Source organism: Lynx rufus, unplaced genomic scaffold, assembly GCF_022079265.1.
Source record: "Lynx rufus isolate CCGP_SWC_20201006 ecotype Redwood Valley unplaced genomic scaffold, mLynRuf1.p SCAF_3, whole genome shotgun sequence".
NCBI classification, from domain to species: domain Eukaryota; kingdom Metazoa; phylum Chordata; class Mammalia; order Carnivora; family Felidae; genus Lynx; species Lynx rufus.
Window position 1 is genome coordinate 83,703,750 of NW_025814845.1, and position 144,179 is coordinate 83,847,928.

General features: G+C 36.2%; 1 protein-coding gene and 1 pseudogene across 1 annotated transcript; one reads left to right on the plus strand and one right to left on the minus strand.

Annotated features, from left to right (window-relative positions):
• Positions 1-11,467: 11,467 nt before the first annotated feature.
• On the minus strand, positions 11,468-96,921 carry TACR3 (tachykinin receptor 3). The gene is made up of 5 exons (XM_047092150.1): positions 96,374-96,921; positions 57,749-57,937; positions 54,983-55,133; positions 14,397-14,593; positions 11,468-11,780 (listed from the first exon to the last, which is right to left on the minus strand). Exons 1-5 carry the CDS (start codon positions 96,919-96,921, stop codon positions 11,468-11,470), a joined length of 1,398 nt encoding a protein of 465 aa, XP_046948106.1.
• Positions 96,922-100,865: 3,944 nt separating this feature from the next.
• Positions 100,866-101,385, plus strand: LOC124521348 (translationally-controlled tumor protein-like; annotated as a pseudogene).
• Positions 101,386-144,179: the final 42,794 nt, after the last annotated feature.

Consider the following 144,179-nt stretch of genomic DNA (forward strand, 5'->3'; position numbering starts at 1 on the left):
ATCATTCCCACTGTAAGCATTCACAGACCCCACCTTGGGCTAACATAAGTGTAGGAAAAAGGCAGAGCACTGACTTGGCCAGGGGTGGTATGGGACAGAGGGAATGGATGAGATGCAACTGGAAAGGAAGAGATGGAACTCCTGTGTAGCAGCAAGGTCTACCCTGGTGAGTAGGGAGGTAACGTTTCACAATTGTTTGGACCAAATAGTTTGGATGACTATACTTAAGTAAACAAACACTGTTATTCTGACCTATACTCACAAGGCCTTGAATGAAAGGGTAAAGAGTGTTGTGTAGGAAATTGATGCTCTTTTTGATCTCTTGTGCCTTTATTATGTAAGCAGAGAACGTTTAATTTCAGCCAAATCCTTTCATTTTTTAGTAATTAGCCATATTTGTCAAGATTGTCATTTCAGCATGAATTCTTTGAATATACAAATATATTTTAAGGTATGCAAATTGTCTTTGAGATGTCAGGGTCCTTTTCCTAGTAGCCAACATTTTTAAGTCAGTTTCTCTTGCTTAAAAGCCTCATTCTACTCTTCATTGATACAGGGTCTCTATTGGACCCCCCACTAGGTCAGTTTCACTTGTTTTCTCTTTGCTTAGTTCAGGTTCTCAGTGGCTTCTTGGGCGCTCAGAATTTGTTGGTGTCATGATTGCATATTTTGATATCAATTAGTTCAACCATGCATCCTGCAAACTCTCTCCACCCACTATGCTTACTTATGTAAGACTTAATGGTGCTATGTTAAATAAAGAGTCATTTACTTTTGGGGTCTGCCTTTTAGGAACACAAAGTTGAAGCTTTACATGTTTTAGTGTTTTCCTTAGCCTGGTGCATAAACATATATGCTCAGGGGATAAATTCATTAAAATACCATTTGTCCTCTCAGGCCACCTAAGGCCACCCACACAGATCCACTCTTGGAAGTGGGGAAGTTAGAGGCAGAAGGGATCCAGCAATTGAGATCTCTGGTACAAATAAGAGTTCTGATTTAGCACACAGAACCATATTCTGATGCCTTTTCATTTATACACTAGGATCTTTTTCTGTAGCTTTTCCAATACACTTTAAAAGGAACTACAGTTGTCTTGTTATAAACTGAAAATAGCATTTTATTGGTAATAAAGTATAAATTAATCAAAAGAGTTCTTCACCTAGTCCTCCTGAAATCTCAGACTGGGAAGGGTTTCAAGTTCATTAGGAGGAGTTTGGGTCATTCCTCATTCCTTGTTTGTCTTGTCAGAGTCATAGAAGCTATTTTAATTAAACATATATTTATGAAGGTGACATTATATCTAGACAGCAACTATGTTAATTTCCCCTAATGGTGATGTCATTTGCCAATCAGTAGCCAAATATTCTAACCTCTAAAAACTGTATCAATTGTTCTTCATGTTCACTAGCCACAGTAACAATAACCTTGAAAAAAGTGAAGAAATTTCCTGAGAATTCAATTAAAATAAACAGCTTCACCTTTTTCCTCAGAATAATGCTCTTGAAAATTTTGTAAAATATGGTTAACAATAGCCATAAAAATAAATAACCAAAATAAAAGGAAAATTGCAAACTGTGCTTGTAGTAAATAAGATATTTACATAACATTTAAATACATTTTCTTTCCCCAAGGCACCTGTAACAGACATCTATCATTCTTACTGAATACCTAGCGTGTGTGTTTGGGGAATTTCCACTTATAAGGCAGAGCCTGTCTCCCATGTTATAAACAGAAAATCTAATAGTCCTTTTCAACTGGGCTTGGAGCTAAGGGCAAGCACCCAGCCTAGGCTGTACCGACTGCATGCAGCCACTGTGGGCTTTGGATTGAAAGCTAGTTAAGCAAAGCAGCAGAGATGCAGGAGGACCCATTCCAGTGGAGGTGTGGCTGCGGTGGCACCGACATGCGATTAACAGAGGCTAAAGCAGCAGCAATACTAGCAGCAGCCTTGGGTGCCTGGTTTTGGTGATGAAAATTTTGCAAATGATAATGATTGTGCCCAGCAGTTCTGGTGGCAGTATTGCCACTTTCACGGCTCTGAGATGTTCTTTTGTCTATGGCCAGTGACTGCATTGCCCCAGGCCTGATGTTCCAGCTCTCAAAGAGAGTTTGTGAATTACCTTAATGTGTTTTACAAAATTCTTTTTGACTAAGATTACCTGAATTCATTTCTTTTTATTCCTTAATTAAAAAATATTTTTTTAAATCTTTGTTTTTGAGAAAGAGAGAGACAGAGCACAAGCGGGGGTGGGGGTGGGGGCAGAGAGAGAGGCAGACACAGAATCCAAAGCAGGCTCCAGGCTCTGAGCTGTCAGCACAGAGCTCGATGAGGGGCTCGAACTCATGAACCTTGAGATCATGACCTGAGCTAAAGTCAGACATTCAACCGACTGAGCCACCCAGGTGCCCTTGAGTTCATTTCTATTTCTTGTAACTAAAAATACCAAATCACTGGATTACTTTTTATTATATGATTGGAAACCTATTGCAACATGCTCCTGAGTCTAGGGTAAATTTTATCTATGGGCTGGGATTCTCTGAAGGAAATACTTAAGTTCAATTTCAGGTCTTTTGGTTCCTGGACCCAGTTCCAATGTGTGTGTGTGTGTGTGTGTGTGTGTGTGTGTGTGCAAGTGAGGTCTTCCCACACAACACCAAGCAATTCTCAGACACTAGCAGGGAGTGTCTGAGAATTCAACTCAATTCTGACACTGTCTACCTGGAGGCAGCATCAGGATCCACAGGTTAGAGGCTCGGTCCTATAAAACTGACTGCTTCCCCAACTGGCTCCACCTCATATGCCAGCCTCAAGCCAAGGTTGCTACCTGTGTTTCTTACCCTTTGGTGACAGACTGGAGTTTCCAACAACCCTCTCCAATTCAGGATGTCAATTGCAAGTCCTGGTTGTTACTATATTTCTGACCAACTGGCTGTAGATCAGAGGTTCCCATTACCTCCTCCTGGGGTTCAATTAATTTGCTTGAGCAGCTCACAAAACTCAGAGAAATATTTCACTTACTAGATCACTGGCTTATTATATACTTATAAGGGATATATAAGAACAGCCAGATGGAAGAGACGCATAGGGCAAGGTGTGAGGAAAGTGTGTGGAGGGTCCATGCTCTCTCCAGGTGGGCCACTCACCTAGTGGAGACTGTGTTCACCAACCTGGAAGTTCCCTGAATCTAGTGCTTTTGTGTTTTTATGGAGATTTCATTACATAGGCATGATGGATTAAATCACTGGCCATCAGCAATTGATTCAACTTCATTCCCTCTCCTCTCTCTGGAGGTAAAAGGGTGGGACTGAAAGTTTAATAATGTGGTTAGTTCTCACGGCAACCAGTCCTAATCCTTAGGTGGAGCCCAAAGTCACTGCATTAACATAACACCTCATTATTGCTCTCAGAATTTAGGAAATTCCAAGAGGTTTATAAGCTTTGTGCTAGCAATGGGACGTAGGACCAAACACATATTTCTTATTATAAATCACAATACCTCATAGGATAATGGCCATAATAAGGGCAAACATTATAAGAAATTCAGTTGCATTTGTAAAAGAAGAACCAATCCTCCCACTAGTTTGTAAGGTCCTGTTAAGGTCTGTTCAACCGACAGTTTTTCTTGCTGATTTGATGGGTTTTTCCCTTTGGGCTCTTTTAATGATATAGGATATTGATATTCCCATTAGATTTGCTCCTTGAAATCCTTATTCCTTTTTGTTCAAACAGTTTTATTGATGTATAATTTATACCTGGTTAAAGCATACAATCCAATGGTTTTTAGCCTGTTTACAGAGTTGTGTAGATAACACAAAAATCTAACTTTAGAGCATTCTCATCATTCCCCAAAGTAACCTTGTACCCACTAGCAATCACTACCCTTTTCCACTCCTTTCTCTCCCCTCCAGCACAAGACAGCCAGGGAACAGCAAATCTGCTTTCTTTCTTTCTAGATATGTCTATTCTGTTCATTTCATATAAGTGGAATCATACAGTTTGTGGTCCTTTGTGACTGGCTTCTTTCACTTAGTATAATGATTTTGAGTTTCACCTATGTTTGTAGCACCATTATTATTTCATTTCTTTTTATAGATTGCCAAATATTTCATTTTATTGAAATATCATGTATTGTCTATTCATTTGTCAGCTAGTAGGCATGTGGATCATTTCTACTTTTTGCGAATTTGAATAATTCTGCTATGAATGTCTGTGTACAAGTTTTGCGTGGACATGTTTTCATTTCTCTTGGGTAGATACCTAGGAGTGGAATGGCTGGAACCTATGGAAACTCTACGTTTGACGTTTTGGAGAATTACCAAACCCTTCCACAGCAGCTGTACCATCTTTCACTCAACTCAATTTCAGTGTATCCACGTTTTTGCCAAACTGTGCTATTGTCTCAATTTTAATTATGGCCATCCTAAGTGGATGTGAAGTGGTATCTCACTGTGGTTTCCGTAGTGACTAATAATGTTGAACATTTTTCATATGCTTTTTGGGACCTTTTTTGTATCTTCTTTGGAGAAATGTCAATTCAAACCCTTCAACCATTTTGTTTAAAATTTTTTTTAATGTTTTGTTTTATTTTTTGAGGGACAGAGAGAGACAGAGTGTGAGTAGGGGAGGGGCAGAGAGAGAGGGAGACACAGAATCCCAAGCAGGCTCCAGACTGAGCTGTCAGCACAGAGCCTGATGTGGAGCTTGAACCCACGGATTCATGACCTAAGTTGAAGTCGGATGCTCAACCAACCTGAGCTACCCCACAAACCCTTCATCCATTTTTAAACTGGGTTTTTTTTTTTTTGTCTCTTTGTTGTTGAGTAGTAGGAGTTCTTTATATATTTTGAGTATGAAACCCTTATCAGACATATGATTTGCAAATATTTACTCCCATTCTGTAGGTTGTCTTTTTACCTTCTTGAGAATGTCCTTTGATGCTCAAAAGTTTTCAATTTTGCTAAAGTCCATTTTATCTATTTTTTCTTTGTTGCTCATGTGTTTGGTGTCATATCTAAGAAACCATTGCTGATTCTAGTGTCATGAAAATTTACCTCTGTTTTCTTCTAAGAATTTAATGCTTTTAGTGCTTATCTTTAGGTTACTGATGCATTTTGGATTCAGTTTTGTATTTTGTATTGTAATTCTTTGCATCCTTATTCTTTTCTTTTTTGTGAATCCAGTTCTCCTAATTCCATTTGTTAAAGAGATTATTCTTTCCCCATTTAATGGTCTTAGCACTCTTGTCAAAAATCAATTAGCCATAGATGTACAAGTCTGTTTCTGGACTCTTAATTCTATTCCATTGGCCCAAGAATATGTCTGTTTTTGTGCCAGTACTACACTGTCTTTATTACTGTAAATTTGTACTAAGTTTTGAAATTGAGAAGTGTGATTGGAGCCCTTCAACTTTATTGTTCTTTTTCAAGATTGTTTCATCAGTGTGGCTACCCTGCAATTTCATACGGATTTGAAGGTTGACTTTTCCATTTCTGCAAAAAAATGCTGTTTATAATTTTAATAGGGATTGAATTGACTCTTTAGATTGCTTTGGGTAGTATTGATGTCTTAATACTAAGTTTATTATTTGTTTGATCCATGAACATAGAATGTCTTTTCATTTATTTGTTTTTAACTTCTTTTGGCAATGTGTTGTAGTTTTCAGTGTATGAGGTTTTCACTCCCTTTAGTAATATGCTGTTGGATTCAGTTTACTAGGATTCTGTCAAGGATTTTCGTAACTATATTCATAAGGGATATTTGTAATTTTGTTTTCTTGTGATTTTTTTAATCTGGCTTTGTTATTGGGTTAATTCTGGCCTCATAGAATGAGTTGTAAAAGTAAATCTTCCTCTTCTAGTTTTTGAAAGAATTTGAGAAGGCTTGCTGTTATTTTTTCTTTAAATGTTTGCCAGCTGTTCTTAGTCTTTTTGTTTTTATTTATTTATTTATTTTTTTCTAATTCCATCTTTTTACTTGTTATAGGTATTTGAGATGTTCTATTACTTCTTGATTAACCTTAGGTAATTTGTGTATATCTAGGAATTTGCATTTTAACTGGATAATCTAATCTAGTATTCTTTTATCATTTTCAGTTTTGGTTTTAGTTATTTGCATCTCTCTCTCTTTTTTCTATGACTGTCTAGCTAAAAGTTTGTCAAATTTGTTGACCATTTCAAAGAACCAACTGGTGGTTTTGTTGATTCTCTCTATTGTGTTTCTATTCTCTATTTCGTTTATCTCTGCTCTAATCTTTATTATCTCCTTCCCTTTAGTAGTTTAGGGTTTAGTTTGTTCTTATTCTAACTAGAAAGTGTGTAAAGTAGAGCAATTGATTTGAAATATCTCCTCTTTTTTAATGCAGCCATTTGCACCTGTAAATTTCCCTCCAAACACTACTTTCACTGCATCTCATAAGTTTTGGAATATGTTTTACTTTTCATTCATCTCAAGTATTTTCTAATTTCCTTTGTGATTTCTTCTTTGATCTTTTGATTGTTTAATAGCATGTAATTTAATTTCCACATTTAATTTATGTCCTGATGCTTTGGATATGTGGTGGTCAGGTGAAAATATCCTGTTTCTTTTTTTCTCTTCTGTTTATGGCAAGTTGGTAAGATTGGTAGGGGACACTTGGTTTCTATCTGAGTGGGACAGAGGAATGGATCACAGCAACTCTTGGAAATGGGTAGGTAATGAGGGTCATTGCTGACTCCTGACACAGAATTATCTTTGGGCATTCTTCTCAAAGCACATGGGAAAAGGCGTTGAGAGAGCAGTCTGTGGAGCTGCCCAGGAAGTCTACAAAGAAGTTTTTCTGCATTCTCAGCTATCAGCTGGTGGGACTCAGGTTTTAAACTTGTCTGTTGATTGTTAGAGCCCTGAAGTCATGGCTCTACAATGCTATGTTATATACTCAACTTCACACTGTTTCAGCTCCACATTCCAATTCACTTGCTCCTGATATCCACACCGAATATTTTTCTACATTTTGATAACTTTTCTTTCTATAGATTTTTTTTCCCTGCATCAAGTTAACTTAGGAAAGCTAGATATTTTTAATGAGAAAAGATAAGGAAGGACAGTTCTGAGGGTGAGTGTGTTCAGACAAGACAGGACCTTCCATAATATATGTTTTGCTAGCCAGTAGGAAAATATTAGGGCTGCTTTCATTTTTAATCCTATTTTTAATATTTTACAGAAAAAAAAGCAAAAGCAAATCTGTCAGATATTACCACATACACAAAGGGTATGAACATATTAAACCCTATTCAGTACAATTACCACAACTTAAAAATGCTTTATTCACTAATTACAAACTTTATATTCATTTATTTCTTATATACACAGAGTTTTCACCAAGCTATTTTACAACACACAATCACTGACCTTGTACAGAGAGCTGTTGTACTTTATTCTTCATTCCTGCTTGGCCCTAAGGGGTATTATTACAATATTATTCTACATGACCAGTGTCATGCTTCATTTCCTTAACTTTTGGAACACTATTGGCAACAAGTGGGATCTCAACTTGTTACTGTTAAACCTGTGAGAAGTTGTAACTCTCCTGCGTTTGCATTTGATGGAATCATTTACCAGACACGAATCAGAGGTTTTCTGCTGAAATTCTGCATCAACAAAATTCAAGTTCAGATTAGAGCTGGCCAGCATTGATTTTTCACATTTATTTTGTGCTTCTGAGGTTTGATACTAAGCTCCCTGGCATTCTTCTATGTGCTTTGTAAGAGTGGAGGTCACTTTGAAGTTGGTCGGATCTCTGCTGATAGGAGATTGGCAGGATCTGGAAAGGAATACAGATTTGGCTGCTGGGTCAGAAGTGTCACCATCATGAAATTGGGAGATGGAATAATGCAGCAGCATACTAAGCTTACTAAAAAAATAAAAGCTCTTAGATAGGATTCTACAATAATCATGTTGCTTTAATTTTTTCCTATGCAAGTAATTTCAAAAACACTTTTTCCAGATGCAAAATAATGAAAATACATTAATTATTTATTTATTTTTGTCTTTTATAAGTATTTAAAATGATGCAAAGCTTCTTGATTCTCTCAGATTTTTCCCGAAATATTTTGTATTTTTCTGTCACTGATATAAATCCAAAATATCCTAGGATATTTTAACTATCTCCCTAGTATTTCTAGCCAGTTTTTACCTTCAAACAATGAAAAAGATTTGCAGTGAACTTTAACCTCAGAAGGTAGGGTGAATTTTGGAGAGAAATTATTCCAAGCCCTGACAAATGTGAAAATACCAACATAGCTTTATTTAAAGTGACCTCTACTGAAAATTACTTCCATGTGTATTATTGTATAATTGTCAGTGTCAGAATTCAGACAAAAGGGCTAAAATCTTCTCTCTTTCATACTGTTCTTGTTTTATAATTATTTTTTAAACTTTTGACCTTAAAAAGTTCCGCTTTATAAGTTTTCATTTAAGAGTCACAAACAGTGAGTGAATGATGTCAGTTTCCCCTTAAAAGTGTTAGAAAGGTACTATCTGGACCTCAGGTATTTCTGTCACACTCAAAGGATGATACTTGCTACACCCAGCAACACCAAATCTACTGAAAAAGACCAAAAAACCAAAGCCAAACCAAACCAAACAAAACAGCAGATTGAAGGACTATTTTTCCTTAGATGTGTTAGCAAATTATACTAAGTGCTCCTACTATGTGTGAAGGCCAAGAGTTATGTTTTTCAACCTATATTTGGTGGTAGCTGACTACAGTGAAACTGAAGGCCAAACTTCACATCCACATTCTGCAGCTAAAGATGGTCCTGTGTATCTAGAATGTTAATTAATGCTAGTCTCATAATCATTTGTAAGTTTAAGGAGATAATGTGTGCTTTAAAATATTAGACTTTTGTTGACACTTTGACATTGTATGATAAGCATTTACATGTTTTGGAATGAACATTTAAAAACATTATATTCAACAATGAGATACTAAATAATGATAAATTTGCTTATCCAAAGCATGCACACAAGCTTCATAAGTGTATTGAACTGTTTGTGGCAACCCTGTAATAACCATTGACTATTTTAGCATTCAAGTTTGAATTTAGTTCTTTGAAGTTACATGTATTGAGATGATTGTATTTGCATACTCGTGTCTTTATGTATGTGTGTCTGTTTATTGGTGTAATCAGAAGAAATCAGTTTACATACATGGTGGAGTTGTTTAGACTTTGAACACTTTGTAACAATCAAATATTTCTGGCCTTGGGTTCAAAATAGGAAAAAGGATTGGGAAATTTACTTTAGTGGTGGCAACAGATTATGATTTCCTCTTGAATAATTGCTTTTATCTTGTTTTTCAAAACAATAGTTGACTCTATATTGATGGAGGTATAACAGTCGAGTAAAGCATTACAGGTAATTATTTTAGCTGGATAGCTTTAAAAAAAACTAACTGAATATTTTAGACTTTCTGAAAAGTTTGTGTGGTACATCCACATTCTCAGAAGGTTTCTGCTTTTTTGAGGAAGATTGACAGTATCTTTAATTCAAGGAAAGATTATTTATAAGCACTGAGGTCTGGAAGATAAATTCTACACTTAAAGTAGGTCTTATTTTGTTATGGCTCTCAGAAATATGTCAGTAAATTTTTGTTATAGTAAATAGATGCTTCCTCAGGACCATTAGCTCACTTCTTTCTAGGGGGCTTCTGAATTATTTAAATAGACAAAATACACCTCTCTGTGGAGTGGTGTATATCATACTCTTGTTTGCCTACTATTAGTTCACATACATCCAAAATATTGTCCTGCTTTCTATTCTAACAGTTGATTCACCTTTCTACATATGTTTATTAGTATATACAGGTAGTACATAGACTTTCTTTTCTAAGGATTTTCATTTGAGTATATCTTCTGATACTTTTCCCTAGTCCTTACACATTTTTCAATGGGAGGAGAGAGAGGATAAGGATGCTCCAAAATTGATAAAGTTGATGTCCAACTTCTTTGTTTCTCTTTGAGTTCTGGGGGAGAGATACTTCTTTGGTGCTGGTAGATATTCCTGTCTGCCATAATAATTATGAGTTTCTATCTTTAATTCTTGCCTACAAAAATTGGTAACCCAGTTTCAGAGACAATTGGGATTCTCCCCTTCATTAGAAGGCATCTTTAGTGTTTTATAATCTCCCTATTTTCTTTAAAAAAATTTTTTTAATGTTTCTTTATTTTTGAGAGAGAGACACACACAGAGCGAGAGCAGGAGAGGCGTAGAGAGAGAGAGACAGGGAGACACAAAATCTGAAGTGGACTCCAGGCTCTGAGTTGTCAGCACAGAGCCTGATGCAGGGCTCAAACTCACGAACCATGAGATCATGACCTGAGCCGAAGTCAGATGCTTAACCGATTGAGCCACCCAGGCACCCCTATAATCTGCCTATTTTCTAAAAATTTTTAAGTATTTGTGAAAAATAAAGAGGATCATAGGAATTTGCTTTGTCCTTTTAAGATCCTAACTTTGACTATTTCTTAGCTTGGTATTTTAAAATATGTAATGGTCAAAAAGTAAAGGATTTTTTTTTCTTTTGATGCCACTTTCTCAGAAAAAATAATGAAAAGAGTGACGTGTATGTTGTATAATAATTTTACTAGATTTCCTTTCCAGTTACATTTCATGGAGAAAAATATTTAAATCTTTAAAATTTTTCATTCTTCCAAATGAGTTCATTTGAGTAAAGATTTTCATTAATTCCTACTCTTTGAGGCTAATTTTCTTTCATTCTAATGAGAAAAATGAGTCATTTAACTTTTTTCTGTTTTATTAGATGAAAATGTTTAATTTATATAGATTTTGTTGTCACTCACCACAAAGCTTCTTTAATCTTTTGGAAAAATCATATGTCACTTTAGTGTCACAAATACATATGCAATTTTAAAATTTCTTTTATTTTTAAAAAAGTTTATTTTGAGAGAGAGAGAAAAAAAATCATGAGTGCAAGTGGGGGAGGAGCAGACAGAGAGAGAGAGAGAGAGAGAGAGAGAGATTCCTAAACAGTCTCCTCACTGTCCATGCATGGCCTGACTAGGGGCTTGAACTCACCAACAGTGAGATCATGACCTGAGCGGAAATCAAGAGTCTGATGCTTTAACCGACTGAGCCATCCAGGCACCCCTGTAATTGCAACTTTTAAATGAGAAAAAATGAAACATTTTAGAAGTATTTTTCAGATCTATGTTTAGTTTGTTGCATGTAATAATTTGGAATTTTCAAAGCATAAATTAAGAGCCCATTTTATTTTTGAGGGGGTAAATCTCTTAATAGTGTCTTTTGTTACATTTCTCTGCTACCTTTCTCAATTGAAGCATAGCTGCTCCAAAATTGCCCTCTGTTTCCAGAGAGTAGGTAAGACAGGACTGCTAAACAGGAGAATGGGGGCTTATGCTGGCACCATGATGCCCTAACGCTAGTCTTGCACTTCAGAAAATGGATTCAGGAATATTCTTCCACGGAGGTATAGGGTGAACTTATGAAGCTTGACGTGGTGGAGGCAGATTTGGAATTCCTGCGGGAACAGCCACTGAAACTTGGGTCTCTTGGGGTTGCTCTCTTCTTTCGACTGGCTTTGGAGTTGTCTGGGTCACTGGGCTCAAACACCACTGTCACGGACTCCATCCTGGTCACCGTGTAAAGGCTGCTTTGCCGAGTCGGGTGAAACCTGGTGGTCTTGAGCTCCAGCTCATCATAGCTAGAAACTTCAATGAAAGGGCACCAGCGAAATGCTCTCTTGAAGCCAGCTCGAAATCTGAAGAGAAAGAAGCAGGCCACAGAGAGAAAAAGCCATGTTTTCAAGTGGAAATTTCCTTCAATTGCCACAGAAAACCCTATTTGAGGCAATTAAACACAATCAGTTTTTGAATTTGATTTTCTAGTCAAACTCTTAAAATGTATGCCGCACTATTGGTACTAATCTTTTAAGTTTTCCTCATGAATTGAGTCTTAACTTCCTATCAGTTAGAAGCAAGTCATTGAATAGTAAAGTTGTCCAGCATCAGGTAATCCATATGCCAAAGAAACAGTGTACATTTCTTCAGTAATTTTATACATCTGCATGAGTGTACTTGAATTAGGCTTGCCAGTTAAGGCACTTAAAAATGATGTATTTCAAAATAGCTTCTTTTAGAAATGATTACACATTTATAAATTAAAGTCTCGTTTAATGTTAGAATTAATTACTAACCTTGATGGTTTTTATCTAATCGTATGTGAAAATACAAAATCCTTTGCTTTGTAAACCATTAAGGGAAGTTGATGAAAAACAGATGTACTGCTTGTGGGGTGGCTTGAATTGATATATGGTTTATGCAGTTAATGAAAGAAAAGAAGAATTAAGTAATTAACAAACATAAAGCACTGCATAGTGGAGTGGAAAGAGAGCCTAGGATTTAGCTTATAGTTACTTACATGAAGTTCTGTTTCTAGTTGTGCTCAAAACACATTGGTTTATTTATTTTTTTTAATTTTTAAATGTTTATTTATTTATTTTTGAAAAAGAGAGAGAGAGACAGAGGAAGAGAGAGCACACAGGCAGGGGAGGGGCAGAGATAGGGAGACACAGAATCTGAAGCAGACTTCAGGCTGTCAGCTGTCAGTACAGAGCCCGACACGGGGCTGAAACCCGCGAACTGTGAGATTATGGCCCGAGTCAAAGTCAGACGCTTAACCGACTGAGCCACCCAGGTGCCCCAGAACACACTGGTTTATTAAGGGAATTATCAATCTTCTGAAATTTAACCATGCCCTTCCATGTTCTGACCATTACAACCAAGATGATTTTATCTGGAAACCACATTTTATGGTTCTTTCCAGTCTTAAATCTGACTACAGTCAAATACTGCTTTTTAAAAAGTTTACTTTAAAAGTAGCTTTTCCTGGGGCGCCTGGGTGGCTCAGTCGGTTGAGCGTCCGACTTCGGCTCAGGTCATGATCTCACAGTCAGTGGATTCAAGCCCCGCATCAGGCTCTGTGCTGACAGCTCAGAGCCTGGAGCCTGCTTCAGATTCTGTGTCTCCCTCTCTCTCTGCCCCTCCCCCACTCATGCTCTGCCTCTCTCTCTCTCTGTCAAAAATAAATAAACATTAAACAAATATTTTTTTTAAGTATTAGATTTTCCTTAGTGTCTGGGTGGCTCAGTAGGTTAAGTGACCAACTCTCCGTTTCGGCTCAGGTCATGATCTCACAGTTTTGTGAGTTTGAGCCCTGCATTGTGCTCTGTGCTGGCAGTGCAGAGCCTGCTTGGGATTCTCTCTCTTTTTCTCTCTCTCTCTCTCTGCCCCTCCCCTGCTCATGCTCTGTCTCTTTCAAAATAAATAAACTTATTAGAAAAAATTGAAAGTAGCTTTTCCCTGGCCACCTCAATTTCTTCAGAACTCATTTCCATGGAGGCTGCACCCTCTCTTACTCACTGACCTCATTATATAGGAAGGAGGGTTGGAATTCTCCTTGCCCTGACTGTTGCTTTTAGAACCCTCACAGCAACATCCTCTATTTTGAAATGTATTTACAGAACATCCTTCTTTTTTTTTTTTTTTCAACGTTTTTATTTATTTTGGGGACAGAGAGAGACAGAGCATGAACGGGGGAGGGGCAGAGAGAGAGGGAGACACAGAATCAGAAACAGGCTCCAGGCTCCGAGCCATCCGCCCAGAGCCTGACGCGGGGCTTGAACTCACGGACCGCAAGATCATGACCTGGCTGAAGTCGGACGCTTAACCGACTGCGCCACCCAGGCGCCCCCAGAACATCCTTCTTAATAGAGTCCACTCACATATGCCATCATCTTTTCATTTTGTAGAAATTATCTGTACATTTCTATGAATTATCTTCATTTCTTTGAACTGGGCATTTTTTTTTTTCCTGCGCAGACAAAATTCTGATGGGTTTGGAGGCAGAAATAAAAATTTCCCAGTTAGAACTTCTAAGCATATTGTTTTGAGAATGTAATGGTTAAGGTGGGATACTTCATAAAGGAGGAGGAAGTCTAGAAAAAAAATCATGCTCTGTACTCCTGTCAGTGAATTTTTCAATTTTCCCTTCTTTTTGCATTAAAAATTCTTTTTAATATTTCTTTATTTTTGAGAGAGAGAGACACAGAGCACAGATGGGGAAGGGACAGAGAGAGAGGGAGACACAGAATCATAAGCAGGCTTCAGGCTCTGAACTGTTAGTGCAGAGCCTGATGCAGGACTCGAACTCACGAACTGTGAGATCATGTTGTGAGCCAAAGTCGGATGCTTAACCAACTGAACCACCCCGGCACCCCTTACTTTTGCATTTTTAATGCAAAAGGGGGAACAACATTATATGCTTTCAGCTAAGCCAGGAGTGACAAGAAACTTGCATTTAGTAATTTTGTTTTTACCTTTTATTCAAACAGCAGTAGATGATGGGGTTGTACATGGTGGAGCTCATTGCCAGCCAAAAACTAGCCAGGTAGACCTGCTGGATATATTTCCATCTATTCAGCTGTTGATAGATTGCTGTGAGGATGAAGTAAATATGATAAGGCAGCCAGCAGATGGCAAATGTCACCACGACAATTATCATCATTTTTACAACCTAAAAGGAAAGAAGTAAAGAGGTCAGTTTTGGAAAATTCAAAAGTCATTAAATGTACTGCAAATCACATTTTTCTGCCAATATAGTTAAATACATGGCATGCTTAAGGCTTAGTATTAGAAAAGTAAGAGGTAATACAGGGACAGCTGCCTAAGGTAAGCCTCAAGAAAGCATGCTAATGTCACTAATCCTTCTTTACCTAGCCCACATGAATGGGTGGCACTAACTCAAATAGAAACAAATATATCTTAACTGGCATGAAGACAATAAGTGTTTACAAAAATCCAAAGAGCTTAGGGGAGAGAGGAGCAAGATTTGGCTGTGCTAGCCTGCACAGTAAAATAGCAGAGATATTATACCTAGACAAACTGCTGCATCACTGGGGATAATTTAGGCTGTAAGGGCTGGTCTGGTTCCTCAGTATTTATTATAGGCTGACTATAGTGAAGACTATTTGGTTTTCTTTACTCTCATACCATGCTCATGAGGCAACCTTCTGAATATTAATATGGTTTCTCTTATAATCTGATATTGGGGAAGCTTTCTCTGCATAGTGATGATGAATATTCACATTAGTCTGAGGAAATACCATTAACTTTAAATTTGTAAATAGGCAATCATCTGGCTTATACATTAGGTCTTTTGGTAAGCATGAATCATTTCCTCGGTTTCCACACCTCTGAAACAAAATATTCTAGAAAGCCCTGGCCGCAGAAGAATATCAACTTGTATTTCTCTACCTCTAGGCCTTAAGTTCCTAAATGGCAAAGAGAATGTCTTAATTATCTTAATATCCCCAGCATCTAGCACAATCCCAAGTACATAACTGAACATAAACAATTAGATATAGAATGAACGAAAAATGAATGACAGTGTACAATTTGCAATAGTGGGTTGAATGAGAGGATGTTTTATGTGTCCCTAAATAAAATAAAATCTGTGCATTGTCTGTGACTATAAGAAAGGTAAACTCAAAGTAGCTTGGCTTTGTGTGGAAAAGGAAATAATACTACTATCCTATGATGGCCTCATTTAACATTTCTCATTAGCAATCTCTCTACTAAATTTGTTCATACTTCTTTTGGCAATATGGAAATAGTAAAATGTTTAGAATAATATATGCTAAATAAACTAACTTGGGAGCTTACCCATAACAGATCAGAACACAAATCAGAGAAAGTCTTGACATAAATGACCTATGGGGCATCTTAGAACTATGGAAACACACTATTTATGACCCGGGCTTGTCATTTCTCTGCAAGCTAGGGATTCAGATGAAATGTTGGCAAGGTTAAGAGTCAGGAGAGATTCTAGAACAAGACAAATCATGAAGTGGATCACTGTGGAAGGCAAAGCTTTCCTAAGGGTCTCATCACTCTAACATCCACGTGACTAGCATTGATCTGATGGACATTGGTCATCAGAGCTGAAGATCCAGGTCAATAGCTCACAGAATGTCATCACTGGCTGCACCATCTAAAGCCTTTTTTCTCAGTGCTCTTTAAACTGCATTTCCAGGGGTGCCTGGGTGGCGTAGTCGGTTAAGCATCCGACTTCAGCCAGGTCACGATCTTGCTGTCCGTGAGTTCGAGCCCCGGGTCAGGCTCTGGGCTGATGGCTCGGAGCCTGGAGCCTGTTTCCGATTCTGTGTCTCCCTCTCTCTCTGCCCCTCCCCCGTTCATGCTCTGTCTCTCTCTGTCCCAAAAATAAATAAAAAACGTTGAAAAAAAAAAAACTTTTAAACTGCATTTCCACCCCCTGAAAAGCTGTGTTCAGATTTCTGCATTTATCTCTCCTATTTCTCATTCATGGATTTGTGGCATACAAGTTAAGAGTTATATTTTATTACAGTTCACACGTATACAATAACTTATTCGTTGGTTTTCAATGTGTTTTAAGAAACTGAGGCAAAGACCAAGAGTTTTGACCGCTATGGTTCATGAAACTAGGCTAGATTTTATTTATTTTTTAATTTTTAAGTATATATTTTTTATTTTTTTATTTCAAGAGAGGGAATGGGAGGGGCAGAGAGAGGGAGGGGGAGAATCCCAAGCAGGCTCCGTGCTGTCACTGTAGAGCCCGATGCTGGGCTCGAACTCATGAACTGTGAGGTTATGACCTGAGCCGAAATCAAGAGTCAACCAACTCAGTCAACCAACTGAGCCTCCCGGGTGCCCTTAGGCTAGAGTTTTAAAAGTAAGATTTTTAATTCTTTTTTCCCCCTTGCCTACAGTTAACATTTATTGAGTGTCTGGTAGGTCTCAAAAACAGTGTAGAGAAAAATAATGAATAGAGGACTATTCCTTATCTTGAAGAAGCTTACAATATAATGAAAAAAATGTAAATTAAAAAATGCATGAATATAAACATGTAGATAAAATTGAAATAATATTTATAAGAACTTACTAGTTTATTTTAAGCAAGAATGACGCAGTGCATGGTAACTGTAGTCTCAGGGGATGTAAGAGGAATGAAACGAGTTCTATTGCCTTTTTATCTTGAACATATGAACATCATACTATTCCTTGAACATGATAGGCAAGCTCCTGCCCAAAAGTATTCTCCCTCCAGAACATTCTTCCCGTAATTATTCCCGCTGGTAACACCCTCATCTCCTTCACGCCTTGGTACAGCTGTCACTTTCTCTGCTACTCCTATTCTGACCGACCTGTTTAAAATTGCAGTCTGCCTTTCCAGTTCCCAACCCCTTAGCTTGCTCTTTCTTTTCAGTTTTTTATGTTTATTCTTTACTTTCTGTCTCCTCATACTAGAATATAAAAGGGCAAGAATTTTCCTCTTACTTTGTTTGTTGATGCATTTCAGGCACATAGGCTGGACTTCACATATAATCAGCTCAAAAAATTTTTTAAATTAATGAATGAAAATGAATACAAAATGAAAGAAACTAAAGGACATATAGTTGGTTAAGAGATGTCCATAATTTTATCCAGTCATTGATTACTGGTATCATTTGTCCTCCAAGTTTAAAATGGGCATGCATATATAAAATGAGCATGACATTTTATTGCTGTTTCATATTTCTAGGCAAACAAATTCAAGAGTACGAGCATACAAACAATATAACCAATATATTTTTGGGGGTTCATGAAAGCATTAAATTTTATTCTGAATAAGTGTTAAGGGCAAAAAAAATCTGTAACAATGTGAACAAGGTACAGGCTACTATGTTAAATATGGTATGAACAAATATGCATAAACACTTCTTTGAATGCTTTTTTGCAGGCTGACCACAAACTCCCTATGCATGAAATTGTTTTCCAATAATAGTTAAAGACGTACAAAGGCTATCAGAGTCTTTTACGTGACTTCCAACCACGTGGAAGAAGTCCATAATGGGGGAAAATTAAAGTGTAAGTGGAGAATTAAATGAAAATGCCTCTGGAAGAGAAGTTTCAGATAACTTCTAATTCACATATATAGAGTCTTACGGACCTTGATATAAAACATTTCAAAACTTATTTGACGATGTTTAGGAAAAATCTAAAAGACCCTAAAAGAAAAGATCTTTCACAGTGAAATACGGCTATAATATATTTCATTCATTTATTTCTATAAAATACATTTTGACTGTTAGCTTCAGTCTCTGCTCACAAAACCTTGTGGAATTATTTCTGATATCAAACTTTCAGGACCCAGGTTTAATGTAAATGCAAAAGTGGGGTCTTGGGTGGGAGTAATTGCATTACTTTGTGAAGTGCCAAAGTCATGAAATTGTAATCCTACTCTTTAAATTGCTAAGGAAAAGAACACTTTGAAACACAAACCATGAGCAGTGACAGCTGTGCACATGCTGTGAGCAGTTCCCCTGTGTCTCATGGCTGGACAATGGCACTAACACATAAATACTAGGCAGGAAAGGCATTCAGTTGGTAGACTTCCTAAAAATCCCAAAATTTTTAGGCAAGATAAAGAGACTGAAATGGAGATGATTCAAATCTTTCATCATGTCCTAACAAATTTTGTTGTGACTTGATAAAAACATTGATTGATGTTGAGTATTTCATGAAGCTGAGACATGCGCCTGCCTCTGAGACAAGGGGATTTGTTTTCCATGGCAACATGGACAGTTGTGGCTACCCACCACTGTCCTTGGCACAGACATTTCCTAGCAGGAGGAAGAAGGGAGGTGTGACAAGCAAACATAGGCAGGATGGAAATGCATGTCTTGGTTAGTGAAAATGAGCTTTGGGCACCTTTTCTTAGTGTATCAAAGGGGAAAAAAAATCTTTGATTTTTGTATCCTGTACAGGTTAGACTGGAATGCCTGCAGCTGTTCTTATCTTTCATATTAAATTAGTGTAGGGTGGATGATTTTGAGGTTTAGGTCATAAAAGAAAAAACGTAAGTCTAGGAAATGAAATAAAATACTGCCAACCGTAAAAAAAATCTAGGAGTCATATTCTTCAGTGCAGGATTTATTCTTTATAAATATCCGAACTGGAAATTACCAACTCCATGTGAGAGCAAGTTTCTTGTTTTGATTAGAACCTCTTCAGAACGTGCATTCTGGAGGACCGTCCCATGGATCACACCCTAACACTAGCCCATGCCTTTTGTCTGCGCAAATGTTCTTAAATAGACCATTATATTTCTTTAAGTCAAAATTTCAGGCCTGTTCATTCTAACCACACATTAGCAAATTAAAATGATATTCTCAGGAGCAAGATATGGAAAAAAATTTCAATAACAGCATCAAAATTTAAGGTACCATTTCATGGGCTACTTAGGCTGAGCTTTTGCTACTTCTGTTTCAAAGACTAGTCTTAAAAAGTTCAGTCTCAAGTGAGAAAATAAGAACTAAGCAATGATAGCTGTGAAAAAAGTGCAGGGTGGTCCAGAAGCCGAGTTGAATTTTGCTAGCATGAGAATGGATGAGAATATGGGCATACTGGGTAAGTGCCATCCAAGAAATGTGACACTTGTGCCAACTCCAAGTAACATGTGCATGCAATTAACGTTAACTTAGAGTAATGCCTATAAGAAATTATGTCAAGGGGATATGTTTAGAACTTTTTATCCAAAAACAGCAGAATACACATTCTTCTCAAGTGCACATGGAACATTCTCCAAGACAGATCATATGATGGGTCAGAAAACAGCCCTCAATAAATATAAAAGAATTGATATCATACCATGCATATTTTCAGATCACAATGCTATGAAACTTGAAATCAACCACAAGAAAAAATTTGGAAAGTCTCCAAATGCATGGAGGTTAAAGAACACCCTACTAAAAAAAAAAAGATTGGGTCAACCAGGCAATTAAAGAATAAATTTAAAAACATATGGAAGCAAATGAAAATGAAAACATGACAGTCCAAACCCTTAGGGATGCAGCAAAGGCAGTCCTAAGGGGGAAAATACATTGCAATCCAGATCTATCTCAAGAAATAAGAAAAATCACAAATGCAAAATCTAACTGCACGCCTCAAGGAACTAGAAGTAGAACAACAAAGAAACCCCAAATCCAGCAGAGGAAAAGAAATAATAAAGATTAGAGTAGAAATAAACAATATAGAATTCTCCCCACCCCGCCCAAAAAAGAAACAAAAACAAAAACAAAACCAACCTACGAACCAAACAAAAAACTCCACAGTAGAACAGATCAATGAATCTCAGAGCTGGTCTTTTGAAAAACTAAACAAAATTGATAAACCCCCAGCCAGACCTCTCAAAAAGAAAAGAGGGAGAATAGATAGATAAAAATCATGAATGAAAGTGGAGAGATCACAACCAACACCACAGAAATACAAACAATTATTAGAGAATACTATGAAAAATTATATACCAACAAATTAGACAACCTGGAAGAAATGGACAAATTCCTAGACACCCAGACACTACCAAAACACAAATGGGAAGAAATAAAAAATTTGAAAATGACCCATAACCAGCAAAGAAATAGAATTTGTTATCAAAAATCTCCCAACAAATAGGGGCACCTGGGTGCCTCGGTTGGTTAAGCGTTTGACTTCAGCTCAGGTCATGATCTCATAGTTTGTAGGTTCAAGCCCTGCATCAGGCTCTGTGCTGACAGCTCAGAGCCTGGAGCCTGCTTCAGATTCTGTGTCTCCCTCTCCCTTTGTCCCACCACCTCTCATGCTCTATCTCTCTCTCTGTCAAAAATAAATGAATATTTTAAAAAATTAAAAAAAAATCTCCCAACAAATAAAAGTCCTGGGCCAGATGGCTTCCTAGGGGAATTCTACAAGACATTTAAAGCAGAGTTAATACCTAAACTTCTTCAACTATTTCAAAAAATAGAAATGGAAGGAAAGCTTCCAGACTCATTCTATGAAGCTAGCATTACCTTGATTCCCAAACCAGACTCCACTAAAAAGGAGAATTACAGGCCAATATCCCTGATGAACATGGATGCAAAAATTCTCAACAAGATACTAGCAAATCAAATTCAACAGTATGTTAAAAGAATTATTCACCATGATCAAGTGGGATTCATTCCTGGACTGTAGGGCTGGTTCAATACTTACAAATCGATCAATGTGATGCATCATATTAATAAAAGAAAGGATAAGAAACATATGATCCTGTAAATAGATGCAGAAAAGGCATTTGACAAAATACAGCATCCTTTCTTAATAAAATCCCTCAAGAAAGTTGGGATCGAAAGAACATATCTTAACATCATAGAAGCCACATATGAAAAGCCCACAGCTAATATCATCCTCAATGAGGAAAAACTGAGAGCTTTCCCCCTGAGATCAGGAACACAACAGACATGTCCACTCTCACCAGTGTTGTTTAACATAGTATTGGGAGTCCTAGCTTCAGCAATCGGACAACAAAATGAAATAAAAAGCATCCAACTTGACAAAAAAGTCAAACTTTCACTTTTCGTGGATGACTTGATACTCTACATGGAAATCCCTAAAGACTCCACGAAAAATCTGCTAGAACTGATACATGAATTCAACAAGTCACAGGATACAAAAATTAATGTACAGAAATTGGTTGCATTTCTATACACCAATAATGAAGCAACAGAAAGAGAATTCAAGAAATTGGTCCCATTTGCAATTGCACCAAGAACCATAAAATACCTAGGAATAAACCTAACCAAAGATGTCAAAAATCTGTATGCTGAAAACTATAGAAAACTTATGAAAGAAATTGGAGAAGACACACACACAAAAAGGAAAGACATTCCATGCTCATGAATTGGAAGAATAAATATTGTTAAAATGTCAATACTACCCAAGGCAATCTACACATTCAATGCAATCCCAATTAAAATTGCACCCAATTAAATTTGCATTCTTCTCAAAGATAGAACAAACAATCCTAAAATTTATATGGAACCACAAAAGACCCCAAATAGCCAAAGTAATATTGAAAAAGAAAACCTCAGTGGGAGGCATTACAATCCCGGACTTTAGCTTCTACTACAAAGCTGTAATCATCAAGACCGTATGGTATTGGCACAAAAACAGACACACAGACCAATGGAACAGAATACAGAACCCAGAATTGGACCCACAAATGTATGGCCAACTAATCTTTGACAAAGCAGGAAAGAGTATACAATAGAAAAAAGACAGTCTCTTTAGCAAATGGTTCTGGGAGAACTGGACAGGAACATGCAGAAGAATGAAACCAGACCACTTTCTTACATCAAACATAAAACTAAACTCAAAATGGATGAAAGACCTAAATGTGAGACAGGAAACCATCAAAACCTTAGAGGAGAAAACAGGCAACAACTTCTTTGACCTCAGCCACAGCAACTTCTTACTCGACACGTCTCCAAAGGCAAGGGAAATAAAAGCAAAAATGAACTATTGGGACCTCAACAAGATAAAAAACTTCTGGCCTGCAAAGGAAACAATCGATAAAACTAAAAGGCAACCGATAGAATGGGAGAAGATATTTGCAAATGACATATTGAATAAAAGGTTAGTATCCAAAATCTATAAAGAACTTACCAAACACAACACCAAAAAAACAAATAATCCAATGAAGAAATGGGCAGAAGACATAAATAGGCACTTTTCCAAAGAAGACATCCAGATGGCCCACAGACACATAAAAAGATGCTCAACATGACTCATCATCAGGGAAATACAAATCAAAACCATTTTGAGATACTGCCTCACACCAGTCAGAATTGCTAAAATTAAGAACTCAGGAAATAACAGATGTTGGTGAGGATGTAGAGAAATGGGAACCTTCCTGCACTGTTGGTGGAAATGCAAACTGGTGCAGCTGCTGTGAAAAACAGCGTGGAGGTTCCTCAAAAAATTATAAATAGTACTACCATACGACCCAGCAACAGCACTACTAGGAATTTATCCAAAGCATACAGGAGCACTGATTCATAGGGGCACTTGTACCCCAATGTTTATAGTAGTGCTTTCAACAATAGCCAAATCATGGAAAGAGTCCAAATGTCCATCAACTGATGAATGGATAAAGAAGATGTGGTTTATATACATAATGGAATACTACTGGGCAATGAGAAAGAATGAAATCCTGCCATTTGCAACAACATGGATGGAACTGGAGGGTATTATGCTAAGTGAAATAAGTCAGTCAGAAAAAAACAGATATCATATGTTTTCACTCATATATGGAACTTGAAAAACTTAACAGAAGACCATGGAGGAAGGGAAGAGGAAAAAATAGTTTCAAACAGAGAGGGTGGCAAACCCATAAGAGACTTTTAAATACAGAGAACAAACTAAAGGTTGAGTGGGGGGGGGACGCAGGGGAGAGGGGAAAATTCGTGATGGGCATTGAGAAGGGCACTTGTTGGGATGAGCACTGGGTGTTGTATGTAAGTGATGAATCACAGGAATCTACTCCCAAAACCAAGAGCACACTGTATACAATGTATGTTACCTAACTTGACAATAAATTATATTAAAAAATAAAATAAAAAGAAAGAAATTATGTCAAGGGGTGCCTGGGTGGCTCAGTCAGTTGAGACTCTTGATTTCAGCCCAGGTCATGATCTCCCATTTTGTGAGATTGAGCGCCATGACAGGCTCTGTGCTGACAGTGTGGAGCCTCTTGGGATTTTCTCTCTCCCTTTCTCTGCCCCTTCCCCATGCGCATGCACCTCTCTTTCAAAAATAGATAAACTTAAAAAAGTACGAAATTATGTCGAGCCTAACAAATGAAAAAGAAAACTATGTGTGTATGTGTACAAATATGGAAAACATTTCTGTCTACGTGTGTGCATGTGTGTGGTATTGTACTCTACTTCTTTACGTGTTATTGGTCATGCTTCATTTTTAGTGTGTTTTCATTTTTTCCATTGGAAACTTAGACTTTGAGAACATTGTAAGATTTTAGGCTTATGACTATCTAAAGCCAAAGAAAATGATGCAGCCATAAAAGGGAAGATGAGATGAAATTAGAAAAGGAAGTACATTATAGCAAGAAGAATAAAGACTGATGTTATGGGATCCTGGTTAGAGATGAAAAGGAATGGAGGCTTCTTATGGACCGAACTGTGATCCCCCATTTTTAAAAAAAATTATAAGATTTATTTATTTATTTATTTATTTATTTATTTACTTATTTATTTCTTGAGATATAATTGATATATACTGTGTATGTTTAAAATGTACAATGTGATGATTTGATGTATTGAGAGATGATTACCACAATAAGTTCTCTCTCCTCACACGTAGTTACTGTTTTTGTAGTTTTGTGCCTGGTAAGTACATTTAAGATTTACTAGCAACTTGCAAATATATAACTCAGTATAGTTAGCTACAGTCACCATGCTTTACATTAGATCCTCAGGACATATTAATTTGGTAACTGGGTCAGTGGGAGACCTGCAGGAGAGGCATTCCCAGTTGCTTGTGGATGGGCCTGTGGTGGAGTCCATAACGGGTTAGTAGAATCCAAGTGCTTCTGATGATAGGTTCCGTTTACCCTGCTTGCTGTTTTCCCAATCACTCACCAGCTTCCTAGTCCTGCAGCTCGTGACCCAGTTCTCTGGATGGAGAGAGAGAGACGTGGGCCTTTTCGGCAGCACCTGCAGAGCTGGGGTAGTGGATACTCACTCACTCACATGCTCTCATACCCCCTCGGGAGGAATCACCTCTGAGAAAGACTCTGTTGGCATTGGGCTGGGTCACTTTTAGGGAGAGGCAAATTTCTCTTAACTTACAGCTAAGGGAGCTATAGCCAAGTTCTCAAGGGTATAGAGATGTTTCTGGGTCTATAGGTGGGACTTCGTTTCAGCCTCCTGGATGCAGGCCTGCCTTCTCAAAATGATTCTCCTCTTTCTTGGACTGCATCAGAATAATCAAGAGTGTCCTATTTGGATCCTTCAACTCCCCAAAAGGCACTTTTGCCTGTGGATAGACGCCAAATCGTTACTGAGTAAGGATATGACAAGACATGTCTTATTTGGTCATCTTGCTGATGTCACTTTTCAAAATTCCTGTTGAAGTCCTAATCTCCAGTATGTCAGCATGTGACTATATTTGTTGATAAAGTGTTTAAAGAGCTAAGTAAGTTAAATGAGTTCATTAGGTTGAGGGCTAAATCAGTCTGACTGGTGTTCTTGAAAAAAGTGACTAGAACACTGACACACAGAGGGAAGACCATGGGAAGATAGAGGTTTGCAGCAGTCTGCAAACCAAGCAGTGAAGCCTGAGAAGAAACCAACCTTGATGACACCTTCAACTCAGACTGCTCACCTCCAGAACTATGAGAAAATACATTTCTGTTGTTTAAGCCACCAGTCTATTGTATTTTGTTATGGCGGCCTAAAAAGACAATAATGGTGTTTGAAATGCTGATGATGCTAGGTAATATGGCTTCATGCCAGCAAAATAGGAGGCAAAATACTATGCAGGGTCCCAGAAAATGGAGATTTCTAAAGAGGTTTGGATTGCTTGTAGAATTGCTTTTAGCAATATAGAATTCCTTTTTAGCAATATTGCTTACAGCAATATAGCATATATAGCAAGATAGGCTAGGATCTCTATTTACATCAGTTGATCCTCTCTTAGGTTATAGATGGTCTTCCTCATGAGCACTGTTTTCCATGATAATTCCTTTGCAGCAGAAATAATGTCAAGCACATAGAAAGCTTGCTTGCTGAATGAGATGATAGATTTTTCTTGGTTTTTATACAATTCAAAATCCAATTGATTAAGGCAAAACTTCTTTGTTATCACACTTAGGTGTTCACCTCTGAAGGAGCAGGGCCGTTATGGCTTATAGGTTAGAGGAAGAGAATTAAAACAGAAAATAGCCAGAAAACAATTTCTATGGTTTAAAAAAACAGTAGAAGTAGATTTCTTTACCAGCATTTCGTGGGTATCCAAATAATCAAGAGCAATTTTAACAAAAGCTTTTTTTAAAAATTTTGTAATGTTTATTTATTTTTGAGAGAGAGAGACAGAGTGCAAGCAGGGGAGGGGCAGAGATGATTACATTACAAAAATGTAATAAAAGTATACTGTTCACAACATATGGACAAAACACAAAAATACTAATTCATAATGGACTATGAGAAGGTGGTCTGATAACGAGAATAGAGTCTGAAATTCTTTGATCAGTATCTTGTGCTGTTACCTACCGAGAGGGGCTGGGTTGTTAACATTTTAACTGGAGTGCAGTAAAGAGCTCGTTCCTGACTCTGCATTTCAAATTTCTCCCTTATATAAAACTCTAGAAGATACCCCAGTATTTTCAAACTAAACTTGTGCTCTGCTTAATGACGTTTTCATCCTACCTTTCAAAACTTCTATTCCCTTATTACCTTCCTGCGCCAGTTTCTGTTGATACAGACGGTGTGCTACAGAATGCAATGCCCAGCACGAATGCTGTAGAGTATGCATCGGCCAGGTAGTTCTAACACTCACTTTGAGACTCAACAAAGGAAAATCGTGCTGATAGCAACATTGTCCTTTGAGAGAGGCAAGGCCAGCAGATGCATTTGTGGGTAACACTGATGGATGACCCAGTGGAGTTGTGTTACAGGCTTAGTAACAGGCTTAGTGCTTTTTATACTCATTAAAAAAAAACAAAACAAAAAACTTTTCAAATGTATGAACTTATCATGATAAACCTTTGACCACATAGTTTCTTTATTTTATGAATAAGAGACTTAAAACCAAGGAGGTGGAGTGTTTTCTCAAGATCACAAAGACAGGTTCAGAGCTAGGACTCCTGGGTCTCTTCATTCTTCATTGGCTAAGGACTCATTTTGCATACATTCTGCTTCTCAAAACCTTTAGAAAAATAGCCCTTGCTTCTTTCTGCATTTAGATGCTCAGGGGATGTGTAAGTAAAGGATAGTCAAACATCCATATTTTGCTGAGGATCTACCCACTTGAACTTAATGTGAGATGAGATATTTTCCTAAAGCTAGAAGATGAAAGAGTGAGAAAAGAAGTTGGAATGGTAGAGTGGGCCGGGAACAAGAGGTTAGAATTCGGTTTGTCTAATGCAATGTGAATATGGACAGATTTATGTACACTAAAACTATGAAATAGGGATTCAGTACTACAAATGTTTTATGTGCTCGTGTGGTACCATTTACTTCGATATATTTCATTTATGTAGAGCGTGTTTAAAGACAAATGGAAAAGAAGTATAAGTTCTTAACAATGCTGTATTCTTTACACCCGGTAGCCATAAAGTAGGTCTATTGAGAAGACTACTTTAGTCCCAAATAAATAGTTGCTGTTAGGATTTAAGACGCTTTGACATTCACAGAAGGGGAGAGAGTGAAGAGAATTTTTTCCTCAGTTACCTTTCCGGGGAAGTGAGTGTAAAAGAAAAAACAACTGCAACCAGTTGCCATAGGGCAACTCCTTTTCTGTGCCAGGAATTTCTGGGGTAGATCTGGTATCTTGGGAGCATGCCTGGTCAGGAAAAAAGGCTAGGCTGACATCATTTGCCAGACTGAGAGATTTTGTCTTCCTCTATACTGACATCACTTGTCCTTTTAAAAACACACTGTTACTAACGGGTGCCTGGGTGAGTCAGTCACTTAAGCATCCAACTTCACCTCAGGTCATGATCTTGCAGTTCATGAGTTCGAGCCCCATGTTGGGCTCTGTACTGACAGGTTAGAGCCTGGAGCCTGCTTTGGATTCTGTGTCTCCCTCCTCTCTGCCCCTAACCTGCTCGTATTCTGTCTCTCAAAAATAAATAACATTTTTAAAAATTAAAATCAAATAAAACACTGTTATTAATACATTGTGGTCTGAAATGTTGATCCAGCCAGTGTTTTAAGATACTTTTGCAGTTGGCTTTTTATCTTGAAGGTGTGCACACTTTAATTGCTTTTTGAAACCGTATAAATCTAGAATGTTTAAAATTATGCTTTCCAATATCAAATCTAGTAGAAAATAAGATCAGCCACTGAAAATTAATATTTTTCTCTATAATATATGATAAACTAAGAAAGCATGGCTTATAAATAATGTTATTATCCTTATCTGTAGTTACCTTGAAATAAATCTTTGTGATTTGCACATGCTTATCACTTTGCCTAGAGTGCCCTGATCTGATACCTTTCCATGTAAACTTCTCTATCCATTTTTTAGGAGGTCACCTCAAGTTCACCTCTCTCAGTAGCTTCTCTCATTTCTTCATGCACGTAGTGTTAGATGCTGTCTAACTGACTTAGCATATCATGCTTATATCTTATAACACAGATACATGTTACAGTCAAGCATGCTTCTGTTTCCTTCAGTCCAGATATGGGCATATGCATTATACTTCTTTGTGTCTCCAGAACCTAGAATAGTTCTTGACATTGAATAATTACCTGTTGACTGAAGTTATCTGATTTTCCCACTCATTTTATAAACACTTTAATTGTAAGAAGCATCATTTATCTTTGTTTTACCAGTGTTTTGCCCTATTATGCATGTAATAAGATTTCAAAAATATGTATTTTTGAACATGGAAGGAAGAATTTCATTTTCTTTTTTCCCCCTTATGCTGTGCTTTTTATTCCCATGCCCTATGCTTTCCATAACTGGAAGCCTGTATCTCCCTCTCCCCTTAACCCAGTTGCCCATCTCCTCCTTCCCTCCCCTCTGACAACCATCAGTTTGTCCTTTGTAATTATGGGTCTAATTCTGCTTCAAAAATATTATTTAAGTGAATAAAACAAAAATGCATTTAAATATCTTACATCTAAATTAAAATAATTATTATTGCCCCTGACTTTTGTGTTTAGCAAGATATTTGAAAAGAATAGCTATTTGAACCATGTGATAGCACAGCCTTCAGAAGGAGGTCAATTATTTTCGCTTATTTATTGTACACTTAGATTATGAATGTTGTACAATAATGCCATTTTTCTAAAGAAACCTAGGCCCCAGACTCTAGAGATACAGTGCTAAATTAAAAAAGAAAAAAAAAAGTGGGGCGCCTGGGTGGCTCAGTCAGTTAAGCATCCGGCTTCAGCTCAGCTCATGATCTCACAGTCTGTGAGTTAGAGCCCCACATCAGGCTCTGTGCTGACAGCTCAGAGCCTGGAGCCTTTTTAGGATTCTGTGTCTCCCTCTCTCTCTGCCCCTCCCCTGCTCATGCTCTGTCTCTCTCTGTCTCAAAAATAAAAAAAATAAAATAATTTAAAAAAAGAGAAAAAAGTTATCTATTTCCCCACCATTTACATCCTATTAATGAGACATTTATTAAACAGTAAATATAAAAATACTGTGAAATTACAAATTATGATAAGTTCTATAGAAAAAAAAAAACAATCAGGGGCACCTGGGTGGCTCAGTCAGTTAAACGTCTGACCTTAGCTCAGGTTGTGGTCTTGCCGTTCTCGAATTTGAGCCTCACGTTGGACTCTGTGCTGACAGCTCAGAGCCTGGAGCCTGTTTCAGATTCTGTGTCTCCCTCTCTCTCTGTCCTTCCCCTGCTTGCACGCTTTTGCTCTCTCTCTCTTTCTCAAAAATAAATAAACATTAAAACAATTTAAAAAAAAGAAAAAATAATCATGTCTAGATTTGTAGAATACTATGGAAGGTCTACTTGAGGAAGCACTATTTAAGCTGAAACCCAGAGGATGTACAGACAGATGAATAAAGGGCACATCATTTTAGGCCCTGATAATAGAGTGTAAAGACCAAAACATGGCAGATAGCTTGATGTGTTCAAACAACTAAGAGCCAGTGTTACTGGAACATGGTGTGTGATGGCAAAGTGGTACAGAACGAGGTTGGCAGAGTAAGTGACAGCAAGGTCATGTAGGACCGTATAGCTTATTTTCAGGATTTGCAATTTCCTTTATTTATTTTTTGCAATTTCCTTTATTTATTTTCTTAAGAATATTGGGAAGCTACTGAAAAATTGCAAGCTGATAGTGAGTTGATTTACATTTTAATATTTATTTATTTTGAGAGAGACAGACAGTGCTCTTGGGCTTGCATGAGTGGGGGAGGGGTAGAGAGAGAAGGAGGGAGAGAATCTCAAGCAGGCTCCACACTTTTACAGCTTGGAGCTGAGTTGATTTATATTTTAAAAACACCATTTGTAATATACAACATAGTGGCTATATTACTAACACTGTATTGTATACTAAAAGATGCTAAAGGAGTAGGTTTTAAAAGTAATCACAAGAAAATATTTTTTTTTACAAGAAAAGAACTTTTAACTATATGTGGTGATAGATGATAACCACACTTAATGTAGTGATCATTTTGTAATACATACAAATGCCAAATCATTATGCTGTACACTTGAAACTAATAGAACATTATATGTAAATTATATCTCATTAAAAACTCATTGTGGCTGCTGAGTGAAGAATGAATTTGGTGTGAACAAATGCAGACCTGCAGAAGTGAGTGGGAGAGACTGTTGTGGTAGACTTGTTGACCATGATAGAATCTTGGAGAATTATTTCGATGGACACAGAGAAAAGTACAGAGATGGGAGATATCTTAGGGAGGAAAACCATTAGGATTTAGTAGTGGATCAGGTGAGGGCGAGAGAGCAAGGAGGAGGGCAGTTTAAGAATCACTCTTTTTGGGGCGCCTGGGTGGCACAGTCGGTTAAGCATCCGACTTCAGCCAGGTCACGATCTCGCGGTCCGTGAGTTCGAGCCCCGCGTCGGGCTCTGGGCTGATGGCTCAGAGCCTGGAGCCTGTTTCCGGTTCTGTGTCTCCCTCTCTCTCTGCCCCTCGCCCGTTCATGCTCTGTCTCTCTCTGTCCCAAAAATAAATAAACGTTGAAAAAAAAAATTAAAAAAAAAAAGAAAAAAAAAAAAGAATCACTCTTCTTAGGAATTAGTATCTGGGTAAATGGAGGTGTCATGCACTGGTATTTGGAAAAGTCAGACTTGGAGACTCAGAGATCAGTTGTGTATCTTATATTTTTAAATACCTGAGAAATACTCAAAGCAAGGACATCAAGTATGTAACTGATCACATAAACTTAGAGTTCATAGAAGTAGTATTGATTTATAATATGCACTTCAGAGTCAGTGATCTATAGATGATATTTAATGTCATGGGAATGAATGAACATAGGAATGAATATAGGAATATAAGAATGAATGAATTATATATATTAAATGTATTCATATATATGAATTAATTATATATGTGTGTAAATATATATGTAAATATATATATTTCCTGTTGGTTCTGTTTCTCTGGAGAACACTACTACAACTCTGACATCCACTGTGCTGCACAGCTCCCTATTATATACTACATATTTCCATATTTTTGACTTTCCTAGAAGCAGCCAATTTCTAAGCATTTTCATATAAAAAATGTATTTGATCTAAGAGAGAATACATTTTTTTTCCTGATTATCCAACCATTTGTAATCAGTTTAGCTAATGGCATTATGGCATTACTTCATACTTAATTATTTCTACAAATATATTGAACATTTTATATGTGTGGTCTTGGTTCACACAGTGAGGAAGGCTGAGTAATGCCATGATTGCCATGTGCAGGCTGGAGACCCAGGAAAGCTGGTGGAGAAAACTGATGTCTCAGGTGGCCAGGCAGAGAAAAATTCAACTATCCTCTGTTTTTTGTTTTTGTTTTTTCCAGACTCTCAACAGATTGGATAGTCACCTACACTGGGGTGGGCCATCTGCCTTACTCAGTCCACCAATTCAAATGCTAATTTATTCCAGAAACACCCTCAGAGACACACCCAGATATGTTTAAGTAGATCTCTGGGCATCCTGTGGCCCTGTCAAGTTGATGCATTAAATTGACCATTACAGTAGCATAGCCTTCATATGCTCTTGGATTTGACTTTGATATGCCACAAATAGAGTAAGTGAGATACATGTCTCTGTTGTTCACTGCATTTTATTTCAATGGTGGCTACAGAAACTATTTCCACACACAAACTTATTTTTGTAGAATGTGATCTTGTGTCAGGATAGATTTATTTACACCCTAAGGCAAATATAAGTCAATAGAAGCTTGTGCTTTTGTCCTTTAATAGCAGCAATGGTAAAAAAAAAAAAAAAAAAAAAAAAAAAAAAAAAGAAAAAAGAAAAGGAAAGAAAAAAGAAATGACTTTTCTTTGTAAGTAATTAACTCAAAAATGTAACAACATGTACTTTTGGTTTTATAAGACAATTTAGGAAAGAGGATAATACATACATACATACATACATAAGTATATATATACATACATATCTCAAAAAATAAAAGTAAAGGACAAACAGTTGTCTCCTAAGTTGAAGGGAAACTAAAATTTGTTGAGAAATTGTTATCTGAAAAGCACTAAGCTACATGCACTGTGTGAGTTACCTCAGTTTCACTAATGCCAATTGGTACATATGGGAAGTGCCTGGCAGTGTTTTAATTACAGTTAAATGTCAAGTAGATATGCATTTCTTCTCTAACAGGGAGTATTGTCAAGAAGTACAAGAAGCTGATTCTGGAGATAAAAATAAATAAAACATTCTTTTTTTTTTTTTTTAAGTTTATTTATTTTGAGAGAGAGAGAGTGGGGGAGGGGCAGAGAAAGAAAGAGAGAGAATCCCAAGCAGGTTCCACACTTTCAGCACAGAGCTCAACACGGGACTTGAACTCATGAACCATGAGAACATGACCTGAGCCGAAACCAAGAGTATGACACTCAACTGACAGACCCCAGGCACCCCAATAAAACATTCTTGTATACAGTAAGTTCTTGGTTATTCAAGCGAATGAATTCATATCGCTAACCTAGACCTCTCCTCTAACCTGTTTTTTTTTCCCCTCATAATCCTTAGATGTTTTGTATATTTGTATTTTGATGTATTTCTTCACTTCTCAATGGTGACATCTTTTTTAAAAGTTGGAGTTTTACATTTAAAAATCATATATTTAGTCTCGTATCATAATTAAATGATCTTATCTTTTGTGTTTTAGTTCATGAAGTATAGCTTATTGTTGGTATTCTGCTTCTTGTTTCTAAGCAGCTGGGTTCCCTATGGTTTGTTTTTATTTCTTTTTTTAATTCTTAAAGATTAAAAAAAATTTAAAGTAATCTCTACACTTACCATGGGGCTCGAAATCACAACCCTGAGATCAAGTCACAAACATATTGTACCAACTGAGCCAGCCAGGCACCCTTGCTTTTATTTCTTTTATCCAACTCCAGGCTCTGTTCATCCTTGCCTGTGAAGATAAACTGGAAGTGTTCTCTTCAAGCAGCAAATCTGCTTATGTGTTCTTGGAAGATGCAGAGGGTAGTCTGCCCCACGTGTACATAATGGGAGCTTTAACATTCTCACAGTCTCAGCAATGATGAGGTGTATTTCACACACCCCTCTGAGCTCTGCCCACTGTCCTATCTCAGTTGCTGCTTCATTCAGGAAAATTAGCAAGTTGTAGATGAGAAGGTAGAGCTTCAGGCCACCATCTTCCCCCGGATAGATGATTCATCGGGATGTCTTAGAGACATCTCAAAATTTTATGTATAAAAAAAGCTTCCATTCTCTTCCCTTCTTCAAAGCTGATTCTTCTGTGAATGTCCCTATCTCAGTAAGTGACACCACCGCCCATCTAGCACTGGAAGCCAGACACTCAGAAGACATGCTTGTTTCTTTGTACCCCTCATTTTTACTGCTGCATTCATTGCCGAGGCAAATCCTGTTGGCCAAGTCACCAAAATATGTTTTAAATCTCTTCATGGCTTTTCATCTCTACTGCTATAGCTTCTGCAAAAGTTACCATTATCTTTCTCCTGGTTGAATGTAATAATCACCTACACTGGTCTTTACTTCCATAGCTAGAGTGACTTAAAAAAAAATGAAATAGATTGACTCTCTAGTTAAAATGGTTTCCTCATCATATCTGGAATAAATAAAACCAAATCTTACTGTTGCTTAAAATTTCTACCGCATTTTGCTTCTGCCCTGTTCTCTAGTCTTACCCATTACATATTCTCCTTGGTTCTTTATGCTCCAGCACTCGTCTTTCTCATCCTTAAACACGTCAATCTCCTGTTCCAGGTATTACTACCAGTACATCTTTTCATTATTTTGTTTATCTAGGGGGTCTCTCTGCTCTGCTTGAATGCAAATCCCATGAGGGTCTTGAACATTTTAGTTTTGTTTATCCCTATATCTCTAGAATTTAGAACAATAATACATACAAGACACGATTACGCTTTTTCAGATAAGTAAATAAATCTATATGTGAATGGAATAATATTTAATATATAAAATAAAATATAAAATAAAATAAAATATAAAGTATAACATACATATTTTAAAATTTTTTAAAAAATGAAATAATTGGCATTCTTATACATAGTCCAAGGCTGTGGCAGTCTGAATAAAATATACCTTTATCTTCATAGAGAGAGAGCATTATAAAGTTTCTCCTTGGATTCTCTCTATATTGCAGAACTAATTAATATTATATGGATAATTTTGCACTGTGCAAAAATAGTCTTTAACATTGTCATATTTTTAACAGTGATAGATGGTGCTAATGCTAATGAGTCTTCACATATGCAAAGCGGTTATTATTTAGTCTCACAACATGGGTATGGAGATAGAAGAATAGATGCAGAGCCAGGAGATAAGAATTCTAGTCACACAGCATCACTAGCAAATTATCTGTGTGATCTTGTGCAAGTTATTGAATCTCCCTAAACTTCAGCTTTCTCGTAGGATTGTGAGGAAGATTATTTAAAATAATGCTTTTAAAGATTCCATGGGGGAAAACTGTCAAAACTACTATGATATTTTAATAGCTGATAATAAAACAATGGTGTTAGCTCATGCTGCTATAATAAAATATTGTAGACTATATGGCTAAATCGCAGACATTCATTTTCTCATAGTTCTAGAAGCTACGAGTCCAAGATCAGGGTACCAGTATAGTCAGTTTCTGATGAGAGTCCACTTCCTGATTGTAGGCAGCTACCATCTTACTGTGGTCCCACAGGATTTCTTCTTTGTATGTTCACAAAGAAAGAGAGTGAGCTCTCTGGTGTGTCTTCTTATTAGGACATTAATCTTATTGAATCAAGGCCCCATCCATCCTTATGACCTCATTTAACCTTAATTATCTCCCTATTGGCCCTATCTTCAAATACAATCATATTAGGGATAGAGCTTCAAAATGTGAATTTTTGGGGGTCGGGGGGACACAATTTGGTCCTTAGCAATAATAAATGTAAGATATTATATTTTCAATTGCTCATTTATGGATGTGTTTAGTTCTTTTATTTTCTAGACTTTTCCTTTGAGTTGTTAATTATCTATTGATATTTTCTAAAAAGTAATGTTTTTCTTTTGATATTAGTTTTAATATTATTTATATTAATATATCACAATTCATTGTTTGGCCTAGGAAGAATGATTTCCAAATTTGGAGAGACCCAAAACACAGAATTTATTTAAGGAGCTGCAGAGAGGAATTCTTTCCCTGATATTTTAAGGATTTATTAAGTTGGTTCTATTTAGTGTTGAGGCCAAAAAATTTTAATCATTCATCAAATGGCTAATCAGTGGTGTATGTTTAGGCACAGACTCTCTGGCATAGTTACAAGGAAACCTTGAAGACTTCACTGCACAGAAATATATATGGTGTCAAGACCACTAGACTCTAAGACTTGATTTAAATCTAGGCCTTGTTCAGAAACAGCTCTGTGGCCTTCAGAAAATTACTTAATCTTTCTTCATATAAATAGTGTTACTAGGAGGGAAAAGACAAGAACACTCATCATGTAGGGGGTTGTGATATTTAAATGGAAACGTGGATGCCAGGCTCATAAGATACTCTGGGCATGCTGAGATATTCATTTTTATTTTATTCCCAAATCTGACTAATTTATATGTGTGTTTTAAATCATTGATACACTGGCCTAAATTGACTATGAACATGCCTTTTTTAAAGGCAAAGAGAGGCTATGGCGGCAACAGGGGGATAATGGGTAAAATGCAGACTGAGTACTAGAGAGCCAAGAAATTTTGTCAAATTTTATAACAGAAAATGTGCAGACAATAGGAGTTTAAAAAACAGCTCTTTTTTCATTATAGTCCCTGTTATTCGTGTATGTATGTGTGTATGTGATTGTGAATGATGGAGACAGAGATATTAAGAGAGAGAACAAAAAAGTGAGAAGTGGCATCAAATCTATGTTTTCCATTGCAGTGAAAGAAAATAACAAGCCTAACTATTTTATACTTAACAGTGGCTTTGCCATTTCTCCAATATAACATATTTCTATAAAATAACAGGATAAAATGTATCCCTTGAAAAGCTGTCCTATATTAAACACTATTATATTACCAGGAAGAAAAAGATTAATAAATGTTCTGTTGTTGATACTTCTTTTAGCTTTACCACTGGAAAATTAGTAAAGTGAAACTTATTTAATCAACTATTAACTGAACAATAAAAACATCATAAAATTTTTAAAAAGTTAAAAAACAGTTTGACTGTAATGACCATTTAACTGTTAACCATAATACATAGAACATAAAATCAATTCAAGGCATATAATCTCAGGATTTTTTCCTATTACTATTTGAGCTTTCAGTTGGTTTGTGAAGTTTATCTGAGAAAAAAGAACATAACCTATGTATCTACTCCTTTAGATTCATGAGTAACTTTTGGGAAAAAGTTATATTCTCTGCTCTAATGATTCCAGAAATATATTCTAAAATAGAAAATTTAAGTCTTCCTCATCATGTGTCAGGAAAATTGGAAGTGATCTAGAAAATTAAATTTTGGGGGTTCAATTAGATCAGTAATGTCAGAAACTAATGACTTGTGTTAGAGGAAACTCCTAGCTGGGATATTGGAGAATATGAAATGAAACATTAGTCCAAGTTCGTGGGTCACTACATAGCACAAAAGGTACAACCAAAGATAAAGGACAGGACGTATATAAAGATGTTCCAAAAAAACCCGCACTAATATATTATGTAATTTGTATATAATGTACACAAGTATATATAGAGGGTATATTGTATTGCATACAGTACATAGACAGTGGCTTGTATATGTATACACACAGGTACACATATGTATATGTGTGTATGCACATAATTCATTTTTCCGAAAAATAGTTATAAATTCTTAAAAAAATATAAACAACAGTAACAACAGCAAAACTGTTTCATAACACTGGATAGTGATCAAAAGGAGAGTGAACATGCATATATGCATATATATATATATATATATATATATATATATATATGCAAACTTTTCCTAAGTCCTTGGCAGTCCTACACTCACATGTGCAGGACCAAGGCTATGAGCAATTTGGGAGGTAAACAATAGCTAAAAGGATGCAAGAGTGAAGAGATTTTAGCAGCCACTTCTAAAGGGGGAGACAGAATTTTAGAGTTTGAGTCTCACCAAATTAGACGGTCTCAGTAAACATCTTGGGTTTTTCCAGAAGAGCTAGGCCTTAAGAGTAAATGCTATACCCACAGTTAAGAGATTAACCCTAAAACTAAGGGCAAAACTAAAATAGATTTACCCTAACAAAGTATAAAACCAATTTCCACAAATTTGAATGATCCACCAGTAACTTAACTGACCGCGAGAAGAAAGCACAGAAGTTTTCAGATGAAGATAGTAGCATACAGAGTCTCTTAACATCCTATCTCATGATATCCAGTATAAAACCAAAAATTATTATATAAGCACATACAAAAATTTGATCCATAATCAAGGAAAAGAGGAGTCAATAGGTTCGGCAGTTTGCATATAAGGCCTGTAAATAACTATGATAAATATGTTAAAATAGTTACAGGAAAAGGTGATTATAATGAATTAAAGGATGTAGGCTCTCAGGAGATATATCAAAACTGTTACAAATGAAAATGTTATAACAATACCTGAAATCAATACAAGGTATTAGATATTTCAATTATGACTATGTGAATACTGATAATTACTTGATAATACTTGATTCGTTTTGTCAGTATTTCATATCACTTTCCAAAATTATACTCCTGTAATAGGATTTTTTTCTATCACTACTAGAAGAGAAGAATAATTTTCTTAGAACCTTTAAACTAGCAAAATCATTGAAGTGTTGAGTTCCCATTAATTGCTACTATTTTTGACTGGAGTCTATTCTTGTTAGCAACTTATAAAACATGAAAATTAGTGTACAATGTCTTATCAAAAATTAAAACCAGATTTGGAGAGCCAAAATGAGTCATGATCTTTTAATATTTGAGTCATAATATTAGAAGACCATGATTCACTTGAGTAATGGCTTAAGACACATAAGCAAGCAACATATAGCAACCTTTGATTCATTTGAAATATTCTATTCTTCACATTATGTATAAACTTTCACATATGATAACAATTATTTTTAAAGTAATGACTCACTTGAATAAAGGAATAGCAGAATTAAGCTATCATCTGTCCCCACTTTGAAAGAATTATGTTCATCAGGCATCCAGGAGAAATGTCAATTATTAAAGAAAATATACCTTGAGACCTCATGAAGCTTATAGGTAGAGAAGAAAAATGAGGAGTGAAAATTATGCAAAATATTGAAAGTTCAATGTCTATGAATTTAGAAGTATCAAATTCTCACTGTTTTTCAATCTTCTTTCAAGGGCATTTGGTCATCAGAAAAAAAAATCCAAGGAAACAGCTTCATTAGTTCATTTTAAAAGCATTTATAAGAGTTCCTGAATTATGCTAGACACTCTCTAAATTGTTGAATATCTAAAGATGAGTAACACATGAACGTTGCTCTTCAGCTTTGTAGAGTTTGTTGGAGAAGATAGTTAAGCAAATGGATGTTTTCTATATAATGTAGTGTAAGTTGCATGCTAGACTTTTCCATATGATGTTGTGAGTGTCTGAATGCAAATTGGGGTGGAGGTATCAAAGAGGCTTCCTACAAGAAGTGGTTGTGATATAATCAAAAGACAGAAAGGAAATAGCCAAGTGAGAGGAGCAGAAAAGGAAGGGGTGAAAGAGTAGGGGAGAAGAGTGTCCTGGTCACAGAAAATAAAATATGCAAAATTTATGCCTTACTCTAGTAGTACAAATGGTTTGACCCACTTGCATATAGTGTATAATATAAGACGTGTTGATGACGAAGTTGGGAGGAGTAGATGAAAATGAGATTAGGGAGGGGCAACATGCAGTTTATAGGCCAGAGAAGCCATTAAAGGATTTTATGGAGGGCATTAAAAAATTCAGATCTTAGAGAGATCACTTTGAAGACACTGGAATGGATTTTATCTGAGTGAGACTTAATGGAGGCAGGAGGTTCTTTCGTAGGCAAGTATATAACCTGGGGAGAAATTATGTATATCTAAATAAGAGTAGAGCCGGAGCTTACGAAAGAAAGAAGGCAATCTGAGTGCTTTCAGAGTTAATTTGACCTTGTTATTGATTCTATTTCGGTTGATAAAAGGGAGATGTTACAGATTATTTCCAGGTTTTGTTGTTGTTGTTGTTGTTGTTTGTTTTGTTTTTTGTTCTGTTTTGTCTGGGCCATTCTACAGCTATTAGTAATATTCTATGAACTGGGGAAGAAGAATTCAGAAATAAAGATGATTATTTCATTTTGACCAGCTTATTTTGAAACATATTAAACATAGGACTGGGGTGAGAGATGATTAATAGAATTTTAGTCTGGAGCTTACAACCTGGACCTCAGAAGAAAAGTCTAGATATGGGCATAATGTAAATGTAGATTTGAAGTAATTTTCAAGGTTGTTGACGTAGATGAAATGATCCCAATAAGACAAAAGCTATACAAAAGCTATAAAAATAAGAAGGATGGGCCTCTGGGGTAAAGGGTAGCATTTAGAGGTGGCTAGAAGAAGAAAAGCCAGATAAAGACACTGAAGAGGAATGGCCTGAGGCAAGAAAAGAGACAACACAGGAGAGACATGGTAAGTGGGAAGTGATCAGAGATATCTATTTCTTCTATCTGGTCGAGGACTGAATATATCCAATGAATTTAGCAACAAACATGGCAAAAGTAACTTTGGCAAGAATAGTTTCAGCAGAATAGTGTGTTGGAAGCCACAAAGCTTTAATGAGAGGAGTAAAAGATTGGTTAACAAGAGGAGAAAGTGGATGTAAATAAGAGATGGAAGAGATATGAGCATGCTTGAATTTTGAGGGGAGTCATAGTAAAGTGAAGGATGGTTTAATTGATGGAAGACTGCTCTTGAGAGGAAAGTGCAAAGATCAGAGCCCAAGTAATGCGTGGATAAAGAACATGAGAACATTGTGGCCAGAGGAAGTTCGCGGAAGCGTGATGAAGTGTGTAGACGATGAGCCTTGTGAGTAATAAGCTCCACCCTGAAGTGAATCCAGATAGAATTCCGGGAGTTGTTCAGTACTGCAGAAGAGCTGTGTTGGCTGTGGAGCTAAGATCAAGGAGCAATCAGACCCAGAAGTGACCATTGTTAAGGCCTTAAGGGAATGGCATTTACCAGCTTTAAGGAGCCATACTTCCTAAAATTAAAATGAAATGCATATTGAAGTTTGAATCAGAATGAATTGGAAGACAAAAATCAGAATGAATTGGAATTTAAGGTCATTTGCTGGATCTACCCACTCTCAAATTGGAGTATAGCTACAACACTCTTAGGAAAAGGATTCAAGGGGGCACTTGGGTAGTTCAGTCAGTTAATTATCCAACTCTTGATTTCGGCTGAGGTCATGATCTCATGGTCAGTGAGATTGACCCTTGCATCAGGCTCTGTGCTGACAGTGTGGAGCCTGCTTGGGATTCTGTCTCTTTCCCACTCTCTGCCCTTCCCCTGCTTACTCTCCCTCTTTCACTGCACCTCTCCTACATGTGTGTACTCTCTCTCTCTCTCTCTCTGAAAAATAAAATAAAAGAAAGAGATTCAAAATGAATAGATTCATCCTTTTCTTCTTAAAATTAATATAAACAAAACTAGAAGCTAAAAAAAAAACCTAGAAGCTTTTTTTTTTCATCCAACTAATATAACCTGGTACTTTAGTTGGATGAAAAAAGATGATTGTGTGTGAGGCAACATATTGCAGAGAGATAAGAATCTGATCTGTGTTGTTCAATCACCCAAAGACAGGGATTCTGTGACTTTTTTCCAAAACCTTTAGAAAATATTAACAACTTCACATGCTGGAAAACAGTTCCTTTTGCTTATGGCAAAATATTTTTTGGTTTTTTATATAATGGATATAATCAAACAGCCATTTGTGTATCACATATGTATTAAGAAATGAAATCACTATAGCAAAACATTCCTGAACTATGCTTCCTTTTAGGACTATGGGACTTGAGGAAGGTGTGGGTAAAAACCTTCACATCTGAATCATTTTCTCAAAGTTGCCTAAATTCTAAAATGTCTTATAGGAAGAAAGGAGATCAATAGAAACTGAGTTATAAGGTCTATGGTTTCCCACTCAGTGTATTATAGGTGATCTCCAAGTAAATGCAAGTTGATTTATGAATTGTCTCCCAGCAGTGGAATTAGAGCTCCCTGTACAGAGTCCTTCCTAGTAAAAATCCTTGGTCTGGTAATGAAATGTTCTGTGAGATGTCCTATGAAATCTTATGGCTAGAATGTAGCCTGGGGTTATGATGATGGAGACCTGGTTTATTTTCTCAGTCAAGTGAACGAAGCAGTGTCTTCTAGTTGTCCATGAAACCTTGTTTGAAAATAAACCAGTCTGTGGGATTCAAGCTGGATTAACTGTGGTATATAAGCTTATGACCATCAATCATCAGTTTTCAATTTCCAGTGAGGTGCTGTTAATATAAAGGAAATTACTATCTCATACGTGATCTTCTGCCTTTTATTCAGTATGGATAGCATTGAAGGACCTGTTGTTTATTCTAATTAGTACTGGAATTCCTGTTCTCTTCTGGTATGCAACTGCTATTCTATCCATTGTTTTCAGTTCTTTTAAGATGCTCTTTTCCTATACAGAATTAATATGTGAAACATGTATGTGTTCCTTTAAGGTGTCAATGTGAAAATCATTCTTCTCAGCTGGGCTTAGATGGCTGTGGCAAAAGGCTTTAGAAATTCCTATTTCAGAGATTTGTATAATGCTGCCAGATCATGTTGGAGAATGATAAAATAATGAGGCAGAAATAATCTGAGGATAATACCTGAGAATGGAAACATAAGAAAAATTCACAATGTATGACTTCATCAGTTCTAAATATTTCCAAATAAAAACAGATTAAAGAGAGCTTTGGAAGGAATATAAGTGTATTTATGTATTATGTATTAAAAATACATAAATTCAGAAATACACTGAGGATAGCATATAGAAATACAGAGAATCATGGTCCTTTAGCATTAGCCATCTACACAAAGGAGTAAAGTCTCTCTGAAATCTTTTCAGAGATGAAATGAAAATAAAAAAAAGGAGCAGAAAGACATCTGAAAAAGGCTTAGAGCAAATAATTAGAATCACGTACATAAAGGGTTTATGCAACGTACTGTGACAGAAAACAGTGATGCCGCCGACAACAACAACAACAACAACAACAACATTATCTTTCTATTTGTAACCATCTCCTGTCTTGGAGTGGAGCAAAATTGAGTATAAAGAAGGATATATTGTTTGCTGAGAAGGGTAATAGACATAGATGGGAATTTGCCAGTTTGGACTTATTTGAATTATAGGAACAGTGCTACAGTTTGAACTAAATTTGGGACAGTGCTAAATTTGTCTTTAAAAATTGTGGATGCATTGGTCTTTCTGGAGCAGAGAAATGGATCAAGCAGGGGCTGCAAGAAGGAAAGGTGGAGAAAGAGAAGATAAAGAGGGAGAGAGAGATGTACATAATTACCTGGTTGCTGACTTGGGAAGACATGCCAAAGGAGTTTTATGTTTTGAGAGACAAATTCTCCCTTTCCACTAATCTACAGTCCTTGGGAAAATTTACATTTTTCATTCAGGACACACGAGAAAAAGTGATATACATGAAGTTAGTTAAAAACCAGGTCACATAACTAATGGTCAATGAAAATGGGGGATTACTGGGAACTGGCTTTCATTAACCATGGGTGGGAGGGGGGAGTAAGAGTCATAGATCACTGGGTCGGGGGGGGGGTGCAGGTATCATGCCAGGCACTTCGAATCACTGCAAAGATTGTGTAAAGATGGGAAGGTGAAATAGTTTTAAAAGGAACTGTTCCAGTGAGGGTAGGGATGAAAAAAAAAAGGGCTGGAGGATAACGGTGGTGAAAGGGCTCTCAAAAGCAAACTGCCAAATAAAGATGAAAAAGAGTAAAATGTTCAAGTCAAACAAACACAAAAATGGTTTCGACTTTTTCGGTTGACAATAAGCCTATTGAATGAAGTGGAGGGGAGCACTAACCTAGCCACTCTCAACTTGTTAAGGAACTTACATCTTTGTAACAGCAGAAATAGAAATACTCCTTGGTGCCAGCAAGTCCCAGAACCCTGAAATGACTTAATCAGAGGATTTCTTTCTAAAAGTTATGAATAACTTCTTTGTTAAGGGCCGAATCGTGCCCGCCTCCCAAATTCATGTGTTAAAGTTCTAACCCCCAGTACCTCAGAATGGGACTGAATTTAGAAACAGGGTCTTTAAAAAGCTAAATAAGGTTCAGTGAAGGTCATATGGGTGGATCCTAAGTTAATATGACTCCTGTCCTTACTTAGATACTGAGGGAACTCACCGGAAGATTCTAGAGGAAGATGGCCATCTATAAGCCAGGGAAAGAGACCTTAAAGAAACCAAACCCTACCGACACCTTGATCTTCTGAGGCTGCAGGGCCTCGGGAAAATAAATTTCTGTTTTTAAGTCACTTAGTCTGTGGTTCTTAATTATGGCGTCTCTATCGAACTCATACATTTTCCTTGCACCTTTCTCCGCCACATCACCTCAACACTCCTAAATCATATCTGGCAGATATTTTGAAATATAACTGATATGCATATTCTGTTACCTAACCAAGGTAGATCCACGGTGAGCTCTATACTTACACATGTGGAATTCACATAGCTGCTCCTCCAGTGGCTGAAGTGGCTAATTTAATCTGATATCTTGTACTGGTTGCCTCCAGCAGAGAGAGAGCCCTTGATTCTGTCAACCCCTGTGTCCTAGTTGTCAACCAAAGGGGCACTAAGAAAGAAAAGCTTATTCTTCAATGTATTCTTTGGGTTTCTGGAAGGGAGTTTTCTTTTTTCTTTTTTCTTTTTTTTTTTTTTTTTTTTTTTTTTTTTTAGGAAAAAGACTTATAGCTGAAGTTACCAGCTGAGGGCCTGGGGCAGAATGGGAAGTTTGTGGAAATGTTTGCTAGGCTAGCAAGTCTGCTATGGAGATACGAAAAACTTAAGCATAAAAGTATACCCCTGCTACCCATCATTCTGTTAACTGAACCTCTTGATTAATTATTTTACATGGTCAGGCAATTTATATTTGATATTGATAAGGGCTGAATTGTGTACCCCTCCCAAATTCATGTGTTAAAGTTCTAATCCCCACTACCCCAGAATGGGACTGAATTTAGAAACAGGGTCTTTAAAAAGCTGAATAAGGTGCAGGGATGTGTTTTTCTCCTTTATGAAAAGAGGCATTTTTTTTCTAGCATAGTTTTATACTAAAGGGATTTAGAATTGTATAATGAGTATTATATGCATAATATAAAGTCTTTTTACTGACTAGACTTCTCAGCTTATTGGAAGAATCTGTACAATAGGGAAAGTCCTATACCATATTTTACTTGTGGCTGGGCTGAGAAATACTTTTATTTAATGAAATATGAAAACTTTTCAAGAGCAGTTTAACTCATTCAGCAATAGATAAGTAGATTTCATTTTTAGTGCTGAGGATATAAACATAGTTCTGAAGACACTGACCTTATTCTGCAGATTTAGTCTCAAATCTTTCCTGTGTGTGCTGGGACGAGGGGCAGAATAGCAGGGTGGAGCTCAGGAAGTCTAAATTCCAGACCTCGTTCTTCCCTTCAATGATTTTGACTTTTAACAAGTCACATCAGGTGACTTCACATTTTATAATCTATATAATCAGTAGGTAGCTGATCCAAAACCTTTTTCTTTCATCCATCCATCCATTCATCCAGAGGCATTATGCTAAGCACTGAGGATACAATGGTGAGTAAGGCATATCTCCTACTCAGTATTCTACAATAGATCAGAAGCTTTACCTGTGATAAAATGACCCACACTTGTTAGGAACACTACAAACATAAGTTTAAATTAATTTTAATCTACTGTATTCTTTCAATACTCTGTTTTCTCTTCAGATCATATAGATCATTTGCCTTTTTAATCTACCTTATTCTTTCATTCTCTACTTTTTAGAATACTCTAAAAGTACTCAAACTTAAATACAGCTTAATTCTAAAATTAAATATTGTAAATGGTTATTTAATAATATGTCATTGTTGGCAAAGTGGATATTTCATGTATGCACACATAGCCTGGCTAAAAGTTTTTAAGTTTACATTAAAAACTACTCAAGCATGTGAAACAGGAGGACACAGCATTTAGAGATGGATGTTAGTCTTGGGAGGGGGAAGAGACATTAATGTTTATAGAGATTTACTTTATCAGATAAGAGGTGGAGAACATTGAAATAAATTCTAACAAGAATCTTGTCAGCCTCAAAGCTGTATGTACTGAAAGTGGAATGAAAAGTCATGAATGAAGAAGAAAATTATACATTAAAGAACAAAACCCAATCTGTTTCCAGATAAGAGATTCCATGTAGAATGATGGAAGATTATGTCAGCACTAAATTAAAACAAATCTAACATAAAATTCCATGATGAATGGAACATTCATGGATAATTGAAAGAGGTGAGAGGTACTGTGAGTTACATGGACAATAGAATAAGACTGATTTAACTTATGGAAGGAATTTGTTTTTTTAACATTTATGTATTGAGCATTCATTGTATAAAAAGCTAAACAGTGTTAGAATGGTAACATGAATTATTTCCCTTCTTTTTTAAAATCTCTTTTACTGACATTATGCATAATGTACTCTAACTGTATAAAGGGAGATAGGATAGCAGTGGGTTATTTCCTTGACTTTAGTGTTAGTTTAGGATCCAAATAAGATTCCTCTACTCACTTAATACATAATTTTAAGCAAGTTAAACTCTCTAAACCTTGGTTACATCAGCCGTTAGGTAGTATAGTAGAACCTCAGAGTTAGTGAGACTATTAAATGAGATCATATACGTGACTCATGAGTAGGTAGCTGATTCAAAACCTTATTCTTTCATCCATCCATCCATCGATCCATCGATCCATCCATCCATCCATCCATCCACCCATCAGTGCTTAAGCTTCTGGTCTTATTATAATTAAAAATAGTTAACTAAAGAAACATTGAGTATCAATGTTATCAAATCTAGATTTTATAATCCTAATGGCCATTTATTTCAAAAATGAATAAAGTAACAGAAGTCCATGCTAGCTTATTTACTATGAATTTGAATGAGAGGACTTCTGTCTTCATTTGAATTGCTTAAAAAAATGGCCATCTGGTTTTATGAGCTCATTTTCTTAGGGTTTAGGTTAGCTGTATTTGCTTTATTTTTTTTTTTTTTTTACCACAGGTATCCCAAGTTAGCTCTTGTTCCAACAAATGGGGTCTTTTGAAATGGAAGCTGGAGAAAGTATATAAATATGAGTCAGTACCAATCAATCTGTCACCATGCTGAATAAACAGCTAGAGTCATCCCCTGCTGACAAAGTGTTAGAAGCTGAAGACTACACATGACTATTAACACAGCCTGTATGACAACGATGCCAAATTAAATAGGAATAGAAGAAAACAGGTGATATTCACTCTCTTCCTTTTGGAAGCACAAAAATAGCTGCATAAGTGATCACTCAGCAATTCATCTCTTTCAAAGAATGTTTTACTAACCTGTTATTAAGTAGTTACCTCTAGTAAAGAGGAACAATGCTATCAGTGGAATTTTCTGCATTGGTTGAAAGGTTTTTTAAAATGAATTGGAAATAATAAAAAGTTGAAATAAAATAAATGTAAATAGGAGCAGGTAGTTCTGGCAGAAGGAGTTTTCTCTGCACCTCTGACTTGGGCTTCAGTAGGTTGTTGGTGTGGAGAATGGAAGAAGGAGCAAGAGAGATGAGCAGAGGAATTTGTACTCACGATGCTCAGTAGGTGGTTGTGCCTATATTCACTATTATTATCCTTCAGAGGACGTGATATAATGTTCTTCTTATGAAAATTTGGGGAATTTTTATGATTTGTAATGATCAGAAACACATTTTTAGTGCACATTTTTACATATCTAAAGTAGATGCCTCTTCAGTTTGGTAACTGAATGCAGTCTTAGTTTACTGATGAATTGTTTATTAAGAATTAATTTTTAAGTTGATTGCTGGTACTAGAAATAAATTTTAAGTTGACTGCTGGTCCTGGGAAATAATTATTTTCCCAAAACATTGTTATATATTTTGGTTAGTTTAATCTTCAAATGCCTTTTAACTCAGAATATGTCAAAAATGGGGCACCTGGCTGGCTCACTTGGAGGAGGGTGTGACTGTTGATCTCAGGGTTGTGAGTTCAAGCCCATGTTGGGTGTATTATTAAATAAATAAAACTTAAAAAAAAAAGAATGTCAGTAAATAATATAATAATGTAATTCAATTGTATTATTGATAATTAAACAAATCAAAAAATAAGTAAAGAACTACTTTATCTTATTTACTTCCCCCCTTGAGCAACATACAGAAATGATCAGTGTAATAGGTTAAGAACACATTCTCTAGAATAAGATTTGCTGACTTCAAATCTTTATTATTCAATAGATGAGGCAGTTCCTTAACCTATCTATTGACTGCTTCTTCATCTGTAAAACGAAATAATAATAGTTCCTTCCCCATGTGGTGGTCAGAATTCAATTGGCTAATCTATTTAAAGTACCGAAATCAAGTGTCTGGCACAGAACAAGCACAATAAATGTTTGTTGCTTTTATAAAGCTACCATAAGCATTGTTCTTTTTATTGGTGATCATAATTAGGTTGATTTTTGTCTCACGAATAGATGAAAGTGAGAGCAGATTGGAATCGCATATTCATGAGCATTAGGTACCAGACACTTTAATACATACATTATCTTGATTAGCCCTCATCAAAAAGTTTCTAGAAAAGAAAAAGTATTTTGGTATTTTATAAATAAGAAATGGAGGGTGAGAGATTAAGAGTCAGAGAACCAGTAGCTGACAAACCAGGAATCAAACCAGCCGATGTGACTCCACAGTTCATGTTTTGTTTTGTTTTCCCCATTAACCCTGCACAAATATGGTACATGTGTTTGTTTTAGGTATGATGTCAGAAATGCAACGAAGTCATGATGGCCCTTTTGTTACAAAGAAATCTTTACTTATGCCTCAAGAAACTTAGCAAAAATAAGTATATATGTGACACAATACAGTTGAAATACACAACACATGTAATAATCAAGAATAGAGAAAAAATATTTCAAATATCAGAATTCTATAAGCAAAATGTTAAAGGAATCTTATTTTTTCTAAGAATCTAATGGTAGAATTGCTAATTTTCTTCAATTCTTACTATATTATCACAGTAGGTGAAAGTAAACACTGGTTGTATAATAATTAGTTGGTTTATTGTTCTTATGCCTTTTTAGAGCATCACTGATAGGAATATGGCAGTCACTACCCAGATGTGATGATTTAAATTTCATTTTACATTAATAAAATAAAATAATTTTCATTTCTTGTTATAGTAGCTGTACTTGGTGTTAATTCATTGGATACATGTGGCTAATGACTACCATATTGGACATGGCAGATATGGAACCTTTCCTTCATTACAGAAATTTCCATTGGACAGCACTATTCTAGAGTAAGCTTGGATGTGTAACAGAATGACCAGGCAGAAAACTTTAATGAGCAAAATATTGGTTAAGGGTAGCTGCCAATTCTTTGCATTGAACATAATGGAAGGAATGGTTATCTTGCATTCCATAGCACTAAATGGGTTCCATGTGTACAACTACCAGCTGTTTAAGTTTGGGCAACGTTCACCTTCCTAGAGCTTTAATTCCCTCATTTGTTGAATGCAAGGAAATACCTTCCATGAGGCCTACTTACTGTGGAAATTATGAAGGTCAGTACAGACAATATATAGGAATGTACCTTGTATAATACAAGTAATAGACATAAGGTATCATTCTGAAACCTGGGTCTTTCAACTAGTTCTCTAAAAGAACACAGCCCTAAAAACTTGTGTCCAGGATTCAAATCCAAGTTCTGCCACTTACTAGTTTTATAAGTTTGAGACTTGGTTTCATTTTTTCTGTAAAGCAAGAAAAATTCATATAGCTATTGTGAGAATTAAATAATATATATGTGGAAGGAAGTCAGTGTAGGCAGGTGGACGGATGGATGATATAAATGAAGGGGATTAAGAGCACAGACACAATGTAGGTCAATATTATGTTTAAAAAGACAAATGGCCAACTTTATACCTCTTTACTTTGCTACCACATGATGCTTTCTGATCTCTACAATACTGGCATATATATTCATGGTAAAGTGCCTAAAGTAACAGATATCAATTACTGAGAACAGTTCTTTTTTTTTAAATTTTTTTAACATTTATTTATTTTTGAGACAGAGAGAGACAGAGCATGAACGGGAGAGGGGCAGAGAGAGAGAGGGAGACACAGAATCTGAAACAGGCTCCAGGCTCTGAGCTGTCAGCACAGAGCCCGAAGCGGGGCTCGAACTCACGAACCGCAAGATCACGACCTGAGCCGAAGTCGAACGCTTAACCCACTGAGCCACCCAGGTGCCCCACTGAGAACAGTTCTATGAGCTAGGTATTTTTTGGAGACTTAACATGTATTGCTTCATTTAATGTCTATATAACCATATGGATATTCATGCATTATTATTATTTTCACTTCATTTTATAGGGGTTGTAGCCTCTCTGGGGCACAGATAGTTTATACTACCCAAGATATACCCCAGAGTCAGCATTTGAACTTGGCACACTAAGAATCTCTGCTCCCAGTCATTACATTCAATTGTCAAGTAACATAAAAGAATGCCATTGGTTTATCCACTCATTAACCCTTTCCGTTTCTCCTTACTAAATATTTATGGTCCAGTTCTCCCAAAGTTAATAAATGTTATCATCTAATTCCAAAAACAAAAATCGTTTTTAAATAGACAAAATGTTTTCATAAAATTCTTATGTAAAAGTAAACAAGTAAAAATAGCTAGGAAGATTCTGGAAAGAAAAAAGACAAATGCAGTGGAGAGTTGTCCTGTTAGATATTAAAATACATTATAAAGTTTCATTAATTTAACCAATGTGGTGATGAGCATGAACAGCTCCATAGAACAGAATAGAAAGTTGACTGAGTCTCAAACACATTTGAGGAATGTAGAATATGATAATTGTGATATCTTTTTTTTTTTTAATTTTTTTTCAATGTTTATTATTTTTTTTTATTTTTGGGACAGAGAGAGACAGAGCATGAACGGGGGAGGGGCAGAGAGAGAGGGAGACACAGAATCGGAAACAGGCTCCAGGCTCTGAGCCATCAGCCCAGAGCCCGACGCGGGGCTGGAACTCCCGGACCGCGAGATCATGACCTGGCTGAAGTCGGACGCTTAACCGACTGCGCCACCCAGGCGCCCCTAATCAATACTTTATAATTTGCTACTATTTGAAAATACTCTTGTTTGAAGTGCCGAGATTCTCAAAGGATACAAAAATGCTGATTCAAAGGGGCACATGCACCCCAATGTTTATTGCAGCACTATCAACAGTAGCCAGATTATGGAAAGAGCCTAAATGTTCGTTGACTGACGAATGGATAAAGAAGATATATATATAATGGTGTGTGTATAATGGTGTGGTATATATATATACATATATATATATACATATACATATATATATATGTATATGTATATATATATAATGGAATATTACTTGGCGATCAAACAGAATGAAATCTTGCCATTTGCAACAATGAAGATGGAGCTAGAGTGTATAATGCTGAGTGAAGTAAGTCAGAGAAAGATAAATATCATATGATGTCACTCATAATGTGGAATTTAAGAAACAAAACAGGTGAACATAGTGGAAGGGAAGGAAAAATAAGAAGCAAAAGAGAGAGGAAGGCAAACCATAGGAGACTCTTAACCATAGAGAAGAAACTGAGGGTTGCTGGAGGGGTATTGGGTGGGGGGATGGACTACCTGGGTGATGGGCATTAAGGAGGGCACTTGTTGGGATCAGCACTGGGTGTTATAGGTAAATAAATCACTAAATTCTACCCCTAAAATCATTACTATATTATATGTTAACTAACTTGGATTTAAATAAAATTAAAAATAAAAAAAAATAAAGTGCCAGAATTCTTAAGTTAATCACTTTATTACATTAAAGGTACATTATTATTTCAATATGCATTTTTAAATAGTCTTATATTGAAAGCCAATAGGTATATAACATACAGTAATTTAAAATCTAGAACATTTACTATAAATTAAGGATATCTGGTTGTGCAATGAGGTATACAATGTGCTTTGAAGTTGTAAAATACACTTATATAAGAAAGAGTTTGTTAGTGTGATTGTTACCATTTTTTTGGAAGACTAGTTCTATATATGTGACTCAAATATCAGACAATCCTTCTAGCATTTAGTGAGCTTTGTAGAGTCATTGGATTTTTAATAGTGATTTTAATTTTCAGCACTCCAGTTTTAATGAGGAAATATTTCCAGAAGTATTAACTTATTTCTTAGGACTAATATTTAGTCTTTTTACCTGGTGTTGGCTAGAACTAGTAGTATTATTTTCAAACAATATATATATACTTAGGTAGGACATATGTAAAGATTGAACAGGGAAGTTAATCTTCAATTATCTGAAAGTTTCATATTAGTTTAATGTTTGGATTGATACATTCTCTTTAACATAGACATAGTAATTTATTTTACTGACTGTTCTTCAGAGAATTTAATCAATGTTTGAAATTGAGCACAATTTCTGCAGATTGGGGGAGAAAGAGAAATGAAAGCAATGTTTCTCAACAGTTGCAAAGATTTCAGTGATTTGACTAAAATTTCTTAAGCTTTCATTTATTCATGTATTTGGGGGTTCCACTACTCATTTATTACCAGGAGGCTGGCTGAGAGTTTCTTATGGAGTTGTTTTCCCCCATGGTCATGATGAATTTGCACTGTTATAACCAATACTCTCTTGTTTAATCTCTGAAATCCAATCTATATTATCAAAGATTTATTCTCCAGAAGATAGCATATAATTAAAAATGCTCATCCAGAGCAGGGTTTATATTTTTGACCTAAGTTGTCATATTAAAATATAAAAATCATATGGGGCAGGGCACCTGGGTGGCTCAGTCGGTTGAGCGTCCGCCTTCCGCTCAGGTCATGATCTCGTGGTCTATGAGTTCCAGCCCCACGTTGGGCTCTATGCTGACAGCTCAGAGCCTGGAGCCTGCTTCAGATTTTGTGTCTCCCTCTCTCTGCCCCTCCCCCAATCATGCTCTGTCTCTCTCTGTCAAAAATAAATAAATGTTAAAAAATAATAAAAAAAATCATATGGGGCACCTGGGTAGGTCATTCGATTGAGCATCTGACTTTCGCTCCGGTCATGATCATGGTTTGTGGGTTTCAGCCCAACATCAGGCTCTGCGCTGATAGCTCAGAGCCTGGAGCCTGCTTGGATTCTGTATCCCTCTCTCTCTGCCCCTCCCCTGCTCGTGCTGTGTCTTTCTCTCTCTCAAAAATAAACATACATTAAAAAAAACCCAAAACATATGATTACTAGATAAAAAACTATATTCCAAGCCATATCAGACAATATTTTAATTTTGGATACAAATAATTAAGAGGAAAGCCAGCTCAATTTTGAAATTTTAAATTTTTAGACAAAATGAGTATTACTTCTGAGATACTGATGACCATACTAATAAATGCCTGTGAACGAAATCCAAGGACAAGTTGATTTATTATGAGAAGTTCATGGCATGAATGTCATTTTGTATTATTTTAGCCCAGAGCACAATCTCAGAGAAATATGGACTGGAGCTTTTAAATGTCTGACTTTCTTAAAATGTTCTAGAAGGGTCACTCTCTCAGTTTGAGTTGATATTCATACTTTGAAATTGAAGAGTAATGAAATAAAAATTAAATATTTATGCCTTACTTTCATCAGGTATATAAGGCCAAAGACAAAAATATTCTTTCTTGCTTTTCCTGTCCCTGGGACTCAAATCAAAAATAAAGAGGAACAGTTAGATTAACTTTTCATTTCTTTCTAGAAGATATCACATGTATGTGAGAAAAAGAGAACTATAATCAACAAATACTGGGCTTATTTTAATTTGTTTAGGAGTAAACAGGGAAAAAATGTGAAAAAAGAAAAAAAAAGATGCCTAAGCCATAAGAAGGAAATGAAAGATGAGAAACTAGGTGAGTAATACAAAGACAGACATTATTCTGAAATCCATATCAGTTATTTAATGTGATGAACCTGAAGTATAGCTATAAGAAAATAGTACCTGCAAAGAGTATCTTGCAATATGAGCAAGATGTTAGCAAGTGAGGGTTGAAATTACAAAGTAGAAAGAGAAACTATTAATTTAAGGTCACCATGTTGTTGAAATTCTTCTAGTTTTAGAGGCTTTTTTTAAATTTTAAATTTTAATTTTTTTTAGATGCTAAAGGCATGATTTAGTTGTTTGTGTACTTCATTTTTAAGGTAATTTTTTGAAAGGGAAATAAATCCATAATATTATAGGCTGAAATGACTAAATTAATGTGAACTTCACGCTTACTCTTTTGTTTCCAAATACTAGAGACCATGGTGAAATGTTAACTGAACATAAGTCTTATGTTCCACTATTTACCGATAACAGAGGAAAAACATATCAGTACTAAAATAGAATCAAATTTCTACATTAGATTTTAAAACCTGATTGATCTTTGTTAAGTGAGTGTTTGTAGGTAAGTGGTTTTTAAATTGTTGAGTGTTTTTTAAGGGAAGTGTCCATGTGGTAGGTAGTAGTTCTACATAAATAAGTGAATCGTAAATGGAATAAATAATAATTGGCATAATCAGTATGACTCTTATCTTTGGGAAAGCATTTCTGATTTGCATTAGGAATACATCGACTGAAGAGAGAAAGATGGAATAGATGACTGTAAGATTCTTTTTAACTCCACACATTTGTTTAAAATTTCACATATTGAGTCACATGATAGTAAAAACATCTTAATGAAAAAAATAATCCTAGTAAAATGTCAATATAATAATCTTTAGAAGCTTTTTGTTTCATGTGAATTGTTCAAAAGTAAGCTTTTTCATGCACCCAATAAGTTGTAGAAGAATATTAATGCAGCTCTCATCTCTTAATCAGACATACATGATGGCTGTGTACAGATGGGGATGAGGGAGGGGAGGGGCGGGTTGGAGGTAGGGGAGGGGCAGGAGGCGTGGGAGAGGGATAGGAAGATGGATATTAGGAAACTATAGCACACACTAAGAGAGATACTGGGGATAAAGGAAACTGCTGGATGATTAGAGGGCATCTGAGGCATTCTGTTCAATAAAGGACAAAGATAGTTACAGCTGCAGAAATATAATCACTGGGCTTAAAGTGAAATTTCATAAGTTGCAGGTGGAGTAATTGAGAATACTCTATAAAAGGTAAATAAAAGTCCTGTAAGAAAGTGACTATTCCAGACCGATTCTGTACATGGATAGTGCTTATAGAAGACAAAAAGAAATTAAAAGAAAGAGTTGATAAAAAGAAAGAAAACAAGACAAAAAAATAGGAGTAAAGCATTAAATCATATTATATTAAAATGTCGTAACTAGGTTTTTCCCCTATGATGAGCTGCTTACACAAATGCTGGGTAAAATTATATGAACAGTACCTTTCTTTTAGCCTTTAGCTGCTCATGGTACTTGTTGCAGGTGTCTCCTGGGATCTCTCCTCCCCAAAGAGTAATTCCAACAATGGTGTATGTGACACCCATGACGAGCAATGGAAAACAGTACACCAGTACAATGACAATAATATGGTAGCTGCAAGAAATAAAAGCAAACAAACGCAAGCTGAAGATCATATTGAGATGCAATATGTGGGGAACTTTGAATTCATTTTCTTTTAAATCATAATTGAAAATTCCAAAGATTATTTCCACATTTTCTCCAAGTCCTCATTTCACAAATTTATCAAAATATCATGCTCTTGTCTACTATATTTGTCCAAATGCTACCAGCTGATCCTTGCCAATCTTTGATTCATATACAAAAAGTATAGCTGCATTGCAGTGCATATTTAAACCGCCCATGCTCTCCTTGCTTAGAGGTTCTGGACGAATGCCATTTCTCTGCTTGGTAATTGTTGAGCTAACCTAATTTAATTTATCATCACAGACAAAAAGATGAGACAGAATAAACAAATCAACTGACAGGTATTTTCTCATATGCAAAATTATTCTATATACCCTTGCAACATCAGTAATATTTGAAATAAATTGTTTTTATCCAAAGAAGAAAATGTAACTAGATATTCTAAACCACACTGGATCCACAAGATATATGACTATAATTAAAAAAATCAGGTAAAGACATTTACATGCATTTCTAATGTCATGACACATTTGATAGCATTATTAATTTGGTAAATAACATTCGGGTGTGTTAGTCACATCAGTGTCAAGATACTATAAATTAGCAAACTAAATTCTACGTTTTTATAGATTTAAGTCGAAATGATAAGGATGTAGGGGCACCTGGCTGGCTCAGTCAGCCAAGCATCCGACTTTTGCTCAGGTCACGATCTCATGGTCAACACAGAGCCCACTTCGGATCCTCTGTCTCCCTCTCTCTCTGCCCCTCCCCCATCTCTCCCTGTCTCTCAAAAGTAATAAATAAATATTTAAAAAATTGAAAAGGATGCAGGTGGGGAGGAATAGAAGGGCAACTGATAATATAACCACACAATTAAAATTTGTATAAAGTTTTGTGTAGTTTCCGCTGTCTTAGGAAGGCTTTAAGGAAATTAAAGAATTTGGTATACTAGTCTTCTCAATACCTGTTTCTTTGTAAAGGGAATCTTAAACCTCCTTGCCTTCCCGTTTCCTGATAGCTTTTTAAGTATTGAGTTACAGTCAGTGGGAAGCGATTCAGTCAATAAATAACTTGATTTTATTATTATGATTACTTTTATTTTGTTATACAGCTAAGATTTATTAATATCAGATAGAATAACAGTATTCAGTTTAATAACTATTTCCTGCTTTTCCTTCAATTAAATACTTCCTAATATTTTTCTTTAAAAACCTGGACTCTGGGAAGTCAGAGAAAAACAAATACCATATGATTTCACTCATATGTAGAATTTAAGAAAAAAACAAATGAGCAAAGGGGGAAAGAGAGAGACAGAAATTTAAAAAACAGACTCTTAATAAAAAAAACCCAAACTGATGGCTATTGGAAGGGAGGTGGGTGAGAAGGGGTGGGTTAAAAAGGTGATGGGGATTAAGGAGTGCACTTCTCATGGTGAGCACCAGGTGATGTATGGAATTGTTGAATCATTATATTGTACACCTGAAACTAATATAACAATGTATCTTAACTAACTGGAATTATAATAAAAACTTAAAAACAAATCTGGACTTTGGGTAGAGAAGTTTGATAAAGTGACTGCTTTAAAAAATGACCCTTATATTAAACGTCCTATTTCAGCTCAGGTCATGATCTTGTGGTTTGCGAGTTGGAGCCCCATGTCCAGCTTTGTGCTGACAACTCAGAGCCTGGAGCTTGCTTTGGATTCTGTCTCCCTCTCTCTCTGCCCCTCCCCTGCTTGTGCTCTCTCTCTCAAAAATAAATAAACATTAAAAAAATTATAAAAGATTACCATTGTATTTGCATCATTGGTTATTTTTTAAAGAAAAAATAGGACACTGCATTAGATTTTATTGAATTAAAATTTAAATTATCGGAATAAAAACTGCAAACAGTTGCCCAATTACTTTTTTTCCTTTTGCTTTTCTTAAGATGTGTCCAAAATATGAAATACCAAATTCTATTGTGTAACATTCATAATTATTTTCCAACCTAGTGTTTATGTTTCTTTAATGCTAAAACAAAGGAGCACAACCAAGAACCTACCAGAACTGCCTATCCCTAACCAGGACTTTAAAAGGACAATCAGCACCTTTGGGCTTCAGTTCTTCCTTTCCCATTCTTTTCTCAATTAGTAACAACCCTGCTTTCCTTTGTGCATTGCTTTCATCTCCAGGGATTTTATCACTTCCTCCAGGAAACTCTCTAGAGTTACCCCATATAAAAGTCATCTCATTTTTCATGTTAGTAACCTTTGTAATTTATAAAACTTATTGACCATACCATATTGTAGTATTTTAAACTTTTTTTTTTTTTAAAGATTTTAAGTGATCTCTACACCCACTGTGGGGCTCAAACTCACAACTCCGAGGTCAAGAGTTACTCTACCAACTAAGCCAACCAGGCACCCATGTATTCTAGTACTTCAATGTGTCTCTTTTCCCAAATAATATATGGACCCTTGAGGGAAATGTTTATGTTTTATTTGCTTAATTGTTGCTCCCAACCTATAGTTCTTTAAGTGTTCAATAAATTGAATTGAAAACCACAATAAAGAATTAACTTACGTGAAATGTTGTTTAGGACCCTCTGGCCATTGCACGTAGCAAAGAGTACGGCCTGGCATGACTTTAATTTTGGAGTAAAGACACTGAGGGAAGGCAAGTAGAAATGCTAGAATCCAAATACTTCCAATGACGATCTTGGTTGCTGTGGCAGATAGTCTGGGTTTCAAGGGATCAATAATGGCCATATACCTATACAAAAACAAACAAAACCATTTTGTTGGTTCTCTTGCTAGCAGAATTAAAAATGGAGTTTCAAAGGAGTTATCTGTCTCTGGTAAGCAAGTTGATAAGGATTTTGCTTTGTAGAGGCAGCATGGAATGATAATCATGGCATAGTCTTAGGAATCAGGCATACTGAGGTTCAAATCCTATTCTGTCACTTATGCAAACTTTTTGAACCTCAGCTTTATTATTTTAAAAATAGAAACAAGAACATTCACCTCATAGGGGTGAAGTCAAGATCAACAGAAATAAGGTAAGTGAAAGGTATTGATTATTTGTGCTGTGCCTTGCACATTATCAGAATTCATAAATGTCTGTTGAATGGAACTGGAAAAGTGCATAGTAAGTGCTTAAAAATATGAGTTCTGTACCTCAAGACCTCCATTTTTCTTCTGTATGTTTAACTTTTTAGAAGAAAATTCTGGAGAACTAATATGGATAAACCTATCTGACAAAAATGAGGAATCCCTTATAAAGGATATCATCAACAACTCCATCTAAAAATATCGAGACAAGATCAGGATTCAGATAATAATAAATAAGTCAAGTTTGACTGAGGCTATGCCTTGCTGTTACCTCTAAAATTGAATTCATGGTTTACCATGAAAATCTTCATAGTGCCTGTGTAACTATGTATAACATAATAGTTATAGAAAAATATACTTGAGACTCTCAAAAACACACATATGATTTTTAGAGAGCAAAGTTTTGGGAAATTGGAAACTTTGAATATGGTAACAAAAATCAAGTTTTATTCACTTGTTAAAATATTAATAATATGTCTGGGAGAAACAATTGACAGTTTCAAATTGGATAATATGCCTAATTGCCAAATTCTGGCTAATAGAGTAGAAAATTAATTTGAAATTATACACAAAATTAATTATATTTTTACATTTCTATCAACAAAACATTGTTGAAATTGTTTTTGCTATTGACCATTATGTGTTTCTCAAATATATTTTGATTTCTGTAAATTTTTCAAAGGCAACAATATAATCAAAGAATGACTATTACTTAAGTCCAAAACATTTTAATTTTAAGAATAAATATTTCAAGATAAGAATAATTTTTTTTAATTTGCTTATTGCCCTCTGTTTTATGACTATTAGGCAGAATTGGATATAGATAGATATATTGGAACTTACCTATGTACTACTCATCATATTAACTTTAGTTGAAATTTACTTAAAGGAAATATCCTTAATTTATTATGTATGACAGCTAATAGGTAAAAATGAATGTTAGGTAAAAAAAATCATAAAAACAGTACCATAGTTTTGGAAATAAAGTGAACCACACAATGAAAATAAAATGCCTATGTTTGTTTGTTTGTTTTCCAATATATGAAAGTTATTGTCGTATTGGTTTCCATACAACACCCAGTGCTCATCCCAAAAGGTGCCCTCCTCAATACCCATCACCCACCCTCCCCTCCCTCCCACCCTCCATCAACCCTCAGTTTGTTCTCAGTTTTTAAGTCTCTTATGCTTTGAAAATGCCTATGTTTGAAATTGAAAATTGTTTTATAATTTATCTCTTATGCTTATGTTGGTGAATAATAGCAACATTTCCTGACTGCCAACCATAAGCAGGCAATTTATTATACACATTATATATATTTAACATCCAAAACAGTCTAATCAACCAGATAATATTATTATTTCTGTTTTACAGAAAAGAAACTGAAGCTTAAATACATTAAGAGATTGGTCAAAATGACCCAGATGGTAAGAGCTGGAATTCTAAAACAGTTCTGCCAGTCTCCAAAGTCCATATGGATACAGATGAAGACTTTGAATATGGCAGTTCATATAAGGAATTGTGGAAGAGAGAGAAAAATATTCAAGGTAGATGCTGTCCAAGGAATCCTATTTTGCCTCTGAATCTGAAAGCGTTTATGTGCAATATTAAAGACAAGAGTCAAGCATAGAAAGGGAATAATTATAGTTGGGTATTTCTGTTTCCACTGCTGTTGGTTATGATTCACCACAGCATTTCTCTCATTATATTGGCTGGTTGCTTAAGGAGTTTCTAGAGTCAAGCACAGCACTTATCAATAAATTTTGTTGTACTGAACTGAATATTCTTCAACTCTATCATGATATTTTGCTTTTTTGCTTGCCTGGAAGTTTATGAATGCAATTTGGATGTTTAGAGAGTTGATTTTTTTGAGAGTGAAAAGAGAATTTGACTGGCATGTGCAGTGTTAAAGTCCTGTATTACTATTACAGCACAGATAATTCAAAATAGTACAAGTCGCTTCTTGATTTTGATGTTGTTACTCTATATTACAGAAATTATTTCCAAACAGATAGAATATTGTTTTGTTGGGATTATATGAAGACAGTCAATTTATGTTCTCATTAACTAACACTTCAGTGAAGGCAGAAATTTAGGAACTTCAAGCTGACATTTTTGTCATTTCTGGTGTGATCTGTTATTCATTCAACCAAACATTTATTGAATGCCTACTGTGGTATATGAAACAATAGTAAGGAGAAATGACCTTCACAGAGCTCACAGTCTAGTGAAGTAGACAGATAATAACCAAGGAATGTAAAATAAACAAAATTACAAATATGATAAGTGTTAAAAGGCAAGGAATATATAGCCATGTGAATGCATTTACTGGGAAAAACATATTTAGGTTGTGACTCAGTCTTTCCTAAGACAAGTCCTTCTGGGTTGAAATTTGGAAAGGTAACTAGGCAAGGTGGCAGAAGAGTAAGGGTTTCCAGGAAGATTTCTGGAAGAACAAATGACATGTGAAAAACTCCTGCATAAATGGTGAGTTTTTATTGGTTGAATTGTGTCCCTCTAAAAAAGGTATGTTTAAGTCCTTAACCCCAATACCACAGAATGTGACTTTAGTTGTAAATGGGGTTTTTATAGAGGCAAGTGAGTTAAAATGAGGTCATTAGGGTGGGCCCTAACCCAATATGACTGATTTAAAAGAAATTTGGGAATAGAGAGAAACATATGGAGAATGCCACATGAAGATGGAGGTTTGACTGATGCATCTAAAAGCCAAGGAATGCCAAAGACTTCCAGCAAACCACAGAAAGCTATGAGGAGGCAAGGAAGGATTTTCTTACAGTTTTCTGAGGGAGCATGGCCCTTGCCAATCCCTTGATTTCAGACTTCTAGCTTCCAGAGCTGTTAAGACAGTAAAATCCTCTTGTTTCAAGTCACTCTGTGGCACTTTGGTACAAGAGGCCCAGGAAACCAAAGCGAAGGGTAAGGATGGGGAAAGCATTGTGCACTTGAATAAAGACTACTGTAATGGAAACAGAGTGTGAAGGAGGAAGTGGTCTGAGATAGAGTTGTAGAGCAGGTCGTAGATTTTTTGTCCTATGGAGAAAAATCAAGGTGATCAGTCAAAGGAAGAGAATAATCAGCCTTTAGTGAGGAAATTTTAGTATTAATTGAAGGAAGGAAAATAATGCAAGCAGTGGGAATAAGTAAACTGGCTATTGTTTTGTTTTGGGTGAGAGATGATTGCTGCTTGAAATAAGGTGTTACCAGGGAGATTGAATTATGGTAATGGTTTGAGGAAAATAAAGGAATGTTAAAACATTGTAGAAAGGGAGAGCCAGTTGGCCATAGAAGTAGGTACAGTTGCCAGGCACTGCTGACAAGATTAATTTGAAACTGGTAATTAGGAATTCATTGGGGCATCAATATTTCCTGTTCTGTGGCTCTCTCCAGCAAAAACAATTTGCTCAAAAGTAGGCATGAAAAAAATGGATCCTTAGGCTCATCCAAATAAATATCCTCTGGACCTTGAGAAGAAATAATCCAATCTGCGATATAATATCACTCAAATGATTGTTAGTACTTTATTTCTCCTTTAAAGAAATATATATCTTTGATATGATCACATTAGCTTTTCCCAGGTTTTTGTCTGAGCTTCTCACTACCATTCTTACCTTTACTAAACAGATTCTCAAGTACATTAGTGCCCTTAGTATGATCATTTGATATGTAATAGCTAAGATTGGATTCTTCACTCTTTCAATTAGCATATCACTCAAACAAGTTTAAAATTATGTTTTATAGAGTCTGTAATTCTCAGAAGCATCCACTGAAAGCTCCTATTTTAAATGCCATCTTTTATCAATTTTCCTTTCCATTCTAAGACAAGACCACATTCTTTTACCACTTACTTTTCTGATATAATTGAAGGGTCTTTTCTGGTTCTTTGATGTCTAAACAGAATATTTCGACATACCATTACTTACTTTCAATAAGCAAGCCTTTTCCATGTGCAATTGTTCTTGATATCTGGTATGATTCTTCCTTTTGTTAGCATTTTTAGTAAGCTCTGTTTCTGGATTTTATATGCCTCTACACATTTTAAAATTTTGGTATGAAAGGCAGTGTACAGCCTTCAGATATGCACTTGATTAACAATGCAAAGAATATTTGCCTCAAATGATGTGGATTTTGCTGTTTTCCAATTTGCTTCTGGTCACGGTAGACAATGTTTTAGGCTGTAAAGCCCATATATATAATGTTGTCTGCCTATTGTCTGTACAAAATAAAGATTCATTGTAACAGCTGTTCATGACCCATACTGTTTCAACTTCTGGCCTTTGGTGCTAAGGCATTTTCTGCTTTGAAAAATCACTAGAGAGAAATATAATCTTTTTTGAAATGGCATTTTGCAGACAAATTTTATTTATGCTTTTTCATAAGTATTTTAAATAAGAGTGAGCCAGTTAATTATTTTGTCATAACTATTGTCTTAGTGAATTTTGAAGGGAACAAGTATTTATTAAAATAAGCTTGTATATACATACATTCAAATATATGTACACATATAATAGGAACTTCAAAATACTATCAAGCAAGAAACAAATAACTTGCTTATTTACCCAGATTTTTTGATTTTTATAAGTAAAAGTTACAGACTGGCACTTGAGGAAAATTAGATTTAAAAAATAAAGTTTCAAGGGTGCCTGGGTCAGTTGGTTAAGTGTCAAACGCCTGATTTTGGCTTAGGTCATGATTTCAGGTTTCCTGAGATTAAGCCCTGCCTTGGGCTCCATGCTGACAGTGCAGAGCCTACTTGGGATTCTCTCTCTCCCTCTCTCTCTGCTCCTCCCCCGCTTGAATGCATGCATGTGTGCTCACTCACTCCCTCTCTCTCAAAATAAATAAATAAAACTTAAAAAAATTTTAAAAATAAAAATAAAGTTTCATAATAGTGAAAGTACTTGACTTTCATTTTATATACTTTTGGTTTAAATTCAGCAATTAGATTTACCTATTCATTTATTAATTGACTATCAGCTATTTGTTTTCAATTATTTCTTGAATGCTTTTTTTCCCAAGATTTTATTACATTCTTTGACCATATTGATAAATAAGATAGATATGGTTCCTACTCTTGTAGAATTCAGAGTCTAACACAGAAGAAAGACATTATTCAAATAATCACAAAATATGTAAGAAATTACTACCTAAATGTTCTTTGGGAAACATCGCCTCTTGGATATTTGGTTAAACTTTCCATGGAGCTTTACTGTAATGGCCTGTGTGAGTTCAGCACCTTCCCCCATGATTTCTAAGTGAAATACAATCTAACCTATTTGGTACCCTCTGTTTCCATTCTTGAATCTGTATAAAATACTTTCATGTCACCCATTATGAACCTGAATGCAAACTTGTACTGTCATATGATTTCCACAACAAATCCAATTATATAAAGCATTTCAGATTTCAAAATTTTATTGGACTTAGGAATTTAGGGGAGGGGAGAATACACCACCACTTTTTATCCTATGATTCTAAACTTGACTTTTCTTCTCTTTGTTATACTCATTTTATATTCTGCAATTTTTAAAGAACTCTACATGTACCATGGGTGACCCTGTCATTTACAACCCCTTGACAAGTTTAGCCCAGTTTTGCATTTCTGTCAGTAGGCTAGTTTATCTAGCCCAATCCTTTAGGAAGTCTGCAAAATTATCTCCACTGTGTACACAGTGTTAAGAAGACATGTACTAGTAATCATAAAGCATAAAATAGGCAATTTGACCTAGTCTGGGGTGTGGGTTGAAATGATGGTAGAGATATTAGTAGGCTTCTCTGAGGAAGCAACATTGGTTTAGAACAATAAATAGGAGTTAATTAGAATTGGGATTTGAAGAAAAAGTGGAACAGCAAGTACTGAGGTTGGAGGAAGCAAGAGGTATTTGAGAAACTAGAAAGGCCAGATTCTCTACAGCACAGAGGAAGGAAAAGCAAAGATGTCAAATAAAGCTGGAGAGGTATTAATCATGACTTCACTGATATATATCCAATATGTATTTAGGTTTTCTTTTTTAACAATAAAAGCAATAATTGCTAACACCTGTACCAGACTCTATTCTAAGAGCTTTATATATAAATCAGGTAATCTTTAAATTCTAATTATTTATAATAATTACAAAATGATTTATAATAAAATGCTACCTCATTAGTGAGTACCACATAAAACAATTTCTCCTCAACATTTCAGACCTCAATTTAGAAGTAGTTTTCTATATTAACAATATAAAACTTACTGTTAAAAATTATTTTATGCTATTTATATTATCTCTGATGATAAATAATTTAAAAATCAGAAAATAATAGGTTATTTCATCTATGAAATACCATAAATACTGTAAAACTATAAACCCTTTTTTTAAAGTCCAATTTACTAATATTTTGTGTCATCTCTATATTGTCTCAGAAAATTAATGGGAACGTATATAACCACTTCTATATATCACTTTGAAAGTGCTGCTTTCACAAAGTCATCTTTATGTTATCAATCATATATTGAAAAGTTAACTTTGTTAAGAAACTAGTTCCTGGGGTGCCTGGGTGGCTCAGCTGGTTAAGCATCTGACTTCAGCTAGGTCATAACTTCACAGTTTATGAGTTCCAGCCCTACATCGCGCTCTCTGCTGACAGTGTGGAGCCCGCTTCGGATCCTGTGCCTCCTTCTCTCTCTCTGCCCCTCCCCTGCTAATGCTCTCTCTTTCTTTCTGTCTCTTAAAAAATAAACATTAAATAAATTATATATATAATATATATAGAAACTAATTCCCCATGAAAATAGTTTTGAACTCTTGGCAGATTATTTTCTTGAAAGCAATGCTTTCATTAAAATATATTTGAAGCTGAAAAGGACTTATATTTTTAGTATTCAATATTTTATACAGATAACACAAAACACTAGATGTAATTGTGTATGGTGTAATTATACATGATATTCTATTTATACTATAAGGTAATATGCTTTCTAAAATGCATCCAAAGCCCTTTTTCAGGTCAATAAGAAAAAAAAAATTCAATCCAATTTTATTTCATTCTATAAGGAAAAGAGTTTTTAGATGAAGAGAGAATTCAAAAGTTTGCCCCAAAATGGAGGAGTTAGAATAAGAGCTAAAGAAACTCCTAGGTAAGGGCAATAGACAGGTCATATTATAATCCATGGGTAAAGGAAATGAAATTTCTTAACCAGAAAAGACTTGAGACACTTGCAAGCTTTAGTCAAATGTTGGGGCACCTGGGTGGCTCAGTCGGTTAAACATGTGACTCCTGATTTCAGTTTAGGTCATGATCTCGTTGTGATATTGACCCCCAAGTTGGGCTCCACGTTGGGCATGGAGCCTGCTTAAGAGTCTCTCTCTCCCTTTCCCTCTACCTCTCTCTTTCTCTCTCTCAAAAAGAATATATACAATATATAATACATAAAATATGTTATATATTATATAAGTATATAATTATTAAAATATATAAATATAAAATAGATATTAATACACATCTTAATACATATAAATATATATACATATAAATATATATATGTATTAATACATATAAAATAAGTATTAATACACATAAATGAAGAGCTATAGTGTAGATAGTAGAGTAGTTTTAGACTGCTACAGGAGGTAGAGCTCAGACCACATTTTCTGGAGAAAGATGAATCACAACTCTGTAGGGCACAATGGACTGTCTCCAGTGGTAATACTTTTTTTTTTTTCCTCTGTTGTTGAGGGCACTGAAGAATCAGGAATAGAATGAATCACCACTTACTGAGTTAAGGGATTATAAACTTCAGGTGAATTGTTGAAATAGATGAAAGTAGTCTCCCGCATAACTTTGAGATTATAATTTTAATCAGAGGGAGGTTGTCTGAAAACTAATTATGGTTCCAGGCCCTTGTAATCAGAATTATGACAGGAAGCAGATTGTTGGGACAACTGAGTGAAGTAACTTAGTTTGTGTAATTTGCAGAGTACTACAGTATGACTTATATATCAAATAGTATTGAGCCAAAATTTCCTTCCATCTATTAGCTTCCCCTTATAATTACTTGGCTTTCCTTTTATATGTCTTTTATATACATGTGATTAAGTAAAGCCACATATTATAACTGGTACTGCAAGTCCATAGATCTGGCAGACAGTTTTCTTTTTTTAAAAAAATTTTAAACATTTATTTATTTTTGAGAGACAGAGAGAGACAGAGCATGAGCAGGGGAGGGACAGAAAGAGAGGGAGACACAGATCTGAAGCAGGCTCCAGAAACCGAGCTGTCAGCACAGAGCCCAACATGAGGCTCAAACTCACAGACTGTGAGATCATGACCTGAGCCGAAGTCTAATGCTTAACCAACTGAGCCACCCAGGCCCCCCTGGCAGACATTTTTTTTAAACCAACAGTGACATTAAGAGCTTTATGAGAATGGATGGAAATTATTTTATATATACCCTTTTACAGTGTGAATATCTTCAGAAAAAACATGAATATTACTATGCATATATGAAAAAAAGCTTATGTTTCAATAATAGGTTTTTCATTTTTGGAAAATGAATACTTTTTTGAGTATACTCATTATAAATATTATTTGTATAAATGTATGAGTTACTCTGAACCTCTTCTTTTTCTCATTTCCTTTGCACAATCATAAATCTTATCAGTCCACCTTCTGACATCACCAAATCTGTTCTGTTCCTCTCTTCCAACTCTCAATGCCTGGATTATTGCAACATCACCATAATGGGTTTCCTGGATGCTACTCTTTCTTAGCTTTCTTCACAATGTCTTTCAAGTTATCTTTCTAAATAATTTCACTGTTTCTTCACTTTTGGCGGGATTAGCAGCAATTCTGCACACATTTTACTACAGTGGCACTAAATATCTTAACTGGCACTAAATATCTTAACTTTTGCTGAAACTTGCTATGTTGTATAAGTCAGAGCTCCAGGAAAAACAATGGCACACTCAAGTGGGAAAACTGAAGAGAGTTTAATAAAGAGGGCATTTACAAAATTAAATAAATAAGCCATTTACAAACCCCATTTTACAAAGTTGTTAAAGGAAATCAACTTGAAATGAATATTCCTGGGACTAGCAACAGCAAGGAGTTGGGAGGCATGGGTGTCCTCCTGCCCAGGTCTCAAGGATGAAAGGATGCTATAATCTGAACTGAGGAGATGAACACTTGGGGGAGTAGCACTTGACAAGAGATATGGATACTGTTTTGGGCTTAGCCAATTTGCAGCAATCCTGAATGGAAGGAGAGTGGATACATTCCAAAGTCACTCTCCTCTCTTCCTCCCATCTCCTTCAAGTGTCTCCAACTAGGCAAAGCCAAAGAAGAGGCCAGAGAGCAAGGGACCCTTTCGATGCATATAGTCCACAGAAATATTCAGCCTGGGAGGAGGGGACAGAAAAAAGAATAGAATAAGTAGAGAGAAGATCTGACTTGAAAAATAGAAATTGTCCAGCTCACATATCCTTTGACGATTTCATGTTTCTCACATGGTAGTTTCTTTGCTGGAATGATTTCCCTCTCGCTCATACATACATTATTGTAAAGTTCTACGACTGCTAAACTTCTAGGCATCCTTCAGTTTCCACTCAGATTACAGAATGATCACTATGGATTTCTTCCCTTCCCTCTGTCCAGAGTTAGTTTTTAACCTTCTCAGTGCTCCAACAGTATTATGCTCATACTTTGATTTGAACTCATTGGAGATTCTGATTTATTCATTTCTGTGTTCTGTAGCACCTAACAAAGTATCTATAGGAGTCAAATGAGAGCTGAATACTGACTGCAAATGGCTATTGCATATTTGGACAGTTGAATATTTGACTACTTCTAAGGTTGTTGAATATTTGGATAGAGTGAATAACTGTTTACAAAAGAAGACTTCAGCATGTATGCATTTTTTTTAAAGGAATAGTTTCCTTAACTTTACTAAATGGGAATAATAGAGTATGATCATGAGGTTAAAATGTCATTAAATAACACAGTATATACAAAGAGATGTAGATAATGTCAGGCACAGTAGACACTCAATCTAAATCATCCCAAACTATGTTGAATAAAATGAAATTAACACTTAGGACAAAAACAAAAATAAAAAACCAGCTAAAGAGGTAAGTTTGAGATAAAAACAAACAAAAAGAATTAACGTGGTTCTTAAAACTTGTGATTGGCATGGAAAGAAAAATAAGTTTATGCCAAAATTCTAATCTAAAGATTGGAAAATCTTTTGATATTGTCCCTAGCTCTCTAATACAAACCTATCCCATCAGGGTGGTACAGTATATCAGTTATTTCTTTTCTAAATCTCCATCTGAAACAAATTTCTATACAGAGAATAATGCAATTTTCTACGCAACTTCAATAAGAACAACTCCTGCTCAATGATTCAATGATTAAATGGAAACATTCAGTGTTACACTTGGAGATTGTTAAATTTCTTTGCGTGTACTAGGAATTAATTCCCACCAGTTTTGTCTAATGTGGATCTACACCACATCAGACTGCTTTCTGAAGTAAATACTGGCATGTAGCAGCTCCACTAGATTATCCTTAAAATCATAGGAATGATGACACTCATCAAGCAGGAGGATTTCCAAATCTGTGAGTATTTACATTGTGATGATGTAAAGGCTTATTTAACTGTGCAAATGGAAGAAAAACAGGCAATGGATAACCTTTAAACTTGGATAATAAAGATGGAAAATGAAGGCTTTTTCATATCTTATTTTTCTTTTTAATTATATTTTCATTATATCTCATTAAGGTAAATTGTGCCCACATTATTCAATGGTAGGAAGTGATAGGAGAGCAATTTAAAAATGTCTTCTGTTCATCCATTCAGCCAGTCATACAATAAATATTTGAGTGCCAACTATATGTAGTCAGTATCCTAGATGCTATGAATATAGTAGGAAACAAATAGTAGTAAACATTGTGAAGGAAAATAAATTAGAAAACGTGGATAGAAAGTAACATGAGGCTACTCTTTAGATGGTGATCACTCAGTTCACACATGAGATACACTGAGAAAATGAAAACGTAGTTATTCACTTTTTTGTAAGAGTTGCTTCTTTCTCCTCTTACAATGCACCTGTAAATATAAGATAATTTTATCTTAATAGTCTTTATTCCTTGTGGGCCATAACTATAACAAGTCTTCCTGAACAACAATATGCCAACAAATTAGGAAACATAGGTAATATTGAAGAATTCTTTTTTTAATTTTAGTTTTTAATGTTTATTTATTTTTGAGAGAGAGAGACAGAGACAGAACACAAGCAGGGGAGGGGTAGAGAGAAAGAGGGAGACACAGAATCTGAAACAGGCTCCAGGCTCTGAGCTATCAGCACAAAGCTCAATGTGGGGCTCGAACTCGGGAAAACAAGATCATTCCTGAGCCAAAGTCGGACACTTATCTGACTGAGCCACCCAGGTGCCCCCAAATTGAAGAATTCTTAAAAGGAAACAAAAGACTGTATACTCAAAACTCTTCCAGTAAACAGAGGAGGAAACACTTCCCCCTCTCATTATGTAAGGTTAGTATTACCATGATACCAGAACCAAAGGGTGCATAAAGGTACAAACTTCTAGTTATAAAATAAGTAAGTCATGAGGATGTAGTGTATAGCATGGCTACTATAGTTTATACTGTGTACATAGTTGAAATTTGCTAACAGAATAGATCTTAAAAGTACTCATCACAAGAAAACTATTTTAACTGTGTGGTGATGGATGTTAACTAGACTATAGTTAATATAATTTTATACAATAAAATTTTATAATTTATACAATATTATAAATATTGTATACTTTATAATTTTATAATGTATACAAATGTTAAATTGTTATATTGTATACTCAAAACTAATATAATGTTATATGTCGGTTATTTCAGAAACATACGAAAAGTATTATCCATCGTGGAAAAGTGGGTATTATTTTGGAAATTCAAGTTTGATCTGAAAATTGATTAATGTAATATACTATAGTAATAGGATAAAGAACAATGACCACATGATCATGACAACAGATGCAGAAAAGAATTTACCAAAATCCCAAATCTTTTCAGAATAACAACTCTCCACATACGGGGAATATAAAGAAACTTCTTCAACTTGATAAAATGCATTGATGAAAAAATCTACAATTAACATAATACTTAATTGCTAAAAATTTAATTCTTTCTCCCTGTAATCTGGAAAAAGGCAAGGATGTCCCATTACATCAGTTCCATTAAAAGTTGTACTGGAGGTTCTAGCCAGGGTAATCAATCAGGCAGAAGCCAAACAAACAAAAAGAAAAGAAAAAATAAAAGAAAAAAAGGAAATAAAAGTCACCCATATTGAAAAGGAGAAAGTAATGTCCATGGTGAAAATCCTCAGGAATCCACAAAAAACAAAACTCATTAGAATTAATCAATAAGTGCAGCAAGGTCACAGGATACAAGTTCAATCAATTGGATTTCTACATACTAGCTATGCACAATCTGAAAATGAACTGAAAAATTCCATTCAGTAGCACCAAAAATGAAACCATTATTACATTGTATGTTAACTAACTTGGATTTAAATAAAATTAAAATAAATAAAAAGCCGATCTTAAAAAAATTTGGAAATGCAAATCTCCTAGAATAGTCAAAACAATTTTGAAAAATAAGGACAAAGTTGAAGGACTTACACTTCCATATTCTAAAACCTATTACAAGGCTACAGTAATCAAGATAGTATAGTACTGGCAGAAAAATAGACATATAGATCAATGAACTAGAAATACCAAGGGTCCAGAAATAAACACTTATATTTATTGCTTGATTTTTGACACATGTGCTAAAGCAACTCAATGGGGGGAACTGTAGTCTTTTCAACAAACAGTACTGGGACAATTGGATATTCACACAAGAAAAGATGATTTGTCCTGTTATCTCACACTATACACAAAAATCATCTCCGAATGGATATCATATACAAACGTAAGATCTAAAACTATAAAACTATCAAGAAAACACATAGAACTGAATCTTCACTATCTTGAAGTAACTAATGATTTCTTAGAATTGACCACAAAAGCACAATGAAGGGAAAAATGATATACTGTACTACAGCAAAATTAAAAATTTTTGCTCTTCAAATACACCATGAAGGAAGGGAAAAGACAAGCCAAAGACAGGGAGAAAATATGTGTAAATAATATGTCCAATTAAGGACTTGTGTCCAAAATACACCAATACTCTTACAATTTAATAAGAAGACATATAACCCAATTTAAAAACAGAGAAAACAGGGGCGCCCTGGTGGCTCAGTTGGTTAATTGTCTCACTCTTGATTTCAGCTTGGGTGGTGATCTCATGGTTGGTGAGTTTGAGCCCCCCGTCGGGCTCTGCACTGACAGTGTAGAACATACTTGGGATTCTCTCTGTCTGTCTCCCTCTCGCTGCCCCTCCCCTGCTTTCTCTCTAAACAAACAAACAAACAAATAAATAAAACTTAAAAAATAAAAACAGAGAAAACAATTTCAAGTATACACAAAAAACTAGATATTGTATGATTCCATTTATACCAAATTCCAGAAAAGAAAATCTATAGCAGGAGAAAATAGCATAGTAGTTGTCTAGGTATGGGTGTGGATCAGGCAGTGACTACAGTTACAGTGAGGCTTTTCTTTGGGGTAATGAAAATGTTCTAAAATTAGATTGTGTTAATGGTTACATAACTAAAAACTTATGAATAATTATTGAATTGTGTACTTAAATGACTGTATTTTATGAAATGTAAATTATGATTCAATAAGGCTATTCAAAATAGTATCTCAACTATAAGAAAACAATCCAATTGAAAAATGGCCAAATGGTTTGAACTTCACCAATGAAGAAATAAATATTAGTGAGAAGCACATGAAGATGTCCAACATAATTATCCATTAATGAAATGTGAATTAAAACCACACTGGGATACAACTGTACACACACTAGAATTGCTAAAATCAAAAAAATTCTGACAGCATCACTTGCTGATGAAGATCTGCAATAAGTAGAACTCTCATATACTGCTGTATGAATACAAAATGGTACAGCCACTGTGGAAGACAGTTTCATAGTTTGTTTCTCTTTTTCATTGAAGTATAGTTGACATACAATATTATATTAATTTCAGGTGTATGTCACAGTGATTTCACATTTATATACATTGCAAAATGCTTACCAAGATGAGGGTAGTTACTATCTGTCACCATACAACGTTATTAGAATATTATTGACTGTATTTCCTATACTGTGCTTTACATCCTCATAACTTACTTATTTTACAACTGGAAGTTTGTACATCTTAATCCCCTTCATCTCTCTCGCTCATCCACCCACCCACCTCCCCTTTGGCAACCACCAGTTTGTTCTCTATTTATGAGTCTGTTTCTGTTTTGTTTGTTTTATCTTTTAGATTCCACATATAAGTGAAGCAATATGATATTTGTCTTTCTCTGTTTGACTATTTCACATAGCATAAAACCCTCTAGGTCCATCCATGTTGTCACAAATGGTATGTTTCCATTCTTTTTTTTTTTTCCTTTTCCTTTTCCTTTTTTTTTTTTTTTTTTTACAGCTGAATAATATACCATTGTATACATATACCACATCTTCTTTATCCATTCATCTACTGATGGACATACAGGTTACTTTCATATCTTGGCTATTATAAATAATGCTGCAACGAACATAAAGGTACATTTTTTTTCATATTAGTGTTTTTGTTTTCTTTGGGTAAATACCCAGAAATGGAATTGCTGGATCATATGGGAGTTCTATTTTTAATTTTTTGAGACATTTCCATACTGTTTTCTATAGTGGCTGTTCACCAACAGTGCACAAGGGTTCCCTTTTCTCTACATCCTCACCAACACTTGTTATTTCTTGTGTTTTTGATAACAGCCATTCTAACAGGAATGAGGCGATAGCACAACTTTATACCTTTATCATAGGGTGCAGCAATCTCACTCTTTGTTATTTACCCTAGAGAAATGAAAGCTTTTGTTCACACGTAATTCTGTGCATGGGTGTTTGTAGCAGCTCTATTCACAATTGCTCAAAACTAGAAACAACCCAAATATTTTCCCAGGGGGGATGAACAAACTTTGGTACATCCACACAATGCAATATCCTCAGCAATAAAAAGGACCAGGCTTTTGAAGCACTCAAAAACTTAGATAAATCTCAGAGATGGTAGTGAAAGTATCCAGTGTCAAAGCGTATATATTATATGATTATGACCAAACCACAGTGGTGGATGATAAATCAGTGATTACAGGAACTTAGGCCAGGGAGAGGGTATGAATACAAAGGTATAGCATGAGGGGAAAAATTGTTTTGTGTTCTGTTTGTGGTGGCTGTTAAAGGAATCTATACGTGCATTAAAAGTCCTACATTTGCATATCAATTAAAATCAGTTTTACTGCATGTGAATTTTGAAATGAAATGAAGTTATATAGTTGGAACTTAGATTCCCACACATCACTGAAATCAAATTTGTGATTTCTAATAATATTAGATATTCTTGGTATAAAAACATTTGCACAGTGGAGGTTATCATGTAAACATTAACTCCCCCAGAAAAGATTGGCTGTGTAAGTATCACAAACATTAGACTTTAAGGCATGAAGTGATACTAAATAGAAGAATGGACATTTAATAATGATAAAAAGATATATTTAAAAGGAAAGCATAACAAATCCTAGAATTGTATTAACATTGCTATAAAATATGCAGAGCAAAATGGACAGAACTAAAATGAAAAATACATTCTCATAGTTGGACTATCACATACTTCTCTCAGTAGCTGATAGAACAGAAAACAAAACAATGACTATAACAAAACCTAGTAAAGATGAGGAAGATTTGAAGATGATTAATGAACTTCATAAAACTACAGAGGAAAGTTCATCATATCAGACAATGTCAACAATTTTCTCCATCTCCATTTATTTTGAATCTTTATATATGTGGTGCTTGTAGGATTTTTTTAAACAACCTATCAGAGTGTTTTTCCCTGAAAATTAACAAATCAAATAGTTGAACTGTATCCAAATAGCACACAAATGGGAAATACTGTACAAAGGGTCATTAGATATCCTCTTTTATATAACTCCAGAGATTTGCAGAAACAGGTACATGTAAAGAAACTCAGGATGAGTTCTAAGGAACTGGTTATAGAAAAGGCAGAACCATTGTCCAGGCTTCTATGGAATAAATCAACAAAATAACAGAGTAATGAGAAAGCATATGAACATTCAGGTCTCACTACAAAATGAAATTCTGGAAAAATAATCTTATCCTGCTTTAGAGAAAGTTACAGTTTTTCCCCAGATCCTAGGGTATGCGAAGAAAATACAAATTCCCCACAATCCTCCTACTGAAAGACAACATTGCTATATATCCTGGTTCATTTCTCATTTCCTTTATGCGATTTTATTTTTGTATATGTGTATTTATTCATATATCATTATATAATTATATTTTTTATCTATTTAAATAATTACCTACATTCTCTTTAATTAATATTTTATTGCATGCTCTTTGAATATAAATATTTTCAAAACACTATTCTTAATCACCATATAATAGCCTAAAACATGCATAAGAAAGTCTATTTCTGACCTATTGTAATGTGAAAAAATTACAAACAATGAATCATTCTTTGCAGCTTTATTTTTTATGGATAGATACCTACAGGTAAAATTGTTGTGCTTAAAGTAATGAGCAATTTCAGTATATACATTACCAAATTGATTTCTTGAAAGGTTGTTCTGATTTCTATTTCTACCTGCTTCTTTCTTTAGCACTGTATTAATATATAATATTTGTAGGTGTATGTGCATTTATTTCATTATTGTGAAGATAAATATTTTTCATTTATTTATGTAATAGTTTTATTTTTAAAAATTTTCATGTTTTGCATTTTGCATTAATATTATCTTATTGATTTATAGAAGTTCATTATAAGTTAAAGTTATTAACCCTGTGTCTATCACTTATATTGAAAATAATGAAAGCAGTTTGCTTGCTATTTAATTATGCTTTTGATTTTATGGTTAAACTGTCTAATGATTTGGTTATACAGTTTCTTACAGTCAAATCAACTGATATCTTTCTCTATATTCTTCTGCTTCCCTATTGTTTAGGAATTTTTTCCTAGCTAAGATTATTTAATGATAATATTTTGTTTTTTCTTCATGGTTTAATTGTTATATTTTAAATATTTAGTCTATCTGATATTTATATTAGCACATAGTGTAAAGTGAGGCTCTAACTTGTTTTTTCCTAATTAGATAAATTCTGAATTTCTTATTTTTTTACTAATTATGCTTTTTTTATTGCCTACTGGTATTTTCTTTGTATAATCTTACATGTCTAGGAATTTCATTACATATACTGTCAACCCTCCTTGGTTCTTGTTCAAGTTCCAAATTTTCTCTTTTATTATAATTTATAGTATTTTCTCATTCTTATTGGCAATTTCCTTTATTATTCTTTTTATTATTAACAAACATTTCTTGATTAATCTAAGCAACTCCTTCTCAAAAAATTTTTAGTAGACTATTTTAGATTCTATTCAATCTTCCACTGTGGTTTTACTAGAATTACATTGAGCCTTAAAACAATAGATATATTATTATTATTTAGTTATATTTTACTATATATCTTCTGTTTTCAAGCGTGTGTGTGTGTGTGTGTGTGCGTAAAGTTTATTTCATGTAATTCTGACATACTATGTTTGGGGATAAATATTTGGTTATCATGTTAAGAAAATATCATATATTGTAATTCACCAAAAATTGTATTAGGAATGTGTATTGAGTTATCCTGCATGCATTTCAAAATCTATTTAGATGATCATTGGCTTTATTTTGACATCATATATACATAGTTTCTGGTATTCAGCTGTTCTTATTTGTCTGGGTTGTCTTTCCTTGCAGATGTTTCCTTTCTCCCATTTCCCTTGCAAAGCTATATAATTTGTATCTCTGACAAAGGTACTTTTTTAAAGTTTGCATTTAAATTCTATTAGTTAACATGCAGAGTAATATTAGTCTCATGTGTACATTATAGTGACACAACACTTCCATACAACACTTGGTGCTCATCACAAGTGCACTCCTTAATCCCCATGACCTATTTAACCCAACCCCCCACTCACCACCTCTCTGGTAATGTTCTTTACAATTAAGAGACTGTTTCTTAGTTTGCCTCTCTTTTCCTTTTGCTTGCTTGTTTTGTTTCTTAAATTCCACAGATGAGTGAAATCATATGGTAATTGTCTTTCTCTGACTGAATTATTTCACTTAGCATAATACATTCTAGCTCTATCCATATCCTTGTGAATGGCAAGATTTCATTCCTTTTTATGGGTGAGTAATACATTAGTTATATTTGGTGAATAGAATGGTCTATATGTGCCAACTAGCAAAATAGTGTGCAAATGTCTCAGAGAAAAGTATCTATTTATTACCAAACTTAGGCAATTAGGTTGTGATATTTGACATACAAGCAATTCTCACTTTGGAAAGTATTAGGGGAACATCATATTGACCATGCAAGTTGAAACTGCAAAGTCATCTTAATAATCAATGAGAAAAATGACAAATTTTCTGTGACCTTTAAAAATTTCTGTCAAAAAATTTAAAACTCTTACTTTCGGTTACATACACATAAGGAAATGAAAAAATAGTAAAACTAATATTGAATACAGTATAATTTGAAACATTAGAAATGTTAAAAAATTAACTTTTTTATAGAAAATAAGCATCATGGGACTTCTGGTTTCTGGTTCTGTATGTAGGGAGATTGGAACTTGCTACTCCATCCTAACAAGTGAAATGGTGCACAGACTGAAAAATCAACAACTTTTCTTGGGTCTGTAAGAGAGGGGAGGATGCACTGCCCCGAAGCTTGGTAAGATAGAAAAGCAAATACCTGAGCAAAGGCTCACATGCAAAACCTCTGTTGGAACTAGTGTCGAGGTAGGAAAACCTGAGCCGTAGTAGATGAATTGCTGGAGGCCCAGAGTGGACATGACTGGAAGTTAAAGACTTCCTTTATGCTTGGGTCCCCCACAGTATCATCAGATTTATCTCCAGGAATTTGACCATGTTACCACATTAATTATTGGAGGAACAACCCCTCATGCTCTGGCAGGGAGAGGGGAAAAGGGACCATTTTGAAATGTATCAAAGACTGTTCTTCTTAGCAAGGCCTGCCCTCAGAGGAAATTAGCCAGAGCCTAATCAGACAGAGTACTATCAGAGTCCAACTGTCCTAGGGGAAGCGTATAGCCAAGTCCAGCCCCATATAGCATTTCCAAGTAGGAGAAGGGATGTATCCCACTCTAACCCACTCTAGCCATCCTGGCCCATCTAAGGGGGTAGTAAAAAAAAAATAAAAAAAAATAAAAAATTAAAAAATTAAAAAAAAAATAAAATAAATTAAAAAAAGGAAAAACACTTAGGAAGTTCACAGGCCAGAGGCATATGCTCACTCACATTGAGACCATGACAGGACGCTAGAACACCCACTCTTTCTTCACACTTCACCAGTACATTGCAGTTAATATGACTTAGTAACTGAAATTTTAGCCATGTTCTTGAGAGGACTGATATTACATAACTAAATCTGGTAACTGAAATTTGTGCAAAGTATAAAATTGGTAAACTATTTATACAAATTATTTATTTATTTATTTAATCTTTAGCATGTGTATTCTGTTTGCGAGCTGCTAAAGCTATAAAATTGGTATCTATTTATATGTTTCTAAGCAGATCTGTTTCACTCCTGGTCATTGAAGATATTTATCAGCAATGGTTCTGTGAGTGGTGAATGAGGATTGCCAGTAATTTCTTGGATAGGAAAGATATTTTAATCTATTATTTTTACTTTTTACTTTTTTATTTTATTTATTTTCTTTTGTTTTTGAGAGAGAGAGGGCACAAGTGAGCAAGGGGCAGAGAGAGGGAGAGAGAAAGAATCCCATGAGGGACAGAGAAAAAGGGAGAGAGAGAGAAGCAGGGGTCACCTGAAGCAGGACTCATGCTCACCCGAAACAGGACTCAAGCTCACCAAGTGCAGTTCAAACTCACCTGATGTGGGGCTGGAACTCAAACTGTGAGATCATGACCCGGGCTGAAGTCAGATGCTTAACCAACTGAGCCACCCATGTGCCCAAAATCTATTATTCTGTTTTTAATAATATTGGATTATACCTGTTTTGTTGGATTCTGAAATGCTAGAGCCTGCAACATGAAATTAGGATTATGTAAATATTTGTTGAAAAGATCTTGAAAGTATTTTGATTTAAGAAGTAAAATATTTTAAGCTAATGAAAACATGATGCATAGTTTAAGAATTTTGAGCTCATCCTGGGAAGATGGCTGCGTAGGAGGATGCTGGGCTCACTGTGCGTCCTGCTGATCACTTAGATTCCACCTACACCTGTCTAAATAACCCAGAAAACTGCCAGAAGACTAGCAGAACGGAGTCTCCAGAGCCAAGCGCAGATGAGAGGCTCACAGAAGAGGGGCCCCTCCCGAAGCGGATCTCTGAAGAAAAAGCGAGCTAAGCCTGCCCCTCCCACCCCTGTGCACCTTGCCGATCCACCCCAGCTAATAGCCACATCCCCAGCACCACAAGCCTGGCAGTGTGCAAGTAGCCAGGATGGGCCACACCACCCCACACTGAATCCCGCCCCTAGGAGAGGGGAAGAGAAGGCACACACCAGTCTGACTGTGGCCCCAGCGGTGGGCTGGGGGCAGACATGAGGTCTGACTGTGGCCCTGCTCACCAACGCAAGTTATTCAAGACAGCACAGGGGAAGTGCCCTGCAGTCCTGCACCACTCCGGGGACTATCCAAAATGACGAAACGGAAGAATTCCCCTCAGAAAAACGTCCAGGAAATAACAACAGCTAATGAACTGATCAAAAATGATTTAAACAATATAACAGAAAGTGAATTTAGAATAATAGTCATAAAATTAATTGTTGGGCTTGAAAACAGTATAAAGTACAGCAGAGAATCTCTTGCTACAGAGATCGAGGGACTAAGGAACATCCAGGAGGAGCTAAAAAATGCTATCAATGAGTTGCAAATAAAATGGAGACAACTACGGCTCGGATTGAAGAGGCAGAGGAGAGAATAAGTGAACTAGAAGATAAAATTATGGAAAAAGAAGAAGCTGAGAAAAAGAGATAAAAAAAAATCCAAGAGTATGAGGGGAAAATTAGAGAAATAAGTGAGGCACTAAAGAGAAATAATATACGCATAATTGGTATTCCAGAGGAGGAAGAGAGAGGGAAAGGTGCTGAAGGTGTACTTGAAGAAATAATAGCTGAGAACTTCCCTGATCTGGGGAAGGAAAAAGGCATTGAAATCCAAGAGATACAGAGAACTCCCTTCAGACATAAGTTGAATCAATCTTCTGCACGACATATCATAGTGAAACTGGCAAAATACAAGAATAAAGAGAAAATTCTGAAAGCAGCTAGAGATAAACGTGCTCTAACATATAAAGGGAGACCTATAAGACTCGTGACCGATCTCTCTACTGAAACTTGGCAGGCCAGAAAGGAATGGCAGGAGATCTTCAATGTGATGAACAGAAAAAAATATGCAGCTGAGAATCCTTTATCCAGCAAGTCTGTCATTTAGAATAGAAGGAGAGATAAAGATCTTCCCAAACAAACAAAAACTGAAGGAATTCGTCACCACGAAACCAGCCCTACAAGAGATCCTAAGGGGGATCCTGTTAGACAAGTACCAGAGACATCGCTACAAGCATGAAACCTACGGACATCACAATGACTCTAAACCCATATCTTTCTATAATAACACTGAATGTAAATGGACTAAATGTGCCAACCAAAAGACATAGGGTATCAGAATGGACCAAAAAACAAGACCCATCTATTTGCTGTCTAAAAAAGACTCATTTTAGACCTGAGGACACCTTCAGATTGAGAGTGAGGGGATGGAGAACTATTTATCATGCCACTGGAAGTCAAAAGAAAGCTGGAGTAGCCATACTTATATCAGACAAACTAGACTTTAAATTAAAGGCTGTAACAAGAGATGAAGAAGGGCATTATATAATAATCACAGGGTCTATCCATCAGGAAGAGCTAACAATTATAAATGTCTATACGCTGAATACGGAGCCCCCAAATATATAAAACAATTACTCACAAACATAAGCAACCTTATTGATAAGAATGTGGTAATTGCAGGGGACTTTAACACTCCACTTATAGAAATGGATAGATCATCTAGACACACGGTCAATAAAGAAACAAGGGCCCTGAGGGGCGCCTGGGTGGCGCAGTCGGTTAAGCGTCCGACTTCAGCCAGGTCACGATCTCGCGGTCCGTGAGTTCGAGCCCCGCGTCAGGCTCTGGGCTGATGGCTCAGAGCCTGAAGCCTGTTTCCGATTCTGTGTCTCCCTCTCTCTCTGCCCCTCCCCCGTTCATACTCTGTCTCTCTCTGTCCCAAAAATAAATAAACGTTGAAAAAAAAAATTAAAAAAAAAATAAAGAAACAAGGGCCCTGAATGATACATTGGATCAGATGGACTTGACAGATATATTTAGAATTCTGCATCCCAAAGCAACAGAATATACTTTCTTCTCGAGTGCACATGGAACCTTCTCCAAGATAGATCACATACTGGGTCACAAAACAGCCCTTCATAAGTATACAAGAATTGAAATCATACCATGCATACTTTCAGACCACAATGCTATGAAGCTTGAAATCAACCACAGGAAAAAGTCTGGAAAACCTCCAAAAGCATGGAGGTTAAAGAACACCCTACTAACGAATGAGTGGGTCAACCAGGCAATTAGAGAAGAAATTAAAAAAATATATGGAAACAAACGAAAATGAAAATACAACGATCCAAACGCTTTGGGATGCAGCAAAGGCAGTCCTGAGAGGAAAATACATTGCAATCCAGGCCTATCTCCAGAAACAAGAAAAATCCCAAATACAAAATCTAACAGCACACCTAAAGGAAATAGAAGCAGAACAGCAAAGACACCCCAAACCCAGCAGAAGAAGAGAAATAATAAAGATCAGAGCAGAAATAAACAATATAGAATCTAAAAAAACTGTAGAGCAGATCAACGAAACCAAGAGTTGGTTTTTTGAAAAGATAAACAAAATTGATAAACCTCTAGCCAGGCTTCTCACAAAGAAAAGGGAGATGACCCAAATAGATAAAATCATGAATGAAAATGGAATCATTACAACCAATCCCTCAGAGATACAAGCAATTATCAGGGAATACTATGAAAAATTATATGCCAACAAATTGGACAACCTGGAAGAAATGGACAAATTCCTAAACACCCACACACTTCCAAAACTCAATCAGGAGGAAATAGAAAGCTTGAACAGACCCATAACCAGCGAAGAAATTGAATCAGTCATCAAAAATCTCCCAACAAATAAGAGTCCAGGACTAGATGGCTTCCCAGGGGAGTTCTACCAGACGTTTAAAGCAGAGATAATACCTATCCTTCTCAAGCTATTCCAAGAAATAGAAAGGGAAGGAAAACTTCCAGACTCATTCTATGAAGCCAGTATTACTTTGATTCCTAAACCAGCCAGAAAGCCAGTAAAAAAAAGAGAACTACAGGCCAAGATCCCTGATGACTATGGATGCAAAAATTCTCAATAAGATACTAGCAAATCGAATTCAACAGCATATAAAAAGACTTATTCACCATGATCAAGTGGGATTCATTCCTGGGATGCAGGGCTGGTTCAACATTCGCAAATCAATCAACGTGATACATCACATTAATAAAAGAAAAGAGAAGAACCATATGATCCTGTCAATCGATGCAGAAAAGGCCTTTGACAAAATCCAGCACCCTTTCTTAATAAAAACCCTCAAGAAAGTCGGGATAGAAGCAACATACTTAAAGATCATAAAAGCCATTTATGAAAAGCCCACAGCTAACATCATCCTCAATGGGGGAAAACTGAGAGCTTTTTCCCTGAGATCAAGAACACAACAGGGATGTCCATTCTCACCGCTGTTGTTTAACATAGTGCTGGAAGTTCTAGCATCAGCAATCAGACAACAAAAGGAAATCAAAGGCATCAAAATTGGCAAAGATGAAGTCAAGCTTTCGCTTTTTGCAGATGACATGATCTTATACATGTAAAATCCGATAGACTCCACCTGCAGTGTGCTAGAACTGATACATGAATTCAGCAAAGTTGCAGGATACAAAATCAATGTACAGAAATCAGTTGCATTCTTATACACTAACAACGAAGCAACAGAAAGACAAATAAAGAAACTGATCCCATTCACAATTGCACCAAGAAGCATAAAATACCTAGGAATAAATCTAACCAAAGATGTAAAAGATCTGTGTGCTGAAAACTATAGAAAGCTTATGAAGGAAATTGAAGAAGATATAAAGAAATGGAAAAACATTCCGTGCTCATGGATTGGAAGAATAAATATTGTCAAAATGTCAATACTACCCAAAGCTATCTACACATTCGATGCAATCCCAGTCAAAATTGCACCAGCATTCTTCTTGAAACTAGAACAAGCAATCCTAAAATTCATATGGAACCACAAAAGGCCCCGAATAGCCAAAGTAATTTTGAAGAAGACCAAAGCAGGAGGCATCACTATCCCAGACTTTAGCCTCTACTATAAAGCTGTCATCATCAAGACAGCATGGTATTGGCACAAAAACAGACACATAGACCAATGGAATAGAATAGATACCCCAGAACTAGACCCACAAACACATGGCCAACTAATCTTTAACAAAGCAGGAAAGAACATCCAATGGAAAAAAGACAGCTTCTTTAACAAATGGTGCTGGGAGAACTGGACAGCAACATGCAGAAGGTTGAAACTGGACCACTTTCTCACACCATTCACAAAAATAAACTCAAAATGGATAAAGGACCTGAATGTCAGACAGGAAACCATCAAAACCCTAGAGGACAAAGCAGGAAAAGACCTCTCTGACCTCAGCCGTAGCAATTTCTTACTTGACACATCCCCGAAGGCAAGGGAATTAAAAGCGAAAATGAACTATTGGGACCTTATGAAGATATAAAGCTTCTGCACAGCGAAGGAAACAACCAACAAAACTAAAAGGCAACCAACGGAATGGGAAAAGATATTTGCAAATGACATATCGGACAAAGGGCCAGTATCCAAAATCTATAAAGAGCTCACCAAACTCCACACCCAAAAAACAAATAACCCAGTGAAGAAATGGGCAGAAAACATGAATAGACACTTCTCTAAAGAAGACATCCAGATGGCCAACAGGCACATGAAAAGATGCTCAACGTTGCTCCTCATCAGGCAAATACAAATCAAAACCACACTCAGATATCCCCTCACGCCAGTCAGAGTGGCCAAAATGAACAAATCAGGAGACTATAGATGCTGGAGAGGATGTGGAGAAATGGGGACCCTCTTGCACTGTTGGTGGGAATGCAAACTGGTGCAGCCACTCTGGAAAACAGTGTGGAGGTTCCTCAGAAAATTAAAAATAGACCTACCCTATGACCCAGCAATAGCACTGCTAGGAATTTACCCAAGGGATACAGGAATACTGATGCATAGGGGCACTTGTACCCCAATGTTTATAGCAGCACTCTCAACAATAGCCAAATTATGGAAAGAAACTAAATGTCCATCAACTGATGAATCAATAAAGAAATTGTGGTTTATATACACAATGGAATACTACGTGGCAATGAGAAAGAATGAAATATGGTCCTTTGTAGCAACGTGGATGGAACTAGAGAGTGTTATGCTAAGTGAAATAAGCCATACAGAGAAAGACAGATACCATATGTGTTCACTCTTATGTGGATCCTGAGAAACTTAACAGAAACCCATGGGGGAGGGGAAGGAAAAAAAAAAGAGGTTAGAGTGGAAGACAGCCAAAGCATAAGAGACTGTTAAAAACTGAGAACAAACTGAGGGTTGATGGGGGGTGGGAGGGGGGGGTGGGTGATGGGTATTGAGGAGGGCACCTTTTGGGATGAGCACTGGGTGTTGTATGGAAACCAATTTGACAATAAACTTCATATATTGAAAAAAAAAGAATTTTGAATTTATTTTATACCACGTAGTTAGCTTATTGGGAGAACCTACCTACAAATATCCATTCAATTTGAAGGTATAAAAATCAGTACACATGGCAGTATGCCATCTTTTAAACTCAACTGGTTAATTCATCTGGGAATTCTGAACTGTGATTAATAGTATTTATCCAACATAAAGACTCAATTTTGTGAGTATTTCATTTTCTTCAAAATTGTTCCATATGCCTATTTGAAAATCTCCAAGTCTTTTTCTTCATAGATAATTCAGCTTAATGTTATAATCATGCATTAGGTTGGTAGAGTATTTAAAATGTCTGTTTTTATTTAAATGCTAACTACTCATAGTCAATTTATTAGGAGATATTTTCTATTGCTTTTTAAATGAACTTTAAAAATGCTTCTACAATTTCGATTGTTTTCTGCTCTAACACTCTACATGTGCTTTCCCCTATGATGTGTTCTCATGGTTACCACGAACTTTATTATCCATTCATTCAGTTGAAATACAGATCTAACCTAGTCCTCATGGAACTTACAACCCAGTAGGACAGATAGACAAAAACCAATAAGCAATAAAGATGAGCTAATTATATGGTATTTTAGAAGGTGATGCATGTGATTAAGAAAGAATAAAGCAATTTTAAGTAGCTTAGTCATGGTTCAGAAAACAGTACAGGGAATGGGCAATATGGCTATCTGAAAAAAGCATGTTTCACATAAAATGTAAGATCCTGGGGGCACCTGGGTGGTTCAGTTAGTTAAGAGTCACACTCTTGATTTCAGCTCAGAGAACCATGATCTCATGTTTTGTGGGATTGAGCCCCGTGTCAGTTTTTACACTAGCAGTGCAGAGCCTGCTAGGAATTCTCTCTCTTGCTCTCTCTCAAAAATAAAGAAAATACACTTAAAAAAAAAAAGAGTGTAAGATCCTGAAGTAGAAATATGCCTTGTATGTTGCTGAAACAGTGAAAACTAGTGATGGTGGAGCAGTAAGTGAAAGAGATAAGATCAGAGAGTAACAAAGGACTAGTTACTTATAGACCACTGTAAGAACTTTGATTTCTACCCTGAGAGAACGGGGGAACCACTGGAGAATTTATTGAAGGGGAAATGATCAGATTCATTATTAACAGGATCACTCTGGTGGTTGCATTTAGAACAAACCAGAGGAACAAGAGGGAGAGTAGGAAAGTGGGTTAGGTGAGACACGAATTGACTCAGACTAGGGAGGCAGCAGTAGACATCTTAAGAAGTGATTAGATTCTACATATATTTGGAAAATAAAGGTGCTAGATTTGCTGATGGATTGGATATGGAGTATGAAAGAAGAGATGAAGCAAGATTACTTCCAAGAGTTTTGGCCTGAGGCTCAGATTTTGACCTCAGAAGAGTGCAGGGGTAAGTTTGGAGGAATATCAGGAACTCAGTTTGGATGTAAACTCTGGGGCTATCTCAGTCTCAGTAAAGTCTGAGCTGCCTGTTAGACATCTGAATGGTGAAGTTGAATAGGTTGTTGGATTTAAAATTCTGAAATACAGCTGAAGGGTTCAAGATAGATATATTAATTCAGCGTTTCATTAGGGTATGGGCCATATCTAACTTGTTTATTCCAATGTGCACCATACTTACGTTTAGTAGTTGGAAGTTACTCGAGAAGTATCTGTTAAGAGAGTAACTACAAATATAGTGAGTTATGTGCTGGTAAATGTTTAACTACAAGAGCTCTGAGGGGAAAAAAAAATCAAACAGAAAACAAAACTTCTGATTTTTAGTGTCTTCAGATTTTCAAAGTGTAAACTCTAACCATGATTTCAAGATACAAAAATAATATCACTAAATGCTGAGTTGGGAAGAAATGCATGCAATTGATTCCCTCTAGCCAGCTCTAGAACACTGAGCCCACTTGCTTGCTTAGTGATATAGTCATATACATATTTTCCTTACTTTACAGGTATACATAAAAGATAATTTTAAATAACCTTGATACTTGAGCAGATGGGAAGAAAGATATCTGATAGATGATAAAAAAGCTCAAGGGGCGCCTGGGTGGCTCAGTCGGTTGGGCGTCCGACTTCGGCTCAGGTCATGATCTCGCGGTCCGTGAGTTCGAGCCCCGCGTCGGGCTCTGCGCTGACAGCTCAGAGTCTGGAGCCTGTTTCAGATTCTGTGTCTCCCTCTCTCTCTGACCCTCCCCCGTTCATGCTCTGTCTCTCTCTGTCTCAAAAATAAATAAATGTTAAAAAAAAAAGCTGAAAATGGGGGATTTAAGCAAATATTTAAAAACCTATGTCACCCACCGGGATACAAGTGTGCTGTTTCGAAGGGACACATGCACCTGAATATTTATAGCAGCACTATCAACAATAGCCAAAGTATGGAAAGAGCCCAAATGTCCATCGATGGGTGAATGGATAAAGAAAATGTGTTATATATATACAGTGGAGTATTACTTGGCAATCAAAAAGAATGAAATCTTGCCATTTGCAACTATGTGGATGGAACTGGAGGGTATTATGCTAAGTGAAATTAGTCAGAGAAAGACAAAAATCATATGACTTCACTCATATGAGGACTTTAAGAGACAAAACAGATGAACATAGGGAAGGGAAACAAAAATAATATAAAAACATGGAGGGGGACAAAACAGAAGAGACTCATAAATATGGAGAACAAACTGAGGGTTGCTGGAGGGCTTGTGGGAGGCGGGGATGGGCTAAATGGATAAGGGGCATTAAGGAATCTACTCCTGAAATCATTGTTTCACTATATGCTAACTAATTTGGATGTAAATTTTTAAAAATTAAAAATAAAATAAAAAAAAAAACCTATGTCACATACCAAACTAAATTTATCCTTGTACCTTTAGCCAGGCTTTTAAATTATTCCACACAGCTGAGATATCGTTATACAATTCCTGGGAAAAAGACTTCACAGCCTATAAACTAATCTGTTATAATGTTAATAGTACTCTCTTGCCAGAGATTTCTTCATAAATTTGAATTCAGCTTAGAAACTGTGTTTAATAATGTTGCCATAACACATCTACCACAAAAATGTCTGTACAAAGGTTAATCAAGTTGTTGTTCTATTCTGGAGTCCAAACTGTTTGGCATATACCTTAGAGTCACTATTGGTTCTTTAAAAATATGTATTTTAATTAATATTTAAAAAACTTGTATTGTGGCAAAATATAAATAAAATCACCATTTTAACAATTTTTTAAAAGTTTATTTTTTTTATTTTGAAGGAGAGAGAGAGAGAGAGAGAGAGAGAGAGATAACCGGGAAGGGGCAGAGAGAGAGGGAGAGAGAATCCCAAGCAGGCTCCATGCTATTAGAGCAAAGCCCTATGTGGGGCTTGAACTCACCAACCATGAGATTATGACCTGAGCTGAAATCAAGAGTCAGATGCTTAACCGACTAAGCCACTCAGGCACCCCTGTTTTCTCTGTTTTTAAGTGTACATCTCAGGTATTAAGTATATTCATATTGTTGTGTAGCCTTCACCATCAATCTCCAGAACTTCAATTATTTGTTTCATGTAAAAGAAGTGCATTTTGTTATAGATCATTAAAAAAGAAAAGTACAAAGCAAAATAAAATTACTGAGAAAGTCTCACCAATCAGAGCAAGTCAATCTTATTGCACGTATAGAATTGTATTAGACTGTTAATCCATAGTCTAAAAATTCTTCATGTGTTAGAGATCCTGCTGAGTCTCAATGGGATTCAAACTCTGTGTCTAATGAAGTGGTAGGTCTGCCAACCCCAATTTTATTAGAATTTATTTAATGTACCAGTGATCAAACCTCAATAAAAATGATTTATGTTCAGAGTGATGAGGCATGGGGGAGAGGAGGTATGGACAATTCCTCATCCTGGACATGCCATTTATTGTTGAGCCCCAGGGAGAGAAAGTTGCAAGTAGAAGATGAAGGAATATTAGTCATTAAGAATTTGTTAATGGAGCAAAGATTAAGGACAAGATCATTCTTCCAAAGTCTCTTTCAACACAAATAATCGTAACAAAAATTTCAAGCCGAGGGCAAAGTTTGTGACTTACGAGTTTTGCAGATTTAGATGAAATTTGCCCGAAACAACAATCTGGAGTAGGACTTGGCTTCCCGATCCAGAGAAACTGTCATGCTCTGGACCAATGTAAGGATGCTAATTTTCTTTTCTTTTCTTTTTTCGCTAGTGTGGGATGGGGGAAATAGAAATGCTAAAGAGGACTACTGATGAACTGTTTGTCAGACCTCCCTAGGGACTCTGAAATCATTGGAGACTAGTAAGAAGTGGTTTATAAGGAAAGGTTATAACATTTTAAAAATTTTGGATATTTATGCTAATGTTACCACATTAATACATGTGTACCTGGAGACTTGAGAGGACCTATGTTGTATTCAAATGTGATTTAAAAACTGAGAACAAACTGAGGGTTGATGGGGGGTGGGAGGGAGGGGAGGGTGGATGATGGCTATTGAGGAGGGCACCTTTTGGGATGAGCACTGGGTGTTGTATGGAAACCAATTTGACAATAAATTTCATATATTAAAAAAAATAAAATAAAATAAAAAAATGAAAAAAAGAAAATAAAAAAAATAAAAAAAATAAATTTCTACATGGAATTTCATTTTTTAGATGCCTCATTATTTACTCTATCATTTTCTTTTGTTGGAATTTTTAATGTTTTCAGTTCTTTGAATTTTAGTTTGAAAAATATCCTTGAATATATTGGCAAATTGAACTCTTGAAAAATTTTGACAAAATATACACAACTGCTAGGCTAAACCATATGAAATAGTAATTGACATTTTAAATGATAAAAAAATGGCAGTTGCATAAGGTTCAATCTAAAAGTTTGTGTAAAAATGCCCTTTTCACTACATACGTGCCAATGTCTGATAATTTTAATAAAGATTTATATCTCATTATTTTAATTTCCATATGTTTAATCACTCTTCTGATTCATTTATTCAGCAGTCTGGACTGTGTGCTTATCATGTGCAAACCAGTATGACAGGCATAAGGATACAAAGAGCACTCAGATCAGAATGAAACCTGTGTTCATGGTGTTTACAAATCTATTAGAGGAAATTATTAATCACATAGTATTAAATATAAATATGAATTTTAATATGTGAAAAATGCCATGACAGACATATGCTAAGAGTCGATAAAGGGACATCTATTTAAATTAGGAGGCTCATAGAAGGTTTCCCTGTGAAAGTGACATTTGAGGTCTTAGCTAATAGAAGAGTACACTTAACTTATGAAGAATTGGCAGAGGGGAATTTGAAATGGTGTACTGTGTTCAAAGATTTTGTGGCAAAAATATAGCATCATACATTCAGGGACTTGAAAGAGGATAGGAGTGGCTGGAACAGAGCTTAGGCCAGTTGAGTTATAGTATGAGATTAAATTGGACAGGTCAAGAAATCAGTCATTATTGTCTGGCTTAAGAATATTTTTTTTCTCACATGAGCAGTGGGAAAACATGGTAGGAGTTTTAAGCAGGGGTGAAGAATCATGTTCTTAGATATATTTTGAAAGCATCATTCTTTTTTTACAATAGGACCATGATGGTAGCTTGGACTTGGGAAGTGGAGACAGAGACAGAGAAAAGGTAATAGACTTGGGAGCTATTTGAACAACTGAATGGATCCTTGTGCTGTGTCTTGAAATGGGAAACAGTGGAAGAGGAAAATGTTTAGGGGTAAGATAACATGTTTGGTGGAGTTTAAGGAGCTTTTCAGACATCCAGGTGGAAATCTCAAGTAGATAATTGAATATACATGACCAGAGCTTGAAGAAGGTTTAGATACAGGACTTTCAATTGCGAGCCATTTATTTTTTGAGTTTTAAACCAAATTTATGTATTATCTATTAAAAATTAAAGAACATTATAGAGTAAGATAAATTTCTAATTCTCATATCAAATAATGTCTAAGATTTATAATTTGTTCAATAAATGTTTAGTAGTTTGTTAAATTAAAAATGACATAATAATTTTGGGCACCTGGGTGGTTCAGTCATTTAAGTGTCTGACTTCTGTTTAGGTCATGATCTCATGGCTTGTGGGTTCTAGCCCCACATCAGGCTCTGTGCTGACAGCTGGGAGCCTGGAGCCTGTTTCAGATTCTGTCTCCCTCTGTCTCTGACCCTCCCCCACTTGTGCTCTGTCTCTCTCTCAAAAATAAATAAACATTAAAAAATTTTTTTAAGTGACATAATAATGTGACATTATTTTAGTAATTTAAGGAAAGAAATCTATATTTATGCATGTGTATAATTTACTGTGCACCAGAGTGTGTGTATATATATCATACATATATGTGAGATATATATAAATATATCACGAAAGTGAGAGCTGGATATTTGGAATTTTTGCACTGTGAATATATGCCCCTTAAAATGAATGAGTGACAAAATACATTGCAATAAAAGACTGGTATAGAGGATATATAAGGATCAGAGATTAGGGGCTGGAATAAAGATGATTTGGAGAGTTTTAGCTGTGTATTACAACTTTGAGTTATCTGCCTCCCAAGGTATATCCAAAGTTCAGGTGAGGAAAATACTTCTAGCAGAAATGTGCTTTATCCTTTCTTATAATTTCTTCAGTGCATCAAATCTGGCCACCTGGAAACTGTTCAAATAGAGATTTGGTTCCCTGAAGACTTCATTCACTGAATTCTGCTTTGGCACATGCCTCTAGCTCACCCAGAGGAACACTTAACAAACATCTGTAGGAAACCTGCTTTTGCATTGTGACAATGTTGTTGAGGACAGTGTCTTCTTTATTACCCATACAAAGAATTTCTTGAAACTCAATACTAGAAATCCCTTAGCCCTTAAGGAATGTGTATGTATTGTTTTTATAGATAGTGTAAACTATATTACTAATTGTATTCTTTTGCATGTATATTAAGAGTCTCAGACATATTTCAAGTTCACCTTTCATAAATGATTAGGACTCTTTCTTTCATAAATGTTAGGACTCTATCCATGTTACAACTTCACAATGATTTTGTTTGTATTTTCTCTCTTTATTTTCTCCAGTCTTAATTTTTCATTCATTTATATTTGTCTACTGTATAGATTGTTATCCATTTTTATAATCCAAAAGGAAACCAATTTGATAATAGAAAAAAATGGTAACTCTTTATTCAAAAGTGAAAAATAAAGCCATGGGTTTAGATGAGTTTACTTGGGGAGAGAGAATAAAGTTAGGACAAAATCAGGCCCAGGATTTAGCATTGAGGAACCTATATATTTAATCACTACATAGAGGCAGAGAATCAGAAATACAAGCATGGAAGACAGCCCAAAGAAGAAGGAGGGGACCAGGGAAATTGGAAGCCAAGAAACAGTAGCCACATGATAGGTGGTAGCCACTACTGAAAAATCAAGGAAGTTGAGGACTGAAATGCCCCCTGGATTTCACAACAAGCCTCTCTAGATAGAGTGTTGGGAGATGAAATCAGATTTAAGTAGCTTGAGGAGCAAATAGCAGGTGAAGAAACGGAGATACAGAATGTAAGCAACCCATAAATTTATGTTTGCTAGACATTTTAATTTTTCTTCTATCAACTCTGTTTATGACTTTGGTTCTTTTCATATAGTACTATATCTTCTTATTAGTGTGTAAGAATGTGTTATATATTTTAAAGGTTTTGTTTTTACACTAGGTCTGTTAAATATGCTACAAACTCTTTTTCAATATATTCTTTCCCATTATGGTGAATATAACCTTAATATCAACTGGAGTTCTGCTAGTTATATAAGAGCGCTTGTGATGACATATGCTATGATGATCTGATGTTTTACCCATTCGATTAATGTGTATTTATTGCTTTCACTATGTGCTCATGACTAATTTTGTAAGAATTTGCGGTATAGGGGTGCCTGGGTGGATCAGTAGATTAAGTTTCTGACTTTGCCTAAGGTCATGATCTCACTGTTGGTCAGTTTGATCCCCGCGTAGGGCTCTGTGCTAACAGTTTGGAGCCTGGAGCCTGCTTCAGATTCTGTCTGTCTGTCTCTCTCTCTCTCTCTGCCCCTCCCACACTCCACACTCACGCTGTGTCACTGTCTCTGTCTCTCTCTCAAAAATAAATAAACATTAAAAAATTTCAAAAAAATAATAATTATCCATACTTGGTGTGTCCCTGGATTTCAAGAATATAAGGTATTTTTTGTTATTTTGTTAATGTTTTTGGACTATTAAATAAAACATACTGAATTAGTTCCTTAAGGTTTCCAGGTAAGAAACAGTGAATGTCATTTTAAAAATTCTTTAATTAAATATTCCAATTAATACTGGCCTATGAGCTTGGAAATTGTTCTTTACTATATATTAATAAACCTTCCTAGAGCTTCTAACTTGATCTCAAAAATGCACTTAGAAAATGGAAGAAAATATTTTCTGTTTTTTAGTATTCCCATATATCAAGTAGTATATGCCATAAATGAATCAAATGACAATATTTTTATATATTTCCAATATCTACATTCTTAATTAAAACAAAGGTAATATATATATATATATATATATATGATGTGTTTATTATACATGTAAGAGATATAATATATATAGTTATATAGTTTATGTACTATAAATAAGCACTGAATTCTAATTTAAATGAAAGTAATAATTTTTGTCTAATTAAACCCTTCAATCATCAGAATTCCTTAGGAGCCGTAATAGCGTAGAGGCTGAGAATAGCACAGGCCCTTGAGTGGATTACAGTGGTTTGAATCTCGGCTTTATTGTATGATCTTGGGAAAGCTTAGCATCTTTTAGATAAATGTTATATTTAAATGTTAAAATTCAAAATGGCAAATTTGGGAAGGATGGTGAAGAGAAACGGTGACCTTGTTGGCAAAGAATTCCAGTATGTGTGTGTGTGTGTGTGTGTGTGTGCACGTGTGTGTGTATTATGGGTGTGTAGGGATGCTGAAGTAGCCTTCCAGGCAAAAGGAAACTTTGTAGAACTGAAAGATGGTTTCTAAGCCAATAAAAACTGTTTTGCAGATTCCGAATAAAGCAGAAGGTAATTTGTCTCAGGATGAGACCAGAACCTGTGATCTCACATTCAGATCGTTAGTACAGATACTAATATTATACAAAAAAAAAAAAAAGTGGAAGTAGAAAGCAAGCAATTCTCTCAGTGCAGAATGAGTACCAAACACTTAAAGAAATATGCAGTGCCTTTTACTCAACAAAATGTGTGACCGTTACCGTAAGGTTCTCCATTTATGAAATACAGGGGTTCATTAAGGGATTATCTGCAATCAGGTCTAAAATTTCCAAGTTCATAGGAGATTGCAAGCATTTTGCTGCAGCTGAAGAAAATCCATTTGTGCCTGTGTCAAAGCTGAAATAGTTTTTAAGCTCAGAAGATCTTTTGATTTTATGCAGAGGGACAGAGTGAGTTAAATATGTTTTCTATTGAGGCTGGGAGGATACAATTCAGTTTATATTAAATGAGGGTAGAAAATACAATTCAATAAGACAAGTGTTCACACTGCAGTTTAAATGATGTATTCCTTTATCAATAAGAACTAATTAGGGAACTAATAACCTTTGTGATTATTTCAATAAAGCATTAATTATACAGGAAAATATGATTTTTGTGAGTACATACTGTTACCTATGTTCTATATGAAGTGGAGAGTCTATGCAACCATAACCAAAGGCGCCACAACTCACCTGAAGTATCTCAGAGGAGGTCAAGCATGTAAACTTGAATCTATAAAGTAATTGCAGATATCACAGGACTACTTTTCCAGTTCATGTTTGATAAGACACTAGTGCAGAAAGATTCTGTGGAACGGTAAACTTTGGCAATTCTAATAACTTATATGTCTTATTTTATTCTAAAAATTTTCTTAATGAGGTTTTTCTGTATTTCTGTATTTCTTTTCATCAGTGGTCTACCCAAAGTCTTACTATAAATTACAGTTTTTAAAAGATTTTCAGAATCTGAGCTGAGCATGCTTCAAATTTTGTTGCAAATTTCATGCTCCATAAATTTTGTATTGTTTTGGTGATTAAATAATGTTTCTACTAAATAAATAGTAATGAATAGTAAAATATTCATTAATTTCAAGCCAGTAACTGAAATAACATTACATTATCAATTAAAGCAATTCCAAGACCACTTCAGACTTTGTATAAATGGAAAAATACCCCTTTTGACCCCTTAGGCTTGAAACATCAATTTCACACACACTAAATTTTCATCAAATTTCATAATGAATTATTAATATCTCAAGAAGAATATTCAGGAGAATTTTATAACATGATATGCTAATGTCTCTCCTGATCACATTAAAAGTCACATGCTTACAAGTAATGGATTAGAAAGGAACCCAAAACAAAACAAAAAGGCAGATGCTCAAACCAAAGGAACATTCATTTCTATCTTGGTAGAGCAAGGTCAGAGGCAATTTCTCCTGCTCCTAAACTTGGAGCTGATTTTTTCAGTTCCTTCTTTATACTCACTTCTGACCCCACAAAAGTGAAAGGGTGAGATACATGTAGACGATCAGGGATAAACGGAAGATTAGCAGTTTCAGAGGCTTTTGAAAAATGTGATTTTGTTCTCATTTATCCTCATTAGTGGCAACTAACCATTCCTCTTTCAGTTTAATCCTCTAAGCCTAGCATGTGAAAGTAGTTTGTGCTCACTGTTTCAAAATGGTAAATGCAGAGGATGGATTTACGGAAAGAGTTGGTTTTGTCTTATTTTTTCTCATAGTAGTGGCTTCATGTAGTGAGAATATTGTCTCATTTTATTTTGAAACAGTTTTGTTGATATAGAAAGAAGCTCACTTTTCTTTTCAAAGTTGAGGACATTGAGTCTTGAAGTTAAAGTCACTTCACCCCCACACATCCCCCGTGAAGCTGCCAATCACAAAACAGGGACGGGATCAACTGTTATTGATTTTTTAGAATAATATTGAATTAGAGTATAAACAGCTTTCAGTAATAGGTAGGGGTTTACCATTGTCTTGACACAAGTATGCATAGTTCATAATGTTCAATAGGAGAGAGCAAACACAAACAGAAACTTTAAAAATTTAGATACCAGAAAAGTATTGGAGCTTCTTTTAATTGCTTAAGAATCTCAGAATCCTCACTGTAGATGGGGGAACATTCTAAAAAATTACCTTAAATAGCTATGTATAAAGTGGTGTGTATCGTTTTGTAACCATTTATTATTTGGGATTTTGTTGTTGTTGCCCATTATCTGAAACATTAGATTGTATGTAATCTTCCAGGCACAGGGTGTATCCAGCTTATAGCCTCCCCAGATTATTAAAAGTGAAATCTAACCCAAGACCCTGTAGAAACTTATAGCATACAGCAATCTTTTGGAGAGGAATTATTACCTCTGATAGATGTTCCATGACTGGGAGGCCAAACCACTATTGGCTTTGGAGCAAGGATAGAGAATAGGATGGGTGGGGATGAGGACCAGCAGACCAGAGAGAGGAAGGAAGGATGGAGGGTGACTCATTGTCCATTTCTCTGACAGAATAGTGACTTACAGAGAGAAGGAAGACCAAAAAATACATTTTACAGAGAACGTAAGTTTTGCAGCAATTGTTTGCAGCCATTTGGGAAAGCTCGTATTAAGTGTTTCTAGCTGAGTTTGTCCTACTTGGAATGACAGACTTTCCCTATCTCTCTCATTGGTCTTCTCAGTCCCTCCAGATGCCATTAATAGAGATCGGGGGCGTTGAGGGAGAATGGGGGAAGCCATGGAAGCAGAAACTGGTTCAGCCAGTTGGGGCATTATCAATGTGTTCGTGACTTCTTTCTCCAAGAGCTCTTTCCTAGTCCCTTTCCTTTTATCAAATCCATCTTGTCACCCTGTCATTGGTAACATTGTCCCACTGCCCAGCTTTTCTCTCTCCCTTCTCCCTCCTTCCTCCCTATTCTCTCCTCACCTGTCCACGGCAATGGCCGTCATAGAGTAGATGCTGGCGAACACCGCTGTGATGGGAAAGAAGTTCTGGAAGCGACAATAGTTGGCGCCGAAGTACCACTCGCTGTGAAGCGCATAGATGAAGTTGACCAAGGTGTTGAAGGCAGCCATAGAGGCGTCGGAGAAAGCCAGGTTCACGAGGAAGTAGTTGGTAACGGTCCTCATGCGCTTGTGGGCCAGGATGATCCAGATGACGATGAGGTTCCCGAACACCGCCACCGCCACAACCACGCCGTATGCCAGGGACCAGAGCGCGATGCGCCAGGACGGCTGCACGAACTGGTTGGTGAGGTTGGCCCGGGGTTGCGAAGGCGCCGGGGAGGCCGCGGGCAGTCCTAGGGCAGAGGACGAGGCCGAGAGGTTGCCAGCTTGGACTAGCAGGTGCAGCCACTCAGCCTCAGTTGCCCCCGGAGCGGCCCCTGCCGCGAGCGCAGCGCTCAGGTTCCCGGGATCCGCGCCCGCCGTGCTCGCGCGGTCGGTCCAGTTCGCGGCTGCGGGGAGAGAACCCATCGAGGCTAGTCTGCAGCCCAGATCTCCCCACTCACGGACGCCAGCCGAAGGTCTTCTCTGCTTCCTGGTCCCTTTGCTGGTGGGCAGACCTCAGCTCCGCCTGGAAGCAAGGTAGAGAGGCTACCGCAGCCCTTGATGGTTAAGAAATGCTTTGAGCCAGCAGGTGATGGGTAACTTTTTCTGAGGAGTTTGCGTCTCTAGCCGGCAGGAAGGATGAGACAGTCGAGAAGCGAGTTGTTAGGCGCTGTCACCTGCGGGGAACTCCGGGATCGCCCCTGCGCGAGTTCCGGGGCACCGGCTGGATCACTGAGGTTCAGGCGCTGCAGCGGGCTTTATAGTCTCTTACAGTCCCGGCTTTGGTGACGTTGTGGGGGCCGCGGAGCTGACGAACCCCTTCGAGGGCTACGATTGCACTCCTTTCCTCCGTCGCCCCTTTTGCATTTCATTCATTCGCTACTGGTAGCCGCGCAGCAGGCGCTCGGCGCGGTGAGACGCTCTGGAAAGACTGCACTTTCTCAGCTGTAATTAAAATCTGTACGAGATTGTTTTTCCTCTTTTAACTTCAAGATATTTTTACTGAGGTCTGTGTTCTCAGACATCTATTGTGGGCTGCTCGTTTCTAAACCAATTAAACTATTCACCTCTAGGGCGAGGGCACGATGCGGAGAGATTTGTCAGAAAGAGCTTGTGTGGCTATTACCTGCCGCAAGCTGGGGGCACAGCTAGACGCGCATTTTGTTAGGTGTCGCTGGCTCTTGGAATTTCTCCCCACTTGCTGCTTGCGTGTTTATGTTCTCACGTACCAGATCCCTTTTCCTCTCGCTCCCATTTGCAAAGTCTACCCGTTTCTCCTCTTCTAATCTCCGTCACCAGAAACCAGTCTCCTCCGCCTTCCTCCCTGGCAGAGACTATGGATTCTCCTGGAGGATTCTGCTCCCGTTGGAATGCAGTTACCCACCGAGGATAGATCATCGATTTTCTTGAAATACGATGAGGAGACTTGCATCTTTTCATTTCCCTGGCGTGAACATATCTTGTAAGCAACTTAAACATGTTCTTTTGGTTATACGGCTTTGGACATTTGGCGCCTTGGTTTCCGGCCTGTCGTGAGGACACATTGATAAGGATGCGTGACAGTAACCTTAGTGTCCTGTGCAGACCAGAGGGCCTGACTTCTGAGCTTTGGCTGGCAACATGTGAGCAGCAGGGCTCTGTAGGGTACAAGCAAGAGGAAGTAGTCTGTGCTTAGATGGATGTTACAGGCAATTTATTAGTATGTTCCAGAGCAGAAACTCTTCTTTATTATTTTCTTGGGGGCAGGAATAAAGGGATTTAGGGCTAAACATATTAGCAACTCCCCCAAAACATTGAACTCTTTGAAATTCAGTTTTCTCATTTGAAAATGAATATTAAAAAAAATCAAATTTACATAGTTATAATTATATGGAGCAAGTAGTTTCAACAACAGGAGGCAAGAGGGAGACCTTAATAAATGTTAGCACCCTTTGCTGTTGTTATCATTGCTCATTTTATCTAAACGTTTTCAAGTAAGATAGACTAGCATAGCAAGTTTTACTTGCTTCAAGAAAATGTAGTGTGTGATTTGTGAACATTCTGCATTCTTTAGTTTCCTGGTGTTAGAACATATTTCTCAAAAACTGCAGTGATCATTGTTCTTTTTTAAATTTTTTGATGTTTATTTTTTAAGAGAGAGACAGAGTGTGAGTGGGGGAGGGGCAGAGAGAGAGGGAGACACAGAATCTGAAGCAGGCTCCAAGCTGTCAGCACAGAGCCAGATGCAGGGCTTGAACCCATGAACTGAGAGATCATGACAGGAGCCGAAGTTGGAAACCTAACAGACTGAGCCACCCAGGCACCCCACTGCAGTGACTACTGTACAAATAGGCTTAGGATGATTGGTAATGATACTGTTTTCCTTATTGTAATTTTTATGATAAACAAGGTACTATATAGAAATAAGTTTGAAGCAACCTGATAATAAATATATTATACAACTCTGCTTCAAAATAAATGCATGCTGAAAATGATAATTATCAAGTTATTATTTACTATTTCTTCTCAGTGAGGCCTATGAAAATATGTGATAAATCATAAGTGAATTTGATAGAGATTCCACATGTCCTGCTTACTAATTCTAAACTAAACCATTTTCTTTTGAAAGGTAGATTATTTCTTTCTGCCAATTCACCATTTAGAGATTACTTGAGTTACAAATGAAAACTTCTTTCTTCTCTAATGAAATCAAGGAAGAATTAAAAAAAAATTTTTTTTTGTATGACATGCACCATTCATCAAATGAGTCATGTGGTGACTTGGTAATAATTATGCATATTTTGATCAAATATTTAAAGTTGTAAAATTGCCTACTTGTGTAGAAATCCATTCAGTTTACTCTGTTGCTTTACTTATCATGTCTGTGATTTTGCCTTTATTGGACTTTGCCATGAGTGGAAATGATATGAAAAAAAGTGATAATGATGGAATTAGAAGTACTTAACAATAAAAGGGGTTTAATGAGTTCTTTCAGAGGAAGAGAGGAATCCAGGACATGGCTTTCCTTTTAGAGCTACCTTCTATAGAATCTATCTGTTTCCCCATAGAGGACTTATTGTTCATTCATTGCTTCAGTCATTCCCCTCATCGGTATTTAGTATATTTCCTTCCAAGAGCTGTGCCAAGTACTAGGAATGTAGCAGGTAAAACTAAAGATATAAGCCAGATATGAACCCTATCCTCACTGAGCTTGTAGTCCAACAGTATTTTTAACATTAGAGCAAGTATTATGAATAGTGCAATAGGAAGGTATAGAGAAAAATGGGAGTGTGCAACTGAACAAGAGGATGTGTTCATTGAATTCTGGATTCTGTCAACTTCTCTTAAAGAATTTCTTTGTGAGGAAAAGATATTTGTACCCCTCTGTTTACTGTAGCATCATTTACAATAGTCAAGATATGGAAGCAACCTAAGTGTCCATAGATAGAAGAACGGATAAAGGAGATGTGGTATATACACACAATGGACTATTACTCAGCCATAAAAAAAAATGATATCTTGCTATTTGTGACAACATGGATGGCCCTAGAGTGTATTATGACAAGTGAAACGAGTCAGAGAAAGACAACTACCATATGATTTCACTTAAACATGGAATCTAAAAAACAAAATAAAACAACAAAAAAGCAAGAGCAGACCCATAAATACAGAGAACAAATTGTTGGTTGCCAGTGGGGAAAGGGGAGGATGGGCAAAATGGGTGAATGGTAGTGAGAGACACAGGCTTCCAGTTATAGAATGAGTAAGCCATGCAGGGATGAAAGGTACAGCTTTGAGAATATAATCAGGGGTATTGTAAGAGTGTAATATGGTGACAGATGGTAGCCACACCTGTGGTGAGCATAACATAATATATAGAGTTGTTGAATCACTATGTTGTACACATTGTATGTCACCTACACTTCAGGTAATAAAAATTTCTTTGTGAGGATGAAATGAAATGCCAAATAACAGACTTATCAGAAGAGTATGCCTTGAAAAGTGGGAAGGCTTAGAAGATAATGGCTAAGAAACATTTCTTAGCCTTCTTCCTAAGACAATTTGATGAATAATCTGCTCATTATAGCTCCAGAATCTGAATCCTGGCCCTACCTGAATACAGTCTACTGGTATTCCTTTTTCTCTTACTATAAGAAAGCCAAAAGTTTTAGTCTTGGACTCCTGAGGGAAGGAGAAGGGGCAGAGGAAATGTTAACATAGCAGAAGGCATCTCTTAAGATCCTATACTCTTACATTCAAAACTTGGGAGTGTGGCTTTTCTGTCCCCTTTCCCCTCCTCCCCAGTGCTGCTCAGGCTTACATCATGCTAGTTCAGACCTCTGGGTGCCTGCTGAACTAACACCACGATGGCTCCTCTCCAGCTACCATCTATGATCATCCACCAGGACTTCATCAGTTACGATGAGATATTCTCTGACATCTACAAGATTCAGGAGATTGCGGACCCACTGTGTCTGGAGGTGGAGGGGAAGATGGTCAGGAGGACAGTGAATAACATGGATGACTCACTTGCTGGTGGAAGTGCATCCACTGCAAGGCCCTAAGGGTGAAGGTACTGGAAGTACAGTAATCACTGGTGTTGATATCGCCATGAACTATCACTTGTAGGAATCCAGCTTTGCAAAAGAAGCCTACAAGAAGTCTATCAAAGATTATGTGAAATCAATCAAAGGCACACTTTAACAATGGAAGCCAGAAAAAGTAAAATCTTTTATGACAGGGGCTACAGAACAGGTCAAGCATATCCTAGCTAATTTCAAAAGCTACCAATTCTTTACTGATGAAAACATGGATCCAGATGGCATGGTTGCCCTGCTGGACTCCCACAAAGATGGTGTGACCCCATATGTGATCTTCTTTACGGATGGTTTAGAAATGGAAAAATGTTAATGAATTTGGCTGTTACTTTGGATGTATCACCCATTGTCATAACTGGCTAATTCTCTTCCTCCACACAACACTAGAACTTAGATGAATGGGACTGATGTCATCTGGAGCTCTTCAGTTATTTTGACCTTGATTTATTTGGAATGGAGGCATTGTTTTTAAGAAAAAGAAAAAAAAATTTCGTGTGGGTTGTTTAAAAAAATGCATTTAAACCAATTTGAGAGAAAGGCTTTTAGTTTACTACATATTTAAATCCATTCTGTGTAGTGTCCTGGAGAAGCTAGAGCCTGGTTGTAGACTACTGCTAGAAAGCATAAGACTGCCTGAAGAAGTGGAAACTACTTCTGGGGCTGGAATATTAAAAAACAAAAACAGGGGCGCCTGGGTGGCGCAGTCGGTTAAGCGTCCGACTTCAGCCAGGTCATGATCTCGCGGTCCGTGGGTTCGAGCCCCGCATCGGGCTCTGGGCTGATGGCTCGGAGCCTGGAGCCTGTTTCCGACTCTGTGTCTCCCTCTCTCTCTGCCCCTCCCCCGTTCATGCTCTGTCTCTCTCTGTCCCAAAAATAAATAAACGTTGAAAAAAAAAATTAAAAAACAAAAACAAAAAACAAACCAAGAACCAAAAGTCTTAATTCTGAGTTCAAGTAGAGGGAAAGACCGTGTTCATAGCTGTGTGAACATCTGAAGTGGATTCCTTATACATTTCATCATCAACAAACAGAAGTAGTTCACCCTAGAAGAGATTTCCAAAAGAATAAAAAGAGACTAATATAGTAAGAAAAAAAAAAAAAACCCTCAGGAGTGTGTTTGAGCACATTTAAAACCTATGCAAATGCATGAGGATGCTAGGAAATAAGCCAAGCATGGTATCATGGGAGATGTTAATAGATTTTACATAATAGTGATTAAATCTTGATTTGTCTGCATAAATGTTAATACAAACTATGATCTTTTAAAAAAATTTTTTTTCAACGTTTATTTATTTTTGGGACAGAGAGAGACAGAGCATGAACGGGGGAGGGGCAGAGAGAGAGGGAGACACAGAATCGGAAACAGGCTCCAGGCTCCGAGCCATCAGCCCAGAGCCTGACGCGGGGCTCGAACTCCCGGACCGCGAGATCGTGACCTGGCTGAAGTCGGACGCCTAACCGACTGCGCCACCCAGGCGCCCCTAAACTATGATCTTTTATGTGAATGTTATTTATTCCTAATGACAAAGAAATATTTACCTATTTTATTATGCTAATAGATTACATTTCTTTCAAATTTTATTTGTTCTCCATATTTTTGCTTAGAAGACATATTGGTAATGTGCCCTAGTACTTTGCTAACAACTTATAATAATAGAATGGAAACTGATGACCTGCTTATTCCCTCTCTTTTCTCCTTTTTTACTCTTACAACTTAAGGAAACAGTATGGCATAGTTCATACTTGTATTTTTATTTTAACAGTCCTCTTAAAAACAAGCATGATAAGGTGGAATTTCAGGTATTAGTGCTGGCCGGTGGAGAAGTTATTTTCAGAAAGAGGAGCTGGTCAGAATTTCATATTTCTCTGACATCAACCTTCTCTTTGACAGTTCTCTCACGCTTTTGGTTTCAGTATGTTCAGCGTTCCCACTGTGTTGATATTTCTTTTTTCTTATGAATTTCAGATCTGATAGTCCACACTTTGACTCCTGCTTTGCAATTTTTTCTTTGTTATTTCATCATAGCTGCTTTACAATTACATTGGGTCATTTTCACTCTCTGAGTTGTGGGCTCTTACAATCAGTTTACTGAGTATTGCTGGTAATCAATGAATAATCAACAATCAATACAACTCCACTCAATTGTGTAGACAGGTGCTACTTGAAAATTCTTGCTCTCTATCAGATACCCTTTCATGTGGGTTTGTCTGTGATCAGTTCCTATTTTCCCGAATCCCAACTTGCCTTCAGTGTTCTTTCTCCATCATCCTTATTCTGCTCAGCAAGTTGTCTCCACTTTATCTGAAAAAAATTAAGAACATCAGTCAAGAATTTCACATTTCCATGTATTTCAACCATCTTTTCATCATTTGTTATCATTTTGGTGAAAGTGGTTTATCTTCTCCTAAGACCCATTCTTTCATCTGTGCTACCTGTTCTTTCAACATCTCTTTCCCTCTTTTTTTTTTCCTTTAGGGTTGAAGCATATGTAAGAATCTACATTAAAATAGCCCTTTTCTGACCAATTTCCTGTTAGTTACTACTTTTCTCTCTCTTCTTCTATTCCCACATGACCTTCTTTACCAAAATATCTAAACTCAATATTTTCACTTCCTCACTCACAATAATATTCTTAAGTATTAAATCTTAATACTCTTCTGTCAATGCACTGTCCTATCAATTACCTGCACGTTAAACCAAACTGTCACTTTCCGCCCTTAACTTCCTTGACCTCTCTGTAGTATTAGCATTTGACATTTATATTAGTTTCCTAGGGCTGTCATAATAAATTACCACAAACTGAGTGGATTAAAACAACAGGAATTTATTCTCTCACAGTTTGGGGGGCTAGAAGCCTGAAGTCAGGATATGGGCAAGGTTGGTTCTTTTTGGAGACTCTGAGGGAGAATCTATTGCATGCCTCCTTCCTAGTTTCTTTTAGTTGCTGGCAATCTTTGGTGTTCCTGGGCTTGTAGATGCAACACTCCAATTCTGTCTCTGTCATCACATGATATTCCCTGTGTATCTTTACATCACCTTTTCTTTGTCCAAATTAACCTCTTCTAATAATGAGATCAGTATATCAAACTCATTATATAGGATTTATATAAGGTCAGTATATCAAACCAACATACCTCATCTTAACTTGATTATATCTGCACTTTATTTCCAAATAAGGTCATACTCACAAGTACTAGGAGTTAAGACTTGAATATATTTGAGGGGGGGGACACAATGTTGAAGGTCATATTTAAGGCATGTTTTAAATTGAAGACTAACAGCTCAACTGCTGTGTATAGATTTGCAAATCAAGCACTGGGTGGGAAGCAATGACTAAAGAGACTATGAGTAAAGATACCATGAATCCCTCCCCGCTTCAAAATAAGCATTTTTAAAACAATGGCCCTCAATGAAGTGTATGAATTACTAAGAAAGTGGAAAATGGTATGATGTAAAGTAATATATATCAAGAATCTTAAGTAGTACTTGGCAATGAGAAAGAATGAAATCTAGCCATTTGCAGCAACATGGTTGGAACTGGAGGGTATTATGTTAAGTGAAATAAGCCAGGCAGAGAAAGACAGATACCATATGTTTTCAGTCATATGTGCATCTGGAGAAACTTAACAGAAGACCATGGGGGAGGGGAAGGAGGAAAAAAAAGTTACAGAGAGGGAGGGAAGCAAACCATAAGAGACTCTTAAGGATTGAGAACAATCTAAGGGTAGATGGTGGGGTCGGGGAGAGGGGAAAGTGGTGATGGGCAGAGAGGAGGGCATTTGTTGGGATGAGGATAGGGTGTTGTATGGAAACCAATCTGACAATAAATTATATTTTTAAAAAAAGAATCTTAATTATCTCACTCTTCAAGTACAATAATTTCGCTCCTAGTGATTTGATCTAAGGAAGTAATCAGAAAATCAGACAAAAATGTATGTACAAAGATGTATATTGGAGCTATATTTGTGAGATCAAAAATATAAAAGTCATAAATGTAAAATAATTTTGGCATATCCAAAAATTGAATCCTACTATCATCAAAGGTGGGCTTTTCTCCTATCATTAGAAGAGCATGTTCTAAAATTAGGTAGAAGTGATGGTTGCACAACACTGTGAATGTACTAAAAGCTACTGAATCGTACAGTTTAAAATGGTTAAAATGGTGGATTTTATGTTATGTAAATTTCACCTAAAACAGGAAACAGTTCCTAAAAAGACCAGAGAACTAAGAGTTCAGAAGGATTCATCATGTCACAATCAAGATTTATGCAAAAGAATAAAGTCAAGACATAGTCAAAGGAAGTTACAAGACCACTGGACTTCTAGATAAAGAAATAATATTATATGCAACAGGCAAAAAAGTCAAATCACCTGTAAGTTTAATAAATTAACAAATTAACATAGTCTTGAAATTTTATACATTACCTGCTGGAAGAGAATTGAGGAATTCTTAAAAATTCTTAGGGAAAGGAAAATGTATTCCAAAAAATTTATCCCACTAATGAAACTCTGTTTTCAAACATAAAGCTGACAGAAAGACATTTTCAAACATGCCAAGACTCAGATATTATAGCACTGATGACAAAAAATACTCCAGCAAACTGACCAACAAGCAAGCAAGCAAAGAGATAATCTCTTTGGAACTGAAACCCAGACAACAAAGGTGGACTGGAGTAACTATCATTTGAAGACTGGAGCCATGGACCAGACTTGGGTATGAACCACAGTGATGACTTTGAGGTGATTTATATACTCACTCCCAATGTTTCTAAACATATGCGTGCATAACATAGTCACAGATTACATGAAGAGTACTACATTTTGTGTGCAAGAGAAAATCACGTTACCAAAGTTGCCATAAGGAATTCTCTACATCATCTATAAAATATGATATATGTACACACCATATTTCCTAAGGAACCAAATAGCTAGTCTTCAAACTGGAATCTGTTGCTGCTTCTTCAGTTGAGCACAAGATAAATTATTACATTGTATTCAGAGTCCAGATGGTGTACAGGGTACATTTTAAACACTAGTATCATACTTATTTGCACGGATTTTTTACACAAAGAGAGATGGGAATGAAGAATGACTGAATTGAAGATACATTTCTCCTATCTCCTCTTCTCACTGGGACTATGCTAAATCAAGAAAATGGAAAGTGTATTAGCTGAAAACGTAAATTATCTCTCTTCTTCCTTTTTTTTCTTCCTATCTTTTTCCTTCCTTATTTCCCAAGTATATTTATTGGAATTTTAGAAAATTAAATGCATGTGTGATATAATTCCATAGAAGTATATAGTGATGATAACTTTGCTACCTGCATTTATATCTAAATTAATTTGGAGATTATTTCCAAAGAAACAAAAATATATTCATACAAATTCATTAAAAGAATTCTAGCAACATTAAGATTTGTTTACTTTTTTGTAAAAAAGGAGAAAGGTTTTACTTAAGTAAGTATTGGGGTGGTAGGTAAGACATCTGTTGGTTATCTAAAAATACTGGCATTGCCTATGTTGATTTAAGAGATACAGGTGACATAATTAAGAGAAAAATTCATCTTTCAAAACTCATTAAAGTGTCTATTACTCTAAATTAAAAACTGCTAAGTATGTGTGTGCGTGGGAGTAGCTGGATAATTCAGCTTTTTTTTAGTTCTCAGAATAAGAGCTCCTTAGAGAACTCCTATCTGTTAATTAAATCAAAGTTAATCAGTGCAATTACAGGATTCCATGATTGGTATATAATTTCTGTGCTACACATTCACTTACTATCATTTAAAGGAGGAATCAGAAATTAGTGCGTACAGAAGTGCTGATATCTTTATTTACATATGTTTCATTTTGGTTGGTATAATTTTTAATTTCAAATATTATCACTGCGTAAACTCCACAAGAATGGAAGTTTATCAAAGAGAAAATAGGTAAAATTTGCTCATAATAATGCACAAAATTTTCTTAGTGGTCTAAGAAGATTTCTAAGAACATAGTCTATAATAAGATCAGCACTTTATATGGCTTAATCTATATTTGGGTATTTATGAACAAATTATATATATATTGCATTATTGCACTAATATATTATGTACGTTTACTATATTAAAAAATAAAAAAGAAAGATGAGGCCATTAACAATAGTTTTAAAAATATACATATAGGGGAGGAGTTAAGATGGCTGAGAATAGGGGGACCATGGGCTTTCCTTGTCCCTCAAACACAGCTGTATTGACATCAAATTACTTGGAACATCCAGGAAGTAGATCTGCAGAGCAGCAGAAGGATCTCCACAGTTGGAAGGAGACAGCTTGGCGGATGCCAGGTACATGGATCTGAATTGGGGGAGAGAAAACAGTGGAGCCATGGAGGGGAGGGAACGCTTTCTGTGGAGAGACAAAAGGGAGACAAAGAGAGAGGAGTTGAGCGAGTGTGGCATAGGGTTAGCACAAGAGGAAACGTTGCCGGACCCTGGACTGTGGAGCAAGAAGTACTGAGTGTCCCGGTTCTTTTTTGCAAACAGCTTTTGGAGCTCAAACTTTGAGGTTTTGGAAGTGCTCAACTTTCCCAGTTCTTGTTTCAACAGCTTTTGGAGCTCAAACTCTGAGGTTTTGGAAATTTGAGACTTTCTCTGGAGAGAGGAGCCCTGGTACGAATTCCTGGGGAGAAGAGAGCTGGCTCCGGAGTGCATAGCATGGTGTCTACATCTCGGGTGCACTGGGAGAGAGCAGTCCCCTTCTTGGGGTACTTTTGGAAGAGAGTTTATTGCCCCCCCCCCCCCAAGGACAAAAGACCCTGCAGATGCCAGCCAAAGGCCTTTAGTCAGCTGGGTGGAGAGGCTCTACTCCAGAGGAGGGGAATGGATCCGTGCTGAGTCCTTTAAGACTTTGAGTTTTGAATCTAGCCAATCCACCAGGGAGAAGGCGCAGGATAGTTGTGGAGCAGGATGAGCTGACTGCCATCGCTATTCTGTGAGGGCTGCCTGAGCAGTGGGGATTGAGATTCCCTGGACTGAGGTTGAAAGATTGGGGTGGTGCCATTTCCCGCCAGCCCCCCTTCCCCCCCACCACCACTGCAGGACTTCAGAGAGCAGCACTGCAGTCCCCATTAGAGGCGGGACCTACTTACACCAAACCCTGCTCCTCTGTGCCTGGCAACCACTTATTTACAGGGGCAAGACTGACTGAGCCAATGCAGCCGGCCTCTTCTCGAAAGCAGCATCTCCAGAGCATCACAGCCACCACCTCCTAGACACTAACAGACAACTCCTCCCATTTTCTTTTTTTCCCTCCTTTTTTTCTTTTGTAATCAGGCACATAGTTTCTGATTTGTTTTTTGTCATTTCACCTTTTTTTTCTTGGACCAGGCTTTTTAAATTCTTTTCTTTTTCCTTCTTTTCTCTTCTGCTTTTTGTTTTCTTTCTTTTCTTTTTCCTTGGAATCAGCCTTACAGTTTTTTGGTTCTGTGTGTGTGTGTGTGTGTGTGTGTGTGTGTGTGTGTATGTGTGTGTGTGGTGTGAGTGTGTGTGTTCCCTTTCCTATTCTCTTTTCATTAGGCTCCCCCTGTCCCCCACCGCTTTGTTTTCCAGGGTTACTTCAACAAACAAATCAAAGCACACCTAGTTAAAAGTCCAAGCACTCTACCACTGCAAGCAAGGAGGAGCTCTGCAGAGGACTGACAAGTGGGTAAGAGCAGCCTAAATGCAACAGCAGAGTGCACACGGCATAGACCAGAAACACTTCCTGGAGTGCCAGGCCCTGGACAATGTATGACCCCTAAAAGTACTCTCAGGTGCAAGACACATAGCAAGCTTTTAAAATATGCAAAAGACAAAAACTTAGCCAAAATAATAAAAAGGAAGAATTTTCCCCAAAAGAAAGGTCAAGAAGAAATCACAGCCAGAGACTTGTTCAAAACAAATATAAGCAATATAGCTGAACAAAAATTTAGAATAATTAACAACTTAGGAAACAACAGATATTGGTGAGGTTGTGGAGAAAAGGGAACACTTTTGCAAGTTCATGGGAATGCAAAATGGTGCAGTCACTCTGGAAAACAGTATGGAGGTTTCTCAAAAAATTACAAATAGAATTACCCTACAACTCAAAAATTGTACTACAGAGTGTTTATCCAAAGGATAAAAAAATGCTAATTTGAAGGGACACATGCACTCCAATGTTTATAGCAGCACTATCAACAATAGCCAAATTATGGAATGAGCCCAAATGTTCATCAGATGATGAATGGATAAAGAAGATGTGGTGTATATATATAATGGAATATTACTTGGCTATCAAAAAGAATGAGATCTTATGGCTCCTAAGTGGCTCAGTCGGTTAAGCATCCAACTTCAGCTCAGGTCTGATCTCGAGGTTCGTGGGTTCAATCTCCCCATCAGGCTCTTTGCTGACAGCTCAACGCCCGGAGCCTGCTTCAGATTCTGTGTCTCCCTCACTCTCTGTCCCTCTCCTGCTCATATTGTCTCTATCTCTCAAGAATAAATAAACATTAAAAAAAATTTTTTTAAAAAAGAATGAAATCTTTCTATTTGTAACAATGTGGATGGAAGTCGAGTGTATTATGGAAGTGAAATAAGTTAGGTAGAGAAAGACAAATATCACATGATTTCACTCATATGTGGAATTTAAGAAACCAAACAGATGAACATAGGGGAAGGGAAGGAAAAATAAAATCAGAGAAGGAGCAAACTGTAAGAGACTCTTAAATGCAGAGAACAAACTGGGGGTTGCTAAAGGGGAGATAGGAGGGGGGTGGGCTAATGGTGATGGGCATTGGGAGCACTTGTTGGGATGAGCACTGGGTGTTATATGTAAGTCATGAATCACTGGGACCTAGTCCTGAAACCAATACTATACTGTATATATATACACATATATGCATATATATATATATATATACATACATACTTGAATTTAAATTATATATATATATATATATACACACACACACACACACACATACATACATACATATATACATATGAACACACACATGTGGGATCTCAGTACGTAATCTACATTCACATAAAATAGATTTGGTCATGGATATGAAAATTCTCCTACTGTGATTAATTTGGAATGATATTAATGATGTTCCATAGGTACTTCCCTCACACAACTTGTACAAATAAGTGTTTAGTAGCAGGCTGCTATATAGCTGCCTATACAGTTGGGAGTCAGCAGGTGTGTGCAGAAATGACTATCCTACCTTTTTTTTTAAATTTTTTTTAACGTTTATTTATTTTTGAGACAGAGAGAGACAGAGCATGAACAGGGGAGGGTCAGAGAGAGAGAGGGAGAGGGAGACACAGAATCTGAAACAGGCTCCGGGCTCTGTGCTGACGCGGGGCTCGAACTCACGGACCGCGAGATCATGACTTGAGCTGAAGTCGGCCGCCCAACCGACTGAGCCACCCAGGTGCCCCTATCCTACCTTTTATAACATTGATATGCTTCCTAATTAGTTGAAACACAGATAGTTTCCTTTTTTCTCTTGGAAAGTTTTATCCTTTTCCCTGGGAACATTTAGAGTTCCTCAGTATCTCAACAGCTAAAGATATGATACTCTATACCGAAGTACCTGTAGGTGCTAGCTGGCATGAGATTGGCAAATGAGGGAATGATAACTCTATTACTGGGAAGTTGGTGCATATTTAATATGTGTTGAGGCTGCCTCAGTCATGTTGAGCAGCCTGCTTTCGTAGTCCAAAGTCTCTCTCCCAGGACTGATTGCAAGATTTGATAGTGCTCTTTTTATTAAATTGTATAAATTTTGAAGAATGTCCCTGATCCTTTTTCTCCATAGGCCATCTTTTTTTTTTTAATGTAACTATTTTTTTGTCCTGAAAGAAGTCTTTCAGGAATATATATAAGACATTAGAGTGGGGTTGACCCCTGAACAACAAGGGTTTGAACTGCATGGCTCCACTTATATGCAGATTTTTTGCATTAAATACAGTATAGCATTGTAAATGTGTTTTCTGTTCCTTATGATTTTCTTTTCTCTAGTTTACTTTATTGTAGAAATATAGTATATAATATATGTAACATACAAAATATGTTAATTATGTTATCAGTAAGTCTTCTGGTAGACAATAGGCTATTAATGTAAAGTTTTGGGGAGTCAAAAGTTTGGATTTTTGATTGTATAGGAGGTCAGTGCCCCTAAACCCTGCATTGTTTGAGGGTCAACTATAAATATGTATATAGTCCAAAAATATATTTAGAAATGTAATGCCATAATTGTTAACATCTGTATTTTATGAGTGAGGAAACTAACAGAGAAGTAATTTGAACTTAACTGACAGGGCCAGCATTCAAATCCAGATGTCATAACAGCAAATCCCACAGTCTTAATCAACCACTCTTTGGCCTCAATTTAATTGGAAAATTATTGGAAGAGACTAATATGGTTTTCTATAATCATCACACAGGTTTCATATAATCATTTCTATACACATTACGTGTGTAAAATACACAGGGTGAAATGAATAAACAATACATCAGCATTCTCTAAAAGTCAACAAATAAAGGGAAAGTAAAAGGGCACATATTTTAAAATTATTCATAGTTCAATGTATATTTAATTTCTATTACTGTACTGGTTAGATATATTTTTTAATTTATTTTTGAGAGAGAGAGATTGAGTGTGGGAGGTGTAGAATCCAAAGCAGGCTCCAGGCTCTGAGCTGTCAGCACAGAGTCTGACATGGGGCTCGAACTCATGAGCCATAAGGTCATGACCTGAGCTGAAGTTGGACACTTAAGTGACTAGCCACCCAGATGCCCTGATATTTTGAATGGAAATTAGCTCTTATCAATTTCTCAAAGAAACAAAGCACCTCAGAAGGCATTTTACTTGAGAGTTTTATTATTGATCTGAAAAATTACACGTTCTTGGCAGGGGTAAATTACTTGACAGAAAAAGATCAAGTACTTCTAGGAAATTGTGGCCAAATATCTAATGGTGATAGAGTCTAAGGTTTACACAATTTTATGATTAAGGGCAGGAAGTATTTCTCTTTTTTCTTTTCTCTTAAAAAGAACTCTGATCTTAATATGATAGGTATATTTTAAGAAAAAATGCATTTTCTAATCTGTAAAGTAAATTGATTTTAATTTGATCCTTGAATATGAGAGAACTATATTACAGGCATATCTTGTTTTACTGTGCTTTATAGATACTGAGTTATTTATAAATTGAATGTTTGTGGGAACACCATGTTGAGCAAGTCTATCATCATCATTTTCCAACAGTGTTTCCTCACTTTGTGTCTCTATGTCATATTTTGGTAACTCTCACAGTTTTAAAATTTAAAAGCTTTTCATTATGTTAATTATGATAATATGTGACCAGTGATCTTTGGTGTTACTATTGTTATTGTTTTAGGATGCCATAGACCTCACCCATATATGCTGGCCACCTTAATTGATAAATGTTGTATATGTTCTGGCCATTTTCCCATATCTTTCCCTCTCTTTGGACTTCCCCATTCCCTGAGACACAACAATATTGAAATTAGACCAATTAATAACCTTACCCTCTAAGTTAGCCAACTTGTGAATGCAAAGGAAAAGTTCTTGAAGGAAAATAAAAATACTATTCCGGTGAACACATGAACAATAAGAAACTGAAACAGGCTTATGGCTCATATGGAGGAAGTTTCAATGGTCTGACTAGATCAGATCAGTCACAACATTCCCTTAAGCCAACACATAATCCAGAGCAAGGCCCTAACTCTCTTCACCTCTATGAAGGCTGAGAGAGGTGACGAAACTGCAGAAAAAAAGTTGGAAGCTAGCAGAGGTTGGCTCCATAACATAAAGTGCAAGGTGAAGCATCAAGTGCTAATATAGGAGCTTCAGCAAGTTATCCAAGATTTAGCAAAGATCATTAATGAAGCTGGCTACACTAAACAACAGATTTTCAATGTAGACAAAACAGCCTTCCGTTGGAAGAAGATGCCATTTAAGACTTTCATGCAGCTGGTGACTTTAAGTTGAATACAGTGCTCATTTACCATTCCAACAATCCTGAGACCCTTATGAATTATGCTAAATCTTCTCTTCTTGTGCTTTGTAAATGGAACAGCAAAGCCTAGATGGAGCACTTCTGTTTACAATGTGGTTTGCTGAATATTTTAAGCCCACTGTTGAGACCTACTGCTCAGAAAAAAAGATTTCTCTCAAAATATTACTGCTCATTGACAATGTACTTGGTCACCCAAGATCTCTGATGAAGATGTACAATGAGATTCATGTTGTTTTCATGGATGCTAATACAATATCCATTCTCTAGCCTATGGATCAAGAAATTATTTAAATGCTCAAGTCTTCTTATTGAAGAAATATATTTTATAAGGCTATAGCTGCCATAGATAGTGACTCCTCTGATGGGTTTTGGCAAAGTAAATTGAAAGCCTTCTAGGAAAGATTCGCCATTCTACATGCCATTAAGAAAGTTCATGATTTGTGGGAAGAAGTCAAAATATCAACATGAACTGGAGTTTGGAAGAAGTTAATTCCATTTCTCATGGATGATTTTGAAGGGTTCAAAGTTACTTCACTGGAGGAAGTAACTGAATATGTGGTAGAAATAGTAAGAGATCTAGAATCAGAAGTGGAGCCTGAAGATGTGACTGAGTTACTGCAATCTTATGATGACACTTTAACAGATGAGCCGCTTCTTAAGGATGAGCAAAGAAAGTAGTTTCTTGAGATGGAATCTATTTCTGGTGAAGAAAATATGGAAATTGCTTCAGTGACAACAAAGAATTTAGAATATATAAACTTAGTTGGCAAAGCAGTGGCAGAGTTTGAGAAGATTGAGCTCAATTTTGAAAGAAATTCTACTGTAGGTAAAATGCTATCAAACAGCATTGCATGCTACAGAGAAATTTTTTCTGAAAGGAAGAGTCATTTGATGCAGCAAACTTCATTGTTGTCTTATTTAAAATTTTATTATTATTATTATGTCTTTATTTTTCAGAGGCAGAGAGAGACAGAGCATGAGTGGGGGAGGGGCAGAGAGAGAGGGAGACACAGAATCCGAAGCAGGGTCCAGGCTCTGAGCTGTCAGCCCAGAGCCCGATGTGGGGCTTGAACCCACGAACTGTGAGATCATGACCTGAGCCAAAGTCGGACGCTTAACTGACTGAGACACCCAGGTGCCCCATTGTTGTCTTATTTTAGGAAATTGCCACAGCCATCCCAACCTTCAGCAACCATGAGCTGATTAGTCAGCAGCCATCAACACTGAGGCAAGACCCTCCACCAGCAAAGAGATTACAACTCACCCAAAGTTCAGATGGTAGTTAGCATTTTTAAGCAATAAAATATTTTTAATTAATGTATATATACTGTTTTTTAAGATATAATGCTATTGCACACTTAATAGACTACAGTATAGTGTAAATGTAACTTTTAAATGCACTAAGAAGCCAACAAAATGTATTTGTCTCCCTTTATTGTGATATTCGTTTTACTGTGGTGGTCTGGAACTGAACCTGAAATATATACAAGGTATGCCTGTAATATGGAAACAATGCTCATAATCTTATTATTTTTATTATTTCCTATGGCAAAACAAAATTTCCAAGATAGTTTAATCTTTAAGTTCAAAATTCTTAAAGGATTTTTGAAAATGCATTAAGTTTATACAAAATAAAATAGTGTGAAAATCTGAAAAAACTGAGAAAAATAACATTTGAAAATTTCTAGGAATAAGAATTTATCAAAGAATAAAAAAGGGAAGCATTGTTTCATCCAGATGAATATAAATGGTTCTAATCCTAGCATCTCTTCTTTATACCATCGTTCTCCAAGTGAGGTGCAAATATTCCACGTAGTGCTAAAGAAGATTCATTAGGATGGGGGGGGACATATTAGAACTGTTATTATTTTCATTATTTATCTCACCCTTTAAATGTTTTATGCTATTGGTATATATTTTAAAATTTACATAATGTATTAGTATAGTATAAAAAATGCATAAATTATACGATAATGATTGTGTGTGTGTGCATGTGCTGATTTTCAATTGGTGAAAATCTGTTATAGAAGATCATAATGCTGTACTTCCTTTTCCTGTCTCTTTTCTCTCACTACCACCACAGTCTTCAGCCATAGAGAAGGCGCATTGCTTTCAGTCCCTGGGAGATTTCCCCCTGTTGACTTAGAATAGCAGGACGCAAGGATGCTGACATGACAGAAAACTACATTTCTTCTCTTGTTTGTGCCACCTTCCTGAGTCCTAGGGGTGGTGTGAAGAGTAAGGCCACCTACCTGATGGATTTTGTTGAATCTTAGGAGATTATAGTTACCATTTCTACTCTATATGGCAGACCCTTAATCCAACCCTGATGTCTTGCATTCTATTCAGCTAGTATTAATCCTTGATTCAAGTATTTAACATTATTTCTCTAGAAATACTAGACTAATAGACTTATTGACATTCTTCTAGTTTCTTTACATTAGGGTAGATCAGGTATAATAGTGGGGGAAATGGTGGGGGAAATGCCTGAATAAATCATTCTTAAGATGGGAAAATTCTGATCTTAGTCTTTGCAGTGATTACTGCTGGTCTTTTTTGGCTGCTACAATTTGTTGATGATAAAAAGTATTATCTGATGAGCTATAATTAAGACTGTGTTTCTGAAATCTTAGTGAATAAACTTATGAAAAATGCGGTTTATTTATAGAATTCTTCAGACAAGAGTTTATAGACCCAACTGTTTTCTCTGGGCCTAAAAGAAACTGATTATTTTCTCTGCAGAAATAATTTCCTTGGATGGCTGAAGAAATAAAATCAAGGGAGAGAAAAATTATTCAGAAGTCTCTTCTTTTGGAGGGACTGTTGAGATCACTCAATCCAAAAACCTTAGAGGTAGAGTGACTGAGTCACCAGGAGTCGAGAAGTTCTTTGCTTTTGTGTAAGTACAATAGCGTGGGGGTAGTGAAGAAATTTAATTAGTATTTCTAGACACTGGTGCCTATTGTACTGCCATACCCAGTTAGCAATTGTTAACTTCTTGGGCTTTAATTGAAGTTTCTATTGAACGCCATGCAAGTATTTTGAGGCCTCAGATACCTATTTTGTTTTGTGTTATATCAGATCTTCATCCCAATAGGATAGGAAGTACACAGAGACTTTTCTTAGTAAGTAGAAATGGAAATATTCTTGGTCCTTGGAAGTGTTCAAGAAATGCAACAGGGGAAATCATTGAGGGTGCCAACTACATAAATGAACACACAGCTGCTTGCTATTCTTTGCATCCAACTCTAAGTCTTCCTGAGGAATTACCTAACATTCTGGCTAAATGGGCCCCTCCCAGTGATCAGTTATTTGAGGGTTGTAAAATGCAACATAGCTGACAGATAACTCAAGAGAGGAAGGTTAACAATATGGAAAGCATTTGTACTGTGACTGGTTGATAATAATATGGTATATATATTTTTAAACATATATAGGGAAATAGCTAATGAACCAGCAATATATATAGAAAATGACACATAGGTAACTGGGAAGTAAAGGTAATCTCAGTGGGTGCTATGTTATGGAAAATGTTGTGGATTTAGCAAGTGGGAATCAAAGTGGGCCATATTGATGCCCACCAAGAGAATGCCATCAAAATTCAGAAAGGGACTACAACAAACCAGTAGATACTCCTGATGGTCCCTGAAAAGTCATCTCTTGCACACATGAATGAGTTGGCATGGGAGGGGTACCAAGAAATACACAGACTGGCAGAGAACTATGTATCCTACTGTTTCAGAATCTTACAGTATTTACTTGTTTGTCAACAGGAATATTAAAGACTAAAAGAAGCCATGGCTGCATGTTGAGCAGATCTAGGAAGGTCCATAGTTTATAGATTACATTGGCTCTTTACCCATAATGCCTGATGGATACCAAAGGGCCTTAACCAGTAGAGACACTTATTCTGAATTTAGATTTACATATCTATTAACTTAAAAAAATATACTTCTAACACTGTAATGCCTAGAGCAGGAAACCTTTCAGTTTGGACCTTCTGCTTATATAGCATTTGACCAAGGAACTCATTTTATTGCAGGTGCAGTGGAACAATACACTGAGAAACATTGCATCTTACCTTCTACAAAATGGTAGAGAATTAAAAATTTGAATGTACAATTGAAACAGCTGCTTACTATCTTGCAAAATTGAATAAATATGTATTAAAACTTAATATATGTGAACATAAAGGGGGTTCATGATTGGACGTATCATTCAGACATTGTGCAGAAAATAGAGAAGAGGGAATGAGGGATGGTACAGGCACATAGCATTAATTTCTCTCCCACTTCTAATACTTTTTTCCTTCTTGTCCCTGATTCTATTGTGTGGATCTTGGATTGCATTTATGAATTCCAGAAGAAGAAACGATTTTTAATATTTAACATTTTTTAACATTTAATCATAAGTTATGATTCATAACAATATCTCTAAAGGAAAATGAAGTAAAAAATTAATAAAGTAAAAAAAACTCTTCAAGAGAAAATTAGACATGCAAGGACTATTCAATATACTATGATTAGCGTCTCCAAAGTGAAAGACAATGAATGGACTAGAATACTAATAATTATATATTATTTATTTATTTATTTATTTATTTTATTTATTTTTTTATTTTTTATATATATATATATATGAAATTTATTGACAAATTGGTTTCCATACAACACCCAGTGCTCATCCCAAAAGGTGCCCTCCTCAATACCCATCACCCACCCTCCCCTCCCTCCCACCCCCCATCAACCCTCAGTTTGTTCTCAGTTTTTAACAGTCTCTTATGCTTTGGCTCTCTCCCACTCTAACCTCTTTTTTTTTTTTTCCTTCCCCTCCCCCATGGGTTCCTGTTAAGTTTCTCAGGATTCACATAAGAGTGAAAATATATGGTATCTGTCTTTCTCTGTATGGCTTATTTCACTTAGCATTACACTCTCCAGTTCCATCCACGTTGCTACAAAAGGCCATATTTCATTTTTTCTCATTGCCACGTAGTATTCCATTGTGTATATAAACCACAATTTCTTTATCCATTCATCAGTTGATGGACATTTAGGCTCTTTCCATAATTTGGCTATTGTTGAGAGGGCTGCTATGAACATTGGGGTACAAGTGCCCCTATGCATCAGTACTCCTGTATCCCTTGGGTAAATTCCTAGCAGTGCTATTGCTGGGTCATAGGGTAGGTCTATTTTTAATTTTCTGAGGAACCTCCACACTGCTTTCCAAAGCGGCTGCACCAATTTGCATTCCCACCAACAGTGCAAGAGGGTTCCGGTTTCTCCACATCCTCTCCAGCATCTATAGTCTCCTGATTTGCTCATTTTGGCCATTCTGACTGGCGTGAGGTGATACCTGAGTGTGGTTTTGATTTGTATTTCCCTGATGAGGAGCGACGCTGAGCATCTTTTCATGTGCCTGTTGGCCATCTGGATGTCTTCTTTAGAGAAGTGTCTATTCATGTTTTCTGCCCATTTCTTCACTGGACTATTTGTTTTTCGGGTGTGGAGTTTGGTGAGCTCTTTATAGATTTTAGATACTAGCCCTTTGTCCAATATGTCATTTGCAAATATCTTTTCCCATTCCGTTGGTTGCCTTTTAGTTTGTTGGTTGTTTCCTTTGCAGTGCACAAGCTTTTTATCTTCATAAGGTCCCAGTAATTCACTTTTGCTTTTAATTCCCTTGCCTTTGGGGATGTGTCGAGTAAGAGATTGCTACGGCTGAGGTCAGAGAGGTCTTTTCCTGCTTTCTCCTCTAAGGTTTTGATGGTTTCCTGTCTCACATTTAGGTCCTTTATCCATTTTGAGTTTATTTTTGTGAATGGTGTGAGAAAGTGGTCTAGTTTCAACCTTCTGCATGTTGCTGTCCAGTTCTCCCAGCACCATTTGTTAAAGAAGCTGTCTTTTTTCCATTGGATGTTTTTTCCTGCTTTGTCAAAGATGAGTTGGCCATACATTTGTGGGTCTAGTTCTGGGGTCTATTCTATTCCATTGGTCTGTGTGTCTGTTTTTGTGCCAATACCATGCTGTCTTGATGATGACAGCTTTGTAGTAGAGGCTAAAGTCTGGGATTGTGATGCCTCCTGCTTTGGTCTTCTTCTTCAAAATTCCTTTGGCTATTCGGGCCTTTTTGTGGTTCCATATGAATTTTAGGATTGCTTGTTCTAGTTTTGAGAAGAATGCTGGTGCAATTTTGATTGGGATTACATTGAATGTGTAGATAGCTTTGGGTAGTATTGACATTTTGACAATATTTATTCTTCCAATCCATGAGCAGGGAATGTCTTTCCATTTCTTTAAATCTTCTTCAATTACCTTCATAAGCTTTGTATAGTTTTCAGCATACAGATCCTTTACATCTTTGGTTAGATTTATTCCTAGGTATTTTATGCTTCTTGGTGCAATTGTGAATGGGATCAGTTTCTTTATTTGTCTTTCTGTTGCTTCATTGTTAGTGTATAAGAATGCAACTGATTTCTGTACATTGATTTTGTATCCTGCAACTTTGCTGAATTCATGTATCAGTTCTAGCAGACTTTTGGTGGAGTCTATCGGATTTTCCATGTATAATATCATGTCATCTGCAAAAAGCGAAAGCTTGACTTCATCTTTGCCAATTTTGATGCCTTTGATTTCCTTTTGTTGTCTGATTGCTGATGCTAGAACTTCCAGCACTATGTTAAACAACAGCGGTGAGAGTGGGCATCCCTGTCGTGTTCCTGATCTCAGGGAAAAAGCTCTCAGTTTTTCCCCGTTGAGGATGATGTTAGCTGTGGGCTTTTCATAAATGGCTTTTATGATCTTTAAGTATGTTCCTTCTATCCCGACTTTCTCAAGGTTTTTATTAAGAAAGGGTGCTGGATTTTGTCAAAGGCCTTTTCTGCATCGATTGACAGGATCATATGGTTCTTCTCTCTTTTTTTGTTAATGTGATGTATCACGTTGATTGATTTGCGAATGTTGAACCAGCCCTGCATCCCAGGAATGAATCCCACTTGATCATGGTGAATAATTCTTTTTAAATGCATTGAATTCAATTTGCTAGTATCTTATTGAGAATTTTTGCATCCATATTCATCAGGGATATTGGCCTGTAGTTCTCTTTTTTTTACTGGGTCTCTGTCTGGTTTAGGAATCAAAGTAATACTGGCTTCATAGAATGAGTCTGGAAGTTTTCCTTCCCTTTCTATTTCTTGGAATAGCTTGAGAAGGATAGGTAGTATCTCTGCTTTAAACGTCTGGTAGAACTCCCCTGGGAAGCCATCTGGTCCTGGACTCTTATTTGTTGGGAGATTTTTGATAACCGATTCAATTTCTTCGCTGGTTATGGGTCTGTTCAAGCTTTCTATTTCCTCCAGTTTGAGTTTTGGAAGAGTGTGGGTGTTCAGGAATTTGTCCATTTCTTCCAGGTTGTCCAATTTGTTGGCATATAATTTTTCATAGTATTCCCTGATAATTGCTTGTATCTCTGAGGGATTGGTTGTAATCATTCCATTTTCATTCATGATTTTATCTATTTGGGTCATCTACCTTTTCTTTTTGAGAAGCCTGGCTAGAGGTTTGTCAATTTTGTTTATTTTTTCAAAAAACCAACTCTTGGTTTCGTTGATCTGCTCTACAGTTTTTTTAGATTCTATATTGTTTATTTCTACTCTGATCTTTATTATTTCTCTTCTTCTGCTGGGTTTAGGCTGCCTTTGCTGTTCTGCTTCTATTTCCTTTAGGTGTGCTGTTAGATTTTGTATTTGGGATTTTTCTTGTTTCTTGAGATAGGCCTGGATTGCAATGTATTTTCCTCTCAGGACTGCCTTCGCTGCGTCCCAAAGCGTTTGGATTGTTGTATTTTCATTTTCGTTTGTTTCCATATATTTTTTAATTTCTTCTCTAATTGCCTGGTTGACCCACTCATTCGTTAGTAGGGTGTTCTTTAACCTCCATACTTTTGGAGGTTTTCCAGACTTTTTCCTGTGGTTGATTTCAAGCTTCATAGCATTGTGGTCTGAAAGTATGCATTGTATAATTTCAATTCTTGTAAAATTATGAAGGGCTGTTTTGTGACCCAGTATATGATCTATCTTGGAGAATGTTCCATGTGCACTCGAGAAGAAAGTATATTCTGTTGCTTTGGGATGCAGAGTTCTAAATATATCTGTCAAGTCCATCTGATCCAATGTATCATTCAGGGCCCTTGTTTCTTTATTGACCGTGTGTCTAGATGATCTATCCATTTCTGTAAGTGGGGTGTTAAAGTCCCCTGCAATTACCACATTCTTATCAATAAGGTTGCTTCTGTTTATGAGTAATTGTTTTATATATTTGGGGGCTCCGGTATTCGGCGCATAGACATTTATAATTGTTAGCTCTTCCTGATGGATAGACCCTGTAACTATTATATAATGCCCTTCTTCATCTCTTGTTACAGCCTTTAATTTAAAGTCTAGTTTGTCTGATATAAGTATGGCTACTCCAGCTTTCTTCTGGCTTCCAGTAGCATGATAAATAGTTCTCCATCCCCTCACTTTCAATCTAAAGGTGTCCTCAGGTCTAAAATGAGTCTCTTGTAGACAGCAAATAGATGGGTCTTGTTTTTTTATCCATTCTGATACCCTATGTCTTTTGGTTGGCGCATTTAATCCATTTACATTCAGTGTTATTATAGAAAGATACGGGTTTAGAGTCATTGTGATGTCTGTATGTTTTATGCTTGTAGTGGTGTCTCTGGTACTTTGTCTCACAGGGTCCCCCTTAGGATCTCTTGTAGGGCTGGTTTAGTGGTGACAAATTCCTTCAGTTTTTGTTTGTTTGGGAAGACCTTTATCTCTCCTTCTATTCTAAATGACAGACTTGCTGGATAAAGGATTCTCGGCTGCATATTTTTGCTGTCTAGCACCCTGAAAATCTCGTGCCAATTCTTTCTGGCCTGCCAAGTTTCAAAAGAGAGATCAGTCACGAGTCTTATAGGTCTCCCTTTATATGTGAGGGCACGTTTACCCCTTGCTGCTTTCAGAATTTTCTCTTTATCCTTGTATTTTGCCAGTTTCACTATGATATGTCGTGCAGAAGATCGATTCAAGTGACGTCTGAAGGGAGTTCTCTGTGCCTCTTGGATTTCAATGCCTTTTTCCTTCCCCAGTTCAGGGAAGTTCTCAGCTATAATTTCTTCAAGTACCCCTTCAGCACCTTTCCCTCTCTCTTCCTCCTCTGGGATACCAATTATGCGTATATTATTTCTTTTTAGTGTATCACTTAGTTCTCTAATTTTCCCCTCATACTCCTGGATTTTTTTATCTCTCTTTTTCTCAGCTTCCTCTTTTTCCATAACTTTATCTTCTAGTTCACCTATTCTCTCCTCTGCCTCTTCCATCGGAGCCGTGGTGGTTTGCATTTTGTTTTGCATTTCATTTAAAGCGTTTTTCAGCTCCTCGTGACTGTTCCTTAGTCCCTTGATCTCTGTAGCAAGAGATTCTCTGCTGTCCTGTATGCTGTTTTCCAGCCCAGCGATTAATTTTATGACAATTATTCTAAATTCACTTTCTGTTATATTATTTAAATCCTTTTTGATCAGCTCATTAGCTGTTGTTATTTCCTGGAGATTCTTCTGAGGGGAATTCTTCCGCTTGGTCATTTTGGATAGTCCCTGGTGTGTTGAGGGCCTGCAGGGCACTTCCCCTGTGCTGTGGTGTATAACTGGAGTTGGTGGGCGGGGCCGCAGTCCGACCTGAAGTCTGCCCCCAGCCCACCGCTGGGGCCACAGTCAGACTGGTGTGTGTCTTCTCTTCCCCTCTCCTAGGGGCGGGATTCACTGTGGGGTGGCGTGGCCCGTCTGGGCTACTTGCACACTGCCAGGCTTGTGATGCTGGGGATCTGGCGTATTAGCTGGGGTGGGAAGGCAAGGTGCACGGCGGCAGGGGGGGCAGGCTTAGCTCGCTTCTCCTTAGGTGATCCACTTCAGGAGGGGCCCTGTGGCAGCCGGAGGGAGTCAGATCCGCTGCCGGAGGTTTGGCTCCGCAGAAGCACAGAGTTGGGTATTTGGGCGGAGCGAGCAATTTCCCTGGCAGGAACCGGTTCCCTTTGGGATTTTGGCTGGGAGATGGGCGGGGGAGATGGCGCTGGCGAGCGCCTTTGTTCCCCACCAAGCTGAGCTCTGTCGTCCGGGGGCTCCGCAGCTCTCCCTCCCTTTGTCCTCCAGCCTTCCCGCTTTCCGAGCAGAGCTGTTAACTTATGACCTCCCAGACGCTAAGTCACGCTTGCTGTGGGAACACAGTCCGTCAGGCCCCTCCGCTTTTGCCAGCCAGACTCAGGGACTCTGCTTGGCCGGCGAGCTGCCCCTCGGCCCCGGCTCTCTCCTGCCAGTCCGTGGAGCGCGCACCGCCTCGCCGCCCTTCCTACCCTCTTCCGTGGTCCTCTCGTCTGCTCTTGGGTCTGGTGACTCCGTTCTGCTAATCCTCTGCGGTTTTCTGGTTTATTTAGGCAGGTGTAAGTGGAATCTAAGTGATCAGCAGGATGCGCGGTGAGCCCAGCGTCCTCCTACGCCGCCATCTTCCCTCCGATCTCCTAATAATTATAAAAGAAATCATGAAATAAGGTGATACTTAAATCTATGTACTGAAACACTTCAATACTATATGTGAATTCCAACTGAGAATGATCAACACCAACAAATTAATGAATGTCAAAGATCTTTAAAAAGGGATTTGGAAACCAGGAAAGAATTAAATTACTTATAATGGAAAAAAAGCAAATGGGTACAAAACTTCTTGAACATATTATTTCATAATAGAACAACTTACTGAACATATTTGAGGAAGCAAGGATTTTATATCCATCCAAAATATAGGTCACAGACAATTACAAACATGAGAATAATTGATTAGTGTTGGCCCATGAACTATTTACGAATAATCTTCTAGATAATTATTTTAGTCATCTGAGAAATTATAAGGGAAGTTTTACTATTAGGTATAGTAATAAGCATAAAGTATATTAAACTGTATGACCAAGCTAAATGTTTAGCTTGGCTGATGCAAAAATTACAAATATATATGCTTTGGCATCATAGGTATAATAGAACTATCATAAATTGGCAGATAAGAGAGAGATTATATAGAAATGAAATGTTTACTAATTGCTTTATAGGTATTAAAAAGTAAAATAATATGATTTTAATCAGATAGTTGGGGCATAGGGAGAAAAAGGGAAGAAGATTTTACTAGCTTAATTATTGTTGATAGTAGGAATCATAAAATAGTGTGTGAAAAAGAGAAGACCTAGAATATTATATATGATTATTGTTAGCAGTATAAAGCCAATTGTCAAAACAAAAAATTATAATTTATCTACATAACAAAAGATATGACAAAATAAAAAGAAATACACCACATTATGTAGGCTTTCAATAAAATAAATAATGTGACAGAATTGAGAACAAACTTTTGGTCATATCAGTAAGTATAAGTGACTGTAACTCAGGCATTTTTAAAAATTTTTTATATATTTTCTTTTTGAAATTTATTGTCAGATTGGTTTCCATACAACACCCAGTGCTCATCCCAAAAGGTGCCCTCCTCAATACCCATCACCCACCCTCCCATCCCTCCCACCCCCCATCAACCCTCAGTTTGTTCTCAGTTTTTAACAGTCTCTTATGCTTTGGCTCTCTCCCACTCTAACCTCTTTTTTTTTTTTTCCTTCCCCTCCCCCATGGGTTTCTGTTAAGTTTCTCAGGATCCACATAAGAGTGAACACATATGGTATCTGTCTTTCTCTGTATGGCTTATTTCACTTAGCATCACACTCTCCAGTTCCATCCACGTTGCTACAAAGGACCATATTTCATTCTTTCTTATTGCCATGTAGTACTCCATTGTGTATATAAACCACAATTTCTTTATCCATTCATCAGTTGATGGACATTTAGGCTCTTTCCATAATTTGGCTATTGTTGAGAGGGCTGCTATGAACATTGGGGTACAAGTGCCCCTATGCATCAGTACTCCTGTATCCCTTGGGTAAATTCCTAGCAGTGCTATTGCTGGGTCATAGGGTAGGTCTATTTTTAATTTTCTGAGGAACCTCCACACTGTTTTCCAGAGTGGCTGCACCAGTTTGCATTCCCACCAACAGTGCAAGAGGGTTCCCGTTTCTCCACATCCTCTCCAGCATCTATAGTCTCCTGATTTGCTCATTTTGGCCACTCTGACTGGTGTGAGGGGATATCTGAGTGTGATTTTGATTTGTATTTCCCTGATGAGGAGCGACGTTGAGCATCTTTTCATGTGCCTGTTGGCCATCTGGATGTCTTCTTTAGAGAAGTGTCTATTCATGTTTTCTGCCCATTTCTTCACTGGACTATTTGTTTTTCGGGTGTGGAGTTTGGTGAACTCTTTATAGATTTTGGATACTAGCCCTTTGTCCGATATGTCATTTGCAAATATCTTTTCCCATTCCGTTGGTTGCCTTTTAGTTTTGTTGGTTGTTTCCTTTGCAGTGCACAAGCTTTTTATCTTCATAAGGTCCCAGTAGTTCATTTTCGCTTTTAATTCCCTTGCCTTTGGGGATGTGTCAAGTAAGAAATTGCTACGGCTGAGGTCAGAGAGGCCTTTCCCTGCTTTGTTCTCTAGGGTTTTGAGGGTTTCCTGTCTCACATTCAGGTCCTTTATCCATTTTGAGTTTATTTTTGTGAATGGTGTGAGAAAGTGGTCCAGTTTCAACCTTCTGCATGTTGCTGTCCAGTTCTCCCAGCACCATTTGTTAAAGAGACGGTCTTTTTTCCATTGGATGTTCTTTCCTGCTTTATGAAAGATTAGTTGGCCATACATTTGTGGGTCTAGTTCTGGGGTTTCTATTCTATTCCATTGGTCTATGTGTCTGTTTTTGTGCCAATACCATGTTGTCTTGATGATGACAGCTTTATAGTAGAGGCTAAAGTCTGGGATAGTGATGTCTCCCGCTTTGGTCTTCTTCAAAATTACTTTGGCTATTCGGGGCCTTTTGTGGTTCCATATGAATTTTAGGATTGCTTGTTCTAATTTCGAGAAGAATGCTGGTGCAATTTTGATTGGGATTGCATCGAATGTGTAGATAGCTTTGGGTAGTATTGACATTTTGACAATATTTATTCTTCCAATCCATGAGCACGGAATGTTTTTCCATTTCTTTATATCTTCTTCAATTTCCTTCATAAGCTTTCTATAGTTTTCAGCATACAGATCTTTTACATCTTTGGTTAGATTTATTCCTAGGTATTTTATGCTTCTTGGTGCAATTGTGAATGGGATCAGTTTCTTTGTCTTTCTGTTGCTTCATTATTAGTGTATAAGAATGCAACTGATTTCTGTACATTGATTTTGTATCCTGCAACTTTGCTGAATTCATGTATCAGTTCTAGCACACTGCAGGTGGAGTCTATCGGATTTTCCATGTATAAGACCAGTCATCTGCAAAAAGCGAAAGCTTGACTTCATCTTTGCCAATTTTGATGCCTTTGATTTCCTTTTGTTGTCTGATTGCTGATGCTAGAACTTCCAACACTATGTTAAACAACAGCGGTGAGAATGGACATCCCTGTGGTGTTCCTGATCTCAGGGAAAAAGCTCTCAGTTTTTCCCCATTGAGGATGATGTTAGCTGTGGGCTTTTCATAAATGGCTTTTATGATCTTTAAGTATGTTCCTTCTATCCCGAGTTTCTCCAGGGTTTTTATTAAGAAAGTTACTGAATTTTGTCAAATGCCTTTTCTGCATCGATTGACAGGATCATATGGTTCTTCTCTTTTCTCTTATTAATGTGATGTATCACGTTGATTGATTTGCGAATGTTGAACCAGCCCTGCATCCCAGGAATGAATCCCACTTGATCATGGTGAATAATTCTTTTGATATGCTGTTGAATTCGATTTGCTAGTATCTTATTGAGAATTTTGGCATCCATATTCATCAGGGATATTGGCCTGTAGTTCTCTTTTTTTACTGGGTCTCTGTCTGGTTTAGGAATCAAAGTAATACTGGCTTCATAGAATGAGTCTGGAAGTTTTCCTTCCCTTTCTATTTCTTGGAATAGCTTGAGAAGGATAGGTATTATCTCTGCTTTAAACGTCTGGTAGAACTCCCCTGGGAAGCCATGTGGTCCTGGACTCTTATTTGTTGGGAAATTTTTGATAACTGATTCAATTTCTTTGCGGTTATGGGTCTGTTCAAGCTTTCTATTTCCTCCAGTTTGAGTTTTGTAAGTGTGTGGGTGTTTAGGAATTTGTCCATTTCTTCTAGGTTGTCCAGTTTGTTGGTATATAATTTTTCATAGTATTCCCTGATAATTGCTTGTATCTCTGAGGGATTGGTTGTAATCATTCCATTTTCATTCATGATTTTATCTATTTGGGTCATCTACCTTTTCTTTTTGAGAAGCCCGGCTAGAGGTTTGTCAATTTTGTTTATTTTTTCAAAAAACCAACTCTTGGTTTCGTTGATCTGCTCTACAGTTTTTTTAGATTCTATATTGTTTATTTCTGCTCTGATCTTTATTATTTCTCTTCTTCTGCTGGGTTTAGGCTGCCTTTGCTGTTCTGCTTCTATTTCCTTTAGGTGTGCTGTTAGATTTTGTATTTAGGATTTTTCTTGTTTCTTGAGATAGGCCTGGATTGCAATGTATTTTCCTCTCAGGACTGCCTTTGCTGCATCCCAAAGCGTTTGGATTGTTGTATTTTCATTTTCATTTGTTTCCATATATTTTTAAATTTCTTCTCTAATTGCCTGGTTGACCCACTCATTCGTTAGTAGGGTGTTCTTTAACCCCCATGCTTTTGGAGGTTTTCCAGACTTTTTCCTGTGGTTGATTTCAAGCTTCATAGCATTGTGGTCTGAAAGTAAGCATGGTATGATCTCAATTCTTGTATACTTATGAAGGACTGTTTTGTGACCCAGTATGTGATCTATCTTGGAGAATGTTCCATGTGCACTCGAGAAGAAAGTATATTCTGTTGCTTTGGGATGCAGAGTTCTAAATATATCTGTCAAGTCCATCTGATCCAATGTATCATTCAGGGCCCTTGTTTCTTTATTGACTGTGTGTCTAGATGATCTATCCATTTCTGTAAATGGAATGTTAAAGTCCCCTGCAATTACCACATTCTTATCAATAAGGTTGCTTATATTTGTAATTGTTTTACATATTTGGGGGCTCCCGTATTCGGCACATAGATGTTTATAATTGTTAGCTCTTCCTGATGGATAGACCCTGTAATTGTTATATAAAGCCCTTCTTCATCTCTTGTTACAGCCTTTAATTTAAAGTCTAGTTTGTCTGATATAAGTATGGCTACTCCAGCTTTCTTTTGGCTTCCAGTGGCATGATAAATAGTTCTCCATCCCCTCACTCTCAATCTGAAGGTGTCAGGCATTAAAATAATAAAAGATATTCAGATTGTCTAACAAGGCAAAAGCCATGAAGTAAACAAGACACATACAAAATTAATGGTTAAAACTATAAAAGCAAGTGTCCTAATTTTATTAGACAAAATAATTATCTGGACAAAAAATTAACGAATGAAACAAGAAAGTTGTTTTAATGCTAAAGTTCTAGAATATGGGTCTTTTTTTCTTTAACTGTGTTTTTATTTTTTTAAAGTTTTTATTTAAATTCCAGTTAGTTAACATGCAGTTAGAGAAAGGCATGTCAGTCAGAGAAAGACAAATACTATATGATTTCATTATATGTGGAATTCAAGAAACATAATAAATGATCAGAGGGTGAGAAAAAGAGAGAGACAAGCCAATAAACAGATTCTTAACTATAAAGAACAAACTTATGGATACCAGAAGGGAGGTGGGTGCAGAGTTGGGTTAAATAGGTAATAGGGATTCAGGAGGGCACTTGTGAGGAGCACTGGGTGTCCTATGTAAGTGTTGAATCACTAAATTGTACACCTGAAATTAATATTAACTGTATGCCGCTATAAACATCAGTGTGCATGTGTCCCTTCGAATTAGCATTTTTATATTCTTTGGATAAATACATAGAAGTACAATTTCTGGGTCTTAGGGTAGTTCTATTTTTTTTAAATTTTTTTTTTCAATGTTTATTTATTTTTGGGACAGAGAGAGACAGAGCATGAACGGGGGAGGGGCAGAGAGAGAGGGAGACACAGAATCGGAAACAGGCTCCAGGCTCTGAGCCATCAGCCCAGAGCCCGACGCGGGGCTCGAACTCCTGGACCGCGAGATCGTGACCTGGCTGAAGTCGGACGCTTAACCGACTGCGCCACCCAGGCGCCCCGGGTAGTTCTATTTTAACTTTTGAGGAGCCTCCATACTGTTTTCCAGAGCTGCTGTGCCAGTTTGTATTCCCACTAACAGTGCAAGAGGGTTCTCCTGTCCTTGCATCCTCACCAAAACGTGTTGTTGATTTTAGCCATTCTGACAGGTGTGAGGTGGTATCTCATTGTAGTTTTGATTTGTATTTCCCTGATGATGAATGATGTTGAGCATCGTTTCAATGTTGGTCATTTGATTTCTCCAACAATTCTGAATAAAAAGAGGTGGTTGAGGGGAGAGGAATGAAAGAACTGATAGAATAAAAGAAACTTCAGAAGCATAACTATGTGCAATGTGTGGACTTGTTGGAATCTTGGTTTCAATAAAGTAAGTCATGTTTGAGACAATTGGTGTGGATATGGGCTGGATATTATTAAAATTATCTAAGTAAATAATTGTTAATTTTGCTATGTGTGATGGTAGCAAGGTTGTGGTATTTTTTAAAAGTCCATACCAGAGATATAGTGAAGAATCTACTGGTTAAATGACATATGTTTGGGCTTTTCTATAAATATAAATATTTAATACCCATCGTATTTATTCTCAATAATAGAAAAATGAACTATCTCATTTTGGCAAGGTTAGGGAACAACATGAACTCATTTTTTATAAATACTGCAATAGTGTCTCTTTTCGAAACAGAAAAATGTACATTTTTTAGGTAAATTTCAAAGGAGTAGTCTGCTTATTCCTCCCAAATAAAGTATTTTAAATATTATTTCATTATGCTGTGCCAAAGGAAAAGAGATGTAGATAGTGTCAATACTTTCTAAAAGATAGCTCCATTGTCATTTCTGTTTCACACACAGACGCTTATGATACAAGGGAAAGGTGAGCAAGCAATTGATTCTAAAAATATTAGAATTATTTTGACCTCATAAGGAAATGGTTTATTATAAAAACTCATTATTTTGTAACTCTAGATGTTTTTAGACAATAGGTCATAAAATAAGTTTTGCAGGAGAATTTTTTTAAGTCATATGTTCATTTTTAAAAAAATTTACAAACAACTTATTGAGAACTGCTATTAGCCAGACACTCTTTTGGATATTGAAATGTAATAGTAAAAAAATAAACAAGCTTATGATATTTTAGCTATTAAATTTAATGAGGATACAACAAAATGAATAAACAAATATATTCTATAGTATCTATAATACTAGGTAATTACATTATTATAATGCCATCTAATACACAGAAATGAAGGATGTTAACTTTTAACATTAGTCTATTTTCTAATAAATGTATGTCATCACAGCAAGAGTAACATTGTATGTACGTATGTGTGAGGGTGTTTGGTAAACAACCTTTGTACACTTAAGATGAGAGTTTGAGACATTATATCTGTATATATACCTTCTCTTGAATGTTTCAGTTTCTATTCTGAACTTCACCATTTTCTTTTTCTTTACCTTTCCTTTTCCTCATTTCCCCCTTTTTATCCTATCTCCTTTCCCTTCCCTTCATTTAATTTATCCTCCATCCGTTCATCAAATGGAAATTTCAGATCTCTCCTACTTCCTTGTCTTTAATTGTATGTTGCAGGAGAATTTTTGTTATTGTGGAGAATGAAAATTTTGTTAAACGCAGTCATCATCACTCTGAGTTTGTACCAAAGGTGGCACACATTTAGAGAATGAGATACCTAGAGTGCCTTGAATACTATGATAACAAAAAAATGTTTAATTAATCATAGCCATTTTGACAGAAGTCCTAAAATATGAGATTATTTCAGAATTCAACAGACCACATCTTATATATGAGAAACTTTTGTCTATCCTGCAATTGCCAATGATAACATTTATGGAATGGCAACAGGGATAACATGGCTTAAAATAATTTGGCTTTCATATGTGACTAGGTCTATGCAGACAGATATCCATTAATATTAGTGTATTTTGCTTTATATACTTCATATTAAGCATATCCATGATAGAATAAAATTATTTTTTATCTTCCATGAGGTAATTTCTTGTCATGGTAAATGCACATACACAAAACTATATGTATTTACATTTTAAATATATGTAAATATTGGAACGCCTGGGTGGCTCAGTCAGTTAAGCCTCTGACTCAGTTTCAGCTCAGGTCATCATCTCGCGGTTCCTGGGTTCAGGCCCCACATCAGGCTCTGTGCTGACAGCATTGGGCCTGCCTTGGGATTCCCTCTCTGCCCCTTCTCTTATCTCTCTGTCTTTAAAATAAATAAACTTAAAAAAGTTAAGTATATGTAAATGTTATACAGCTATAGAATTATATAAGATAAATTATTACATATGATACTATATATAATTGTGATATATATATGTAATATATATATAGTATTTATTATGTGTGTCATAATATGTAGTAATATTGCTTGTTCATGTATCTGTCATCATTTTTGCATCATCTAGAGAGCTATGGATGAACTGTATGGCTGTGAAACTGGGGCAAGAAATCTGATTCAATCTTTTTCCACACTCTCTCCTATACTCTCCCCTCTTTAGCATTGCCCCAACTTCTTTAATGAAATAGTTTAGTAGTTTGGATCTTTAATTTTATTTTTAATATCCCCGATGTATATAGCTCTCTTTTTTAAGAAAATTATCAACTTTGATACATATTTGTTTATCTTTGAATATTTTTATCTAGTTTTATATATATTACAAAATTCATTTGTCACCACTATTTTTTCTTATTCTTCCTCTATCTTTAACTTTCATGGGTTGTATTCCTCTTTCATGGAAGTCTGTAGATACTATTCTATTATTTTTCAGCTGCTAGTATTATAAATGAAGAGTTTCTATATAAATTTGATTTGGGGAGTTAATGTTTGCAGACAGGGTTTTTATATTTGTGTGTAAACTTGTATGATTTTTTTTTTATTCTTAGATTTCAGAGTTTTTAAAATTCAGAAATGACATGACTAGTTGTGAACTTTTTCATGAGTTCAGCCTGAGTCATTTCAATCTTTAAGCCTGTATGTTTCTCTTCATCTTGAGGACATTTTCTTGTATTCTTGGCTTGATTTCCATCCCTCTGCATCTGTGCTTTTTTAAACTAGTTTGTACTTTAGGTTCTATTAATATATTCTCTAATCTCCTCATCTTTTTCTTTATTGTGTCTATTGTTTTTATAATTTTGCTCTGTGAATTATATATTTTTTAACTTGATTTTCCAAGCCATTAACTTAAATACGACTGTTTCTGTCTCCTCATTCAATTCATTTACTGACTTGTTTAGCTGGTAAATCACTTTTTTGTTTTGTTTTGTTTTGTTTTTGGATTCAAAAAGACTTTTTCAAGCCACAGCAAAATTTTCTCAATTCCTATCATCATCATCATCATCATCATCATCATCATCATCATTTTTAAGGTCAGGTTTCTGTCTCTTCCATCAGCTCTACTTTGCTGAATATTTTTCTGTCTCATTTTTCTCTTCCTTGGCAACTGGCCAAGGCACTAGGCAAAAGCTTACTTCCTTCTACTTTGCTATTGTGAGAAGCAAGGATGACAGAGTAGCTCCTTCCGATTCTTAATTGCTTTCTTGGGGCCAGAAAAACTAAACATGGTTGAACCATCTGATATTATTCTATTCTCAAGGGCTCCTGGAGATCTTTAGGAATAAATTCATGTCCAGACAGTGAACTGTGGCTTTGCAATACAGTGTCTTTCCCAAAGTGGTCTCTAAACACACCCCTCTCCCACAGGTGAATAGTGCACCTGTTCTCAGTAGAGACTCTAACAGACCTGAATCAAATACTCTGAAAGCCTCAGAAACCATTTGGCTCAAGAGAGAAAGATAGAATGGGGAGGAAGCAAGGAGGGAAGAAGCCCTGCCCTGCTAGTTTAGTTTTGTTCTCAGAATCCCTTTATATCTACTTCAATAGTGTCATCATATGAAAGTAAATATAAATTCAAGAATATGCTTATAATCTTCCTGAGTACAGACCATGAGCTCTATACCTTTTAAAAAAATCCCTTCAGTAGAAGATACACAGCATACAATGTTAAGAGCTAAATAAAGATTGCAGAGGCTAGCATTTCAAAATTGTATTTATGAACATCATTCTATGTTCCATCATTTCAAAAAACTATTAAGCCTCTACTACCTGAATTTGAAACAAATTTTTCCTCATACCATGTATATCCTTTTAACTTTTGCTTTTTTTCCTATGAGACGTTAACAATTTCAAAGAAATGTGTACATATAAACAACTATTTATACATAGTTTTGTATTATGATTTTTTATTTCAAAGATAACAGAAAAATACATGAAAAATTATATTTTAAACGCATTTTTGCATGTTTAAATTAACATAATAATGTGAATACAAAGAAGCAATCTTCAATATTTTCCTAGGAGAGTGAACCAAATATATAAAAACCTTTTACTAATTTGAATGAGTTTTTAAAAATCTGACATTTCTTTAAAGATTTTTTGATTCATAGAATTGAAACTAAATAGTATTTTGAACAAAATCATATTTCCACTAACTTACTAGAATAGCTCAAAGGAAGGGAGTCATTTGTCAAGTAGTGAAGAAAAGAAATGGCAATAAATGCTCTTAAAGCTAAGGGTCTATGATCTCAGAATACATGTCTTCCTTGGCATTGGTTATAGCCAACTTTATCTCCTTGCTTTCTACAATATTTTTTTTAAATGTTGTGTGATGGCTCCTATTATAGTTAGTGTCCACCAAAGGGTATGTACATAGCTTGCTTATAGTGGAGAGGCATTTTCTCATTAGTTTTCAGAAGCACGCCACACAAAAGTTATAGAACACAAAACATACCACAAACACCAAGCTAGCAAGAAGAAAGAAACTTGTGGTAATGCCATGTGAACATCCTCTATTTCTATAAGGACTCACAGTATTTGGTACAATTCTTTGTGGAAACATAAGTATAGCTCTACAGATTATATATAACTGGCTAGGATCTGTTTTTGGATATTGTATGTAGTTACAACTGTTCTTAGGGGATTTGGAGTAAAATGGAGATTTTCTCTTTGTGTATATGAATGTCTAAGGTTGAAGAAGTAAGAGAGAAACCTATTCAGAATTTGAATGTGACTTTATTCTTAACTGCTCTAAAGTACTTGTTTTCTCACTGTATTGTGAATCATTGTAGGGATGCCACGGAGAGTTTCTCTGAAGCCTCAGAGGGGATTAATGGGAGAAAGTGAATGGAAGTCTTATTTTCTCTCTTCAATAAGATTAGATTTTATTTTTAAATATTTTATATAAAACTTCTACCATTACAAAGTTTAAAAACAATGCTTGAGAGGGTCTGGTAATCTCAAAAGAGAGAGGTCATGACGAACAATTCCTATAAGAGACTATTCAGATTGGGTTGAGTAAGTTACAAAATCTGCTGGCCAGAAGTACACATTAATTGTCCTGAATATTCTAGAAAGCTAAATTATTAATTCACATTTTGGAGAGTTGGATGATCTCAAATCGGATCAAATTTATTCTCCCCGGGAAGTGTTTACAAGATAATGCCAATTAACTTTCTTCCAGGAGGGTGTTTAATAGTGTTATTTAGAAGTGCTTCATAAGATTATTACAGAATTGGGCTATTCTTTTTTCCACTAAAAAGTATTTAAATTATTTCTTTTCAAGCATGTAGATAAAAAACAATTGCCAAGAATATAACATCCTCTAGAGTAGAACAGATATGACAGAACTCTCAGATACAGAAAGGCAGAGAACTTCACAGAACAAAAATGATTTCATAAATTGCATTAACACTTGACCATCTTGAGTTGGATAGTTTCCTAGACTAAAGCAAAACTTCAGTAGATTTCAGTAGGAAGAACAAACAAATAGACAAAAACAGCATTTAAAAGCTTTACTTTGAACAAGAACATAAACATGCCATGTGAACACAGTCTAACACGGTAGCCACTAGTTATATGTAATGAGTGAACCCTTGAAATATGGTCAGTCCAATTGAGATGTGCATTAAGCACTTACTATGAAAAAATAGTTAAAATATCTCAATAATTTTATATTGATTACATATAGGAATGATAAGGACATATTGGTAATGGGTTGTTATCTGTTTCTTTCTAAGACTAGAAAAAGGCTATATAAGAGCCCACTGATAATTATTTTATATGCATATATAAGCAACTGTATATAGCTCAAAACCTATAATTTGGTTCAGTCATTTTCAACAAATGTTATGCTATTTTTAATCCTCTCAATAAAAGGAGTCTTTCAGATATCAAACTGGGTGAAACTTATCTGATTATCAGAGTAAACATTTTCAGGCCTAGAATGGACTAAATAATGTAAACAATTTACTCCCAGATTTTGGTTAAATGAGACCATTTTCTATTTATAAGGGATCAAAGTTTTGTGTCACCTGAGTGATATATAACATTTTTGTGTCTCTAGTTATTAAGTTAAATTTAATAAGTATTATTGAAAATGATTATGGATATTGCACAGAATTTGTTCTTTTTTTTTTTAATTTTTTTTTCAACGTTTATTTATTTTTGGGACAGAGAGAGACAGAGCATGAACGGGGGAGGGGCAGAGAGAGAGGGAGACACAGAATCGGAAGCAGGCTCCAGGCTCTGAGCCATCAGCCCAGAGCCTGACGCGGGGCTCGAACTCCCGGACCGCGAGATCGTGACCTGGCTGAAGTCGGACGCTTAACCGACTGCGCCACCCAGGCACCCCTGCACAGAATTTGTTCTTAAGGGAACTAAAATTAAATACTCTGTCAGCAAATGTACAATTAATTCATTTTTACAATACATATTTTTGACACATCTATTCTGTGTGTGTAGCACTATTAGGAAATATAATATTAAAAGACTAAATGTATTATATGTTAAGAGAGGTCACACTTTGTGACCTTCACAAATTTATTTACTGTGACCTTACTAATTTATTGTCATCGCGGCAGTATTATAAGTTAGGTTCTTTTATTATCATCACTTTTATAGATGAGAAAATTCAGCCAAAAGAGGCTGAGATGACGTAACTTACAGCTTTTTAAGTGTTTCAAGAAGGATCCAAACTCAACAGTGTGGATACATATATTTAACCATATATTTAACCTTCTGGATATTGGGAGAAAGAAATTTATCATGGAGCAGATAGCATAAGGGAGCAGGACAACAAAAAAGTATGTATGTATTTAGAGAATATTAACTGGCCTTGCTACAGGTACCTGGTTTGTATTGACTCAGATTCTTTGGTAGCAACAAAACCAACTCTTTCTAACTTAAGATTTTTGGCTTGGTTGTTTTGGAAGGCTATTGGGTTCACACATTAATGGAAGTGCTTGAGATGAGATTGAGAAATGAGAAAAATGAGGCCTTCTCTAAATGTTCCAGATTTTGCTGCCATAATTAATACCCTCCATCAAGTCTTTTATTTTATTCCAATAACTTTGAATCAATATTAATAAAGATTCAAAGTACTGGACTCCGACCATAAACCATTAATGAAATAAACTGTAAGGCCTGAAAGAGCTGCAATAAATTTTGAACTTTATAGAGTAGATTTGCTTTTAATAAGTGGTATTAGTAGTGTAATCATGAAACTATATTTTAAAGGCACTGTAAGAGAGAGAAAATACGTGAATATGAAATATATTTGGAACTAGGGTTCTCATAAGAGGGAATGGGAGGCACAAATATTGAATGATAGAGAGATAGGGAGGACTCAGAATGTTGGATTTGAACTGGTGATATCACTGTGAACTCTTGACTTAGTTTCCCTACTTGGCTCACTGAAGGAGGCTAGAAACAATGGCAACCCACTTTCAGTATCCACAACTAGAGGTTAAGTCTTGGTTTCTAAATACTATTGTACGCTGAAAGAAGCCAGGAGATATTAGAGAATTAACAGCTTTCAGAACTGGGGCAGGGGAAACAAGATAAAACTGTTTTGTCTTATCATGGTGAAAGCAACGAGGTGCTAAAAAATTGATACAATCATAGCAAAAGGACAGAGAACCAACTTAAAGGGGATCCAGTGGTCAAATTGGACTAAATCAGCATTAAAAAAATAATAATGATAGTAATGCATATAATGCATTGAATACAATGAAATCGTAAGTTCATTTTAATACTAAAAGAAGTGGTGTGGGACAGAAGGCTTTTCTTTTTTTTTTTTTTAATTTTTTTTTCAACGTTTTTATTTATTTTTGGGACAGAGAGAGACAGAGCATGAACGGGGTAGGGGCAGAGAGAGAGGGAGACACAGAATCGAAAACAGGCTCCAGGCTCTGAGCCATCAGCCCAGAGCCTGACGCGGGGCTCGAACTCACGGACCACGAGATCGTGACCTGGCTGAAGTCGGACGCTTAACCGACTGCGCCACCCAGGCGCCCCCAGAAGGCTTTTCTTTACAGAAAAATACTAATTAACACATATGTAAAGAATGACATAGTAAAGGAAATAATCACTTTGAAGTCTCAATATAATATTGATTCAGGGAACCATTATCAATTGATGCTCCAATGCACACAAAAAAGGAAAATATATGCATTGTTTAATCTGCTATTCAAATACAGCATTCTTTTAAAAGCATATTGTTCAAAAAACAATCTTTCTTATATTCAGACAGTTTTCAATTTCATCATAAAATTGATTCCTTGGGAGCATGACTTCAGGGAGGTGTTATTTAGTGGCTATTCAGTAGTTTTAGGAGAGATGTGATAACGCATGACAATAGCTATAATCAACTTAAGAAAGATCACCACAGAATGATTATTTCCAAATTGCCTAATGAAATATGACAGTGATATTCACTTCTGCATTTATTTCTTTCGAAAGAAATGAGCCTCAGAGCTAAAATTTATAAAAGAGGAAAACAATATTTAGCCATTTTATAAAACAAGTAGTTATGTTCACATAGGTAATGTGGTCATTAGTCAATTAGGTTTATGTCCCTTTTGTACCATATAAACTCATGAGCTTTGGGGCGCCTGGGTGGCGCAGTCGGTTAAGCGTCCGACTTCAGCCAGGTCACGATCTCACGGTCCGTGAGTTCGAGCCCCGCGTCAGGCTCTGGGCTGATGGCTCAGAGCCTGGAGCCTGTTTCAGATTCTGTGTCTCCCTCTCTCTGCCCCTCCCCTGTTCATGCTCTGTCTCTCTCTGTCCCAAAAATAAATAAACGTTGAAAAAAAAATTTTTTTTAAACTCATGAGCTTTTTAAATATTTGAGCGAGTAACCAAGCTCACTGAGCATTGAATTAGTAAAAGATGGAAAGCTATAGTTTATTATTTAATAATCATTGTTGTCATGAATGGAATCTTGAGACATTACATTTGATAGATCAGAAATAAAAATTTTATGCAAGTACTTTTATCATATTCATAGACTCAATTTTTTATTTTTTTGTTTTGTGAGGTTGCAATGAGTGGGGAGGGGCTGATGACAGGCTACTGGAAATCTGGATGAGAAACACTGGGGTTCTGAACTCAGAAAATGGCTGTGGTTGGAAAGTGCTAGAACCTTTGTGTAGGGAACAGTTTGAGAAAACAGAGATGACAACAGTAGCAGTTTTTCCACGATAATTTACAAGTACAAGTCTTTGATATAATATTCTCATTTATATTTTGATATTTTTATTTATTAGGTGTGTTGAAAGAAAAAACAAGTGGAGACCAGCCTTGAAAATACCCTAAGCAATAAAACCAGTTTAGTCATACAACAAAGCTTAATTTAGTTTATTTTGCAAGAGTAACTTGACCTGGGTCATTTCTTGCTTATGCCTCTGGAAGTCATAAGCAAAACTTACACTGCTTCCCAAGGTTGATATGAGGTAACCTGGGCCAATTACTTATTGTTTATAACTAATCACTGTGAAGAATAAATGGTTACTGCTGTCTCACTATATATGACAATATACCCCTGAGCCTCATCCTATGTTTGAGTTGGGAGTGCTCCAGGTTTGCAAACTATCTTTTTGGCACAAGAAACTTTTACTAATTACTATTTCTTTGATTCATTGGTTTTACTTCTTTTATTTCTGAATTTTTTGTAGTTGTATACCTCTGGATAAATCACAATCTCCTTTTGCTTCAATTTCTTAATCTGTATAGACATTACTATTATCTGCCTTTTAGGATTGTTGTATTAAAGAAGGTACTTTATATTATTTTACATAGATCTGCTTGACAACATTTTTAGGGCTTAACGTTATCTATATTTTTGCTTTAATATGGGGTAAGGGATGAGAAAGGATGTCAAAAAAATCTGTTCTAAATTGAATTTTAGGTTTGGGCACATTTTCTCTTTCAACAAATAATTCCTAAAGTTCATCTGTTCCATTTCTCTCTCAAAAATTTCTATGGCTTTTCTTTCACTTTCTTATTATAATGTAGGGTCAAAAGACATGAAAGTAGATGGGAAGCTCCAGAAGATTCCATTCTCTTAATACTGATACTGTCAGTTTATATGAAATTCAAATTGTAAGGACTACTGATATTTTTAAAATATAAATCATACGTTTGATCCCCAACCAAATTAAGTACTAGTTTATGTAATTTTAATTTTATGCAATTTGGATAGTTTTATGTAATTTTCAGTAATGCGACATGTTGTGATTATCAGTTGTCTTAGCTTTGGATATAGGAATGCATAGTGTATGTTCATTCATGATCTCAGAGGTAATGGTAATCAACTAATAATGATCAATGACATGCACTGAATTATTGGGAAAAAATGGAGTTTTAGTGCTTAATATTATCTATATATATAAGTACAGAGAGATATAGGGAATATACATCATGGCAATAAATATACTTGGTCTCTGACATGCTGAAATGTAAAACACTGATTATACTAAGAACCTCTCTAGGAAAAAAAGAAATATCTTTAAAACTTAACAATTTACCTCCATTTTCACCCTTAGAGTATAATCAATTATAATGATTTTATAAATAATATTTTACCTAGAATAATTTTAAATTTAGAGAAAAATTGCAAAGTAGCACAGAGATTTCACATACACCTCATAACCAATTTTCCCTACTGTTAAAATTGTATATTAGAATGATACATTTGTTAAAACTAATTAACTGATAGTAATGCATTATATAAACTAAAGTACATCTTTTATTCAGGTTTCCTTTGTTTGTCCATAATGTCATTTTGCTATTCCAGAATGCCATCCAGACTATCATAATACATTTAATCATCATATCCTTTAGGCAATTCTAAGCTATGACAGTTTCTCAGACTTCTCGTGTTTTTAATGGTCTGGACCATTTTTGAGAGCTTCTGGTCAGTATTTTATAAAATGTCTTACAGTGTGGGTTCATTGAAGTCTTATGTCCTGATTAGACTGAAGTTACATGGTTTGGGGAGGAAGATCACAGAGATAAAGTATCATTCTCATCATATGGTATCAGAGGTTCATGCTATCAATATGGCTTATCTCTGTTGATGTTGGCCTTGATCACTTGAATGAGGTAGTGTTTGTCAAGCTTAGCCACTTCGAAGTTATTCATTTTCCTTTCTCTTTCCATGCTATATTTTTTGGAAATAAGTCACTGTGTGTAGCCCATGTTTTGGAAGTGCAGACTTACGCTCCACCTCCTTGAGGGTAGAGTAGCTACATAAATTATTTGGAGATCTTCTGCAAGGGATATTTTTCTCTTCTCACCCATTTATGTATGTATGTATGTGTGTATTTATCTATCTATTTATTTATACCATACAGACTCATGGACATTTATTTTATATTTTGGATTGTTATTTAACACTTTATTTTTATTTTCTTGCTCAAATTATTTCAGCTTTTATGTAGTAGTTTATTTTGGGAGGAGGGGATCTAGAATTTGAGTGCTTAGATAAGTCATGTAGGTACTGCGTGCTTGTATGACTGATTTCCAATAAAAGCTAAGACATCAACACTCACACGAAATTCCCTGGTTGACAACACTTTTCATGTATTCTCACATGTCATTTTTGGGAAAATTAAGTGCATTTTTGTGTGACTCCCTGGGTTAGGATATCAGGAAGCATGTGCCTGTTTTCTCCTGGACTTTGCCCCATGTATCATTTCATTTGCTGATTTTAATCTGTATTCTTTCACTGTAATAAACTTCAATCATGAATGAACAGCTTTTCCTGAGTCCTGGGAGTCTTTCTGGTGAACCAGCGAGCCTGAGGGTTGTCATGGGAACTCCATCACAAGCCCTTAAGATACTAATCATAATTATTTTGTATTTCCTTTCTGATAACTCTAACATGTGTGTCATATCCGAGTCTAGTTCAGATGATTGTATTTTTTTTTCCCCACTGTGTGTCTTGCCTTTTGGCATACTTTATAATATTTTGTTGAGAACTGTACAGGTTGTATTGGATAATAGGAAATAAAATAAATCAGCCTTTAGTGCAAGGATTTATGTTCATCTGTCTTGGCGTTGGATTGTATTTAATTTTTTTTTTTGCAGTTACAGGTACCAGAGGGTTCAAATTCTTCTAATGTCCTTGTTTTTGTCTTCTATCCTGTCCTAGAGGCTTCCCTATTATTGTTCCTCAGAGAGAGTCTGTGCTTTGGAGCTCTTTCAGTTGTTATATTAAAGCCCTTTTGCTATGTTGGTAAGATGTTGGGGAGGGGAAACTTTCTATAATCTTTTGATTAAACCTCAGTCATTTTTGTAAGTTTATTTCTTTTTTTATTTTGAGAGAGAGAGAGAGGGAGAGAGAGAGAGAGAGACAGAGAGAGAGAATCCCAAGCAGTCTCCATGCTGAAAGTGCCCACACAGCTTGATTTTGGTGAGATCATGACCTGAGCACAAATCAAGAGCCTGATGCTTAGCCAACTGATTCACCCATGTGTAATCTTTTAGTGGGGTTTTGACTTGGACTGTGTCCTTCAAAAGTGTTTCTGACCTTCCTCCAGTTTATAGCCTTTTTTTTTTCTTAAATTTTCCATTCCCTGTCTGCAGTATTGCTAATTTAAATCCTTAAAGCCCCGTTCCCTTGTTGATCATAGTTTCTTCCCCATAAGTGAGAAAAGAAGGTAGGAGGGGCACCGTGGACAGGAATTCCTCTCACCCAGCTGAGACAGGGTTTCAAAATTTTGCTTAGGCAGTTTTTTTTTTCCCCCTGGAAAGTAAGCTTTGGGAGTCTCTCACAATGGTTACTCTTCCCCTTATCCTGCCAAAGTCACAAGGGGAACTTTCCTGGATCCTTACAGTGAGTACCTGGTAGAATTCTCAGAAGGAAAGCCTATGAAAGTGTGAGTTCCTGTAACACTGCAGTCCTACTTTCGTGCTAGTCTATTCTCTGTCTCAAAATTACCATGTTTCTTCAACTTGATGGCTCTATATGCTTCTGCTCCAGGTAAGCAAATCTTGGTTGCCATACTTTCTGAATATACCTCTTTCTCCAGATTTTTGGGGTGGCATCTGCCCTGTGACCTCAATTCTCTGATGGGTCCAAACAAAGTCACGAATTTTCAGTTTATCCAACTTGTTTTCATTGCAAGGATGAGAGTGAAGACTTCCAAGATCTTTAGATGTCAGAGTTGAAACTAGAAGTCTTCTAGTGAATTTCTAGAACATGTATTTATTCTATGATTTGTATGTCATCAAAGTAATGATTCTTGATATGTATTGTTTTATACATATATGTGTATTCCACAGTCTATTCAATACAACATTGTGTATTAAAATGATTAAGTACAATTAGAATAGACTACATTTCATATAGGAACATTAAAAATCAAGACAGGTCTACTAGAAAGTTGAAACAAAAATAGAAAAGGGGCAGTGTTTTTAACACGTTGTTGTATTTGCCAGTCAAGGAAGAGAATGAGACATGGTCGCTTAGTGAGAAATATAGTTTACAGATGTACATAGGTAGTCTAGAGGGAGCAAATGGGGTTCTATTATTTGGATAGCATCATGACAAGACTGCGCCAGGTGGAAGAGTGTAAGGTGTCATTGCACAAAGAGCTAGAGGGTTAAGAGCAAAGCAGGACTGACCATTTAAACAAAGATTATAATGGTCAAGAAAGAACTATATCAAGTATTGGTAGATGAAATGCAGCTGCTGAAGAACCAGTATTTCAAAAATGGCCTATTGGCTAAGCCATATTATTTGTGGCTCAGTGCCCCTCATAATCCTTAGATGTGTTCACCAAACAGACATAACCATTCAATATAAGAAACAGCAATTTATGATGTAATGCATTTTTAAGATTTGAAATAATTTCAGTTGTCTTACTTTTATATTTTAAATTTATTACTACTAATCTAATTAACCTTTTCATTACTAATTAACAATATGCTTGGACACTAGACTTAGTGTATTCAGAATTGCTACTTAGATAGCAGTTTTCTTTATTGTAAATTACTTTTTAAGTAAATCAATCCTTTCTTGTTTTTCAGAGAAAGAATGCTATATCTAGGAACTGATATCCTGAAAATATTTTTTTGTAAAACAAATCATTTGTTTTGAATCAGGTAGGCTGGCAGGATTTTTTATTCCTTAGGTTCTAAGTGTTCTAAGTTATTTAAAGATAACCAAAAAATGTTGTTCAAAAGATGTTTAACATGAAAATGGAAAAATTCATTTATGAATATTCTTTCAATGAGTAGTTTATAATTTCCACCATTCTTTCTTTAACCTGAGATTTTGTGACTACTTATAATTCTGTTCCTTTTCATATGTTAAGCAAGATTGTGTGCTAGCTGTATTAGGAAAAATAGTTATTATTTTACTATTTTCTAGCCTATTTTAGAAGATCTTACTCATATTTACCATTGTCAAGATATCAAAGCTTTCT

Coding starts and splice junctions, on each gene's coding strand:
- TACR3 (XM_047092150.1), bottom strand. CDS start 96,921: ATGGGTTCTCTCCCCGCAGCCGCGAACTGGACCGACCGCGCGAGCACG. Junction 57,938..96,373: donor ACGGCCATTGCCGTGGACAG/GTGAGGAGAGAA, acceptor GTTTTTGTATAG/GTATATGGCCATTATTGATC. Junction 14,594..54,982: donor AGCTAAAGGCTAAAAGAAAG/GTACTGTTCATA, acceptor CTTTCCTTTTAG/GTTGTAAAAATGATGATAAT.